The 144,179-nt window shown below is 40.3% G+C and overlaps 2 protein-coding genes and 2 pseudogenes across 5 annotated transcripts in view; 3 read left to right on the top strand and 1 right to left on the bottom strand.

Annotated features, from left to right (window-relative positions):
• The window catches only part of LOC114080745 (large ribosomal subunit protein uL10 pseudogene), a 1,924-nt pseudogene extending 1,881 nt beyond the window's left edge, over positions 1-43 (top strand).
• A 24,935-nt stretch (positions 44-24,978) lies between these two features.
• On the top strand, positions 24,979-113,265 carry Homer2 (homer scaffold protein 2). Of its 4 annotated transcripts, none has more exons than XM_027921736.3 (9): positions 24,979-25,072; positions 81,076-81,232; positions 93,138-93,269; positions 100,378-100,470; positions 104,482-104,621; positions 107,922-108,078; positions 110,279-110,389; positions 111,052-111,132; positions 112,353-113,265. In XM_027921736.3, exons 1-9 carry the CDS (start codon positions 24,984-24,986, stop codon positions 112,539-112,541), a joined length of 1,149 nt encoding a protein of 382 aa, XP_027777537.1. In that variant the 5' UTR covers positions 24,979-24,983; the 3' UTR covers positions 112,542-113,265. The 4 variants fall into 4 exon arrangements, with proteins under 4 accessions (XP_027777537.1, XP_027777543.1, XP_027777551.2 ...); XM_027921742.2 differs by having other exon boundaries at positions 104,515-104,621; XM_027921750.3 differs by lacking the exon at positions 24,979-25,072 and adding an exon at positions 25,447-25,523.
• Positions 72,015-73,051, top strand: LOC114080178 (hydroxysteroid dehydrogenase-like protein 2; annotated as a pseudogene).
• A 13,933-nt stretch (positions 113,266-127,198) lies between the features above and the next one.
• Whamm (WASP homolog associated with actin, golgi membranes and microtubules) overlaps positions 127,199-144,179 on the bottom strand; it is a 20,810-nt gene continuing 3,829 nt past the window's right edge. Inside the window, exons 2-10 of the mRNA XM_027921813.2 lie at positions 143,748-143,921; positions 140,700-140,850; positions 139,322-139,491; positions 137,696-137,861; positions 134,984-135,171; positions 133,388-133,474; positions 133,045-133,140; positions 130,197-130,692; positions 127,199-128,163 (exon numbers count right to left, since the gene is read on the bottom strand). Coding sequence (XP_027777614.2) covers positions 127,871-128,163; positions 130,197-130,692; positions 133,045-133,140; positions 133,388-133,474; positions 134,984-135,171; positions 137,696-137,861; positions 139,322-139,491; positions 140,700-140,850; positions 143,748-143,921 — 1,821 coding nt within the window. The 3' untranslated portion in view covers positions 127,199-127,870. The remainder of the gene's footprint in view (positions 128,164-130,196; positions 130,693-133,044; positions 133,141-133,387; positions 133,475-134,983; positions 135,172-137,695; positions 137,862-139,321; positions 139,492-140,699; positions 140,851-143,747; positions 143,922-144,179) is intronic.

A 144,179-nucleotide genomic window follows, 5' to 3' on the forward strand; every position in this document is an offset into this window, starting at 1 on the left:
CAACAGCAGCACCTACAACCCTGAAGTGCTTGACATCACATAGGAAACTGCATTCTCGCTTCCCCTACCCTTGTACAAATGTACTGACCATCCTCCACAGGTCCAGGCATTTAGATGAAACTCAGATGAATAGATTACTAAACAAAAAAATTAAAATTACAGACTTCCAGCTGGGAATGATGGCACATGCCTGTAATCCCAACAATTCGGGAGGCTAAGACAGTGTGATTGCTAGTTTAAGGCCAGCCTCAGCAATTTAGTGAGAGCCTCATTAATTTAGTGAGACATTGCCTAAAAATAAAAATGGAGGAGGGGCCTAGGGATTGTAGCTCAGTGGTAAAGCTCCCCTGAGTTCAATCCCCAGGCCTCCTCTCCTCACAAAATTATAGTCTCACTTTTTCTGATCTGGAAAAATATTGTCTTTCCCTGCCTGGTTTATATCTTCAACAAAATGGGAATAATTATCTTTGCTACCTCTCCCTCATAAAGTTATTGTGAGAATTACTGCAATATATTCAAAGTGCTTTAGGCTAAAGTAAAGAAAGATTATGTGTGAATGCTAATAATAATTAGAATTATTGGGCTAGGGATCAATAGGCTCAATGGCGGAGCACTTGCCTAGCATGTACAAGGCCTGGGGTTCAATCCTTACTTTTTAAGAAAACATTTCAAATTTTGAGGCATTGGTTTAGAATCACACTCATGCCCCTGCGCCTTTAATTACATGAGTTGTTTTGATCAGAAGTTCCAAAATTCTACTTCAGTTCACCTCAGTGTCATCCTCCCACATAAAGAGTTCTTTGTGTAGGGGACTTTTACAGGAGAGGGCAAGAAGGGAACATGCAAGTTTTGTTTGTTACCTGAGGATTATTTTTACTACAGAAGTCGATGATAATCATTGAAAAAAATCACAAAGAAAGCAAAGATTAAAAAATGTCAGAGGAGAGGGGCTGGGATTATGGTTCAGCCATGGAGTGCTTACCTAGCATGTGCAGGGCCCTGGATTCAGTCCTCAGCACCACATAAAAAAAATAAATAAATAAAATAAAGGTATTGTGTCCAACTACAACTAAAAAATAAATATTAAAAATAAATAATAAAAAAAATTAGAAATGTCAGAGGAGAAAAAGCTGTGAAGTGGGCTTAATGGGGTGGACCAGGGAATTTTCCAATTCTTAAATCTGTGATTATAATATGAAGATATTGCCTTTTATTTTTCCTGATTTTTTTTTATTTAGTGGTACAAACTGTTTTCTAAATGGAAGTGAACTCATCTCATGATGCATAATATCTGTCTGTGCAAATAGCCCAAGAATCTTGTCTAGAGCTTACTGAACCATCTTTCCCCCATACCACCATATTCTGTCCTATTGGTAATTTTCCAGAATCTTTTTCAGTGAAGTGATAAAACCATAGTTTGGTAGAAGCATTTTCTAAGCATTCAAAAGTACACAAGTAAACCAGAATCCTCATCAGAGAGTGAACTTTTGCCATCTCCCCATTTTAAAAGGCAAGTCTCTGGGTCTCCATCCAAAGGTCTTGGTAAGCTTACTGGTAACAGGTAGCTTGTTCCTCCTTTGTGTGAAGCCAGCACTGACTATCAATCTTTTAGAAAGAAGATATAGGAAGCCCCATCTTAAAACAGATGTAAAAACATACAAGCATCTTCAGTATAAGTGTGTACAGGGAATAGAAGGAGCACCTACAAATTGAGTCAAAATCTTAACTCCCTGTGGATTATCAGGCAAGTCACTACTTCCCTGGGCCTTAGTTTTCTCATAGTTCAAGTTTCTTTAGTTTCAAACAAAACTGATACCTTGCCTTCAATCCTGTGCACTCCTTTATCTCCTTTCCCCAATGGAGGGAGTCTTTTTACAAAGAATACACCATGCCTTTAGTTTACACTTCTCTACCTTTTCTGCTCACTGCCGTCAGGTTTCTGTCCACTGAAACCAGTCTGGCAAAGTTCATTAGGGAAAAATTTACCTAGGGCCAAGTTCAAGACTCAGTTTATTTCATATCTGTGCAGCATTTGACACTGTATTTCCCTTCCTCCTTTAAACCCTCTTCTCATGATTTTAGTTTCTCATGATTCTCATCTGTCTGGGGTCACTGTTTATTATTTTTGTGTTATGATGTAATCTTACTCTTTCATGTGGTGGTCAGCCAGGTATAGCCAAGAGATGAGGTATAGAAATGGCTGAGAAAATCAAAGTTTATGATACAGATGCTAGTGACAAGAGGCACAGAACCCACATAGGACCACAGGGAAAGATGCCAGGGTGGTCAGAAGGCAGAAGACAGCAGCAAGAGCAAGGGGAAAGCATTAAGCCAGAGTGTTTCTTAGAGTTTCTTAGGGAAAGGCAAGGCAGGAACTGATAATTAGTTTAAGATTGGACTGGCTAGATTGGATCCTTTCAGAGTGCTCTAAACTGCAGGCATGGTCCCTGGTTGCCTAGTACCTGGGATGATTGAGTCAGAAGAATATTGTTCCCAGGGGCAGAGGGGCCAGATGGAGGAGATATGGCTTTAGATACTCCTGACTTATCCTTTTTTCAAATCTCTAAGAATTGGCTAGCCCAAATCAGAAAAGTTTTTTAATGTGTCAAAACATAATATACAGGGCTGCGTTGTGGCTCAGTGGTGGAATGCTTGCCTAGCATGCATGAGGCACTGGGTTCGATCCTCAGCACCACATAAAAATAAAATAATGTGTTCACCTAAAACTAAAATATAAACATTTAAAAATAAACAAAATATAAAGAAAATTAACTACAAACACATATATACAGAATATACTTCTCTATTGCTATGTCATTGGCTGACACCTCACTTCTCGCTTGCCCTGTAAATGTTGGTATTTCCATAACCCTGGTTGTATTTTCCTCATATTGCCTGTGCAGTTTGTCTCTTTATGGCTTCAGCTTCTGTCTCTGTGCTGATGACTCAACAATGGATATCTCCACCCTTCTATCACATTTAAGTTCTAGACTCATAAGTACTCCTGTTTGCTAGGAATTTCTGTCTGGATGTTCAACAGCCATCTTCAGTATATATCTAAATGTGCGTTCTTCTTTCTTCTTGAATCTGTTTATCTGCCTCTCAAAGAATACTTCCTCTTAGTTACCCATGCCAGAATCCTGGCAGACATTCTGGAATTCTTTCTGTCTTACCAAACATATCCAGTCCCTCTTCAAGGCCTGTGTGCTCAGCTCCTTATCATCTCTTCTGTCTACTTTTTTTTCCTTTGTGTCACTCTCTTAGTTCTGATCCTCATCACTTCTCACAAAGAAGATAGTTATAGCCTATAACTGGTCCCTGTATTCAGCCTTGTACCCCTCCAGACCCTTCTTCATCCCACTAGTAGAGTATTCTCACTTTATTATGATGAAACATACAAAGAATTAATGATAATATAACCATTTAATGTGTAAAACTACCAGTCAGTTCAGAGGATTCTTTCTAAAAAACAAACTATATTGAGATTCATCTTTTCAGTAATTTTTAATTTCTTCCAGGATACAGTTTAATCTCCTTAGTGTAGACTATGCAGCCCATCAGGATTTGTTGTAGGCCTGGGGTGTTAGTTCAGTGGTATAATGCTTGCCTAGCTTGCTCAAGGCCCTCGGTTTGGTCCCTACCACTACCAAAATGAAATAAGCAAACAAAACGATTTAGCACTGATCTGGCTGTTCAGTATTACTTCCTGCCTCTCTCCTTATATGAACTTAATGTACATCCATATCAAACTATGTGGAGGTCTTAGAAGGCTTAGGGGTGTGTTGTGTACATGCTGTTCCTTTACTGTGCAGTGCCCTTTCCACACCAGTCTACCTGGTAGACCTTAGCCTATTATGTCATCTTCAAGTGGTCTTCCATAATATACTCCTACTCCCCCCCACCTCCAGGTAGAAAATGATTGTTCTGTTGTTCACATATATAATCATGCTTTATCACAATGAATTGTCATTTGCTTATATCCACCTTAACTATAAACTCCTTGAGGGAAAACTTATATCTTTCACATCTTTAGCAATTAGCATAGAATTTGGCAACCTAATATATAGTTGGTACTCAGTTAATGTTCATTGATCTAGCCCTTCCTTTCCAGTTTCATATTGACAAGATATTATGTGTAAAGATTATATATATCTATATCTATCTATCTATCTATAAAATCTTTTCCAACTTTATTCCTCTCCCCTCATTAATAACCCAATTATATATAAAGACTCATTTTACCTCCTGTGCATAATACATTTATTCCCTGGAAACCTATTTATCAGCTAGGTACCTACATTACTTCATTGAATGTTTTGATATCCATCTTCCCTTCTAGAATATAAGTGCCAGAAGTCCAGGAACCATGTATGATGGATGTCTCTACATCTCAAGCCCCTAGCACTGGTGTCAACACACGTGAAACCATGAAGAAATGTTTGTGAGCAAATGAAGCAAGGGCTTAGAATTGTAGATTTCTAACCCAACCCCCAAAACTGTATTATTTGAGGTGCCAAAAAGTGTGACAAAACTGAAAAGTTCTTTCTGAGCAGATGGTCAGAACAGTTAAAGCACCAATTCAAATAGCTGGCAAATATAAAGGTAAACATTTGAGAAAGTGAGAAGGAAGGTGAATCCTCCAGAAGGATTGGCAAAACTGTGTATCCAAGATGCAGACAATCTGAGCAACTTTTCTGATTTCACTGAGGCTCAATTTTTTTGATTTCTGAAATGAGATAATAACCCTATACTATAGCTTAGATTATAATCATTAACAAATGTTAGTTCCTCATTGTTACCAAAGCAAAATAAAACACTCCCCAACTTGACTGATTTGAATGAGGAGAGGTTCTGATGCATAGTCCCGTAAAAAGAGCCATGTCACAATCTGAACACTACTCCCACTGTTGTTGAGCATTTCCTACATTCTTGGCACTGGGAACATTTTTGTATTATCTCCTTTTATCCTCCCAACAACCCACCTAAATAGGATTAGAGATGATAAGCAGCTTGCCCAAAGTCATACAAGCAAAGCAGGAGAAATGGAATTTGATTATAACTCCCTTTCCAAAGCCTGTGCACCACCCATAAGAAGGGATATTAAGGTACTTACAGAACAACATATTTGAGTTGTAGTTCAGAGAAATAGGAGCTGTATATCAAGTTAGTCCAGATTTCTCTGTGGTAAGAGATTAGAATGCAGATATTCTATGGCATTGATTGAAGTAAGATCCATTTGCTTTCACATTAGACACTACTTGACTTGGACTCAGTTCCTGATTACTTTCAAGAGACATAAATGAGACAAAGAGGCAGGAGGCTCCCTGTTGCCTGCCTTTTTTTATACCTAATGAGGTGTACCCAAAGTTTGATGTGTCTTGACAGCTCACACAGAGTGAGATGCCCTTGAGGTCCAAAGCATATACAGCTGTTAATTCACTGCTTTGGTCATGGAAATAACTTGTACTTCCATGTAAACTTATCATTCAGGAGCCCACCTTACCCAAGGCTAAAATCTAAATCTTAGGCCTTGAACTTTACGCTGTGCCAGCTCTTGAGGTAATCTCCATTTCCCTGCCCCATGAATGCTGGGCCTAAGAATTTTCCATTTATATCTACATGGGAGCTTTCCATGGTCAGGCCTGGCCATGGCCTCATACAGGCACAGAGACTTAAAATTGTAATATATTGTACAAATTGAAGAATGAAATTCATATTGTTAGCTAGAGGACTATCCCACCCTCAGGTAATGGTGCAGGAGTTCCTGGATAGTTAGTGCCATTTTTTTTTTTAATAGCTCTGTTGGGTATGCTTGTACACACCTGTAATTCCAGCGACTTGAGAGGGTGAGTCAGGTGGATTGCAAGTTCAAGGCCAGCCTCAGCAATTTAGTGAGACCCTAAGCAACTTAATGAGAGCCTGTCTCAAAATAAAAAATTGATAGAAAGCAGATCCATGATTGCCTAGGGTTATGGTAGGAAAGGGATTGACTACAAATGAGCATGAAGGATCCTCTTGGAGTAATGGAAATATTCTAAAACTGGATAGTGATGATGGTTATACAACCCCATAAGTTTACTAAAAATCATGAATTATATACTTACAGTGGGTGAGTTTTATAGTATATAAATTATGCCATAGAGAGAGGATGAGAAGATAGTGGTGGGAGACAAAAGGAGGGTAAGGATCAGAAAGGAAAGGGATTCTGGATCAAACTCTTATATCTGAGCTTGAAGGACTATTGAGTGAAACCCTAGGATAACTGGCCACAGGGCACAGAAGAGAGGATTTGGCCTAGAAAACCTCAAGGGCAGGAATTAATAATTAAAGTCTTAGTGTCCACAAATCTAACTTTGAGTAGTCTGCCTCCTGATGTATCCCTTGGAAAAATGACAATCATAATATCAATAATGACAGAAATTTCAGTTTACTCCCTTACCCCCATATCAATTTTCTGTTTCTTTCATGAGAAAGGGTTTTAAGGCACTGGTCCAAAACTGAAGGGATTTTAGCAGAGTCAGAGATTAATAGCAACAGCTATAGTTTCTTGCTTCCAGGAATACTCTAAAATCTACTTGAATTTCTAAATACCTTCTCACAGTAAAAGTTATTGCATCCAAATATCAATGTCAGAGTGAGGCTAGTTAACCAATCAGGCTGGGGACCTTCAGAGCTATAATTACTTTTTTGAAAATGGTGTCAACATTAAAAAATAATTATACCCTTAGTGGCTGTGCTTCCTCAACAGTTCTATTCTGTCTATTTATGACCCTCCCACTTCAGAATTCTTGAGAAAGGATAGGAGTCACTAGTTCAAAATGTCCCAGTGTCCTTTGGAAGGTTAAGACTGCAGGAAGGAGCACATAGGATGCTTCTATACTTCCCTCAAATGATTTTAACTACCTGAACCTGTGACATGATCCAATCCCAGACCACAGCTTAAAATGTCCAGAAAGCCAGAGTTTTACATTATCGAGAACTGATTTTCAGTAAACCAGATGCCAGCTTATTAATTTAAATGAGAGATACACCTTCCCTTTGCATGGTCGGCTTCCAATCTATGGTCCTCAGGGGGCACTGTTCCTCCTGTTTGTATATTCAGTTACCACTAGTGGTGGGAAGAAGGGAGGGCCTGGACTCTCTACCTCTATGTCCCTAGCACAAGCTCTGGAACACAGTTGGTATTTGCCAAATGAAATTGAATTTTGTGAGGGATAAAACTGGTTCACCTTGGGCCATTGAGCTAGAGATTTTTTTTTTTTTACCCACAGATTAGCTTGGTTAAAGGCAGTTTCTGAGCTGCCTGGCAAGATTGGTGAAGAGGTCATTTGTTTGAATTTCTTTTCTTATACAGCTGACTGCATTCTGTAAAAAAATTATCTCAGAGAATTTACCTAGCAAGATGTCACTACAGTCCATTTCTGTGTGTTCTCATTTCTTTTACATTTTAAATAAATGCTATAAAGTTTCCACTATGTCACAGGTAATAATAGCACACTCAACTATAGACTGTCCGCTGCCTGTCCCTGAAATAGATTCTCCAGTAGAAAGAACAACAGTGCTGTCATTTACAGAGTTGTATGAGAAACAAGAATTGGAACTGAAGATAAAAAAAGAAGTATGAGTCAGTAGAGTCCAATTTAGCTTTGAAGGTAGCAGGAGGCACAGTATTAGGTCCATTTTCAGTGAAAATTATATCGTTTGAGAAGGAAGTGTCCTGTCCATTTGTCAAAGCCCTGGTGATAAGGGATCTCTTCTTTGGCCACCAAACATAGACCTTCCCTTTTCTCCAGCCTCTCATATTATCTGCAGATTAGGTACTACAGTATTCCTCCAGGCCCTCCTGCCAGCTCTGTCCTCCCCTTGCTTCAGGCAGGAAGAATTTCAAGTCTGAGATTGGGAAGCCTTGTGATTGCCATGACACTACTCTTTCTGAGGTCAGGATGCCCAGGACTCTACTGTTGTCCTCTTTTCCTTCTACATGTTCTCCATGTCAAATTGTGTCTATCCCTAGAACTTCAATGACCTTGCCCTTCAGACATAGTGGTTAAGCATCCATATATTTCATATGACAATCCTGTCCTACCCCCATCAGGCATCTTAGTCCCTTTTTATTCTGCTCCCATGTTCAGTTCTACACATATTTATTGCTTGTGTTTGTCAGGCATCTTTGGTAAGTGTTGAGGATACGACTCTATTCTATTTAGTGAATATCCCTCTATTTAATTTGCAGGGCTTTTTCTTTTCATTATTCAGTAACTGTTGGAATCCCTGAAGTCTTAACTGTCAACTTCTCTTTCTATCCCTGCATCCCCTCTAAACTTACTCATTACTGTGGTTTCAATTTAATATAGATAATTTTCAAATAAACATATCTGGCTGTGTCTTACCTGTCTCATTCACTGCATGCTCTTTAAAGTTTCTTTATCTCCTTTAAGCAAACATCTATCATGGCTTTAGTTCCCAGATCTCTAAAATGGGAAGTGAATGGGGAGAACATTTGGTAAGTTACTTTGTATCCATGCAATAGTTTTAAGCAGCTACTTAAAATGCTTGCAAACAACTATAGATAATTTTTTGCTTCTCTATGCACTTTATGAATTTCCTCACTGAGAATTTCTTTCTTTTCTAATCTGGAAAAAAGTAAAAGGAGAAACAAGTGACATGATCAATTATGTCTTTGAGGAAAAGGTAGAAGAGAAGCAGCAATTTGCTGTCACCTTTGTTAATATACTCTAGCCAACCTCCTAAGATTTCGTAGACCCTTTAATTTTATTATTTTAATTTTTAGGTGCTGTGAATCTGGAGAAGTGGAGTAGGACAGAGATGTTTTATGCCATACTTTTTTGTATGCCTTTTGAATTTCAAACTCTGAGTGTTTTAGTAATAAAAATAAAAATTTGGGATGGGGTTATGGCTCAGCGGTAGAGTTTCTGGAATGAGGAAAAACAGGCTGTTTCAGAAATTGTGTTTTTATTAAAACAAAATGTTACTGGTTCCAAAGGAAGAAACTTATGAATCTCAAGCCAAATGTAATTCATCAGCCTATATTGCCATAACCCATTCTGACCCTCTGTACTCTGAGTTTGTTGTGGGGAGGAGGTGATTGTGTTTGAGTTGAGCTCCATGCAGGCATACAGCTTGCTGGAGCAATCTGAAAGTCAATGAACCTCCCAGGCTTCATTCAGCTGACTTATATCAGAAGGGCCCCAAGGTAAGATTTCAGCTCTGACAGTTTATAGTTGGGGTCTAGTGTCTCCCTCTGTAAACACTGACCTCAAGTTTGGTTGATATAAGCTCCCCAACTTATTTCCATGTAATGATCCAGCTGGATCCAAAGGTAGGATATGATGTCACCAGCTATCTGTAGCCATTCCTTAATAATACCTGGCCAATAAATACATGACTCTTTTGCTCTAAATTAGGACTATATTTCTTTGTCATTCCCCCACTATAGGGAATTGGCCGGGGGATAGGGCTGCCAGAATGTGGGATCATCCAAGGGCTTTGGCAGCAGAAGTAAGAGGCTGTAGTATAAGGGCCCTCTATGGAGGACATTGGAGAAGGAAGGGACAGGCATACAAAAGCAGAAGGTTGGGCTGGGGTTGTGGCTCAGCGGTAGAGTGCTCGCCTTGCACATGCAAGACCCTGGGTTTGATCCTCAGCACCACATAAAAATAAACAAGTGAAATAAAGGTGTTGTGTCCACTACAACTAAAAAAAAAAAAGCAGAAGGTCCATGAGTCCTGGGGCCCAATGTGTCTGCCAGAGTTTGTAAAAGCAGCACAATGATCTATGCTCCTGGTCTAAGTTTGTACTAAGCCAGGCCTGGAGACTTTATCTTGACAACCCCAGGGAGCTCATCAGCCCCTCCTAGCTAATGGAACACTTCAATTCATTCTTTCCCAAATTTACCTTTCATAAGAATCACTCCAGGCACTTATTAAACATGCAGATTCTTATATCCTATTCCAGAAGTACTGAATCAGTATGTTTAATTGATGTCTTGAGTGATTCATACAATGAGACAAGTCAGGGAAAACACTGCTTTAGTTGTTCAAGGGATCTTACTCAGTAGTAATGGACTAAGTTCATTTCTTCACCCATCAATTAATTTTGTAGATTGACTTAGGAGGCCACTTGTCACATTGCAGAAGAGAAGACAAGGAATTCATCTTTGTCTTTTGAGGAGTTTGGAAATCCTAGCCCTTCTGGCCCCAGCTAGAATAAGTTTATAAATGTTTTCTCTCTTTACTATAGCTCAGCCTTTATGCTATTTTAATAAGTAATTTTATAAGAGGTAGTTTGATGAATTGATTCCTATGCCATTTTGGTGCCTTTTATATTAAACATTTTGCTGCTCTAATTAGCCAAGACTATTTATGATGCACTGCTATTGTTTGGATATGGTTTGACTATGTCCCCAGAAAGTTCACTTGCTGGAAGCTTGGTCCCCAGTGAGGCAGTGTTGAGAGGCTGCTAAACCTTTAAGAGATGGAGCCTAGGGGAAGATAATTAGGTCATGGGGGCTTCCTCTGCAGAAGGGATTAAGGCTGGTCTTGCAGAGTGAGTTAGGTTGTTAGGAATTGAGGCCACTGCTGGGAGCCATTAGCCAAGTAGGTATGACAATTTCCTTGCCAGCGTACCCCATGTTGCTTAGTGGAAGGACTCGTGGAAATAGGACATTTTGCAGTGACATTGCAGTTAGGTGACCTTGCTCAAGGACCAGGGCGGATCCGGGATTAGGGTGTTCCCGGTTTAGGATAATCGGGTTTAGGGCGTTCCAGGTTTAAGATTATTCCTGCTGGGAATAGGGCGTATCTGGCTGCCTGAGTTCCCCTTGAGTTCTCACGGGATTCAGACAGTATTTTTTGGGAGACAGAAGCCCAGTGGATGTGGATTTGGGCAGAGAACGTGGATTTCCCCAGAACGTGATTGTAGACAGCTGGTGTGAGTTCGGGAATAAAGAGTTGCTGTTTGAATCTACAAGCTGTGTGGTGGCTCGTGATTTTGTGCCCAGCCAGACTGCGGCAGGCCACATGCCCATAACATGGTGTATGCAAAAAAAGAAAGGGAAAGAGAGCCATTCCTTAATAATACCTATATTCTTAGTCTCTTCTGCTTGTGGCTGATTCCCCTTTCACTTCTCCACTATCTTGGGGTGCAGTCATGGAGTGCTGCTCCAAGACACTAATGCCATTGTCTTGGACCTACAGTACTATTAGCTAAACAAACCTCTTTACTTTATAAAATAAGTGTATTTTGCTATAGCAACAGAAAATGGACTAAAACAAGCATACACTGTGTGCAGACCTAGAAATAAAAAGCAAAGTGTGAGGCTGGGGTAGTAGCTCAGTGATAGAGACTTGCCTCGCATGTGTGAGGCACTGGGTTCAATCCTCAGCACCACATATAAGTTAATAAATAAAATAAAAGTCTATCATTCATATATATATATATATATATATATATATATATATATATATATATATATAGTGTGTGTGTGTGTGTGTGTGTGTCCCTACTTCCTGAGCATTTTAAAAAATCTGTTTGGGTTTGGGATAATGAAGAAGTTTGGAGATGGATAGTGGTAAGGTTTGCATAATAATGTGAATATACTTAATGACACTTTGTACTTAAAAATGATTCAAATTATAAATTTCAATTTTAAAAAGCAATAACTTGCTGGGTGCAGTGGTACACTTCTGTAATTACAGTGATTCAGGAGGCTGATCAGAAAGATTGCAAGTTCAGAGCCAGGCTCAGCAACTTGTGAGGCCCTAAGCAATTCAGTGAGACCTTGTCTCAAAATAAAAAAATTTAAGGGCTGAGGGATGTGGCTCAGTGGATGAGGACCCCTGGGTTCAATCCCTGGTACCAGAGGGGGAAAAAAAAAAAAGAACTTGTTCACAATACACTATTCCCAAGAAGGACATTTTCAGAGTGATAAATCAGTAAATGTATGAAGCACATGAATTTGGTGATATATGTAATATAATAAATTCATAAAATATAACTTACAATATATAGATATATCTTTATATTATATATCTTTAAATTATATTTTACACCTTTTAAATTACTTTATATATTATATCATATATGTGTATATATGACCTTGCACATTCTAGACAAGCACTCTACCACTGAGCTATATCTTCATCCCTTTTTAAAATTTATTTTATTTTGAGATAGAGTCTCACAAAATTTTCTAGCTGACCTTCAGCCTGTGATCCTCCTGCCTCAGCCTCCCAAGTAGCTGGGATTACATGCGCCATAGCCAATTTAAGGTATATTTGAGTAAAATAGATCAAGCAGCTTTTATGATGGTTTTGAAGGAGGTAAGAAATTGGTTTATTGGAGAATTATGCAAATTGAAGAGATGACATGTGCATGAGAATGATAGATAATATGTAATAGAAAGAATATTTATAAAATAAAGGGTCTATTAAAGATGCAGCCCTCACAGTACTGACCAAGTAGGGTGGAAAAAATGTTTCCTGCATGGATGAGGGGACAAGGAGCCACAGATAAAGTGGTAAAAGGAAAAGTCTCGGTGGGTGGGTGGTGACTGTGATCAACAAGCCTTTTATTTTGTGAGAATAGAGAGGTATTGTCTTGATTCAAAGTGATTTTCTGCCAACTATTCTGGTCTTGCCACTCTGTCATTACAGAAAGGAAATTCCTGAAGCCCCTGAGCTGTAGCTGTTGGAGAGATGATTAAAAATGGCCAACTCCTTGGTGTACTAATTTCTGGGCTACCTGCCAGATCATACTTCTCTGCCCTGCATAGGAGCTAGGGAAGAGCTGGGCCTTGGAGGAGAAGTCAAGGCTTCCTGGGGAGGCTGGCACAGGCAAGGGCTTTGGGTGGCAGCTAGAGCCAAAAGCCCACTGGGTAGCTGTTGTGAAATAGGTAGGTTCCAGGAAAGATGTTACCCACCACAAGGACTCCAGATGAGCTAGGGGACTTCACTTAGATGGATCAGTTGAACATTATTAGAGGCAAAGATTCTAGGAACTAGAACCACTAAGGTCTCCCAGATGGGGCTGGGAAGAGAGTAGGAGTGGAGCTGTGTGCATGATAAGCTAACCATGCCAGACAAGCCATCTGTGGCTGATATGGCACGTAGTAGGCGTTCAGTAAATATTTGCTACATTGAAATGAATGGAAAGCCCACTTGTTTCTGTTTTATAATATTTGTTTTTTGTTTGTTTCTGTATGCTCTTAATTTACTGGTGAAAAATCACTTCATTAAAAAGTTGATATTTGATATAGCTAAAGCAAGCTGAAAAATCCATATCTAGATCCACATCTAGAATAAGATGACTACCAGGATACTAATGGCCACTCTTTTGTCCTCATGGGTTTTCTTTCCTCCCCTGGTGATCCCATCTGTGTCTTTCTCACCCCTACCTGTGTTCACTCAACATGCTCTTTTGGGGTTCAGATACTATCTCACAGAAGGTTTCCTACTCTCCCCTCTAAGCAGGATGTTTACAATATTTAACTGCCTACTGGAAATCTCATCTTGTTTGTTCCTCAGATTCCTGCAACTCAGCATATCCAAATGTTCACCTCTCTGATTGCTACTGCTTCTTTCTCTCCTAGATTGCATATCCGTATCCTTGAGAGATGTTGCCCTCTGCCTAGAATCTCTAATTGGAAACCTCAGTGCTACGTATGACTCCATTATTTTCTTACTTCATCCTTGGTCTTGTAGCATCTACCTTACGTGTGACTTTGGAGTCTAGCCTCACCTGTCTAAACTTGATCCATCCCAGCTATTCCAGATATACAAACAATGTCTTTTCTTCTGTCAGTAAGAGGAAAAATGTCCATAGGTCTCCATTCTCTCTCAGAGAGCGTTAACAGGCTTTAAATTAATTCTTTCTTCCCTGTGTTCGCAAGAGGTTCTTCACTTTCTTGGCTTCACAAATTCCTTCAATTTCCTAGTTCTTCTCCAAAACCCTAACTCTTAGCCAATGAGCTAGGTTGTGTTCTTTTTTGTTCCCACCAGTTCCCAAACTCCTAGGGTTTGCACCTATAGACACTAGGAGGCTTACTTAGAGCAGTCCTTCCTTTGCTGCACTTTGGAATCACCTGGGGAGTTTAAAGGATTGCTGTTGATGGAGTACCACCAACACCAGTTATTCTCTCTGGAGATAGAGCCCTAGCATTGGTATTTAGCTATTGTGAATGGGGTTGCTATAAACATTGATGTGGATGCATCACTGTAGTATGCTGATTTTAAGTCCTTTGGGTATAAACTTAGGAGTGGATGACTGGGTCAAATGGTGGTTCCATTCCCAGTTTTCTGAGGAATCTCCATACTGCTTTCCATGGTGGTTGCACCAATTTGCAGTCCCACCAGCAATGTATGAGTGTACCTTTTCCCCCACATCCTTGCCAGCATTTATTGTTGCTTGTACTTTTTTTAGATGTTGATGGATCTCTATTTTTATTCATTTATTTATATGCAGTGCCTCACACATGCTAGGCAAGCACTCTACCAGTGAGCCAAAATCACAGCCCCTGTAGCTTGTATTCTTTTTTTTATTTATTTTTATTTTTTAGTTGTACACAATACCTTTATTTTGTTTATTTGTTTTTATGTGGTGCTGAGGATCGAACTCAGGGCCTCGCACGTGCTAGGCGAGCGCTCTACCGCTGAGCCACTACCCCAGCCCATAGCTTGTATTCTTGATGATTGCACTCTGACTGGAGTGAGATGGAATCTCAGTGTAGAGGTTTTTTTTTGTTGTTGTTGTCGTTGTTTTTGCATGGGGAGGTACCAGGAATTGAATTCGACCACTGAACCACATCCCCAGCCCTATTTTGTATTTTATTTAGTCCATTTATTGACTCTTGATTTTATTTCTTGTGCTTTAAGAGCAATCAGTGACTTCTAACCTCTCTTCAATGTTGTCAGATTGTCTGATGACTAATGCCTCCCCCAGTATTTGTAGCTTCCCAGGCTCTCCCACTGGAAATGGTTCTTTTAATGAGACCCAAGTCATTTGTCCCCTTTCTGTAGCATCCCCCAGGCAAAATTAGTATCTGATGTGTTACCTTATATTTTGCTTATTAAGTTGCCAGAAGACTGACTGGGAATAGGTGCTCAGTTAAAATTGAATAAATAGATGAATGCTAGCAAAATCCTTGGGAGAGATAGAGAAAATCTCTGGATGGGAAAGGTAGAGGCCTGTAGGAACCAATGAAAACCATTTATAGCTTGTCTTTCTAAGGGCAGATTCTAGCAAGATTGAAAACTAGGGTTTGAGGCTGGTGGCCCCATGTTGATCTGGTGTCATCTTAAGGAGACAGCACATATTCTTCTCTGACCCTAATGTGTCCTTCAGAGAGATCCTCAAGACATGGAAGCCTCTGGATACAGGTTAGCAAAATTTTATGTGCCACAAAGTGCATGAGTTGTTTACATAGTGGGGAAGATTTAAAAATCCTCAAACTTGGGGCTATGGTTGTGTCTCAGTGGTAGAACACTTGCCTAGCATGTGTGAGGCACTGGGTTTGATTCTCACCACCACATTTAAACAAACAAATAAAATGAAGGTACTTTGTTCACCTATAACTGAAAATATATTTTAAAAAATCTTCAAACCAGTCCTGCTCAATTATTTATTTATTTACTGTGCCAGGGTTTGAACCCAGGGCCATGCACATGCTAGAAAAGTGCTCTAACATTGAGCTACACCCCAGCCCTCTACTTAATTAAAAATTTTGATTATATAAATACCATTATGATCATATTAATCCAGTCACAATAAAATAATGAAAATTTCACCCTAGTTCCATATATCCAATAATAATAATAACAACTGCAGAGTATTGAGAATGTACTGTATCAGGTACCGAGCTAAACACTTTACAGGTATTAGTTTATCACTCTACCTAAAGGTCCAACAAAGTTTCCCTACTTTGTAGATGAGAGAATTGTAGCTCAGAGAGATTAAAAATTTGTCCAAGGAACATAGATAGTCAATGACAGAACCAGGATTTAGTTTAGGTCTGTTAGATTCCAAAGCTCATCTTTTACCCTATATTCCTCCTGTCATCCTGATAAATAAAACTTCATTTTCTATACTTTCAGGCCTTGTACATATGCATTAAGTTTTTATATAATTATACTCATAGAACAGTTATAAATAAGATTATTTTATGAAATTTATATTCTAATATGCATCCAATCAGTCACCAAGTTCTGTTGATTCTACCCCCCAAATATATCCCTATTCTGTAATCCATCTCTATCTTTATTTTTTTATTTTTTGGCTTTTTGACCCTATTGTTTTTTTTAATTTATTCTGATTTGTTAGATATGACAGCAGAATGTATTTCAATTCATATTACACATATAGAGCATAATTTTTCATGTCTCTGGTTTTACACAAAGTAGAGTCACACCATTCATGTATTCATACATGTACATATGGTAATGATATCCATATCATTCCACCGTCTTTCCTAACCCCATGTCCCCAACCTTCCCCTCCATCCCCTTTGCCCTATCTAAAGTTCCTCCATTCCTCCCATGCTCCCCCACTCCATCCCTATTATGGATCAACATCCTCATATCAGAGAAAACATTCAGTGTTTGGTTTTTTTGGATTGGCTTACTTCACTTCGCCTAATATTCTCCAACTCCATCCATTTACCTGCAAATGCCATGATTTTATTCTCTTTTAAAGCTGAGTAATATTCCATTGTGTATGTATACCACAGTGTCTTTATCCATTCATCTACTGAAGGGCATCTAGGTTGTTTCCACAATTTTTCTATTGTGAATTGTGCTGCTATAAACATGGATGTGGCTGTGTCACTATAGTTTGCTGTTTTTAAGTCCTTTGGGTATAAATTAGTGGGATAGCTGGATCAAATGGTAGTTTTATTCCTAGTTTTCCAAGGAATCTTCATACTGCTTTCCAGATTGCCTGCACCAATTTGCAGTCCCAACAGCAATGTATGAGTGTGTCTTTTTCCCCACATCCTCGACAACACTTATTGTTGTTTATATTCTTAATTGCTGCCATTCTGACTGGAGATGAAATCTTAGAGTAGTTTTGATTTGCATTTCTCTGATTGCTAGAGATTTTGAACATTTTTTCATATATTTGTTGCCTGATTGTATATCACCTTCTGAGAAGTGTCTATTTGGTTCCCTGGCCCATTTATTGATTGGGTATTTGTTATTTTGGTGTTAAGATTTTTGAGTTCTTTATATTTCCTGGAGATTAGTGCTTTTTCGGATGTGCATGTGGTAAAAATTTGCTCCCATTCTTTAGGCTCTCTAGTCACTTCATTGATTGTTTCTTTTTCTGAGAAGAAGCTTTTTAGTTTGAGTCCATTCCATTTATTGATTCTTGATTTTATTTCCTAAGGAAGTCGGGGCCTAATCAGACATGATGGAGATTTGAGTCTACTTTTTCTTCTGTTAGACGCAGGGTTTCTGGTTTAATTCCTAGGTCCTTGATCCACTTTGAGTTGATTTTTGTGCATGGTGAGAGATAGGAGTTTAATTTCATTTTGCTGCATATGGATTCCAGTTTTCCCAGCAGCATTTGTTGAAGAGACTATCTATTTTCCAGTATATGTTTTTGGCAGAGAGAAAATGAAAGCATTCCCTTTAAGAACTGGAACAAGGCAGGGATGCGCTCTTTCACCACTTTTATTTAACATAGTTCTTGAAACTCTAGCAATTCGAGAGATGAAAGAAATTAAAGAGCAATTAGACAGATGAAAGAAATTAAAAGGACACGGGTAGGAAAAGAAGAACTCAAACTATGTTGGCGACATGATTCTGTAACTAGAGGATTCAAAAAACTTCACCAGAAAACTTCTAGAACTAATAAATGAATTCAGGATATAAAATCAACACACATAGATCAAAGGCATTTCTATACATCAGTGACGAATCCTCTGAAAGAGAAACTAGGAAAACCACCCTGTTTCTAATAGCCTCAAAAACCAAACCAAAACAAACAAACAAATAAAAAAAAAACAAAAACTTGGGAATCAACTTAATGAAAGAGGTGAAAGACCTCTACAATGAAAACTACAGAACACTAAAGAAAGAAATTAAAGAAGACCTTAGAAGATGGAAAGATCTCCCTTGTTCTTGGATAGGCAGAATTAATATTGTCAAAATGACCATACTCCCAAAAGCACTGTACAGAGTTAATGCAATCCCAATGAAAATCCCAGTGACATTCCTCATAGAAATAGAAAAAGCAATCATGAAATTCATCTGGAAAAATAAGAGACCCAGAATAGCCAAAGCAGTCCTTAGCAAGAAGTGTGAAACAGGTGGCATCACTACACTAGACCTTAAACTATGCTACAGAGCAATAGTAACAAAAATGGCATGGTACTGACACCAAAATACACTTGTAGACCACTGGTATAGAATAGAGGACACAGAGACAAACCCACATAAATATAGTTTTCTCACGTTAGAAAAGGTGCCAAAAGCATATATTGGAGAACAGATAGCCTTTACTCTTATTTTTTTTTTTTTTTTCTGACTTACTGCAGGGCCTCTTAACTGGTCTCCATGTGATTACTCGTTTCCTCTTCTTATCCCTTCTCCTCCCAAGAACCAGAGTGATCTTTAAAAATGTAAACCAGATCATGGCATTCCCCAACCCATCAGTGGGTTGTCATTTTATTTTGATAAATTCCAGATCTTTAATCCAGCTTAAGGGCCCTGCATATCTTCTTGCCTCATCTCATGCTTTGCTCAGCTCTCTCCATACTAACCACACTGGCCTTCTTCCAGTACTTCAAAACTACCCAGAGCCTTTGTAGTTTTCTCTGCCTGGGACCTCTTCCCCATGCCATGTTTGCCTAATGCCTTTGTTTTCAGACCTCTTAAACATTTCCTCCAAGGGGCCATTCTTGACCATGCTTCTCAGTCTAAATTAAGTCCCTTTATTCACACAGATCATAATTTATAATTGTGTAATTTTGTGGTTATTTGAGTAATATATTTCATGCAACCTTATAATTCCATGAAAATAGGACTGTAGTTCTTTCCATTTATTTATCTATTTATTTATTTGTTTATTTTGCTGAGCACTTTATTCCTTGTATTCAGTATGATGTCAAGTACTGGTTACATAGTAAATGTCAGTATTTGTTGAAATAATAAGCATTTTCTATCTTCACAAATATAACCTAATAATTATATAATACTAAAAATTATCCATTGGCTAGGGCTGGGGATGTGGCTTAAGCGGTAGCATGCTCACCTGGCATGTGCGGGGCGCTGGGTTCGATCCTCAGCACCACATAAAAATAAAATAAAGATGTGTCCACTGAAAACTAAAAAATAAATATTAAAAAAATTATTCATTGGCTATAATAAGACATTTCTTTCATATGCAATTGAGAGAATTGAAATTTTATTGTTAGAAGAAAAAAATCAAATCCTTGCATCAATAATACCAAAAACCTAAGCTCACTACTAATAGATAATACTACTACACATGTCTGTTGTAAGCCTAACTTTTTTGTTGAAAGAAAAAATATATAGATTATAGGTTTTAAAATCAATTTATTAGGTTGTGAGCAGCACTGCTTTTAAAAATGGAAAATGTCTGAATGCACTGTAGGTGAGAGGATAAGAATTATTTGGTATAACTTCTGTTTCCCTTTCATGTAGATAAAACTATAGATAGTTAAGTATGTACTGAGTTGTAGTATAAAATATATTTCTTTTTTTTTAAATCCTGTTCACATTCTTTTTTTTTAATCTTTAATTTGTTTATTTATTTTTATGTGGTGCTAAGGATCAAACCCAGGGCCTCGCACATGCTAGGTGATCTCTACTGCTAAGCCCCAGCCCCAGCCCATAAAATATATTTCTTACTGGGTTGCATTTTTAAAAAATTGAAAATATTGATTTCAATGCTCCCTTTGGACCTGTGCAAACACTTATAGTCTCAGGTTTCACCTAATAAATTACGTGTTCCATGTTTTACATGCTCTCCTTTCTGACATTGCTGATGACTACATATATGAAAGATTCAGAATACAGGATGTTCCTAAGGCTATTTTATTTTTCTTTTTATTTATTTATTTTTTTTGAGACAGGATCTCACTAAGTTGCTTAGGGCCTCAATAAATTGCTGAGGCTGGCTTTGAACTTGTGATCTTCCTGCCTGAGCCTTCTGAGTTGCTGGGATTTCAGGCGCGTGTCACTGTGCCTGGCTTCTTTATTTATTTTTATTTAAAACATTTTTTATAACTTTATTTGTTTATTATTATTTTTTATGTGGTGCTAAGAATTGAACCCAGTGCCTCACTCACATGGGCTAAGCAAGTGCTTTACCACTGAGCCACAACCCCAACCCATTATCTTTCTTAATAAATATTTTGTTTTGGACTAATTTTAGATTTAGCGAAAAGTTGCAAAGATAGTACCATATTCCCCTCACCCAGCTTCCCCTATAACCTTTCACATTACCATTAAACTTTCTCGTCCTAGGGACTCAACACCATTACATTACTATTAACTAAGCTTCAGACTTTATCTGGATTCATCAGTTTTTCTTTCTGTTCCAGGACCTAATCCAAGATGCTACATTGCATTTAGTTGTCATGTTCCTTGGTCTCCTCTGTTCCTTGGTCCCCTCTGGCAGTTCCTCAGTCTTTTCTTGTTTTGATGACCTTGACAGTTTTGAGGAGTATTGGTCAGGTATTTCATAGAATGTCTCTCAATTTGGGTGTGCCTGTGTATTTCTCATGATTATACTGAGGTTGTGGGTTTGGAGAAAAAAAATACTACACATCCTGTTGGGGGAGATATATGGTGTAAAATGACATGACTAGGGATGCTGACTTTGATCACTTGGTCAGGGTAGTGTCTGCCAGGTTTTTCTACTGTAATGATGTATTTCCCCTTTTTCATAATCTATTCTTTGGAGTCAATTCATTAAGAGCAGCTTATTCTCAAATGAAGACAGGATGAGTGATGGTGGTGGTGGTAGTTTAAACTCTGTTCTTCAAATATTACTTGGAATTCTTCAGTAAGAAAGATTGATCCCTTCTCCACTTATTTACTTATTTGATAATTTGTAGCATTAAGAATTCATGTATACTTTTTTTTAAATATATTTTTTAGTTGTAGATGAACACAATACCTTTATTTAATTTATTTATTTTTATATGGTTTTGAGTATTGAACCCAGTGCCTCACACATGCGAGGCAATCATTCTACCACTGAGCTATAATCTCAGCCCTCATGTATACTTATTTTATATTTGGGGTTATAATCTTATATAGTATTATTATTTATTTATTTGTGCTCAAATTGTTCCAGATTTGACCACTGGGAGCTCTTTCAGTTGGTTCAGTTGGTTCCCATGTCCCTTTGACATGTCCCTTTCTGTAGTTTTTTTTTTTCCTTACTTTTGGAATTACAAGGTGCTCCATGCCTCAGATCTAGGATCTGAGCCATTTCTCTAGGAGCTAACTTTTGAGAGGCAAGAAACTGGAGATGTAGAATGTTACCCTGTAGACATAGAGGGTGCATAGTGCTTTCCTACCTGGGATGCTTTGGAGAATTAGCGGGCAACAAAAAAGAAGAAGGAGGGCTGGGGATATAGCTCAGTTGGTAGAGTGCTTGTCTTGCATACACAAGGCCCTGGATTTGACCCCCAGCACCAGGGGAAAAAAATGGAAGAAGAAGGGCACATGTGGGTTGCTCTATTTTCTGATTTTCCTGGCTTGGACATAGGCTCTGGTGAGCAATCTGAGGTTATCTGATCTGTCCCTGTTCGAATGCAGAATTCAGACCTCTGCTGTCCTCAGAGAATGGCAAGCATTGTGAGATCCTGAGCTTGTGCTGGACAAGGTCTGGTCTCCCAGACTTCTAGGGCATTGCTGTCCTACTCATTCCCAAGTATGTCTCTAGTCAAACATCAGTTTGTATTTTTCTAACACTGTTGTTTCAGATTTGGCTTCTGCCCTATCTTCTCTCTCTCATGCATGTTCACGTAGATGACTTTGCTTCTTTTAGAAAAAGTAGCCCACCCAGGCAGGCATTTCCAGTCACTCTTCCCCTTTGACAGCACCTCTTTCCTTCTGCAAAGCTAACTTTTCTATCCAGGCCTGGACCTAATTCTCTCCTGCTTTTTTTCAGGACCATCCCCTCTTTATCACACCTTCAGCCTTGTCCCCTATCACTTGCTTCTCTTGCTTAGCCTAAAAGAACACTGGAGTCCCTTGGCCTACAAAGAATCTCCTTGGCCTTCCCTTAGCTTCTGTCAATCCATCAGTCTTCTTCAAAGAATATATCTCATGGATCATCTCCTGTTGACAACTGGGATGAGGGAGACTATGGAGATTGTAGATTTTTCCACACAAAAAAAGGGGCAGCTGTATTGGTTTTCATGAAGGGATCTGAATAGGGAAATTAAGTAGTCCTCTCTTGGGAAGGTTCCAAGATGATGAAATAATAATAGTAAGGACTACTCTAGAGGATGAAACTGAGTGCTGAAGCCACCTGGGAAAGCTCTGGAGTGGCACTACTTGACCTGACCTGAAGTTGCCAGGAGAGGAATGGAGGCCACTCCCCACAGAGGCAGCTGCCAGAAGCTGGAGGAAAGGAGAAGCATCCATTTCCAAATGTTGTCTGATCTACCCTGTTTCCCCACTCCAAGGTGAGAGGCTTTATCCCAGAGTGACAGCCACTTTAATCACAGAGCATTTAACCTCACATGGGCTCACACCTTTATGATCATTCTGTTTCCCACTGACTGTGTGAAGCAGCCGGAGTGATTCACCACCCCACCTGTTTAGCCTTATTGCCTCTTGCCAAGGCAATGCAACTGGGCCCTCTTCACCAGTAGAGCAAAAGGAAACTCCCATTCTTGAAGGGAAACTCCCATTCTTGAAGGGAAACTCCCAGGGCTTGAAGCACTGCTTGGCCCCTCCACATCAAGATTCATCTTCTGGTACTCTTATCCCACCTGAGCTGGGCTCCTGCTCTTTATTCCCCTTCTGCTGACTTCTCTCTCCTTGACTATGCCAGGGACACTTTCTCCTCAGTCCTAGTTTGTGGAATTCAGCTCATGACAGATAAGCTTCCTCTAGGACCAAGTGCTTATTAATTAACCTCAGCTCTTAACAGATTCACCTGTGCTTATAAACCCTGGCCAAATTCGTGTATTTATAGCCTGTATATATCGCTTATTCATTTAACAAATATTTATGGAGGATTATCAGGGACAGTCCTAGGTATGGGGATACATTGACAAGAAAAAAAGACATGGAGCTACAGTTGTAGCTCAGTGGTAGAGTGCTTGCCTAGCATGTGTAAGGTGCTTCATTTGATCCTCATCACCACATAAAAATAAATAAATGAAATAAAGGTATTGTATCCATTTGCAACTAAAAAAGAAAAGAAAAAGAAAAAAGACATGGCTTCATAAGAGTTTGCAAATATGTCTGGAAGATATTAAATCAATAATTCCACAAATAGATAATGCTCCAATAAAGGGGATGAAGAAAAAAAAAAGTAAAGAAGCTCACAGTCTCATCCAGGACATTAAGTAAAACTTCTAGAGGAAGGAAGAGTTTAACTGAGATCTGAAGGATGAGTAGGAATTAACTAGGCAAAGGAGTTGGGATGACAGAGATAAGAGAGGAGAAAAATCTTCCCAGACTGAGAGAATAGCATGTGCAAAGGCTGAAAGAATGGCCAGTTGGCTGGAGTGCAAAAAGCAAAGGGAGAACGGGAGGAGAAAAGTCTGGGGAGGCCAGTGGAAGCCCACTGGGCAGACCTTCGTAGGCATGTTCAGTATCTTGGTCTTTATCCCAAGGACAATGGGTGGAAAGCCACTAAAGGATATTAAATAGAAGAGTGACATGATCACATTTGTATCTGAGAAATTACTGGCACAGATTAGGAGAGGATTGGTGCTGTTGTGAGAAGACAGGGGAGGTTAGGAGGTGACAGTTGAGGTCCCAATAGAGATGAGGGCAGGGATGGGCTGCTGGTCCTGTTCCATTTGCTTGTCCTCTGACATTTTTACCGTCCTCAGATGCCAGGTTCATGTGAGCAGTGTGTTCTCAGCAGAAGATGATCCTGTGGAGGGCCCAGAAGGGGTATGAAGGTTGGGCTAGTCCCAGTGCCAGCCTTTGGTAGGGAATTAGGACCTGAAATATGGAGAGGGGATTAAGAGACTCTTGCTCCTTACCTTATTCTTTTGCCATTCCAAGTTGCTTTGCTCTAAGAGTAAAACCAAGCTTGATGAAGCCTCTTTAAAATCAGTGACCCTCCATGTGGAAGACCCCATCTCATCTTTACCTAGGGAAGAGCCTAAACCACCTGCTTCAGGGTGTAGTATCCTCCCTGCTGTGTTGCCTTCCAGAATTCAATGTGACAGGCACCCTAAAACCACCTAGCTTGGCAGATTAAGTGGACTTTAAGGAGAGGCATGGATGTGCCCTTTTCAGATTCTGGAGCCTGAACACTAATCTTAATTTGTGACCTTGGGCAAATTCCTTCCTCTCCTTGGGCCTTGGTTCTGGTTCTCCCATCTACAAACTAAAGGTAACCTCAAAGTCCCCACCAGCTGCGGGAGGGACTTCAGGCAGGATGCACTCGGCGCTGCGCCAAGCCCCGAGGTGGGTACGGGGTGGGGACACACCAACGTGGGGTCGGCTACGAAAAGGGAGCTGGCGGAGAGGAAAGCAGAGACTGCGCGGCGGTGCAGGGGACATTGCACGCGCTACCGCGACCCCGCCTCTTGGTGGCCCTCGGCCTCGGGGCCACGAGGTTACGTAAGGAGTCGGGCGGGGCGGGCGCCGCCCGATCGCGGCCGCCCAGCTCCCGGCGGCCCAGCCCCCGCCCCCCGCGCCTGGCGGCGGCGGCGGCAGCGAGGACAGCGGCAGCAGTGGCCGCGCAGCCCGCGGCATGGAGCGGCGCCTGGGCTAAGCCGGGCGCGCACGGGCCGCCGCATGTGCCGCGCGGGGGGCGGCTGCAAGCGGGCGGAAAGCGAACGCAAGGGCCCCGTCGGAGCGGCCGCCGGAGCAGTGCCGGAGATGGGGTGAGTGAGCCCGCGCCGCGCTCCCCGAGGGCTGCGGGGCTGCAGCTCCGTGCGCTGGCGAGCAGCCCTTGACGGTCCAACCTCGTCCCTGCCTCCTCCAGCCGACTTCTGAGCCTGGGGGGCGCGGACTTTCCGCCCGGAGCTGGGGCCCTTACCCTCCTAGCCAGCCAGCCGTGGGTACACCTGGCAGGGACCAGCGCCCTGGCCGGCCTCGGTGCCTCGGCCATTCCGCGGTCCCTTCGCCCCCGGTGCGATCAACTCCAGGGCCTGTGTTTGTGAGTGTGAAAAACAGTTTGTCGTTCTCCATGTTTGGGTTATTCCAAGCAAAATGGAAATCGAAGTTTTCTTGGAAAAGGAACACATCAAATAGTAAAAACCTCCAGCGCAGGAGCAGTGGACTTTGAGACATCTTGGAGATGGCTGAAGATGTGGAAGTCTGTAAAGAACCTAGGTGAGGCTTCAGTCTTTTGAAACAACTGAGTAGATGTTCAGGAGGGAAGTTGAAATACTCATTGGAGTGACTAATGCTTCTAAGTATATAAAGTAATTTAAAAAGCAGGATTGATTTCTCCTTAGTGTCTCTTTGAGCAGTAGGTGCTGTGAGTCAGGGAGCCACTGTGCTAATAACACAGTAATTCCTCACATCTGTTCACTGATGTGAGTACGTGGTGGTGTTGTGCTGTCCATATTCAGAGAATGGTTATTGTGCCCATTTTTCAGAAAAGGAAACTGAAGCCCGAATATTTTGATGCTGTCTTCCAGGTTGTATAGCTGATGAGCTTTTGGAGAAGGTGGGCACTTAGTATATGGTCATGGGCAGAACCAAGGCCTTTGCCTGATAGTGGGAATGGGGATAAGGAAGTGAACCAGAGTTCCTGAATCTCTTTGTTTTCTTCTGCTGAGCCCAGCGTTCTTCAAACAGACTTTATAAAAATTAATTAATTAATTAATTTTAATTAGGTATATATGACAGCAGAATGCATTTTGATTCATTATACACTTCAAACAGACTTTTACAGAAACCAAAGACTTCTGCTGGGTCTGGAGATCTTGCTTTCTTGTTTGGGATGGGTGGGACATGGGAAGGCAAGGGTGTGTGGAAAGGGGCAAGGTTGTCCTGGTGGCCTGAACCAGCTTCCTTGGGTCAGGGGCTTTATTGTGCCTTACTCCACATAAGTATCTGGAGTCATTTTACCCAGTGAGCCTTATTTATGAAGACTGCAGAGTGTTTGGAGGGAGCACAGGCAGGTCAAGAGGAATTTTGAGAAAGGGAGGCATGAGGGCTGTTAGCCAATATGACCTGGGGTGGGGGGAAGAGAGGAGAGAGGAAGTTTGTTTAAGATGTTGGTTCCCATCCAAGAGACTTCACACTTATGGCAGCTGTGGGTGATTTTACCAGAGGCACCCTAGCTGTGAGGCAGTGTTTCTGTAACATTTCCGTGATTCCTCAGAGGAACTATGAAAGAGCTGATCTTTGAGCAGTGGGAACCTTTGAGGCTCTCAGATTTCATACTTAAAAAAAAAAAAAATGGGAAGAAGGAGTTGGCAAATGTATGTCTCAAGATGGAAGATAAGAGGAATCTGGTAATTTTAACTCTCTCTGCCTCCCTCCCTTGCCAACACAAAACCAACCCAGAACACTTGTGTGATCAAAAACAAATATTGAAACTGTGGTTGAGATCAAATAGATCTGTGGAAATGAAAATGTTTACTTTTAAAACCTTATAAAGAAAATGTCAGAAAATAATTTTTTGATTGTGGAAAAGCAGGGAGAATAGCTTGGGGATTTAGTTAAATTCAGAACGTGTCTTCATGTAATTTTAATATCATTTTATAAATGTATATTATTCATTTCTTGTAGGTAAAGGCTAGTTTGTAACTCCTACCTACATCTGCCATTTTTAATATATATGCTGCTTCTATAATTTATGTGAATGTACAAACCATGGTTGTAAATTGAGATTGAGCTAAGAGCAGGGTAAGCAGTTTAGACTGAGGAGGTGGAGGGAGCCATTTTAACCAAAAATAGAACCAATGTCATCCTTTCTGAGTGTTGTGTAGGATGGAGGGGGAAGAACCAAGAAAGGGCAGCCAGTAGGAAACCTTGCCATGGTCCTACGTTTTGTCATGGTTCTACTGTGTAGACATGTCCAGGATTAAAGGAAAAAACAAAACAACAACAAAAAACCCAACCCATCTTAGTTTATCTCTCCCCACCTGACATGCCCTTCCTCCTTCAGACATTCACTGCCATTTCTCACTTCTCTTTTGTGAAGTGTTTTGCATTAAGTGTGTGGTCTCCCTGGTGAGTTTGTGCTGTTACTCCCCAAGGCAAGTATTTCATATCTGCTCCCCTTTTCAGATCTCTCTTCCCTCTTTCTTACACATACTTCACCTCCCTTTTCATGGACAAAATAGCAGCCACAGACCAAGGGAAAGTCTTCGTTTTCCTGCCAGGCCTATAGTCTAATGTGTAGCTGTCATTATCTTCTTCCTGCCTGTTTGCTGGATACCAATCTCTCCTGCTCCCCTAGCAGAGGCCCACTTTTCCTGGTGTAGCCTCTATCCATCCCCTTTCATCTTTTCAGAGGATATCCTTCCTTTCTAACTTCCTTTCTCTCCAGAGTCTTTTCCATCAGTATAGGAACATGCTTTAGTTTAGCACTGCCCAATAATTTTCTATGGTGCTTGAAATATTCTATACCTACATGGTCTAGTATAGTGGCTACCAGTCATGGGAAGCCACTGGGCTTTTGAAATGTGTCTAGTGTGATTGAGAACCTGAATTTTAAACTTAATTTAAATTTAAATCACCATGTATAAGCTAGTGGCTGCCATATTGGATAGCACAGCTTTAGCCTTTTCCATTTTAAAAAGGACTTCTCGATCGAACCTGCATCCCTTTCCTGCTTCTGTCCACTTATTTGTTCCCCTTCTCCTGAAGACATTTCAAAATATATGTTCAAACCCACCATCTCCACTTTCTTTTCCTACCATTTGTTTGTCCTCCTCCATCTACAGTATAGCTTCTGCTTCCTCCTCTGCATTGAAACTGCCAGATCTCTGCCCTTATCTTGTTATACCTCACAGTGGCATTCTTCACAAATGGCCACTCCCTCCTCCTTGAAACAGCTCCCCTCTCAGCTCCTGTAGCACCACATTTTGCTGACTTTCCTTTTGCCTTCCTGATGGCTCTTTTTCAGTATCCCTACTGGCCGCTCCTTTATCTCAAATGGTAGGGTTGCTTTGGGACTGGTCTTGGTTTTGTTTCTGTGTCAACACTTCCTTCCTAGGTAATAGTATCTTCTCCCAACTTATTCTCCCATTTCCCCATGATGTTATCTGTCAGTGACCCTCATTTATTTATTTATTTTTTAATTTCCAATACAGACCTTTCTCAGGGCTTCTGACTCTTGATACACGGAGCCCTTGATATTCCTTGCAGTTCTCACCTTCCCTCTTGTCTTCTCCATCCTATTCAGTAGCCCCACTATCCCCTTATTTGCGAAGAATCATCTTTGTTTCTTACCTCCTACATTCAGTTGGTCCCATCGGTTCTACTTCCAGTATATATCAGGAGAGTGCTCACCTCAACCCATAATCACAGATCCCATTCTAGTCCTGGCCACCATCACCTCCTTCCTGGACAAACTTCCTAACATACCCGCTTCTGCTTTAGATTACCTCCAGTCCATTCTGCACCCAGGAGCGGGAATGACCAGCTTTTAAAATTGCAAATTTTAAAATTGCAAATCAGATGATGTTATTCTCCTTAAACACCCTTTACCTGACAAGATGCTGTCCCCTGCCCTATTTCCAGCTTCCCCTTTCCCCCTTCCACTTTGTCTCTCATTGCATTCTACTAACTCTTCTCCTCCCTAGGGCCCTTGAACTTGGTGTTTCCTCTGCTTGGATCTACACTTTCTCTTTCTTCAGATTTTGGTCAGGGTCACCCGCTCAGCCTTTCCAACCACCCCATCAAGAATACACTTTCCCAGAACTCTAACACAACTCCACCTTTGTATCCTACAATTGCTTGTCATGACACATGTGTAATCATTTGGACTTTGTTTACTTATTTATAATCAGTCTTCTTCCAATATCAGTCTTCCAATTTAGGGCCTTTCCTTTTTCACCATTGTATCCAGCACCCAGCGCAGTACCTGGCACCTAATAGACCTTCAATAAATATTTTCTGATGGAGTTAGTACTTGAATGCAGTGGCAGTTTTGCTTGGATGCTTGCCTAGAAGTTGTGATAATTTTTGGATTACCTTTTATATAGCTTGACTAATTGGGAATTGTAAGGGCCAAGATAGAGAGAGAGAGAGAGAGAGAGAGAGAGAGAGAGAGAGAAATACAGTTTTCTTTTAATATTAAAGCAAGCCAATTCGCTTTCATTGTGATGTGGGTCAATTTTTGGTCTGTCTGCTGTCACCTGCATATAGGGGTTGTAAATTATATTTTTTATTCTTCTGTAAAAGGCTGGCAGAAGAGCCATCTTGTCTGCTGTTGTGACTTTTAGCTGATTTTGTCAGCTTTTACAAACCAGATCTATTGTATTACTGTTTGGCTTCACTTTACACTTATTTATTTTGTTTAGTCAAGATTGCCTTGCAGGGTATGAATGTCACAATCTTGGTAATCTAACACCTCTGGCTGCCTTTCAGTAATCTATACTGATTAACTTTCTTTTGATGTTCATTTCTTCTTTAATTTTCCATTCTTCCTGAATCACACTGAATTACATAGTTCCTACAAATTATAGGATTTTTCTTTGGGGTGTGAGTTAACTAAAATGGATATAATTTCTCAGATATATTGAAGTAAACTTGTATTGCCTTGGTCCTGTTGTGGGGTTTTTATTTATTTAATTTGTTCTAATTAGTTATACATCACAGCAGAATGCATTTTGACTCATTGTACACAAATGAAGCACAACTTTTCAACTTTTTATTTCTCTGGTTGTACGAGATGTAAAGTCATACCATATGTGCAGTCATACATGTACCTAGGGTAATGATGCTCATCTCATTTCACCATCTTTCTTGCCCCCATGTCCCTTCCCCTTCTTCTCTCCCCTTTGCCCAATCAAAGTTCCTCCATTCTCCCCCCACCCTCCATTATGGATCAGCATCCGCTTATCAGAGAGAACATTTGGCCTTTGGTTTTTTTGGGGATTGGCTTACTTTACTCCACATGGCTTACTTTGCTCCACTTCAGCTCCATCCATTTACCTTCATATGCTGTGCTTTTATTCTCTTTTAATGCTGAGTAGAATTCCATTGTGTATATATATATCACAGTTTCTTTATCCATTCATCTATTGAAGGGCATCTAGGTTGGTTCCACAGTTTAACTATTGTGAATTGAGCTGTTATAAACATTGATGTGGCTGCATCACTATAGTATGCTGATTTTAAGTCCTTTGGGTATAGACTGAGGAGTAGAATGATTGGGTCAAATGGTGGTTCCATTCCAAGTTTTCTATGGAATTTCCATACTGCATTCCATAGTGGTTGCACCAATTTGCAGTGCTATCAACAATGTGTTGTGGATTTTTTAAACTTAGGTTCTCACAATCCCTTCATCTGTAAGGTGATTGGCAAGTGCTGTTGGGGATCCAGAGATGAACAGATCTAGTTAATTCTTGCCTTTGTGGAGTTTATATATTGAAAAGAAAGTTAAGCTACATACACAGCTTCGTGTTTAAATGCCATGAGTTTAAATAAGATTTTACAATCCACAGGTATAAGAGGTGGTGGTGGGTGCCCATCTCTTTGGGGAATTTAGGAAAGATGCTTGTGTACACTATGGGGAGGTGCTGGAATTCTCTTAGCATTTAGAATCACCCTCATTCATTGAGATGACCATCTCCATTTTTATCTGAGTTGGAAAAATGTGCAGAATTTGGAAGGGAGTAGATGCTAAATGAGTATGTAATGAATGAATACTCTCTTTAGCTTTTTTGTTTTTGCTTTGTTTTATTTGTAAAATACAGTTTATTAGATATCATGAGGAAAGAAGATGTTGAGGTAGAATAAGTTGTAGATAGGGGATCCAGCTGGAAATCCTCACTGAGAAGGAGGCATAAACGACCTGAAGGATGAAGAGTGACCCATGTAGTTATTTTGAGAAGAGTATTCCTGCAGTATGAACAGCAAGTGCAGAGTCCCTGAAGCAGGCACATGCCTGGTATGTTAAAGAACAATAAAGAGGCTGGAGCTAATTAAGTGAGAGGAGGATTAAAGTTGAAGTCAGGGAGGTAGCCATGGCCAGAACATGACTTTGGATTGACTTTTACTTTGGGAAATGTCATCATTCTTTTTGGAAATAGCTCTGAAATTCCTGGCCTTGAGAATTGTTAGGATAGAGTCATAGAGACTATGCTGCTCACATAGTCCGCTGAAGGGGCGCTCAGAGCAGAGCAGTTTTTTTGTTTTTTTTTTCTAATGGACTCAATGATTTGTGTAAATTATCAGGTTTGACTTGGAGTCAAATGTATGGTCATCCTTAGCAAATTTATCAGAGCTCATTCATTTCTAGCTCAGTTTTATGGCCCTGCCCTTGTGTTGCCTTTACTTTTCTCCTCTACCACCAAAGATAGCTTTGCTTTTTTCCCCTAATTATAAAAACATTACACATTCCTACTAAAAAATAACAGCATAAAGGATGAAGTGAAAATTACTTGTCTTCCCACATCTTAGGGATAACCCCAGTCAGCATTTGGGCGTCTATCTTTGCAGGCTTTTTCCCATGTAGATGTGACTGTGTGTCTAAGTGTATGTCTACACAGAGCAAATGTATTTTTAACACAATGGAATCATCTCATACATCTGTTTTGTAACATAAGTTTTTCAGCTTAAAATATCTCAAGTGGACATCTTTTCCTGCCAATAACTATAAAATGCAACATTATTTGAATACACACCTACTTCTAGTTTGTCATTTTGCCAAATTATAGACATCTTTGTAAACCTATATGAATCCTTTCTAGAACAAGGCAGGGTATTTTTTAAAAAAGATATTTTGACAGTCCTTTAAAGTAGTTGTTTGTTTTAAATGAATTACTGAAGGAAAGAAATGATGGAAGAGACCAAGATCACAATTAACATTGGGTAATTTGCAGTGTCTGTGTAATTTTGGGTGAGTCACTGTTCCTTAGTGAATCTTGGTAAGAACATCAAGTATTCATCGTTGTTGCTAAGGGTGGTAGGTGGACTGAGACCCAACTACTCAGATTGTTTCTTTGTTTGGAAATAACGGGGCAGAGTAATTCTGCTTTAAGAATTGGATGAGAAAGAGACTTCTTTGCAAGCTGAGTACCCATGCCCCCACCTGGAGGGCCCCCTTGTACTTCAAGGGCTCTTTGTTGGGCATATATTACACCCCTTCCTTAAAGGAGAATTCTCTTAGTGACAGAGACATATATACAGAAAGGACATTATGTTTCAATTGTAAGGCAAATTAAAAATCTTTTTTTTTTTTTTTTTTTAAACAATAAACCCTAGCTAAATTCAGTAAAGTGTCACCTCAGCCAGCACGGACATCCAAAACCTTTGGAAAAGCATTTACCTTGGGTTCACAGGTTGGGGCAAGGGCTTTTTTTCCATTTGACAAGAATAACTCCCTTTACCTTTGTCAAACATGAAGCAAACAGCAGACAAATTGCACATTTACAATAGAGAAAAGGGATTTTTCAGAATGCCAGAAGTCTCTGGCGTACGAAGTCCTGACCTTATAGATCCTGAGAGTTACAATTTGCTTTTCACCAGTGTGAAAATAAATTGAGCAAAAAGATGCATCATGAGGAGTTGGGGCAAAAATATCCCAGTTTGCCTTAGTTTTGATACTAGGGTCTTTTAAGCACTGCTTGTTAAGTGTCTGCATTATCTAGGTATTGCGCATGTAGGCTGCCCCCGGGTTGTATTTATAGGTTTGGAGGTGAGAGCTGGCATCATGAACCAGTTTCCTAGCAGGGTGCATTCTGTGTGGGAAGAGCGGCAGGATGGAAGCGTCTCTAAATGCATGATGAAGTCTCCAGTAGTTCTGCCACCGAGGTGCTGTTAGTCATATGGTATCATTCTGGTAGAAATTATTTAAATTATATTTCAAATTAGCTTGTTAGAATAAAAATATGCTTGTGGGGAACACATTTAGACATTTGTCAAAGACTAGAGAGATTAAAAAAAAAAAAAAAACATTTTTCACAAGCCTGGTTCCTCTGAGAACACTGTGACCATGACTTCTACCTCTGTGTAGACAGGTTTAGGTTAAGGCATTATCCATAGCCCAAGAAGTTAGCCTGTTAAAAAGACCTTTGGTACACAGGTGACTCTACCCAGAGGAGGCCCAAAGTGGGCTCCCAGCTATGCATGGGGCTGTAGCAGCCCCTTTCTTTTCCCTTCCTGAGGGAATCATAACCTGTGATGTGACCAAGCCCAGACAGCTCTTGATAACCTGCATCTCTGGGGATATCCTGTCTGTGGGTTATAGGGTTGGGACTATCCACAGGGGCCTAATTAGTGAGGAATATTGCAGACCCCACTGCCTGTGCATTATATCCCTTTTGGGATCTTTAATTGGGAAACCTTTTAATTGGAGTTGTTCAGATAAATGGAGAAAAGAAAGTTGCTTTAGCTTCTGTTGTCCTGGGGGAGGAGGGGTGATAGAGAAGGTCCTTATGGGGAAAAGAAATGGAACCTGTTCCAAGATGCTCAAAAGGGCAGGAAAAGAAGCTCCCAGTGGAGGTGCATCCAAGTATATTTCAGTTCAGCTGGTGTGAAGCAGAGCTTTCTAATCCTCTGAGTGGAGTGAGGATATTTGGCTGTTTGATCCTAAGGTAAATTCATTGTCTCAGCAGGTCACCTGCCAGGGGACCAAGGAGGGGTGGTTAAATACACTCAGGTCCAACCCCAGCCCCTTGGCTGTCAATGTAAGCTTGGATAAGTCATTTTATTTCTGTTAAGAAGCTTTATTGTCTGCCCCACACACACCTGTACTGGGCACAGACCTCAGGGTTTCACTTATGCTAAGCAAATTCTCTACTTCTAAGCTGTATCCCCAGCCCAAGCTTCACTGAAATTATCTGTTACATGATTGAGATGATTAAATAGAAAATGTGTGTAAAATGATGCCTGACACGTAAGTATTTACTAAATGGTGGCCAGGTAAATAGTACCATCATCATTATCATCATCATTTTTACTTTGAGTGGCTAGTGGCTCTTGGGGTGCTTCTGGAGTAGTTGGAATTGAACACTTCTTAATCCCCTCAGTACTCTCTGGGTCCTCACCTACTCTGCACTCTCCTTTGAGATCACCTACTCATTTCTTTCCTGGTCTTCAGCAGTGAGGGCTAGAGTTGGTTTCCTGTCATCAGGTGACCAGACAGCATGAGGTTTGCCCTCTGAAGTGTCACCTCATATCACTAAGCCTCAGGTGGTGCATGTAGAAGAATGTCACTGGGAATGTCAAGAGAGGTGACCTGTATATACCAGTAGGAAAACTAGTCTGCCAACTGGTTGCTTTCATTGGGAGGTGCACATAGGGACAAAAGAGGAGGAATTTCTCCCTGTTGTGGGCATTGGCCTAGTGATTTGTGTTGTTGTTTGGGGAATCCTTAATTTGATCATTTATATATTTATTCACTTATTCATTCAAGACATAGTGAACATCCACCAATAGTGGCCTTGTGTTAGGTACTGGTGTAAGTGCTAGGAACACAGTGATGAACATCTTTGGCTCTATGATGCATATAATCTAGTGGAGGAGGTAGACATCAAACAGACATTACCTAATATTTAAGCATGGGAGAATATGATGCCAGGAGCCATGTGGAGTGTTCAGTAGATTTCAAGGTCTCATCTCTTCAATCCCTATTTATTCATATGAATATGAACTCTTTTCTGAGAACCCTTCACTAACTCATATTTCTTTTCTTTTCTTTTTTTTTTTTGTGGTGATGGGATTGAATCCAGGGTCTTGTGCTTGCTACCTACCAACTGAGCTGTATACCCAACCCTTAATTAGATTTGGGGAGGTAATGTTTGCTCATGCCTGGTTCTTAGCCCCTGTGCAATTTGGCCTCCAATTCTTTTTTTTCCTCGTGCTGTTGGGGATTGAACCCAAGGCCTCATATTCCTTTCTTGACTGTTTTACCTATGAACATCACTTGGATATTTGCACCTTCTCTGGGCTTGGCACTAGGAAAGCCAAGCTTGACAGAACAAGGTTCTTACCCTTGTGAGGGAGATGGGTGGCGAGCAGATATTTAGGGCAGCAATATAAGCCCTGTTATTGGACTATGAACAAGGAGGAAGTGCTGAACCCAGAAGTGAGTTAGAGAAGGCTTCCTGAAGGAGGTGACCTTCATGATGATTCTTGAAGGATGAGTAGGAGTTTCCCAGGCAGACAAAATGAGGAGGTGAGTGTTTAAGTGGAGAATGGTCCCCCAGGAAGCATTGAGGAATGGAGGTCAAGAACAGTGACCTTGGTCTCCGTCTTGGTTTGAGCATTCACTGGCTATGCCTGGAACAAGATGCTGAGCTTCCATTTCATCATCTGTGAAATGGGAATAACAAAAGAACCAATATCATAGGGTTGTGTAAAGATTAAATAAAATATATTTTGATGTTTTAGTATTAATTATAGGCATGGAGGCAGGCAAAAAAGAATGAGGAGTACAAGATGAGTATGGAGAAGGTCCCAGGAAGGTAAAACTATGAAGGATAGACCTTTGTGTTAAGGCTTTGGGATTTAATCTTGTGGACAGCAGGGAGCTAACAATGGGTGAGGCCGGACCCAGGCAGTGGCATGCAGTGGCTTGGAGAGGAAGAGGTGATGTCAGGTGGGGAACAGAAACATGTTGTAGCATGGACTTTAGTCTGTAGGCAGTGAAGAAAGAGTTTTCATTTTGAAGGGAAGAATAATACTTATTTTAGAAAAATTATTCTAGAGACAATAATGAGGGGTAGTATAGACTGAAGATATTGAAAATTAAGAGACCTCATAGTTAATAACCACAATTTAGGCAAGAAATGTTCAGAGTAGAAAGAATGGAGAGGACAAAGAAGATATGGCACAGATTTATATAATATAAGCCTTCCCCTGTTCTGTAATGAGTTGAGGCAGCCTTTAGGAATGTACATAAACGAGAAACAGATATGTAAAGGTCCTCACAAGAATGAAGAGGTAGAAACCTTGAAGGTCTTTCCTATATAGTTGCTAAATTTGTACACAAATTTGAGCTATCATTTAATGAGAACATACTAGGTTGGCATCACCATGCAGAGGGCTGTCTATACTCTCATTATATCTCATGTAATTCTCTTAGCATCTCTGCCTTCATAATTGGAGAAACCATATGAGAGATTTAGTAACCTGGCCAAGCTCTCAGCCTTTCTGAGAGTCATGAGGGAGGTGGATTCACAGCCCTTGCTTGTTGGGGTGAGAGAGAGAGGTTGAGTTGTCAGAGGTGTGGATGTTTTTAGGGTCTGTGACTGATAGTGGTTAACATTGACTAAGACTGGGAACATGAGGGGAGTTGTAGTTCTTTTGGAGCAAATGATGAGAATTTAGTTTGGGGTGGATGTGGTTGGTGAATTTCCACTTGTGGTGGGCCATCCATGGGGTTCCCTCTGTAAGTAGAAACTCACTTCTCACACTCAGCCATTAGGTTAGAGTCACATATACAGATTTGGGAGCCATCATCTCTGAGATGGATTTGACCATTCAAGGAGAAAGTAAGTTAAGAAGGAGAAAGATAGAACTACAACTGAAGGGAAGAAAAACAAACCAGTGAATGAGATTGAGAGATGATGAGACCCAGATGGAGGCTGTTGTAGAAGAGGTATTGTAGAAGCCATGGGAAAGAGGCTGCAAAAGGGGTATGCTCAACAAGGTCAAAGGCCTCAGAAAGCTTAGAGGAGGGTGGGGACTGAGAACACTGTAAACTACTGAGAGTGGGATGGTAGGGCCCTGATGAATTTTGAGAACAAGTTCAGCCACATGTGGAAAACAAATCCCTTTGTTGTCAAAATTCATTTAAGGAGTGAGTATGTGGGGAGCAGGTAGAGAAATCTAGCTGGAGAGGAGGGTGGACTTGAGGGTGAGTTAGAACTGAGGAAAGACTGATTTTTTTTTTTTTTTTGTGTGTGTGTGTGAATTGAACATGTTGGGAGGCTGAGGACAAAGAAAACGAGAGATTGAAAATGGTAGAGAAAGGGGAGACTGTGAGGCTGGAGGCTGGAAGGAACTAGTGCAGAGCTTAAGAGAAGGGATTAGCCTCTAGAAGGGACCCTGGAGGATCATCCTCAGATAACCAGGTGCAGGCACAGAGGCATTTTGAGGCTGTGGTAGGAAAGGAAATAAGGGAGCTGGGTTGGCTAACTTTCTTCTCTGTGTGACCCAAGGAATTGATCTGAGAACCAGGGTGAAGATCAAGAAAAAAAGAAATGGGTTTATATAGCTGCTTATAGGATCTGGGCACAGAGTTAGTAGAAGCAAATACAGATTTATGAATACTTCAAAGGCCACTTGAAGCAAGAAGGTGAGATTCTATAGGTGGCCACAGTTAGATGGCTTGCCAACATGCCAAATGACTTGGGAGGGGGAGCAGAGGCCATCAGTCCCAGACCAGAGAGTGGGTGCACAGGGATGGCCACAGACTCTGAGTGCTTCACTCTCTGAAGCTATGGGACGACTTGTAAGAAGAGAGAGCATGCTCCATCCCTATCAGTCACCTCTCTGCCCTTGTATCTCCCTGTAGCCAGTCATTGTTCTCTTGTTAATAATTCTTCCAGACTTTTTCTAAAAAATGCATTAAAATTCTTGCCAGCGTCATGACCTCTTTGAGTAATGAGATCTGTGAGTTTATTAACCTCTGTGAGAAGAGAATTTCTTTGCTCCATGGGAGCGGATAATCTCTTGGAGGGAGTAGGCATTAATGTGCTGACCTGGAAGGTTAGCTTGACACCTGAGGGCAGAGACAGTGTAGGGGCAGTTTATCTGTGTCTGCTCTCCTCCCCCACACCATGTGACTTGGCCTGTATCCCACGAAAGATGGACTGATTGCTTCTGCATGTCACTGTCCCTCAGCCCACTCACTGAGTCTGGCAGCAGCCCAAAGTTGAGTTGGTCACAGAAACCAAATGATACAAGTCTTTGTTTTTCTCAGTCTAATTCTCTAAGAAAGAGAAAGTTGGAGATGAAAATGTTGAGTCTTATGAAAATGAGAATAACTACACTTGTGTCATTCACAGTGGCCTGGGAATCCACTGGAGCTGGGAGGGGTGGCAGGATATTTACTACATGACCATGTTGAGACACATCCTGTGTCATCCAGTGTTGGCCTTCAAATGTGCACATGTAATGGATATTTTACATAAGCAACTTTCAAGGCATCTAGCTAAGTAGCAATGATTCATGACTCCATCTTCATTAGCTTGATAGATGGAACATGCCATAACCTAGCCTGATCTGCCTGCCCCCTGTGTACCCCTGATGGGTCCATGCCGTCTATATTGTTTATTACATAAAAAACTTAATCATAATATCCAGTTATCACAACAAATTGTCATTATCTGTGACTCCCCCACTCTTGCAAACCAGACCTGTTCTTTCCAATAAAAATATGATGGCCACATATGCAATTTCACATTTTCTAGTATCCACATTAAAGTGTGACAGGAAGCCAGGCATGGTAGTGCTCTGCTATAATCTCAGTTATTCAGGAGGTTGTGGAAGGAGGATAACAAGTTCAAGGCCAGCCTCAGCAACTTAATGAGGCCCTCTCTCAAAATAAAAAGGGCTGGGGATGTATGTAGCTCAATGGTAGAGGGACTTTGGGTTCAATTTCTAGAACTGAAAACAAACAAACAAAAACCCATATGATGGGCTGAGGATATAGCTCAGTTGGTAGAGTGCATGCCTTGTATGCACAAGGCTCTGGATTCGATCCCCAGCACCAAAAAAAAAAAAAAAAAAAATATTAATATTTTAATGCCTTTTAAACCAACATCAAAAAATGTTATCATTTCAACATGTGATCAGTAGTGAAGTGAGGAAAAGATATGATCCCTCTGTTCATGGAATTTATATTCTAGTGAGTTAGACACACTCCAACTGTCCTTGTGCCCTCCATGTCCTCATGAAAGAAGACCAATCTATACATGGATCCACCAATAAAACCACTGCAGGTTGTTCTCAGTTCCAGAGGGAAAGAAGCAAGGGCTGAGAAACTTTACAGTGTGTGGTTAGGAAATTCCTCTCTGAAGAGGTGACATTTAAGCTGCTCCCTCATGTGAAGAAAGAGAGCAAGGTGTTCTAGGTTAAGGGAGAAGCAAATGCAGGGTACCTAAAGTGGGGAAGGGCTGTCCCAAATATTTGAAAAATTGAAATCAGATCACCATGTCAGGATCAGGATCAAAGCACATGAAGGAAAGAGCCCAGGCTGGGACTGGAGAGAGAGGCAGGTAAGGACGAAATTGGGTAGGACCTTGGAAACTGTGGCAGGGACTGTGGATTTTACTTGAGGTGTAGTGGGATTGAATTCAATTGAATAAGACTAAAGGACTGCCTGCCACTTGGTCCTCGTTAAGTTCTAAGTAGACCACACTAGTGCTCTGTGTTGAAGAGGTTGGGAGGGGGCGAGAATTGAAGCAAAGAGACTGGTGCAAAGCTGAGGTTAGAAAGGTGTCAGAGGAGAGGGAGGGAAGGGGACAAGTTCCACACATGGCTTTTTTAGAAGTTCCTGATGGATGATGACACATGGCATATGGGATGAGGAAGAGAAAGGAAATAAAGAGGATCCCATTGGTGTTTGGCTTATGCTGCTAGTAGATGTGGGGAAGCTTGTAGGAAGAGCAAGTTAGAAGGAAGGTGAGGGAGCCAAGTTCAGTATCATCAGTTTGAGAGTGTGAGTAGAGCTGGGGAGGAACCAGTTAATTTTATGAACTTAGGCTCAGCAGAGAGGTCAGATGGGAGAAGACTGGGCAAGGTCACTGAGGGAGAAGGCAGGCAGAGAAGGAAGGCTCAGGATCCAGCCTGGGGCACCCATCTTTTAAGTGGCCATAGAGGAGGAGGAGTGGTCAGTGAGAGAGGAGGAAACTAGAGTGGTGGCCAGTTGATCTCAAGAAAGAGGACTTAGACATTGGCATCAAATGCTTCTGGAAGGAGAACTGGGGCCAGGAGTCCTGGCAGCAGCTGGTACCCCCTACCTGAGCCAAGTCAGTGTTGAGGTGGGGCCAGGAGCACAGCAGGTTGGAAGGTAAATGGGAGTCTGGGAAGGGGAGTTGTGTGGAAATGTGTGGACCACTTTTTGGAAGTTGACTATTCAGGGGGCAGAGAAATAGGACAGCAACAGGAGACTGTAGGGAGAGGGAGAAGGTATCAAGGAAGGACACTGATGGGAATGCTGCCAGAGAGGAGGATGAGAGAGGAGCCAAGCCCTTGAGAAGATGAGAAAGTTGGAGTTCAGAGCACCAGGAAAGGATTGTCCTTTGGAGGTGGGAGGGGAAGCACCCTCCCGTGGAAAGGAGGTCACTGTGGGGATGATGCAGGCAGGCTTGGGTGTGGTGGGAAGATATGGGAGTCCCATTTGTGCCTCCTATCTTTTCTCTGAAGTGGAGGCTGGGTCATCAACTGAGAGAGCAGGGGTGGAGGATAAGGTGTGGGAAGTTGGAGAAGAAGGTGATGGAAAATTGGGAGTGGGTGGCAAACCTACCAGAAAAATACAGGCCTGTGGCCATTGTAGAGTGACAGTTTGAGGTCAGAGAATGTGAATTTAAAGTGAAACTCATCCACCCAGTTTTGTAATGTTGCCCAGTGGCTTGGGTGTGGGCATGGAGAAGACAGATGATAGGCATCCGGTTGGGGTTTGCTAGGCTGGGGAGGCACGGTATTGGCCTGGGATTGACAACAGTGGTAGGCCATGGAATGGTTAGGAAGAATGTGAAGCCAGTAGGTGGCCAGTGGGGAGGGGTAAGTCAGTGGATGGAGGGCTCTCTGAGGTGGGATACATCAGAATGAGCTGGAAGTATCAGCCATGTGGGCTAGATGGGAAATATGCAGTTCACATTTTTAGGTGATGAGGGGCCCAGCATATAGCTGTGGGCGAGAGTCACTGAAAGAGAATGGGGAAGAAGGCATTGGCATGAAGGAGGCCAAGGAACTGAGTGCAGGGTATTGAGGGTCATGTGTATAGGTGGAGACAATAGCAGGAGGCAGGTAGAAGAAGAAACTGGGCTGGTTGCTAAAGCTCTTGATTGATGGCAGGAACTTGGAGGCAGGTGATGGTGGGTAGGAGGCAGGTACCTGGAATGGCCCTGCCTCCAGGGGTGTGGAGTGAGCCTCAAGGACCCCAGTCCCCTCCCTTTGTGTCCTGCATGCATAGGAGCACTAGGGACAAAACGGCTTTGTGTGTTTGTTGGAGCATTGTCCTCAGGGACCAGCTGGTTTTAGTTAAAGCATGAAGGTGAAAGGGTATTCTGACAAGAGGTGCTGGTGCCTGCTGTCATGAGCCCATGAGTATTTGGAAGAATAGAGAAGAGTGGAGGACCAGCTCATATTTGTGATGTGCAGAGCAGGAGGTACCCTGACTGATATTAGGTGACTTAGGAAGGTGTATCCTCCTGGCTGTCCCTGAGGTACAGTGATGGCTTGTGTTTACATCTCGGCTGTGAGAGTAGGGCAGATCTTTTGTGCGTGTGAGAAAGACATGCAGATTTTGAGAGGTGGTGAGCTCTCTGGACCCAGCTCATTGATGCCCTGAATGCTTTGAAGATGTTAGTCAACGTGTATATTTGCCCAAGTCAACTTGGGCATATTTGGCTTTAAGAAAGGAGAACCTGGACCAAGAGGTAAGAGTAGGGGGAGGAAAAAGCTGTCTCCATGTAGATGACCAGCTGCCATTGGTGTCGGACTTGTTCTGTGCCAACCCAATTGGGACTCAAATCAATAGGGAGGAGCCTAGGTCTGACTCTGTGTGGGTGACTGGGGGGGCTGGTCATCCCTATCACAAATGAGGTATGCACAGAGCAGGTAATAGGAGTTGGCCTTCGATGCCAGCAGCTCCTTTGTCCAAACCTTCTTGTTCTGAGTTGTTGCCAGGTTTCTGTCCTCTTTAGGGAGACAGTCTTGGGTGCTGGGCTTTACTGGGAGTGATGTGACCCCTATAAGTGCACAGCTCAAGTTGTGGCAGCCCCTGGAAGCTTGCCTGCCTGTCTCTTTCTGGAGACAGCATGTCCAGTATCATCTTGGATTAAATGAGCTTGTCTTGGGGACTCAATTTACTTCTCTATGGTATGAGAACAATGTTTCATCTGGCATTGCTTCTGGGTGTGGGTAGCTCCTCTCCATATCTCTATCAGGATGGTGAGCCCACCTTCACAGGCCCTGAGTTGCCCACTTAAATGGTCTCTGGCATTGGGTTGTCTTCCATGACATAGGGCTGTGTCAGTTGAGCGCTGAATTCACCAAGCTGGGATGAGCACAGATTTATCTCTTAGAGAGGGCCTTGTACATGCCATACACAATGTTTCTGAGTGGTGATTATGACTTCTCGCTTATTTTGGCACCAATAGAATCTGACACTAAATTCAAGGGTGACTCCCATGGGATCAAACTGCTAATCAGTCCAGTTTGCCTCTGTTTATCTTTCTTTCCACTCTAAAGACTTGTTTGTTTAAAGCACTCATGCCTTACCAAGGGTGGAATATGCTGAAAAACTGGAATTAGAAGCCTAATTGAAAACCATATCACTTGCTTCAAGCCACTACTTGGCTTCTCCCATGAATTTTGAATGCTCTGAAAGCTCTGCCCCATGAAGGAAACAATGCCTCGTGCCTTAAATAATTAAGTGGAGTACACTGATCATGATGGTATGGACCCAGGCTGGTTGCACTATAGCCCCTGAGGGCCTCTCTTTTAGGAGCAGACCAGGTGGAGACCCAAGGAGGTTGTCCTCATAGCAAAAATTGATGCAGGTTCAAATGGAGGCCTTTTAAGCATTTAGCAAAATTTGCACAACTGTGGAAATGTCACAAAAGAGGATGAAGATGACATGATATGATGTGAGTTTTTCTGAGTGGGTGCATCCATCTCTTTCTGTATCAGACCCATGGATTCTTAGCTTGTCTTATTTTGTTCCTCCATCGCTCTAGAACTGTCCATGTGAGATGACTGTGGCCTCAGGCTAAGTCTGTACTTCCTTACCACTATGGGATTGGAACTGGCTTCTCTCTGTCCTTGGTGGAAATTTCTGGGAAAGCTGTACAGGGAAGAGAAGGTTGCTTTATTTTCTGACAGAAGACCCTTCCTTCAGGAGCAATAATGACATTTCAGAATTGGCTCATTTCCTGACTGTTTGCCTGTTCTGTGATTGCACAAGATCCTTATCTCCAAGGTCCCAGAACAATATGCTGTGCAGTCAAGGTCATGCCAGATGGTCATTGTGGGATCTTATTTGGTTTCTGTGGAAGAGTGAGTTCTGCCAGGGTAAGGGAACTAATATTTATTGATCATTTATATGTATTGTTTCATTTAAGCTTCACATTTTATGGATGAGGAAGAACCCAAAGTTCAGAGAAGTTAAGTTACTTGGTTAGGATCACACAGTCAGGACACAGAATGGAGCTGGTGAGTATATATGTTGTCCAGCTCTAAGGCAGGTAACTCTAAGGTTTGTATTTTATGACTTTTACAGCTGCATGAGAAAAACAATTTTTATTTCAAAAGTATAATTTGAGGTATAAGAGAAAAGGCACAGATATGCTTCAAGAAAGCTTAATTCATGCAGAAGTTTAAAGTAGGGGCTATTCTAATGTTGTGACTAAATCATCTGTAGATTTCTTTTACCCAGGACCTACTGAGCCATTCTGTTATCTTCTGTTTCTCACTCATCTGTGTCCCAGATTTTCCCTGTTGTTTTTCTCAGATTTCAGTAAAGATTCTAAGAATGATAGGTTTTCAGTCTTATTGGACTGTATTTTGCAATCATATTTATTACGTGATATTATTCATACTGTGCACTAGGAATCTAAATGTCAAATAAGTAAACCTGTTGGGCTAGATCTACATTCATTCAATTGTATTGATGTGTGTGGGCGGGGGTAGGGATACAGCTAAGGGTCTTGTGCATGCTAGGCAAGCAGTCTGCCTCTGAGCTATAGCTCCAACCCAATTATATTGATTTATCTTGATTCAAAGCAAGCTTGCTAGAGCCCACGTTGCTCACTTTCTTTTTGGCTATTAATCAGAGTCTTTTCCACCCTCCTCAGTGTTCACACTTTAGATGGTTACCTGCATTCCTGCATTATTTGTCTCAGAGGTGCATGAGAGGTTTTTGTTTTTGTTTTAGCCAATTGTTGCATTTGCTTGAGTGGAAACATTAAACAGGAAGATGCCTTTGGTGATGTGGATTTTAGGAGTGGTTTCCCAAACAGCACTTTATCTCCATAGAGATTGAGGATTTCAAGGCAGCCAGGTGAGAGGGCAGACTGACTCTGAAATTTGATTCTTTTTGTGCGTCTTACAAAAACTGATAGTTTGGTTTATTTTATATGCCATTTTCTCCTGGAGCAAGTCTTTGACCCACTGAAGGCTAAAGTAACCTAGCAAATCATGAATATATCTTTTTTTTTAAATATTTATTTTTTAGTTTTTGGTGAACATCTTTATTTTTATGTGGTGCTGAGAATCGAACCCAGCGCCCCTGCATGCCAGGTGGGCACGCTACCACTTGAGCCACATCTCCAGCCTCATGAATACATCTTAATAAGAAAGTCATAGCTTGAAATTATGATCTGACAACTAGATAGGATTTCGTTAAATGTTTATTGCTGGAAGAAGTTCATGGTTGAGGTCTTCTAGGCAATCTGTGTTTAGAATGAAAAATTTTAGTAGCTTCTGGAACTTTTCCTCATAATAGGTAAAATTAATTCCCCCACATCCTTGGGATCAAATGTTTGTGTGGCTGAGGCAGAAACCACTGTCTGTGCTCAAACCTCTGATGTTCCAAGGGCCTCTGATGCTTTATGCTTGGGCTTATCAGAATCAATAGCTTTATTTAGGTCACTTGTGTTCAAGTGGTATCCAGTGAGAACAGAACTGCATACAGGCAGTCCAGGTGGGGGTTAGCTTACAAACAGTAGATTTAACCCAGTAAAGCATTTCTTACATCCTGACTTGTTCCTCCTCCTTTTGCTGAATTAATTAATATTTGCTGTGTACCTCCAGGGGTGTTTAAGACAAACTTGGCTCTTGTCCTCATAGACCTCAGTATGGCAGAGAAAATGTGTAATGAATAATTACAGAAATATTTACCCAATTATAACTCATTCATTCACTGAGTTTTGCTTAATATTTAGTGTGTTTTAGGCACTGTTCATGGTATTGGGCACATCAGTAAACCAGAAAACTAAAAATTCCTGCCTTCATGAAGCTTACATTCTAACGAGACCCATAGTACATGAAAATGTAAAAAATAAGTAAATTTTTTGGCATGAATGTTAGAAGGCGGTAAATGTCTTGAGAAACAGCAGAGGCAGGTAAAGGGGATTGGGAGTATAGAGCTGGGCTGGGGAGGGTGTTGAATTTTCTATAGTCTGAATGGTTCTATCCCTACAAAGTTCATATGTTCAAACCTAATCACCAATGAATTGGTATTAGGAGGTAGAACATTTGGGAAGTGAGTAGGTCATGAGCTCTCAGAAATAGGATTAGTGCCCTTAAGAAGAAGTCTCAGCAAGGCTGGGGTTGTTGCTCCATGGTAGAGCACTTGCGTAGCATGTGTGAGGCACTATCCTCATAGATCTCAGCTTTATCAGCATCATATTAAATATAAATAAATAAATGATTTTTGTCCATCTACAACTAAAAAAAAAAAATCTGGAAAAAAATAAGTCTCAGCTCCCTTGCCCCTTCCACCATTTGAGAACACAGCTAAAAGGTGCTTTTCATGAACCAGAAAGTGGGCCCTCACCAGACTTGCTGCACCTTGGTATTGGACTTCCCAGCTTCCAGAACTGTGAGAAATAAACTTCTTTTGTTTATAAGCTACCCAACCTTAGTATGAACAGATTAGGAGAATGTGTATTATTTTCAGAGAATTAACTCTATAAAGTAACAATTATAGATGGGTTGGAGTTACTGGTAATGACAGGTTATGACAGAATTGGAGAGGCTGAGGGAAAGGAAAGAGAAGTTCAAGAACTGAGAGGCCAGTTGGAAGATCATATAATGTATGTATTGAAATAATTGAGAATCACAACAGGTGTAGTGTAGGAGAAATAGACTGTGATCCAGAAGCTAAAATCATCAAGAGAATGAGGGGGAGTAACATGGAGGTTGGTGGTTAATGCTGCCGTGAGGCGTTGACAGAATCTGATGACAAGATAGAATTTTTGGATTGTTCCTTAAAGCCTGGGATGACAGCCTTGGAAGGAAGCATAAGACTGAGCCTATTTACCCAGAGACCAAATAGGCATCTCCAGAGGGCTTCAACCTGAACATGTGGTGGGGTCAGGGGAAGGAAAAGAGCAGAGGGGGCTTAGGAGGAGGGAGGATAGAACAAGGATATGGAACACCACTGGTGAAATGCACAATGGAACAAATGTAAAGAGAACCTGAAGCATCACGTTGGGCTCAGAGACTTAGGTGACTGTCATTTAATAGCCCTGTGTGGACTTGGGCAAGTTACCTAATCTTTTTTTCTTTTCTGTTTTCCTTTGTAAAATGAAGACACAGCTGCTGACTTCTCAAGGTTTTAGGAAAGATTAGGTGAGGTCATCTATATGTTGGTGCCCAGCACATAACAGATAATCCATAAACATTACCATTTCCAGGAACTGCCTTTTCCAGGTACTGCTGAGACCTTTGTGGAGTCCATCTCAGCACTGCTATATGACCATGGAAAGGCATTTCCTATTTAGAAAACAGATCTCAGGAAAGAAACATGAATTTCCCCATGATGTTAGTGTGCGTGGAAACATGCAAGTCTGAGGATGGAAACTTGAAGAAGCATGCTTTGAGATTAAAATGAAGTAGGGAGAGGTTGACACACAGACCATCTGGCCCTTTGGAGGAGATGGGTGACATGTCCTTGGCGCAAGGGAACAAGCACGGGCTGTTCTGGGGCCAGCACACATGAGCCCCAGCTGCCTGGACACCTGCTGCTGGCCTCGTTCCGCTAGAAGATGATCATTGAACCTTTTCCAAAAAAGAGAAGAAATTCTTGAAGATCCAGTACTATAGCCCCACATCTGATCAGTCATAACCTGTTACCCGTACAGCAGCCTGAGCATTCCACAGAGTGCACATTCTTCTGTTAGTCATTTATTTCTCCCTATCAGAGACATACCAATGCTCTGAACATTTTCTTTCTAAATCCAAGAAGTGTATAAGGAACTTTACTGGGTGTTAAGTGGCTTCCCCTCTTGTTCTCCTGCTCTCTGTGCACCACGCTCTTTTACCTCTGTTGACACATTTTCTGGATGCCTTTCTCTCTCAGTTCTGGTGGGAACATATCATGTAAGACATAGTTGTGGCCATTGAGTTAACCTAGTAGAACTGTGTTTTCCAACTTCTTCTTTTAGGCCAGACAGGTCATTTTGGGAAAGGACACTTGTGCAGCACACTGGGAGGAGGTTGCTGGTGGGGAAGCCATAAATCAGGCCTCTAGCTACCTGGAGCTTAAAGGGTCAATATGCCTCAGCATGCCTGTGTGTGTATGTGTGTGTGCCTGGGAGGAAAGCAATACCTACTAGTTCTGCTGTAGAGAGGGGTTCTCAGTTCCTTTGGCATTACACAGGGTCCCCCTAGTTGGGAACTGATCCCCTAAGCCCTTTGAGACTTGGGTTCTTCCTAACCTCTGACCACATCTTCAAGCATTTCCTCTATTAAGGCACTGCAAGCACCCCAGAAATGAAGACTTGATACCTGCCCAAAGTGACTTACAGCTTATTTTGGGGGGGGGGGGTGGACAACACACCTATAGCTACTCAAAGATAAGGCACAATGACATAAGGGCCACAAAGGAAGTACAGAGAGAGTTAGGCTCCGGGGAGCATCCAGTATGGTTTTGTCCGATGCCTCTCACTTGGAGAATAAGTGGCCAATTTTCATTTTCCCAAGGGTGGTAAGTTTCTGATCAAGATGGGCTGTGGATGCTGACATGAGCAAGAGGCATTTCTGTTGGAAGGCACAGGTATGGTGTGAGCAGGAGCTTCTGCAAAGGCAGGTGGAGATGAAGGCTGGGTGTGACCTTGGATTTCATGTCAGCAGTGTCTTCACAACCCATTTTTAATATCTGTACAGGGTGGGCACCTGTGGTTGGTCTGAATGGATCTTAGTTGGCATAACATAATACAAAAGAATCAAGTGCACAAAAAGGCTCTCTTCACTTCTGTACCACTTGTTTGAGGTCCACAAGGGCTTTCTATTAAATGTGGCCTCTCTGCTTCCTCCAAACCAGCATACACCCAGTGCTGTGGGGCTCCATAGAGCTGTGGGCACAAACTATTTTTGTACTCTTTCAAATGCCTATGTTTATTTTTAAACTCAAGCCTTTGTAAAGCAGGGTTGTATCAGGCAGTTTTTGCTTTTGAGTAAAAAGGTTCTCTTAGGCTGATAGAACCTGCAAAAGGTGTTCTTGATTTAAAGTTGTGCAGTGTCACAATGCATGTATCTGGCTTTATAGGGAAGAACTAATATGCTTTTTAAAAAATTCTGAAAAGAGGAAACCCACATACAGTTTACCAATTTCTTAATATATACTGGTAGATCTGTGTAGGGCAGTGATGCTAACACAAGGAAGGGCTCTCTATGTTGGGGTTAGGGGCCTGGGTGTCAAGCTGGGATGAGTCTGAACTTGCCACTTTCTCCAACCACCCAACAACAGGAGCCTAAGGACCAGGGACTTTGAATAGAATGTCTCTTATCTTTTAAGCATATACAAGTTATAACTGAAAAATTAATGAGATTAACTTAGAGTTCAAGATGGAAGATTCAGTGCTTGGGTGTATTTATACCTTCTGTCCCAGAACCCATTAAAATGATAATAAAGAGATTATGAAAGGTGTAATCCCAAGACAGCAAAACAAACAGGAGGGAATTATCAGTGGTTGAGAGATTGCAACAAATTTCTGAATGGCAAAAACTGAAGAAATGTCAGTGTCAGAAATATAACACAGAGACTGGGAGGGTGGCACATGCCTATAATCTCAGTGACTTGAGGCTAAGCCAGGAGAACTGCAAGTTTGAGGCCAGCCTCAACAACTTAGCGAGACCCTGTCTCAAAAAAAATCAAGGGGGCTGGGGATGTAGCTCAGTGGTAAAGCACCCCTGTGTTCAACCCTTGGTTAAAAAAGAAAAAAAGAGAGAGGGTGGGGAGGAGAGGGAAGGGGAGGGAAGTAGGCAGGCCAGATCCCGAGTCTCCATTGAGCCATAGGAATGAGAAGTGGTACTGAAGCTGAGCCTTCAGTTGGAGGTCTTGGTAACACTTTGCTTAGCAGAGGCAGTGAGGACAAGTCAACAATACTGGCAGAGCCAAGGCCAGGAGTGTGGGTGTTGGCATTCTAGAATAGTCTTCCTTGGTCTGGCATGGTATGTAGAGAGTATTAGGGAAGATCACTTAGGAAAAAGCATGGGGTACTCTAACATTGAGGAGGCAGGAAGAGAAGATGCATAGTGAACTTGGCATCAGATAAGACTGGTGTGAGAAGATAATAAAGCAAGGCCTTCCAAGTAGCTCATTAAGGAAAGTAATTTATTAACCATTTAGAGCCTAAGGACCAGGGACTTTGAATAGAATGTCAAAATTGTTTTATACCCATTGTGATAGACATAAAAATGTCCCCCAAAGATACCAGGTTCTCCTCTTTGAAGCCTATAAATGTTACCTTATACTGTAAAGCTAAGGATTTTACGCTAGGGAGATTATCTTGAATTATCTGGGGCCCAATGCAATTTACTAGTGTCTTGAAGAGAGATGGAGATTTTACTGTACAGACAGACAGAAGTCACAAGGGATGTTAGGACCTCAACAGAGAGAAATTTGAAGGTGCTCTGCTGCAGGCATTGAATTTGGAGCTAGTTTCTATCGCAGCTCTAGAAGCTAGAAAAGGCAGGGAATCTTTAGAGCTTCTGGAGGGAGCACAACCCTGCTGACACCTTGGTTTCAGTGTAGTGAAACTGATTCTGGACTTCTAGCCCCAATAACTGAGAGAATAAATTTCTGTTGTTTGAAGCCACCAAGTTTGTGGTAATTTGGTATAGCAGCTCTAGAAATCTAAGATCTAGCCAGACCAATTACATGTAATGGGGAGAGTAAAGGCCATTACAAACCCAAAGACTTAAATGAACTCATCTTAAGGATCTGCACTTGCAAAACAAATGTGAAAACTATGAAGGAGATGATCAGGAGACAAAAAGAATTAGAGGCATCTGTGAGTCTTTGAACTCCCAGCCAGCCAGCCATGAATTGGCCTTAGAAGCGCTTAGTCTGAATTAGAACTGGAAGCCAGTGACTCCAAAAATAATATCTTCCAGGACAGAGACTGGACAAGATTCTAGGCAATGGGTAGAGTGAACACCCTTTGAAGACACAAGGATCATGAGAAAATGGGCTGTGTTTCTTTTCTCCTTAGAAAAAGAAGGCAGTAGAAATATATCACAAAAATAAAAATGATTATAAGCACGTTATGTTCCAAACATGAAGCACAGAGATGCCGTCTGCTTTTGAATAGTTGGGATAGTGCTAGAAAGGAGAAGCTCCCCTTGACCTTGATGCTAGGATCTTCTTCCTTTGATTAGCACTTAGCTCTTGACTTTGGAACTGTACATTTCTTGCTGCTGCCGAGAACAATATTTGTCAGAATGATGTTCTCTCTTTTTAAAATTGCTACATAGTACTTCATTGTGTTAATTTGTTGACTTGACTCTTCCAGGTGCTGGACATTCCAGCTAATTGACCTTTTTGTAAAGTGTTGAAATCTGAGGTTAATTTGGTCCATGAAGCCTCTTTCATTGATAGAAAAGGAGTAATATTGTACTAGTTACATATAATGGGGAGAGCCCCAAGTTTAGTTCTGAATTGCACAACTAAATTCTGAATGGAGGAGGTTGGTTGGCTGAGCTGTAGTGCTGGGCATATAACCCAGCAGGCCAGCCTGTCCTTGGTTTTGTATTGACAAATAGCCTAGTATGACTTTGAGTAGGGCCTCTGGGCAGAAAGGAATACTGGGTGGAGCGTACATGCTGACTTACAGGTTTGGTACAAATGGGATAAACCCATACTTGTTTCTCTGCCAACAGAAAAGATCCTGAAACAGAAGCCATTGTTGTAATCTAGGTCAGTGTTTCCCAATCCTTTTAGCGTCATGGACACATGGAAAATATTTGTACAGCACACAGGCAGATGGACAAGACTGTTCATAATGTTCAGTCCTGGGATTCCAGTTGCCTAGGCCCTGCCATGGTTCCTGAGGGTTGAAGAGATTCCCTTCTGAAAAGACCACTTCCTCCCAGCCCAAATGACGTCTTGATATAAATTAGAAAAAAAAATCACTTCTTTCTCAAGATACCTTCCACATAACTGCCATCTGCCATTCAATTGACATACAAACTATGCAAATCTTTTATAAGAGTTTACTGTGATTGACACCCCTGGAGTTGTGTACTGTGCATCCATTTGCAGGACCAATCTTAGTATACCTGTGGCCCATGGGAGGCCATTGACAGGAAGGAGGCTGAGGAAGAGCTTAGAGATGGGAGATGTTTCTGACATGCTGAGCATTAGACTCTAGAATTCTGCCATCATGACAGATTGATGGTTTGAGTTCCTGAAATAGGAAATGTACCCAGAAGGGAGGTAAGGTGTGAACTTGGGGTTCAGGGGAAGAGACACCTGAGCTGGAGGTATCTACTAAGGCATCAAAATATGGAGCTGATCTTTGAAACTGTGGAGGTGAGTGAGATGGGAAACTCCATGAAGAAGAACTCAGGGAACAAGCCCCCAGTAGATCACTGTTTTAGACAGCTTAGCATTGCTATTCCCAAAATATTCCACAAGAACAACAGAGGAGGCTGGGCGCAATGGCTCATGCTTGTGATCCCACTGGCTCCGGAGGCTGAGGCAGGATGATCACAAGTTCAAAGCCAGCCCTAGCAAAAGCAAGGCACTAAGCAACTTAGTGAGATCCTGTCTCTAAATAAAATACAAAATAGGGCTGGGGATGTGGCTCAGTGGCCGAGTGTCTCTGAGTTCAATCCCTGGTACCCCCACCCCCACCAAAAAAAAAAAAAAAAAGAAAGAAAAGAAAAGAAACAGAGGAGAAATTTATTTATTTTGGCTTATATTGTGACTTATAGTTTTGGAGGTTTGGTCAGCCAAGTCCCCATTGCTCTGGGCCCAAGGTGAGGTGGAAATTCACTGTGGAAGGGCATGGCAGATGAGCACTGCTTATCTCATGGCAGATGTGAAAGAGAAGGGGAAGTGGCCACAGGGAAGATGCACTCTTCCAATACATTCCCCCAGTGACCCACCTCTTCCAGCCACACCCCCATCTGTTTACAGTTACCACCCAGTAAGTTCATTCAAACTAGAATGAACTGATTAGGTTCTAGCTCTCACAATCCATTCATTTCACTTCTGAATATTTCTGCATTAACACAGGAGCTTTTGGGGGACACCTCATATCCAAACCATTACAACTACCAATCCTTACCTGCTAAGATGGGGCCCTAATATTCAAGTAGAATGGAGAAATGAGACCTTAGTGGGAGGGGAATCTTAGCATTTTGGTGTCCTGTCCCATGACTAATGGGCACTGTCCCAGCAAGATCACACTGCCCTTAGAGCAACATCTGTCTGCTCTAGAGGACCTGGGCCAAGATATCTGGCTATAATACCCAAGCCAGACAGCACCTTAACCGAGTATCTGCACCCTCAAGTACTGGGTTTCTATACCCAGTGTTTACTCCATGTTATTGTCTATGAGGGCTATCAGGAAGGGATGGCATCTATTCATCTTTGGGTCCTTAGGGTCAAATGTTAGGTTTGTGAAGGGCTCTTATGAAGGTGATGTGGGGCTCCATCAGCCTGCCTGCTATCAGTTCCTGATTTCCTTTGGAACATTGCTACCTGTGTGTTCATAATCTCCAATCTGAGCTGTCCCACAGAGCATATGGTCCATCTAGGACCAAGCTGGCTCAGCCTTTGCAGGACTCTAGTCCTCAGCAGCTGTCCCAACCTGAGGGATTGATGGACATCTGCTTTGGTGCCCCCTACATCTTTCCTTGTGGACCAGATGGGACTGGTTATACTTTTGTCCTTGATATTGTGGAAAATAATAGAAAGGAGTTTTGCCTTGCTGGATACATGTGATATAATTTCCATATTATGTCAATGCCAAATAAGCAAGTATTTTTTACCTACTGTATACATAGGGCTGCAGCAAATAAAGGGTTGGTAGGAGGCATATTTCCATGTCTGAGTAAGCTCATCATGGCTCTAGAATAGTGGGTTTACTCTTATGAACTAGGCTTCTTTCCCTGAAAACTTCCCTTAAATATTTTAATCCTGTAATAGGAAATTCTAAAATCATCACTTCTGCCTTAGGTGTATTCTGGAAATAGTTGCTGTCCCCACATACAGATCTTCCCTGCTTGCACCTTCATGCATGTGTCTTTGGTGTCATGTGCTATGTCTTTGAGTGTGAAAGAAATAGCTATTCCGGCATTTCCCACCCAGCAGCCTGGGAAAGCGGAACAAATGCCCACACTTGCATTATTTCACCAAGACAAAGGGCAGCTGTTCTGCTTTGAGGCTACTTGAGCTGGTAACTAACATATCTTCATTTTTTACCAGAATCCTATCAAATGTTGAGGCCAATGTGATGAATTCCTGCAGATTAGAAAGCAATCTGACAGTCATATGTGACTTAGGCCAGTAAAGAAATGAGAAAATAATGGGGCCCATTTGGAAAATACAAAAAATAAATGAGTGCTTCTTGAATACTGGGTTGGAAACTAGTGAGTTACAAACAAAACAAAACTAAAAATAAGACCCTTGGCTCTTTCCAGAGTAGTCCATGATTTGGAGGTATTGAGCCAAGTAACTGGGCACTAAGGGACAAATTGGGGAGCTCAGTTCCTTTGGTGCCAAGTCCCTGTCCAGTTTCTGCCATCCAAAGTTCTTTCACATATTTACCATTCTCCTTCTGCCAACTCTAGTGTTTGAGGCTCTCCCACTCCTGTTCTCTTTGGTCCAGGTGATTTTTGCACTTGATCTTTAGCTTGGGAAGCAGTCTCTATTGTTTGAATACAATTTCACATTATAGCAAGCCTCATTGTCTATACCTTTTATGCATTCAACAAACCTATTTTCAGGCCTTCCAGAGAAAATACAGTTATGGTCACCATTCCATTCACCTACCCATACAGATAGGTGCTCAAACATGGGCAGTACCAAGCTGCCTGGACTCTGAGGCAGAGACCATTGCTATCTGTTTTTCCTGGGATGTTCTTAGCACTTGCATGGTTCTCCTTGTAGTTGTTTACTACATATTTGTTAAGTTAATATGTACCAGTATGCATATTTACAAGAATAGGAGCAGAATAGGATGCTATTTTGTAACCTACTGTTTTCACTTTACAGTTCTAGTGTTGGGTAGTTATTACTGGAATTCTGGAACCTCTGAGTTCTTTTGTCCCCACATTGTTTTGTTTTCTCTGAGGCAAGGGATGTCAAGTGATGTCAAGTTCTTCAAGGTCTGTTTGATAAAGATGGGCGCAGAGAGGATTGCTACTAGACTGGGACTCTGCAACACTTGGCCTCTTTATTTTGTATAATGTTATAGAGAATAAATCATAACAGGTAAATTTAAAAAGGAACATCTCTCTATGTGAGTAAGTATTCATTTTAATTTATTATAATTTTGAAAGACTGGAATTTCTTGTGAATATATGCTTTGACCATCCCTCTACTTTGGGGCATTTAGGTTCTTTACAGCTTTGCTTTGCTTTTATTTTTTATGTATTTATTTTAAACAAGCAGCTCTTCAGTGATATTCTTTTAGCCTAAGGTCTCTCAGTCTCCTTATTGTTTTTGAACAAATTTCTAGAAATAGAGGTGTTGGGTCCAGGAGGATGCACTTTTAGGGCTTTTGATATGCAATAATAAGCTGACTCCCAGAGAATTCTATCAAATATCACTCCATCCATAATGTAGAAGAGACAGATGCACTCCACTATAGCAGTGAGGTTACAGCACTCTTTTTTTTTTTTTTTAATTGTGGTAAATTGTTCCTACCATTAAAATTACCATTTTAGCCTTTTTTAAGTGTTCACATTAGGATGTTAAGTGCATTTAGATCATTTGTGCCCCCTACCCATCTCCAGAACTTTTTCAGCAAAAACAAAAGAACTTTTTTTTTAAAAAAAACAAAAAACAATCTCTGTAGTTTGGTGCCTAAAAGGATCTTATTGTCTTAATTCATGTTTTTTTGTTGTTGTTGTTGTTGTTTGTTTGTTTTTACTGAGCAGGTATAAGGTTTTTGGTGCTGGGGATTGAATCTAGGGCCTTGTGCATGCCAGTCAAGTGCTGTACCACTGAACTACATCCCCAGACCTTGAGAAGCTGTAACATTTTATCAAGCTCTGTGGCCAGTTTTCTTTGGGCCCTCTCTAGTCCTCATCCTACTTGGCTCCCTAGCCATCATCCCTGTGGACCGTCCCTTCCAGAAACTCTGTTCTTTCCAGGCTTTGCATAATGTGTTTGCATTCTTCTGTCTTCCTTCTTGCCCAGTGTTCTACCTGTTTTTTTTTTTTTTTTTCCCCAGTGTTCTACCTGTTTTTTGCAGTTTTTACTCTGGTGCCTTTGAGCTGTTCTTCAAGGTTGCCCGCCTGAGGACTTGGCTGCATCATCAACTCTGTGAAGTGATCCCCAGTCTCACCAGGAGTGGCTGCCAGCATACTTTGTTGGTTGTTGTAAATATACATAATATAAAACTTACTATTTTGATCATTTTAAGTGTATGTTTCAGTGGTATTAAGTATATTGACAGTGTTATATAGCCATCACCACTCGCCATTCTCAGAATATTTTGTCATCCCGAAGTGAAACTGTTACTAATCAACATGGACTTTTTTTGCTCAATTTGTGATAGCAATCACCAAGAGACAAGCAGTACTATCCAAATGAGGCTTTGCTGGGACTTGTGCCCAAGCACCAGTGAGAAGTACATGGGGTAGGATCCTGGTCTGGCCATCTCAGGATGTGAGTAGCAAAGTTTATACTGCCAGAAAGGGTGGGCTCCTGCAGCACAGTCAGCTGTTGCACACAATCTCAGAATTTTTGCACAGTCTTGTTTGTTCTTTGCTCTTGACACCAGGGTTTGCACTTGACACAGTGACCTGCTTCTGTGTGTTGGTTTTGTCTATGCTTGGCTACCAAAGGATGACAAAAGGTCATCCACCTCAGTAAGGTCATATATGGGTCAAGTTCAGGCCTATTGAACTTGCAGGGGTTGTGGGAAAGCTTAGGGGAGGAGTCAGCAGCTCTGGAACCTGGTCATTGGTGGAAACAATTCTTCAAAAGCAGCTTGCTAAGCAGAAGACCTTGGTGAGGGAGTGAGGGTCTTACCTGTTTTCTCCCAATATTCTGTACCTGTTAAGCAATAACTCCCCATCCCCTTTACCTCAGCTCCTGGGAATTACTGTTCTTTCTGTCTGTATGAATTTGATGCATACAAGTGGACTTATACAGTATTTGTCCTTTTGTGATTTATTTTACTTAGCATAGCTTTTCAAGGTTCATTTGTGTTATAGCACATATCAGACTTTCATTTCTTTTTAAGACTGAAGAATACTCCATTGTATGTGTATACCATATTTCATTTATCTGTTGATGGATATTAAAGTTATTTCTACCTTTTAGCTTTTGTGAGTAGTGCTGTTTTGAACTTGGGCATACAAATATCTGTTTGAGTCTACTTTCAATTCTTATGGGTATGTACCTAGAAGTGCAATTGCAGAATTATGTGTTAATTTTGTGTGTAACTTTTTGAGGAACCACCACATTATTTGCCACAGTCCAAGCACATTTTTTTGAACTGACCAGAAAACAGATAGCATTTGAGTCTTCTTAGGGAGCCAGGCAGAGGGACTTTGTCTTATGGGTAGTATGGAGAAAGGATTACAGCAGAGGGACTACAGCAGGAGTATTTCCTAAGGGTGCAAAGCTTGACTAAGTGAACATGTGTCTACCTGTCAGTCGTTTACTCTGCTCAGCAGTGGTTTCTGTTGCTTTAAGGACATTAGGAGTACTGAGAGAGTGCTGCTGTAGGGATGAAATAACAGAAGCAAGGGCAGCCTGGAGATAAGGGTAAGGCAGGCTGAGTGCTCTGGGCTGGAGATGCTGGGTCAGACTTGCAGACTTTGCTGACAGGCATCACTTGGCAGGAGCAGCATGGGGTTTTCTAGCTGCATTAGAGAAGTTCTAGAAGGATCTGGAGCTCTCTTCTCAAGGAGGCTCAGGCCTCCTTGGGACAATCAGAATACTTAGAGGCAAAGAAATGTAGATGATCTCTTTGGGTACTGGGTACTTCTATAAGTACCCATCCCCAGGGCATAGAAGTGGCTAGCTTTAACTCTGTCCAGGCCACTCCAGGCAGCAAGGAATGACAGAGCCCATATTTTTCTGTTCTTTGAAATATGCTTGTATTCCCAAGGTTGCATTGCATAAAAATCATTTGCTTATTAATTGCCTAACTCCTTTTTCCCTCTCTAAACTCCAGTTTTCTGTATTTTCAGTATCTTTTTAAAATTATTATTAGTTGTTCAAAACATTACATAGCTCTTGACATATCATATTTCATACATTTGATTCAAGTGGATTATGAACTCCCATTTTTACCCCGTATACAGATTGCAGAATCACATCGGTTACACATCCATGTTTTTACATACTGCCATACTAGTGTCTGTTGTATTCTGTTGCCTTTCCTATCCTCTACTGTCCCCCCTCCCCACCCCTCCCATCTTCTCTCTCTACCCCATCTACTGTAATTCATTTCTCTCCCTTGTTTTTTTTCCCCTTTCCCCTCACTTCTTCTTATATGTAATTTTGTATAACAATGAGGGTCTCCTTCCATTTCCATGCAATTTCCCTTCTCTCTCCCTTTCCCTCCCACCTCTCGTCCCTGTTTAATGTTAATCTTCTTCTCATGCTCTTCCTCAGTATCTTAAAAGACATTTTAAAAATTCTTCTGTTATTAAGAGACCTTGCAATAGAGAGCCTAGTGTGAGGCAGCAACCCAAGAAAGGCAATAGAGGCTCAGAGCAGGTACACACTCTGTCTGCCTATTTGGAGTATAAGTTGCCTTCAGTTAGGTACATGATTATGTCTTTAGAAGTATGTTAAGTATCCCTTACCCTCACTTCATACCCACTAGGATAGCTCTATCAAAAAGACAGACAATAACAAGTATCAGTGAGAATATGGACAAACTAGAACCCTCATACATTGCTGGTGGGAATGCAGAGTAATGAAGAGGCTTTGGAATTTGGCCAGGCAGTTCTTCAAAAAGTTAAACAGAGTAATTATATGACCCAGCAATTTCACTAGTAGGTATATACCCAAGAGCCAAGAAAACATAGTCCACATAAATCCAGTACATGAATATTAATAGAAACATTATTTACAATAGCCTACAGGAGGAAACAAACCAAATATTCATCAACTGGAGAATGGATATAGTATATCCATACTATGGAATATTATTTAGACATAAAAAGAATGAAGTATGATACATGCTGCATCATGGATGAACCTTGAAAACATTATGGCTAGCAAAAAAATCCAGACACAAATAGTCCATATATTGTATTGTTCCATTTATATTAAATGTTCAGAATAGGCAAATCCATAGAGATAGAAAATAGATTAGAGGTTGTCCACAATATATGGGAAGAGAAGAAGAGTGACTGCCAATAAGAATGGGTTTGGGAATGCTCTGAAATTAAGTAGTGGGATGGTTGCATGATTCTGTGATTAAAAGCCACTGAATTGTGTACTTTTAAAAAGGTGAATTTTGGATGTCCATATTACCAAAAGCACTATACAGATTTAATGTAATGCAAATCAAAATCCCAATGACATCCCTCACAGAAACAGAAAAAGCAGTCATGGAAATTCATCTGGAAAAATAAGAGACCCAGAATAGCCAAAGCAACCCTGATCAAAAAAAGTGAAGCAGGAGGCATCACTACACCAGGCGTTAAACTATACTACAGAGCAATAGTAACAAAAACAGCATGATATTGGCACCAAAAATAGACTTGTAGACCAATGGTACAGAATAGAGGACACAGATACAAACCCACATAAATACGATCATCTCATATTAGACAAAGGCGCCAAAAACATATATTGGAGAAAAGATAGCCTCGTCAACAAATGGTGCTTGGAAAACTGGAAATCCATATGCAGCAAAGTGAAATTAAGCTCCTGTCTGTCACCATTCACAAAACTCAACTCAAAGTGGATCAAGGATCTAGGAATTAACCAGAGACCCTATGCTTAATAGAAGAAAAAGTAGGCCCAAATCTTCATCATGTTGGATTAGGCCCCAGCTTCCTTCAATAAGACTCCTATAGCACAAGAATTAAAATCAAGAATCAATAAATGGGATGGATTCAAACTAAAAAGCTTCTTCTGAGCAAAAGAAATAATCAGTGAGGTGATTAGAGAGCCTACAGAAGAGGAACAAATTTTTACTACATGCATATCAGATAGAGCACTAATCTCTGGGATATATAAGGAACTCAAAAATCTTAACACCAAAATAACAAATAACCCAATCAATAAATGGGAACCGAATAGACACTTTTCACAAGATGATATACAATCGTTCAACAAGTATATGTAAAAATGTTCAACATTTCTAGCAATCAGAGAAATGCAAATCAAAACTACTCTAAGATTTCATCTCACTCCAGTCAGAATGGCAGCTATTAAGAATACAAACAACAATAAATGTTGGCGAGGATGTGGGGAAAAAGACACACTCATACATTGCTGTTGGGACTGCAAATTGGTGCAGCCAATCTGGAAAGCAATACGGAAATTCATTGGAAAACTTGAAATGGAACTATCACTTGATCCAGCTATCCCACTCTTTGGTTTATACACAAAGGACTTAAAAACTATAGTGACACAGCTACATCAATGTTTATAGCAGCTCAGTTCACAATAGCTAAATTGTGGAACCAACCTAGATGCCCTTCAGTAGATAAATTGATAAAGAAACTGAGGTATATATACACAATGGAATATTACTTAGCATTAAAAGGGGACAAAATCATGGGATTTGCAGGTAAATGGATGGAGTTGGAGAATATAATGTGAAGTGAAGTAGCCAATCCCCAAAAAACAAACGCTGAATGTTTTCTCTGATATGAGGATGCTGATCCATAATGGGAATGGGGTGGGGAGAGCATGGAAGGAAACTTTAGATAGGGCAAAGGGAGGGAGGTGAAAGGAGGGGGCAGGGCGGGTAGGAAAGATGGTGGAATGAGATGGATATCATTACCTTAAGTACATGTATGAAGACACGAATGGTTTGACTCTACTTTGTGTACAACCAGACATGAAAAATTGTGCTCTATATGATTACTATGAATTGAAATCCATCCTGCTGATCAGAATTAGATAAATTCTAATTAACAAATTAGAATAAATAAATAAATAAATACAGTGAATTTGAGGGCTGAGGTTGTAGCTCAGTGGTAGAGTGCTTGCCTAGCATGTGTGAGGCATTGGGTTCAATTCTCAGCACTGCATACAAATAAATAAAAATAAAGGTCTATTCACAACTAATATATATATATATATATATGAATTTTGCTCGAAGCAGGGGTACATGCTTATAAACCCAGTGACTCAGGAGGTTGAGACAGGAGAATTGCAAGTCAGGGCTACTTAGTAAGACCCTAAGCAACTTAGTGAGATCCTGTCTCACACACACACACACACACATACACACACACACACACACAAAGTGTTGCTCAGTGGTTAAGTACCCCTGGTTTCAATTCCCAGAATAAAAAAAAAGGGGGAGGGGGAAGAAAAAGTGAATTTTATGGTATCTGAATTATAGCTCGAATAGAGTTTAAAAAAATTATTCACTGTTTATATGAAATTTAAATGTACTTGGAAATCCTGTATTTTCATTTGCCAAATATGGCAGCTCTATACTTGCCACTGGTTTTTGTAAATAAAGTTTTATGGAATATATATACACACATAAAATATTCATTAGCCAGAGAGACCAACTGATAGCATAAATGAAAACATAAACACTCTTTTGAGGCAAGTCTGCACCTTTGGTTTTGTGTTAACACCTTTTGTAATTGACTTGGCAAGTTACCAGCCTTTTCACACCATGAAATTCTAAACAAGTATGATTCCTAGGAAAATGAAAAGAGCTTTTCTCCCCCTCAAACCCAGATTCAGAGTGGTAGCCATACACTTAAAGGGTTGTCTTCTAGAGCTGGAACTAGAATCCCCTTGTTGCTGCACAGGAGCCTGCAAGCTGCACTGTTGAAAAACCTGAAAAATGAACTGTTAGACCAGTTTGCTAACACTAGTATTACTAATTTGCCAGTAAAGGAAAAAACAAGGCCCAGATGTCTAAATTCTTAAACTTTTAAGAAAACCAAATTTTTAGATTATAAAAGCAGTTATTTGGGGGAGAATTTCTTTGTTTAGTTTGCTGATGCTAATAGGGAGAGAACCAGACTGTCTTTGGGCAGATTCAGCTGTCTAAAGTAAAAAAGGGATTCTCTTCCTTGTAGTAGCATTTTGTGCCTATAATTAACATATTCTAATATTCCTTTAGCAGGATGCTATTAATACAAAAGGGCATTTTGCACCCAACATCACATTTAATCCTAAACCTTTGAGGTGGTTATATTCAGCTTCCACCTCATGGAGAGTGAAGTGGCTTTGTCCCAGATCACAGATGGTCACAGCATCTTAGAAGGCATTGTCTCTTTGAGGTCTCTGAACCAGTTCTTCCTTTACTCTTTATAAGAAGGGAAAGAGCAAAAATTTGTGGAGCAGCCCTCTGCTTGTTTACTTTTGTTCCTAACAGGTAGAAATAGCCCTTATAGAAACTAGTATTTAAAACAAAGCCTGTTAAACAAAGCCTGTTAATGTCCTGAGACAAAGTGAGGACTGTTAAAGTCTTTCAATGTGTACTTCAGACACCCACCACTTTCTTTTCCTTTCCTAATAAAGGAAGGGCAACATGGTGGCTTTTTTTAATATTTATTTTTTAGTTGTAGTTGGACATAATACCTTTATTTTATTTATTTATTTTTATGTGGTGCTGAGGAACAAACCCAGGGCCTCGCACTTGGTAGGTAAGTGCTGTACTGCTGAGCCACAATCCCAGCCCAACATGGTGGTTTTTAATGTGATATGTAGCCAAGTGGTTTTGGAGAGATCAATCAGCCTCTTACTTAATATACATTTAAGATTCCTCCATGTCTTTTCATGGATTGATAGCTCACTTATTTTTTAGTGCTGAATAATAATCCATTGTCTGGTTGTACCTACAATTTATTTCTCTACTCACCTATGAAGTATATCTTGTGCTTCCAAGGTTTGGTAACTATGAATAGAGTTGCTTTAAACATCCTTGTTCAGGTTTTTGTGTGAACCCGTTTGTTTGGGTCAATACCAAGGAGCAAAATTACTGAGTCATATGGTAAGAGTATGTTTAGATTTATAAGAAACTGTCTTTCAGAGTGGTTGTATATTTTTCACTTTGACCAGTAATGATCCATATCCCCAGCAGCATTTGATGTTATCAGTGTTTTAGATTTTGGCTGTTTTGAAAGGTGTGTAGTGCTATCTCATTGTTGTTTTAATTTATAATTCCCTAATGACAGATGATGTTGAATATCTCTCTCTCTGTATTTTCTTGCCATCTTCTGTGGTCTAAATGTTCTTGTCCCCTTCAAAAATTCATATTGAAACAATCCCTAGTGCAGCAGTATTGGGAGATATGGTCTTTGGGGGATAATTGAATTGTGAGGTCTCTGCCTTCTTGAATGAGACTAGGCAAAGGGAATTTGCTCTTTCAGTCTTTTCATGAATTGTAGCTTTGGTGTTATATCTAAAAAGGCATCACCATATTCATAGAAATCTATATTTTCTCTTCTAATATTACCTTCCAGGGGTTTTATATAAAGTTAAGCAGTTACTTATATAAAGTTAAGCATTTACATTTAGGTATGCAATCCGAATTGTGTTAATTTTATAAAGGGTATAAGGTCTTTGTGTAGATTCTTTTTCTTTTTGGCACGTGCATGTATAGTTGTTCTAGCACCATTTTTTTGGAAAAGACTATTTGTTCCATTGCAATGCTTTTGCTTCTTTGTTAAAGATCTTTTTTTTTTTTTAATTTTTTTTTATTGGTTGTTAAAAACATTATAAAGCTCTTGACATATCATATTTCATACATTAGATTCAAGTTGGTTATGAACTCCCAATTTTACCCCAAATACAGATTGCAGAATCACATCAGTTACACACCCACGTTTTTACATATTGCCATACTAGTGACTGTTGCATTCTGCTACCTTTCCTATCCTCTACCATCCCCCCTCCCTCCCCTCCCATCTTCTCTCTCTACCCCATCCACTGTAATTCGCATCTCTCCTTGTTTATTTTCCCATTCCCCTCACAACCTCTTATATGTAATTTTGTATAACAATGAGGGTCTCCCTCCATTACCATGCAATTTCCCTTTTCTCTCCCTTTCCATCCCACCTCATCTATCTGTTTAATGTTAATCTTTTCTTCCTGCTCTTCCTCCCTGCTCTGTTCTTAGTTGCTCTCATTATATCAAAGAAGACATTTGGTATTTGTTTTTTAGGGATTGGCTAGCTTCACTAAGCATAATCTGCTCTAGTGCCATCCATTTCCCTGCAAATTCTATGATTTTGTCATTTTTTAGTGCTGCGTAATACTCCATGGTGTATAAATGCCACATTTTTTTTATCCATTCATCTATTGAAGGGCATCTGGGTTGGTTCCACAGTCTAGCAATTGTGAATTGTGCTGCTATGAACATCGATGTAGCAGTATCCCTGTAGTACGCTCTTTTAAGGTCTTCGGGGAAAAGTCCAAGAAGGGCAATAGCTGGGTCAAATGGTGGTTCCATTCCCAGCTTTCCCAGGAATCTCCATACTGATTTCCAGATTGGCCGCACCAGTTTGCAGTCCCACCAGCAATGTACAAGAGTACCCTTTTCCCCACATCCTCTCCAGCACTTGTTGTTGTTTGACTTCATAGTGGCTGCCAATCTTACTGGAGTGAGATGGTATCTTAGGGTGGTTTTGATTTGCATTTCTCTGACTGCTAGAGATGGTGAGCATTTTTTCATGTACTTGTTGATTGATTGTATGTCCTCCTCTGAGAAGTGTCTGTTCAGGTCTTTGGCCCATTTGTTGATTGGGTTATTTGTTTTCTTATTGTTTAATTTTTTGAGTTCTTTGTATACTCTGGATATTAGGGCTCTATCTGAAGTGTGAGGAGTAAAAATTTGTTCCCATGATGTAGGCTCCCTATTTACCTCTGTTAAAGATCTTTTGATTGTATTCATGTGGGACTGTTTCTGCTCTGTATTCTGTTTCCTTGATCTATTTTTTTTTATTCTATTGCCTATTCTACACTATCCTGATTATTCTTGCCTTATTTATAATCAGTCTTAAAGTTTGGTAGTATTATCTTCTTTGTTCCTCCCTTTCAGTAGTGAGTTGGTTATTCTGAGTCTTTTGTCCCTCTATCTAAACTTTAGTATGAGTTTGTCAATATCTACAAAATAACTTGCTAGAATTTTGATTGGGATTGAATGGAATCTATAGATTAATTTGGGAAGAAGTGACTTCTGGACAAAAATTGAGTCTTCCTGCCTGTGAACATGGTATATATCTCTGCCATGATTTGGATATGCTTTGAGTGTGTTCCCCAAGGGTTCATGTGTTGGAAGCTTGGTCCCCAGTGTTATACTATGAGGGGCAGTGAAACCTTTTAAGAGGTAGGGTCTGGTGAAAGATAATTAGGTCACTGGGAACACTGCCATTGGAAGGGATTAATACTGGTCTCATGGAGGGAGTTAGTTCTGGGAAGAGTGTGTTGCTGTGAAAGAGCAAGTCTGGCTCCTGAATCTCCCTCTAGCTTCCTGTCTCATCATGTGTTCTTTCCTTCTCTCATCTGCTTCCACCATAATGCCATCTGTCATGCTGTAACCTAACCACTGAAACTCTTACTAGAACTGAGCAGATGCTGTTTCCATGTTCTTGAATCTCCAATTGTAGCATTTTAAATAACCCCTTTTCCTTCATAAAATACCCAGTATCAGGTATTTGGTTTTAGCAACAGAATCAACAAAATCTCTATTTATCTGGTTCTTTGATATTTCTTTCAGAGTTCTATACTATTCCTCATGTAGAGGAGGTATACTGAGTATTGACCTCAGGGGCACTCAACCACTGAGCCACATTCCCCAGCCCTATTTTGTATTTTATTTAGAGACAGAGTCTCATTGAGTTGTTAGGGATTCACTAAGTTGCTGAGGCTGGCTTTGAACTCAAAATCCTCCTGCCTCAGCCTCCCAAGCTGCTGAGATTACAGGCATGCACCTCTGAGCCTGGCCCTCATGTAGATCTTTTACTTATTTGTTCAATTTATACCTACATATTTAATTTTTCTGACTGCCTCAAAAAATAAAATACTTGGGAGAATCAACTTAATGAAAGAGTAAAAGATCTATATAATGAAAATTACAGAACCCTAAGAAAAGAAATAAAAGAAGACCTTAGAAAGTGGAAAGATTACCTTGCTCTTGGATAGGCAGAATTAATATTATCAAAATGACCATACTTCCAAAAGCACTATACAGATTTAATGCAATTCTGATCAGAATTCCAATGACATTTCTCATAGAAATAGAAAAAGCAATCATGAAACTCATCTGGAATAATAAGAGACCTAGAATAGCTAAATCCATCCTTAGCAGGAAGAGTGAAGCAGGTAGCATCACTATACCAGACCACAAACTATACTACAGAGCATTAGTAACAAACACAGCATGGTATTGGCACAAAAACAGACTGGTAGACCAATGGTACAGAATAGAGGACATAGAGACTAACCCACAAAACTATAATTATCTTATATTAGACAAAGGTGCCAAAAACATGTACTGGAGAAAAGATAGCATCTTCAACAAACAGTGCTGGGAAAACTGGAAATCCATATGCAACAAAATGAAATTTATCCCCTATCTCTCACCATGCAGAAAACTCAGCTCAAAATGGATCAAGGACTTAGGAATACAACAAGAAACCCTGCGTCTAATAGAAGAAAAAGTAGGCCCAAATCTCCATCATGTGGGATTAGGCCCCAACTTCCTTAATAAGACTCCTGTGGCACAAGAATTAAAATAAAGAATCAATAAATGGGATGGACTCAAACTAAAAAATTTCTTCTCAGCAGAAGAAACAATCTGTGAGGTGAATAGAGAGCCTACATCTTGGGAGCAAATCTTTACCCCTCACACATCAGGTAGAGCACTAATCTCTAAGGTATATAAAGAACTCAAAAAGCTAAACATCAAAAAAATAAATAAATAAATAAACCAATCAACAAGTGGGCCAAGGACCTGAAGAGACACTTCTCAGAAGATGATGTACAATCAATCAACAAATACATGAAAAAATGTTCATCATCACTAGCAATTAGAGAAATGCAAATCGAAACCACTCTTAAGATTTCATCTCACTACCCAAAGGACTTAAAAACAGCATACTACAGGGACACAGCCACATAGATGTTTATAGCAGCACAATTCACAATAGCTAAACTGTGGAACCAACCTAGGTGCCCTTCAATAGATGAATGGATAAAAAAAAGTGGCATATATACACAATGGAATATTACTCAGCAATAAAAGAGAATAAAATCAAGGCATTTGCAGGTAAATGAATGGAGTTAGAGAAGATAATGCTAAGTGAAGTTAGCCAATCCCAAAAAACCAAATGCCGAATGTTTTCTTTGATATAAGGAGGCTGATTCATAGTGGGATAGGGAGAGGGATTATGGGAGGAATAGACGAACTCTAGACAGGGGAGAGGAGTTGTAGGGGAAGGGAGGGGGCATGGGGTTATTAATGATGGTGGAATATGATGATCCTTATCCAAAGTTACAAGTATGAAGACACAAATTGGTGTGAATATACTGTGTATACAACCAGAGATATGAAAAATTGTGCTCTGTAAGTGTAATAAGAATTATAATGCATTCTGTTGTCATATAAATAAAAAATTAAATTCTTCTTTTTCATTTTAAGTATGCCTTGTAATTTTTAAATTTTTATTTATTTATTTATTTTTGTAGTTGTAGATGGATAGCATGCCTTTATTTTTTTTTTGTTTATTTTTATGTGATGCTAAGGATGGAACCCAGTGCCTCACCCATGCAGACAAGCACTTTGCCACTGAGCTACAGCCCCAGCTTTGTAATTTTTTTGTTGAAAGGTAACATGATGTATTGGGTAAAAGGAACTGCTCCAAGTGGGCCTTTAGTAATGTGGTACTGTGTGGGAAGAGGAAGGTTCTATAGTCCTGTGGTTAGGCCTCAGTCAGGGTGGGCCTGTGCCCCTGCACTGTGAACTTCACCAGTGCTTCTCAGGTTTTTTCCTCCCCCTTTTAGGTGGGTCCAGATGGCTGAGGGTGCTGGAGGAGAGTGTTTCCCTTTGTCCATTCAGAAGACTAGAGGGTACTGGAGGTGGGTATTTCCAGTCTCAAAGGTCAGTGAGGCTCTTCTCATACCTCTAGCAGATTGTGCTCTGGTGAATTAGTTTCTCCTGAGCACACACCTTTTAAGAACAGAGAGCTCCGGTGAATTTTATTTGTTTTTATTTTATGTGGGTCAGGAATCGATCCCAGTACCTCACACATGCTATACAAGCGCTATACTACTGAGCCACAACTCCTTAGAACGGCTACTTTCCTTTCTACCAGCTAGAAGCATGGGGGAATTTTTCTTTGAATTTTTTCATAAGAACTTTGTAGACTTCTGGAAGTAAAAGCAACAAAAGTGTGGCAAAGTGTGGCAGCACCCCTATGATGGTGTCCTCATGGAGTTTTAATTCAAATTGGCATACAACAAGCTGAAGACTGTTTGCCATTTACAGTGCAGGTTTTTCAGCCATGGTACTGATTCTCACGAAAGTTTCCATTTATGGGTTTTTGCTCTGGTAAGTTGTGATTCTCTGTCTCTCCAAATTGAGGGGGGTGCTGTGGTTTGCCCTGTGACCTCACTTCTGTGATAGAGTCAAGATACATTGTTGATTGTTGAGTTTGTTCATCTTTTACTAGTAAAGATAGAGAGGTGACTTTCAAGCTCTTTACATGTTAGACCAGAAACCAGAAATTCTGATGCCACATTTTGAAATCTCACTAGCCCACTGCTCCCAGCCAGGCCCCTATCTCTGCATGCCTGGAGAGTTGTGTAGTGCCTCATTAGTATTTTCCAGCCTCTTCTTTCTTCTACACATTCTTAGTACACGTGCTATAATTATTCAACTGGATCAAACAGTGCTACTCCTTTGCTCAAAAATCAGCATTTTCTGCAAATCAAAACTGCTTTAAGATTTCATCTCACTCCAGTCAGAATGGCAGCTATCAAGAATACAAACAACAAGTGTTGGCAAGGATGAGGGGAAAAAGACACACTCATACATTGCTGTTGGGACTGCAAATTGGTGCAGCCAATCTGGAAAGCAGTATGGAGTTTCCTTGGAAAACTGGGAATGGAACCACCATTTGACCCAGCTATCCCACTCCTTGGTCTATACCCAAAGGACTTAAAAACAGCATACTACAGGGACACAGCCACATCAATGTTTATAGCAGCTCAGTTCACAATAGCTAAATTGTGGAACCAACCTAGATGCACTTAAGTAGATGAATGGATAAAAAAATGTGGTATATATATATATATATATATATATATATATATATATATATATACACACACACACACACAATGGAATATTATTCAGCATTAAAAGAGAATAAAATCATGGCATTTGCAGGTAAATGAATGCAGTTGGAGAATATTATGCAAAGTGAAAGTTAGCCCATCTACAAAAAGCAAATACCAAATGTTTTCTCTGATTTAAGGATGCTGATTCATAATGGGGTTGGGGGAGACATGGGAGGATTAGATGAACTCTAGATAGGGCAAAGGGGATGGTAGGAAAGACAGTGGAATGAGATGCACATCATTATCCTAATTACATGTATGAAGACATGAATGATGTAACTCTACTTTGTGTACAACCAGATGTGAAAAATTGTGCTCTATATGGGTACTATGAATTGAAATGCATTCTACTGCCCTATATAACAAATTAAAGTTAAAAAAAGGAAAATAAATCAGCATTTCCTAAATTTGTTTTACCATGAGACAATTTACACATTTTGATATATTAGTGGAAGATCAACAGATCAAAGATTTAGCATACTCTAAGGTAAAGTGGGCAGCAAGATATGATCTCACAGATGATTAGTTGCTGCAAGATTATTCACATTTATATGGGAATAGTTTATTAACTGTAATAGAATAAATCATCAAAGAATGTTATTTTTAATTTATTAAGATCAAAGTACATTAGTACAAATATCTCATTTCCTTTTTATTGTAGACGAATACAAAAGCCCTTAACATTTAAAATTGAGAACATTATTTTCTTAGTCTTAAAAGACTAAAAATCATATTTGGTTAATATTAGGAATGATGTTGCCAAGTCATAGCCTCACATCGGGTATGGCATAAAGTCTTTTCTTTGCAGATTAATGTGAAAATCTTTGTGCACAGATGTGTTATAGCAAAAGAACACAAACTGTTCTGCAGCAAGATTTTGCACTCTCTTGAATTAGGCTGTCCCAGAAATCATTAATTGTTGTGACTCTGGCAGCTCACCACCTGGTTTTTTAGAAATCATTACTTGGATGTTTTCCAATTCTGGCTTGTGGAATGCACAGTGTGTGAATCATAAAACTGCTTTAAACAATTAAAATTTACTCTGTTCACCATGGATTCCAGTGGAATGAGTTTTTATAGTGTAAATGTTTAATGTGACATCCATGAATAAAATCATGAATATGTTTTGAAATCCTAAGAAAGATACCTTCCATAGATAGTAAATCATAAATAGAAGGTGTCCATTCTTGCATCGTTTGTATATAATAAGTAGTTTGTAGTTTGTAAGTATAGGTTACATGCCTGTGTGCAGCTCATATGACAGATATGTGCATATCATCTGGCACCTGTGTTATTTCCTGGAAGAATACCACATCCTAAAGGTGATATTGCATGATTAAAAAAAAACCAAAAAACTATCCAAATGCATTTAACATCTTTCCTACATAATGTGTTTTTTTTTTTTTTTAATATATTCTTTTGTTTTGTTTGGGGTACCAGGCATTGAACCCAGGGCACTGTACTACTGAGCCACATCCCCAGCTCTTTTTATTTTTTGTTTTGAGACAGGGTCTTGCTGAGTTCCTGAGGCTAGCCTCAAACTTGCCATCCTTCTCCCTCAGCCTCCTGAGTGGTTAAGATTACAATCATGTGCCACCAATCCTGGCCTTGAAATGTACTTGGAAGAGAAAATAGCTTTGATGTAAATTTTCCACAGAGCATAGTCAGTAGATGCTAGTCCCAAGATAGATTTCCCTAGCTTGGCACTCAAAGTCCATGGCTCTCTGGCTTGGCCCACATTGAGCCTCATCTCCTACTACCTCTTCCTATAGCTGCAGTGGCCCTTCCTGATTTCTGAGAACACCATTTGTGCCTGTTTTCCCCCTTATCTGCTAAACCTAACAGATTTGCTGAGCTCTGGAGTGGGTTAGAGGGAGAATGCATTGAAGTGGGAGAAGGGTTTCTGTGCAGGAAATGAGGGGTGCCATTTGAATATGAAATGGCATTGCAGTCTTGCTAGTAAGCTTTGTTTATTCTCTCTCCTGTCCCTGGTCAAGACTCACCTTTCCCTCATTCTCTCACAAACTTTTTTCTAAAAAACCTTTATTTTATTTATTTATTTTTATGTGGTGCTGAGGATCGAACCCAGTGCCTCACATGTACTAGGCAAGTGCTCTACCACTGAGCTACAGCCCCAGCCCCTCACAAACTTTTTAACCTATCCTACATCCTCAGAAAAGCCCCGTATCCACCCATGAAGATATTTGCCTTCCCTCCTGGCTTTGCTTCTTTGCAACTTTGCCTCTCTCTGACTCCCTATCCAGATCTTCACCCACTGCTGAGGACTCACCCATCACTTTCAGAGTTGGGGCAGTTTTCCAGAGCACATTAAAATGAATGTGATGGCCCCTGGGATAACCCTCAGACTATGAACCAGCCCTAGAACTTAGTCAAACTCGTATCACACAAGCAGGCCACAAATATATCAGAAGTATGTTTGGAGCTCCTTAAAAACTGTCAGGTACTCTAGGGAATAAGAGTGTCATTTATTTTCTTTCTTTTCTTTTTCTTTTTTGTGTTGCTGAGGATTGAACCCATATATGCTAGGCAAGTGATCTACCACTGAGCTACACACCCACCCCGTAGGGATTTAAAAAAATTCATTATGGCTATTTCCGCCATCTCCTCTGAACTATAGAAGTCATTTTACCCAACACTGATCAAAGCAGCTGGAGTAAGGGCCTTGCCATGTATTGTTAATAGGAGAAGTAAACAGCACTAATCAGTGACAGAAGATAGAAGGCAGTAGAGAAATTGAAAGGAATTGACATTTTGGTGAATAATGGCAGCACCATTAGCTTGACTAACACAGTGGAAACACCTATAAGGAAAGTGGTCTTATGTCAAATGTGAACTTCAGAGGTACCTGCTTTACTTCCCCATCATGTATTCCTCTTAGGAAAAAGAAAATTGCTCATATCCTCAATCTCAGCACGCTAAATCCTATGTGGTTCAAATGGCACTGTGTTTATATGATTGCTGAGCATGGTATATCTATGTGTGTGCTTGGAATGGTAGAAGAATTTAAAGAATTTAAAGGTGAAGTATCAGTCAATGCCTAATGTCCTAGAATATTACTTATGCTATGGAATGCTGGAAGGATCTGGGATTGAAAGCCAATGTAGAAAAGTTGAGATAATTGCAGTTGCTGCATATTCCCTTCTCAAAAAGCTAAAATGTTTTAAGGGCAATTTTGTTATTGATGAAAATATCTTAGAAGGGGAAGGAATAAATATTTTTAAAAATATATATATTTTTGGTTGTAGATAGACACGATACCTATATTTTATTTATTTATTTTATGAGGTGCTGAAGATTGAACCCAGTGCCTCACAATTTAGGCAAATGCTTTACCATTGAGCCACAACCCCAGCCCAGGAATAAAAAATTTTGACATCTATGCAATTAAACTGGGCCATCTTTTGTTACCAGATTTCTTAGGTGAACACCCAGATGCAGTTATCAAGCATGTGGAATCATCTGGTGCTATTCTAGAATCTAAAGAAGAGAAGTCAGAGCCACAGTCAAAACTGTGTTCTGGAGCTATGGAGAAACATTTAGAATGAAGGTCTCTCCAATGATGATGATGTGGGAAAGCCATCTATCAGTTTAAACTCATGGGGTGACACGGTGGCATGTGGTTTCTCGATCTGAAAAACAAGGGCAGGAATGTCATACATGGAGAGCCCTCTGCTAGGGCAGATGTGGTGATGAGTATGTCTACCGATGATCCTGTCAAAATGTTTTCAGGGAAACCAAAACCAACAAAGGCATTCATGTCAGGGAAAAAGAAGATTAAAGGAAACATGGCCCTAGCAATCAAACACAGAAGCTAATGAATCAAATGCATTCCAGACTGTGAAGAAAAAGAAACAAAAATGTTGACTATGTTTAAAAAGTAAAAAGGCTCAACAGTTAACATCTAATGTTTGTTGTCTTCTCTATTGTATTATAAGGATATGCATGTTTGGAGAAAAATAGAACTTATATAAGATTTAAAATTGTAATTCACACAACTAGCCAGTCAAACAGAGGCTTCATTAAGTGGCATTCTGAGACACTGAGTTTTTTGTATTTTACAGATTTTATCCTCTTTGAACCTCATATCTCGGTTACAGCCTTCTTTTAGGAAAAGTATGTGTTTCAAGCAACCTGTCAGGATTAAGCAGTAGAATTAGCCCTTTACAAAGCTTCTTCTCATGTAAATGAAGCGTTCATGTTAAAATTGTATACTAATGAAAATCTTAATGATGTTTTGGATTTTAATATACTTATTTTAAAGAAAATGTGATTTTCAAAGAAATCACACAATAAACTACTTAATAAATAATACTTGTGCAAACTAAATAAAATAAAAATAGTTTTTACCTGTTGATTATCCATCTAGATACATTTATCAATAGGAAAATATTAAAGTAATTCAACTAATTGTAGTATGAGGCCTATTTAAGAAATAAAAAATATATTTTATCTTGCTGTTGTTTTGTCTATTCTGGATATTCCATATAAATTGAGCCATATATGACAAAAATTCATTATAATTTCTATCTGGCTGTCAATCCCAAAAAACCAAAGGCTGAATGTTCTCTATGACATGTGGATGCTAATTTACAATAAGCTGGGGGAGGGAATAGAAGTTCACTAGATTAACAAAGGATAAAGGAAATGGAGGGGGATGGGAATAGGAAAGATAGTAGAATGAATCGAACATAATATTACTGTGTTCAAATATGAATATACAAACAGTATAACTCCACATCATGTACAACCACAAAAATGGCAAGTTATATTCCGTGTATGTTTGTTTGATATATCAAAATACATCCCACTGTCATGTATAACTAAATAGAGCAAATAAAAAATTTGAAAAAAATAATAATTTCTATCTGGCTATTTGTATATATAGGAAGGCTATTGATGTATTTTATAGTTAGTCATCTTATACTTAGCGACCTTACTGAATTTTTCACTTTTTCAGTTGATTTTCTTGAGTTTTCTAGATGTGCAGTCATATCTGCAAATTATAGTAATCTTATGTGTTTTTCATATGGGAGTAGAATGCCAGTATGCTTGTAAATTTGATTCCTTGCATGGGAGTGTCTGTGAGAAAACGCTCTGTCTGCCTGTCCTTTTCCCTAGTTCTCTGTCTAGGCTCTGGGGACTTGGCCCTGCTGGCTGGGGGCCTGATAACCATCTGGAGTGCTGACCAGGAGTCAGGTGAGCCTACCAGGTGGTCCTTTATAATGCATGCTCAGCCAAAAAGCTTGTGCCCTGAAAGGGCTGGGGGTGTGGCTCAGTGGTAGAGTGCTTGCATAGCATGTATAAGTCCCTGGGTTCCATCCTAAGAACCATAGAAACAAACAACAATAACAGAAAGCTGAGAGCATGTGTCAGACCTCAAGAGATACTATGGCAAGACTTAAGATTCTTCAGGCCAAACAGAGGAAGGACATTTGGAGCCCAGTGACAGGCAAGTGCAATGGCATGGACACATGGAAGTACAGATGATGCAGAAGTGCTAGAAGAAATTAACAGAAGCCAGTCTAGTGAGGGGCGAGTGCTAGGTGCTTGTTCCAAAGCTCCTTGAGCTGGTCCTGTCAGGGACAGAGCCTGGGAAGCCTTTGAAGCTGGGTGAGCTATGCCTAACCCATCTGGGGTGGGGGAAAACTTTTCTTGCTGTTGTATGGGTCTTGTTTGAAGGAATTCAAGACTCCAGACTAATAAGGCACCTTATGAGACTTTGAAATACTGTTAAACAGCTGTAAAATAATGTCTGAATAGTTTGTTATAAGTCAAATCAAATAGAAGTAGGAAAAATAAGAATCATGAGGTTTTACAGAGTTATGTCAGAAAAAAAGGCTAGTGCTAAGCATTGCAAGTGAAGGATTATGACAAGTTAGAACATCATTTTTTTTCTGTAAAAAGTAGTTATTGCCAGTTATTTGCAGAATCATTTCACATGAAGCCAAAAAAAGGAAGAGTGGTCTCTCTGCCGAGTGGTTTTCATATTCCAAACATACATATGCTGCACAGACTGTCTAATTATTCTTGGGGACAATTACTGTCAGGTTCCAAAATGTGTTCAATGAACAGCAATTGGTGTTTATTCAGCTCTAAAAAGACTATACAAGAGAACAGTAGGTTATATTGTCTGCCTAAAGAAGCATTTTGCCATCCGGAAACATCTGCTTTCTATTTAAAGTAGTGAAGAAGGAATGGGAGTATATTTGAAATATACTCCCTGAGCACTGAACACCAAAGAAAGGAGAATAAAATTGGATATGAAGGCATTTTCTGCTCTCTGGCACACACATTCTTCCACTTTTCCCTGCTGGGAAGGAAATGTGGCCTCTTGGTTGGAAAGTTATGACTCTCTTAAATCTTTCTATTTTTACTGATTTGTACGCTTATAGGAACTGCCTTCTTTGTCCTAGTTCCGTATCTTTTACTTTCTCAGGTGAGGCAAAATACTCTTTCAAAGTTGGGGTCTGCTTCTCTGAATTTTGTGGTTGAATTTTTAAAGTTCTCTGATTTTGCCCTTAAAAATGTCGAGATTTGTTGCTCAGGTTGCAGAAGTTGTCTTGAGATGCTCACTTATCTATGTGGATAATGCTGTCCACTAGCAGCCCTTTTGGGAGAAATTTAAATGAGAATATGTATCATTTACTTGGTGTGTAGTAAATTTTCTATGAAAGACAATGTATTAGTTATCTATTGCTTTGTAATAAACACCACAAACTAAGCAACTTAAAACATATTTCTGGAGGCCAGGGGGTATAGAGTGTTTGCCTAGCATGCACAGGTCCTAAGTTTGATCCCCAGAACTGGAAAGAAAAAATATACACACATGCACATAAAAATGTATTTCTGCGGGCTGGGGTTGTGGCTCAGTGGTAGAGTGCTTGCCTAGCAACCATGAGGCACTGAGTTCGATCCTCAGCACCACATAAAATTAAAATAAAGGTATTGTGTTCACCTACAATTAAAAAATGTATTAAAAATGTATTTCTGCAATCTCATTCACAATAGGTACAAAAAATATTTAGGAATAAACTTAACCAAGGAAGTGAAAGAAAGATCTCTACAACAAAAATTAGAAAGCACTGGTGAAAAAATTATAGACAACACACAAAAAAATGGAGATATTCTGTGTTCATGAATTGGAAGAAATTACCTTACCACTGAAAATGATCTGTAAATTCAGTGTAATTCCCATCAAAATTCTAATGACTTTATTCATAGAACAGAAAATTTTTTTCTAAAATTCATATGGAACTACAGCCCAGAATAGCTAAAGCAATCCTGGCGGGGAGGGTAAATTTGGTGGTGTTGGCAAAATTGGATATACATAAGTAGAAGAATGAAACTAGATCCCTTTCTCTCATAATACATAAAATCAACTCAAAATAGATCAGAGACCTAAATCTTAAACCTGAAACAATGAAATTACTACAAGAAAACATAGGGCAAGCACTTCAAGACATTGGTATAAGCAAAGTGTTTTTTTTTTTTTTGTTTTTTTTAAAGATAGGACAAAAGCATAGACAACAAAAGTAAAAACAGACTAGTGGGGTTATATCAAGTTAGGAAGCTTCTGCACGGCAAAGGAAACAGTCAACAGGATTAAGGGATAACCTGCAGAATGGGAGAAAATATTGGCAAATGGTACATCCAACAAGGAGTTGACATCCAGAAAGATAAGGGCACTCTCTTGTTTATTGAGCACTATTCATAGTAGCCAAGATATAGAATCAATCTAGGTGCTCTTTAGTGAGGAAATGGATAAAGAAAATGTGGTATGTTTACACAATGGAATTCTACTCAGCTATTAAAAAGAATGGAAAACTGTCATTTGCAGCAACATGGATGGAACTAGAGAGGATTATATTGAGTGAAACAAGACAAATACCACAATGTTCTTACTTGTTTAGGGAAAACAATAAGTCAGTCTTATGGAACTATGAAGCAGAATAGTGGTCACTAAAAATGGTGAAGTGTAGCAAGCAGAGGAAAGAGAAAGAAATTAAGAAGGAACTTTAAGGGAGTGGGAAGGGTGCTGGCAAGAATGGAAAGGGAAGGGGGTTGAGGGTAGAAGGGTGGATGGGCATTATCCATGCATCATGTGTGCATGTATGGAAATAACATAATAAATCCCATTAATTCATACAATTAATATGTGTTAATATAAGAACCATATTTTTGTGGTCAGGAATCTGAATAAGGCTTAGCTAGATCATCTGCTTCAGGGTCTCGTACAAGGCTGTAACCAAAGTGTTAGCCAAGGTATGAGTCTCATCTGATGGCTGTACTGCAGAAAGGTCTGTTCTTGAACTCATGTGTTTGTTGGCAGAATTTCAGTTCCTCCAGGGATATTGGATTAAGGCCTCAGTTCTCTGGTTGTTGGCTGGAGTCCTTTCTCAATTCCTTGAAACTTGGGTTTCCCCATCATCTTAGCTTGTTTCATCAAAGTCAGCAAGAGAAAATCAATGGAGAGAGTCTGCTAGAAAGACAGAAATCACAATCTATGTAAACTCATCACACAAGTGACAACCTATATCCTTTCCCATATTGGTTAAAAGCAAGTCACAGGTCCTGCCCATACTCAAGGGGAGGGGATTACATTGGGAGGCACCTCAGAAGCTGCATACTACAAACAACTCTCATTTTAGGGAAAGAGTATTAACAGGAAGGCTTTCTTTGACACTTAGAACTGACTTCAAAGCTCAAATCTGCCATTTCCTAACGATGTGACACAAGGCAGTTTACCTGGCCTCTTGTTTTTCCATCTGTGTGGCACCTTCCCCATAGGATTGTTGTGAACCTAAGTGAGAAGTCACGTGTAAAGCCTTGTAGAACAGTAAACACTCAGTAAATGTCAGCCACTGGCTGTTCTTTTCATCCTTGCTTCTTGAAATAACAGTAGACTTTTTGAATTTCAGAAGAACAGCCTGAAACTCCCCAGTGCTCTCAGATTTGGTTATTCATGTGGAAATCACAGTCCTATGGGTGGGTACCTGTATACAGTGCTGCTGCCAGTCTGGCTGTGCAGGTTCTCCCATCTGTCCAGGGCCTTGGGACTGAGGAACAAAAGTTTTTGGCCTCAGGAGGGCTATAGCTACCTGCCATGGTGACCACCCTCAGAATGGGGCTGGTGTGACCCCCTGTAGTGTCCCCTCCTGGATCTCTGTGTGAGAGAAGCCACTTCTCTGTGGAGGACTTGGCTATGGTGACCAAGGGTGTGTCCAGCTGAGTTCACCATGCCTCCCTACATCTTTGCATTTCTGGATGGGGTCCCAAGGATAACCCAAGTAACTTCAGTCCATCTGTAGAGCCAAGAATGCAGATTTGGAGATGGAGCCCTTTTGGTCTACATGCTCACCTTGGCCTCAATCATGCCAAGCAAATGGCAGGCTGCTTTTGCTTATGACTGATCAGAAAGCCCTGCTGTCTTTTCTTGTCTCCATGCCCTCCTCCTCTACTCTCTCCACATTGTTGTCCTCAGTTTTTCATTCCTATAGGCCCCCAGGGCAGAGAGCGCTTGCAGGAGGGCCCTGCTTGGCCACTGCAAACTGCCCTCCATCATTCCCTTTCTTTCGCCCCTTGCCTCCATTGTTTCCATCTGGAGAACCTGTTTTGGGTCCCATTGCTGGCCCCCTGGAGCTTGGGAGAACTTTGTGGGGATCATGATGTATAATTTTTTTTTTTCCATTCTGGAGGAGAAATCCTGGTTTTAGGGCTTACTTCTTCCATTTTTCCTTAGATAACCTGATAATATCCAATATGTGACCATATTCCCAGCTTCCTTGAAGATAAAAAATCACCCAGAATTCTTATTAGAAATGGAGTCCTCAGCCCTCTTCCTCAGACAGCCAGATTCCAGGGGGCATAGGATGGGGCCTGAGAACTCATATTTTTAGTAAATGCCGAGCTAATTTCTATCATGATGGCAGAAGAAATACTAAGCTTGCCAACACCTAGATCTAGTCACTCTACCTCAGTGTAAGGAACAAGATGAAAGATCTGAAAGCCTGGGCTCCTTCCCTAATGAAGAATTCTTTCTGACCCATGGGCCTCCATTCAGTGCTGTGGAAGAGAGAGGCAGAGATTTGAGTACAGTTTTATTCTCTGAAAATTTTCTGTAGTGACTGCCCTTTAAATCACTCTTTCTTCTTACATATGCAAGAGAATGTTGTATGTGAAGAAGTGTTTTTTTCTTTATGGTGTTGTATTTAGATGATTAGAAAAATACAGTGCTGTGTTGACAGTGGCACAGCTGGGCCATCCAGACATCAGACTTCCCCATGTGGACTTGATTGCAAGAGCTTGTATTCATTGTGCACATTTTCCTCACAGCCTGGCCTCTTGACAACAGATGTGAGAAATTACAGTGAGAATATTCCTTTTGTTTCCACAGCTGACACCCAGGCACTGGAAAGGGTGTTGGTTTAGGATTGAGTGGGTGGGTGAACTTGGTTTTTATTGAGGGAAGTGAAATATCCTAGTAATCCACATTCCCAGAGTCACTTGTCCTGCTCAGGGGAACCTAGAAAAGAAGTTTCGGGGAGCAAAGAGTGATAGTCTCTGGCTGTTCTTCTGGCTTCTAGAAACAACTGCACTCAAGTAGCATTACTAGCATGCCTTGGAAAAATAGTCATAAAGAAGGTTTCTTCATTTCCCTGAAACTATGCTGACATCATCATGTTATTCCATGTTCCTTGCATGAGGCTCAAATGGCAAATTGCTTTTCTAGGAAAATATTTCTCCTCAAGAGCTTTCTTTTCCAGTAATGATTCTTCCACAGTCAGGATGAGTTCAAAGACTGCTTTGCCTAAAAGTACTCCATTTAGAGACCAGTGTACTTAAATTCACTTTCTTTTTTGGCTTTTGTATACACTTGGGTGTCCATTTTTTTTTTTTTTATGTCATCTCTTTTGACATTTTAAGAATTTTAAAAATTAATTTGGCTAAACTAAAATTAAACCTTTTGATTTAATTTTGTATTTCTAATAAGTCCTTATTAAATATGTAGAATTTTATGCAAAGCTGGTTGCTTTTATTTTTCAATTTTCATCTTATTTTGAACACTTAAAGGATTTTTGAGACAGTTTGCCCAAAGACCCTGTCTTCAGAAATTAATATATTTTGTGATGAGTCTGTGTTATTTTGTGAAGTAGGTACCTTAAAATGTGATTATGTAGTGCAATCCATTGCAGTTTTTATTCATCTGCCTTATTTATTAATGTCTATTGTTAGGATCTAATTAATTCTCCACTAAACAGAAAGAAACACAGATAATGTGCAACTACATGAAGAAAAAGGCAGAAAACTGTAGCTCAAGAATAGCAAAAGAGGTGAATTTGATGATTTCTACATAAAACTTTAAGACTTGGTCAAGTTGTAAAGTCCTTAAATTATTCCAAAAGTAAATTAAAGAGATAACCAGAAGGATATAAAATCATGATGGAAATTTGAGAAGTACTTAGTAGAAATATAACATTAAGCAATAAATGGCTTGCACAATCTTAAATTTGTTACAGAATCCCCCATAATAAATTTGAAATGGTTCCAAAATCCTAAGAATGTCAACAGGATGTCAGAGAAGGAACTGGACACTTGACAGGGATGCAGAAATTCTCAACAGGGAGTTGCATTTTAAGCAAATTGCTCAATGAGGCCAGTTGCCTTGCAAACAGAGTGTGGGTTGCAGAAACTACTCATTGGTGTGTCTTTTTCTCTTCCATTTTTTTATTTTAATTGTCCTCATGCATATGTATCTTTCTGAATAAGCTATTTAAAGTCTTTTGGGGCACTAGGTAGCCTAGAAATCATAAATTATACATAAAAGTCATGTTGCATCAACTTACATGCCCATCTCTCCTCTTACAGAGAACAGCCCATCTTCACCACCCGAGCGCATGTCTTCCAGATTGACCCCAGCACCAAGAAGAACTGGGTGCCTGCAAGTAAGCAAGCTGTCACTGTTTCCTACTTCTACGATGTCACGAGGAATAGCTATCGGATCATCAGTGTGGATGGAGCCAAGGTACTGCCCCACCTGCTGATTTTAACATTCTCACTTATTTTCTGTCCAAAGCAGTACCATCCCTTTGAAAAGTAGGAGGAAAAAGGTGTATCCAGAACCAGCTATCTGAACATGAAAGTTATCATCATAATGTCTGTGTAGTCACGTATCCTGCTCTTCTGTCCTTTTAAAAATATAGCAATCCAGTGAAAAGCAGATTTCCTTGTTACCACACTGTCTTTGTAACTAACATTTTAATTCCTATATAATGATTCCATCAGGGGCCTATAGTGCTCTTAATTTCTCCCTTATGGTTGCATATTTGAGTGGCTTCCAATTTTTCTCTACTATAGATAATGAACATTTTTGTGTGCTAGATATCCTCAGTTGTTATCACAGTTCTATTGCTTTCTTTTGAATATTTCCTTAGGCTAGATTCCTAGAAGTAATATTAGGCCATAATATTAACACTTTATGGCTCGTGATACATATTGCCAAATTGCTTTCCAAAAGGATTCTTTCTTCCAGCATTATGAAAATGCCAGTTTAGTGTACCCTTACCAGCATTAGGTATTATATCTAGTCTGGTTCTGATATCATTAGACATGGAAGTCAATTTTTATTAAATGTTTGGTGTATTTCGTGAAATACCTTTTTCCTGGTACTTTCGTTATACTGCTATCTTTCTCCACATTTTTGCCATATTATTATGGGAGTAAAATGAAGGGATGCCAGCAGAAATACCACAAAGTCTTTTTATAAATAAATAAATAAACCCACCACTTTATAGTCTTCAGTCTGCATCTACCCTGCCAGACATTTTTACACGTTGTCATCTGAAATTCAGTGATCCTTTTTATCCTCTAAACCATGTCTCTGTTTTGATTTCCCAACTATTTGGCCTCTAAAAAAAGAACAAAAAACAGCAAGTCATTCCTTTTTCTAAGTTTATCAAATAAATTTGCCTTTGGAATACCTCACATGTAATACTTTCTGTTTTAAGACCTGAACTCTTGCTTAGGCACAGTGTTGCCAGGACCCGTGCAGTAGCCTCTGGCCTTCTCATTCCTATCTGCATTTTCTCCTGACTTCTGCCTCTAGGTTTGCCTTCCTAGGCAACAGGAAGTAGAGAGTTGGAAGCTGTGCTCTAGGTTGGGGCCTGGGTGTAGACTTCTCCCTGCACTTCACAGAGTAGAAGGCATGAGGAAGCCTCCATTGGAAATCCACCCCCCACCCCGCCCCCACAGTAAGACCTGCTGGAGCCTTCCGATCTAATGAGGATCCCAGTTTTAAGGCAAATTCTCCCTTCAGTCTGTGTTCTCCAAGTGCCTCCTTTGTGTTTCCAGCACCATGGCAACTGCAGATGAAGGTGACTTCTTCCAGTTGCCACAACCCTTTCTCCTATCCAGGGAAAGAGTTCAGAACTCCTCATTTTTTAACCAAGGTCTAAGGGGAGGCAGTGACCTGGCTAAGCTCACACTTCTGAGGAGGCTAGGCAGGCTGGTGCTGGCAAGCATCTTTAGATACACAAGAACTGGCTTTTTCATCTATTAAAGCAGGATGATAGTGCATGGGGTGAGGGTGAGGCTGGTGAATAGTAAGGAAACGTGAAAGTGCCTGGGACATAGTAGTAGTTGCCTTATTTTTATTTTTATTTCATTTTAATTTTTTTCTTTAAGCTTCTGGGAGACATGGGATGGTGCAGTTGTAATTACCACTTCTCTTCCCTAGGTTGGAATCGCCTGGATTCTTTCCAGGATGTTCTGATAGGGATGGGGAATTGAGCTGACCTGCTTTCTTTTATCTGTGTATTCTGTCAGTTCATCTGCCATCCTTGGATGGTTTGTACTTTTGTCAGTTGAACTATCCAAGGATATATTGGGCTTAACTATAGATAAAACAACTTCTTAGAATAAGTGCTTTAGCCCTGTTAGCTAGGCTTTTAGTAATTTGTCAGTGTCAGCCACTGTATCGTTATGGCTCTGCAGTTCCTGAAGGCTATGACAGCTTGGTGAAGTCTGAGCCAACTGAGATGGCTGTGAGAAATCAGATGGGTATAGGAGGGTGGACTAAGGCCATAACTGTGGAGCAGAGCTAATTCAAGCCCAAGGTGGGGGATCCGACAAGTTAGGCACTTAAAAAGTGGAAATTGAAAACCTAGGCCTTGGGGAATTGCTGCAATATAGAGATGGAGACAGAGGATCTCAGGATACCCCCCCCCCCAATACACACACATTTCACACCATGATGCCCAGCCACCTGGTGTTCCCATAGCCCACTCAGAGTTCTAACTTTACCACTATAGCATCGAGAACTTGACAAAGCCCTGTTCTGCAGAAGGCCCTGGAACATGGAGAGGTAGGGACAGGATTTAGGCACTTAATTATCATTAGCACTCAGGGATTAGAGATAGGGGAAAATTTCTTGCATGGAGAACTGGAACACAGAGCACTGGATGTGATCCCAGCACCATGTCAGCCCTGCTGGACCCACTCTTGACCCAATGAACAACAACAAGTGAAACCAACAGCCAGGTCTTGACCAGATCCTGGGCCTTCAGCTATTCCTCAGTCAAGTGGGGCGTAGAGAAAAGATTAAAGAGCAGTAGCAGCTATGGCCACTGCCTGGTGTTCTGCAGCTTGCACCTCCCTCACTCATGGTTGGGGTACTAATTTCTCTAACCTAGCTTCTACCCTATCTAAATACTCTAGATGGATGGCCTTCCTTCCTGTGGACTGGAATAGGGTCAAGTATGCTGAGATGACTGTTGTTTGTTTGTACTGACACCAATGCCTTCCCCTCAGATTCTTATCCATTGTCTCTGTACAATCAGCTTGGTTGTCCTCTTTGTATTCCTGGCTCCATGTTCACTGGCCTTCCAAGCCTAGAACCCTACTACCTGCTCAGCTGCACATCCTAGGTCTCAGGTGACTAGAGAATGATGTCATGGGCTAGCCACTCAGAGTGGATGCTCCTGGGCTAGAGAAGTATGAATGCTTCCTGGCTTCCCCATCATTGTGTTCTGCCACATTAAGACAACCCATTTCATTTTAGGCCTTTGATCCCAAATGTTGATCCCAACTTAGATGACAGATTAGCCTTTGGGACCATGTGGACTGTATCTCTGTGACCTTGGGCAGATCTGGGACCTATTGCTAGGCTTCTCTTTGTTGTCCTGGCCACATCATATCCTTACCTTGAGCTTCTGCTTGGTACTTCCAAGTCAATGGTCCTTCACAAGGCAGAGGACTGTTGCTGATGGAAGAGCAAGTCTGCTCTGCCTCTCCAAATAGAGTAGGTGTGCTTCTGTAACAAGGTGCTGGTATGGAAGGGACTTGGAGATCATTTTGAGCAAAGGCCACACCAGACCCAGCCACTGTGAGCAGTCTGAAGAGCACAGACTCCCCAGGAGTGGTGGAGTTGTAGCCAGCAGCTTTAGCAGCTGTCATTCCACGCCAGGCTCAGCAAGCTCCTCTTCCCTGTCCAAGCATTTGTCATGCTCTACTTGGTGAAGGATGCATGAAGAGCCAGTCCTACTCCTGAGAGCAATTGGTTCTGCTAATCACAGGAAGACTCTGTATTCAGATTCATTCTTCATTCTTGTTGAAACACTAAGCCATTTCCTTTTTTCAGGGATAGTATTGCATGTGTGAGTTCCAGCTGCTACCTAAAGAAATGAGTGTGTTGCCTCAGTGTTGCCCCAAACTCTAGGAATTATGTGGATTTGTGTCTGTGTATGGAGCTACAGGAGACTGTGAGCTCTCTGGAGGAAGACCATGCCTGGCCCATATTTGGAATTTCAGCACCAATCAGAGTGGGCCACACCAGAGAAGTGGGTGGGGGAGTGAGAAGATGATGAAGTCAGGCCTGGCCACCTCCCCTCCAGGCTGCAGCAGGTATACAGTGTACACAGAAGGATAGTGGGAAGGGGCAAGGTCTCTGCCAAGAAAGAACCAAGGACCAGACCTAGGGTTGCCCTGTTCATGGACAGTGGACAGAGGGCATCTCCCAACTCAGAGCATTACTGTGAGCCATGCAGCACACACCAACAGCCATGATTTATGGTGAGTTTTGGGGCAGAACAGCCAACTGCATTGTAAAGACACTCCGTTTCCAGAGCATTGGTTAATTGAGCCATCATAGCACTTGATTTCATTGTGCTGTTGGCACTCATTACAAACCCAGTTAATCACTGCCATCCTTATGAGGAATTGGCTGTGCCTGTGGGCAAGGCTTGCCTGAAGCAGGTGCTTATCCCAGGTGCTCTGGATAACACTGTTGCCCTTGATTCTCAGTTATTTATAGGATCACAAAAAAGCTCGACTGGAAGAGACCTTAGAGGTCATCTGTTCTACAGATAGCTAGCAGGGTTGTGTCACAAGCCCTGTCTCATTATGATTGTTTAGCTGTTATAAACATCTGAAATCCTGGCTTGTTTCGTATTTTCTTCTAGGAATATAAAATTGCTTTCAAGAACACCCACCATTGTAGTTTCCTCTTTTGAATAAATGTAGAGCACCTTCTGATAAGGGAGTGTGGTGGGAAGGTTCCTACTTCAATGAATGTTGGTTTTCTTTCTTCCTCATCTGTGTGTATGTGTTTTTTTAAAGCACCTATTAACAACTTCCTTGAAAGCAGGCAGCATGTTTTTTAATTGCTGTAACCCAGTCCCAGCCTCTTGAGGAAAACTTTTATGTTTTCTGAACTTGCAACTCCCTGGATTTTAGAGTCTTTCATGAAAGTCTTTCATGTGTTGTGCCTCCCCATTTCATGAGCAGCTTCTGGTGATGTCCAGAGCAGGAAAGACTAAAGACTTTTTTGCTTGTCACAAGTAGCTCTTGGTTACAGGTATTTTGTGCATTTTATAAAAACTTGTTTCCAGTGATATGCAGGAACTTGGTCTTTTACACCTAGTAAAGTATCAGAGAAAATTTGCGAGAAAGGTAGGTATATGCAGAACTTGGGACTCCACATTTAAAGTTTGTGCCCAGGGTGCTTTACAAAGCAGCCCCTCTCCCTTCTGGGCTTCAGTTTCTCCCCCCAGACTTCTCTTCCCCACTCCCAAGGAGACACACAGTTCTCATCCAATTCATCATCCTGTTGAGTTAACACCTGTGTTTTCATTCTTTGCTTTCTGGACTTCTAGGAATCTGTTCTTCTGGGATTCCTTCCTAACTTTGTCATAACGTCTGCACTCTTTGACCTGCTCTTTCTCAGTTGCTGCCTAAAGTCACCCTCCTGCCCCAGGCCTCTTCTTTCTTTGTTTCCTCCTGCTGTATGACATCCTTCCCTTCCATAACCATTTTCCTGCTCATCCCACAGTCATCTTTAGCCCTGTATCTCCTCTGAGACTGGAACCTGCAGGTCCAGCCACTTCTTCTGTCCCCAGCATGATTCTCCAGTGTCTCTATGCAGAAAGGACACTGCCATCTCTCTTCACAATACTCTGCTCACCCTGAAGATTAGCCTCCTTAACAACCAGGTTATTGTTTCGTAGACTTTGTTTTCAACTGTTACATGGTCATTGAACATCTAATAATGTGAACCCTCATGTATTTCCCTTTAGTTGAAGAAGTGCATGCTTTACCACCTTGACTCAGAATGGGTGGATACACTTTGACTTAGAATATTGTCAAATTACAACCTGATCAACCCATGGTTAGTTGAAAATGTCACAAGTTCAAAGTGTATTGAATACACCTCGCCTACTGAATACCCTCACTTAGCCACATGGTACACTGTAGAGCATCAGTTGTTAACCTTCTGATCACGTCATAGCCTGTGAGCTGGGGCTCATTGCTGCTCCCTAGCATCGTGAAACAGAACTGTAGTGCATATCACTAGCCCAGGGACAGATCAAAATTCAAAATTTTAAGTATATTTGTTGAATGAGAATCACTTTCACATCAAGATCAAAGGATCTTAAGTTGAATCATTGTAAGTTGGGGACCATCTGTACTTCAGAAATCCCTATGTGGGCCGTTCCCTTATCATATGCTCCTCCATTCACCCTCAAGAAATTACCACTGTCTTGAAGTTTGTATTAAGTATTTCCTTGATTTTCTTTGGAGTTTTGCCACATGCATATGTATTTCTAAGCCACGGGTTGGCAAACTTTTTCTTTTTGAGGACCAGAGAGTAATTTTATTTACTTATTTATTTTTTTATAGCCTGTACAGTCTTTGTTGCAGCTATTCCACTTTTCTTTTGTAGCAAGAAAAGAGCCATGGACCAATATGTAAATGAATACATTTTGCTGTGTTCCAATAAAACTTTATTTACAAAAATAGGCTATAGGCTGGATTTGGCCTGAGGGCTATAGTTTGCTGACCCCTGTCCTAAACAGTAAGTTAGTTTTGCCTACTTTTGACTTTTATACAAATAGAATCATACTGGGGACCTTCTTGTATGTTCTTTACAAATCCTTTCCCCCCCTTTTTAAAATTGTATCTTTGCTGGGCATGGTGGTGCACACCTGTAATCCCAGCAACTCAGGAGGCTGAGGCAGTAGGATTGCAAGTTTGATTCCAGCCTCAGGAATTTAGCAAGGCCCTAAACAACTTAGTGAGACCCTGTCTCAAAATAAACATAAATAAATAAAATTGATAAAGGACTGGGAATGGCACTCAAGTGATAAAGTGTCCCTGGGTTCAATCCCCAGTATCAAGAAAAAGAGGGGCTGGGGTTGTGTCTCAGCAGTAGAGGGTGTACCTAGTACATGCGAGGCCCTGGGTTCGATCCTCAGCACCACATAAAAATAAATAAAATAAAGATATTATTTCCAACTACAATTAAAACATAAATATTTATAAAAAAAAGAAAAAGAAATTTTCCTGGTAGATATTATTTCATTGTATGAATATATCACAGTTTATCCATTCTGCTGGTGGTAGACATTGTTTTTATAAGCGCTGCTACTGTGAACATTCTTGTACATTTCTTCCTATACCTATATAAAAGTTTCTCTGTGGCATATACTCAGGAGTCAAATTGTTGTGTGTTAAAAATGTACATTTTGAACTTTAGTAGAGTAAGCCACCTTGTTTTTCAAATGGTTTTAGTAATCTCTGACAGCTTCTATTACTCCACATCTTTACCCAAACACTTGGTATCATCTAACATGTTTTGACTTTGGTGAGTTCATAATAATAACAACGGTAAAGCCATTTCCACCTGGTTAGCAAAATTGAGCTTATAACTCAGGTTCATCAAATTCAACTTATTCTTTCCAGTCTCCCAAGAGAAGGATCACTTGCCCAGAACTAAGCCTCCTTCAGTCCCTTTGGCCCCAGCTCTTTGTCCCCAACCTCAGAATGTCCCTGCTGCCCGCATGACTGCACATTGCATTCATCACTACAGACCTCAAGCAGAGAAAGATCTTTTCATGTGTGTATTCTTTTCATTCACATCTTAGGTGGGTGAAAGTGAGAAATGAGTCAGAACCTCAAAGAGAAATCGGCCTTCCAAGTGCACAGTTAGCCAGCAATGGAGGGACCCAAGAGGAGCACACACAGAAGGAGCAGAACTTAGAAGCTTCTGTCTGCCCAGCTTGTCAGGAGGGCTTAGTCTTGGCCAAGCCAGGTTTAGCACAGAATGGAGTGACTGTGTTGGTGTGAAGCGAAGGAGGAAGATCCTGGGGTTAACCATTTTTGACAGAGTAATTGCCCAGGATGTCACTCTTGCTGCTTTTGTGAAGGTCAATGCATTGAATTTTCTGGGAGGGACGCCAACCAGCTGTCTCCCTTATTGTGGAGTCGGGCTTACTGTTGTGGCCCTAAGATTGTTCAGATCAACCACATGGTCATGGCCATCTAGGATGGTGTTGAAGGGGTAGATGATGGCTTGTCTTGCCTTTTCTCCTCTTTCCTCCCCTCTGGAGCTAGGAAATCCTAAAGCCCTGGGTAAGCTATTGGGAGCCAGCCAGGGCTTTATAAAGCCCCCAGGGAGCCAGCCTGAGGAATAGTAAGAGCAGCATGGTAAAGAGGGTGGGCTTTCATTTTCTCATCCTGGTCGATCTCCATGTTGTGGAATCCTCTAGATTGTGTTTGATGATTGCCTGGACATCTTGATGCTGGAGATAGGAAGCAGTAGCTGTGCTGAGCCAGGATTAAAGCAGTCCCTCAGCAGAGTTGGCCTGTTGTAGGGAATGAGGAGGACAATGCAACTCCCACTGTAGAATTCTAATGAGTTTCTGCAAAACCATCATTTTGTGTCCAAAGAGTGAACAGACCTTTTGTCTACTCTGGCCTATGGTGGTGAGTACACAGTGCAGTTGTGTGGGTAGGAGGAGCATCCTGGGTTTAGAGATGAAGACATGAGACCCAGGGGTCTGAGGGAGGCTTAGTTATGGGTGAGTGAATGGACCCTTCTCTTGGAAGACTGGAGAGAATGAGTTAAGGTGAGTTTGATAGGCAAAAGATGTGGGCTGTGGTCTGAGATCTCAGAATTTGCTCTCCCTGCCCCCTCCCAACATGCTACAGAAGGGAGGAAAGAGATGGGCAGGTGGGATATTAGAGGACTTAGAGAATGGTTGCAGTGTGAAGTCATACTGGTAAGCTGGGATAGCACATCTGGACACAGTTTTGCTTAATTGATATGAGCAGCTCTCTTATAAAAAGGCACATGCTTTCCATTAACGTTATAGAAAAAGTCCCTAGAGACATGTAGTAAATTGCATCTCTGAACTTTTACAGACTCAGCATTTTGCTTGTAAGTAAGGTATATAGATTCCAGCAGGCCAGTGTTCCATTCCCTCTGATAATAAGCAGGAAAAAAATGGATAAATATGATTTAAAGGCATCAGAGTGCTACAGAAATGATGAAGACTAGAGAGATTGAAATTCCAGGGAGATAAAAGAGGACTACTCAAAGATGAAATTGGCAGCTCTCTTTCTTGAGAGCATTTGCCAGTTCTGGGTGTAGGCTAAAGATGGACTTGGCTCAGATAGAGAGATGCTGCTGGTGGAAAGAGAAATAGGCAAAGCATTTAGCAGTGATGTGCCTTTCAAATTCATGGCTGATTTTCACCACAAGATATTTGCTGAATTTCAAGTCTGTGCCAGAGTGCAAAGAGTTAGGCTGCACTTCCTGAGAGGCAGAGTAAAATTCTCAGATTGACTGTGTGAGTGGAGAGCAAAGTTCTACAAAGGAGCTGAAAAAAAAATAATAGAGACTTAAAAGGCCCAGAGAGAGTGGGGAATTGACTCTGGACATTTACATATCCATTCACCTGGGCACTTACTGATTCTAGGACCAGTGAGAGGCTTGGGCATCCGGTGTTGGTCCCTGCTGCTACTTGGTTTGCTGCAGGCAGAGAAACTTGCACAAATCTTGATGTTTACATGTAGCTTGAATGACAAAATGAGAGACTTGAGTGGCTCTAAACACGTGGCTGGGCCCCTTCAAGATTTGCTAAATTATGAAGATATGTGGATTTGAAGGCTACAGAACTAAGTCAAAAACTTCTTAAGGACAGTATTGAATCTCTAGCAGCCTTTCACGGCAGAGGAGATGAATATCTACCCAGTCGTCAGTTGAAATCACTTAAAGGCCTGCCCTAAACACAGAGGTGAACCAGAGGTAGACTGAGTTTTACCAGCACTGAACCTCAACCCTGAGAAGTAGGAGTATCCTATCTACCTACTTGTCTAGCAGAAAAAAGGGGAACATTTCCCTGGTAGAAGATAACAGCATGTGGAACCTTAACAATTCTTTCATACCCATTTTCCAACATACAGTAAAAAATTACTAGACATGGAAAAACATGAAACCATATATACTTAGGTCAAAATGAAACCCCAGATAATAGAAACAGGTTAAGATATAATCCAGATGTTAAAGAGTTTTCATCAAGGACTTTAAAATAACCGATTAGTATATTCAAGGAAAAGGAGAAGGAAAATGGATGAAATAGGTGATGGGAAGAAGACTAAGAATTAACTAAGTCTCCCCAGAGACTTAAAATTTATTCAAATGGATATTCTAGAACTAAAAAAAATTGCAATATTTGAAATTAAGAGGTCAGTGGGTAGATTTAACAGCACATTGGTTCAATATCAATAGCCAAGGATGGTGAGCTAGAAAGCAGATCAATAAAAAGTACTGAAATTGAAGCAGGGAAAACCAAGAAAGGAGGGAAAAATAATTGGTGAGTATAAAAAATGCTGGACACACTCAGCAGGTCAGACACATGTGTAACTGGAGTCCTAGAAGAGGCAGAGAGATAGTGGAGCAGAAGCAGTGTCTTGGAGGGAGAGTTAAGAAGGTGAGTGAACCTCCAAGCAGGATAGATGGATTCTGCTCTTGAAGTAAAGTAATACATACTTTCTACCCTTTTAGTCATTTTCTAGTTTTATCACATTGAACAAGTCACTTGACCTTGATGAGCCTCAGTTTACCCTTCTGTAAAAATAAGGTTTAGATAAAAGATTCTCTGAAAAGATTCCTTAGAAACAGTTACATTCTAAAGAAATACCAGAGTGTCACTGTCATAATTCCAGCTTGACTGACTCTGGGACAGCCTGGGGCAAACTTGAGAGCTGTGTCCCATACTCTCTTCAGTCTCTGTCTACTACCATTCAAGGGGACTTGTAAGAGGTTGTGTGACTCACCTCAGGTCATAGGTCTGCAGTGAAGGCAGGCAGAAGAAAATGATTTAAACCCATCAAGTTTCTGGATGTGTCTAGGCATTGTTTTGTCCTTCCCAGATCCTAGAAGTTGGGAAATGACCAGGGTCAGTGTTCTGGAATCGTGAATCCATTCTGATCCACTCTCAGCCACATACCTTCCCTGGGTCTGCCTTGGTCCTTCCATGTCAGTCCTGCCTGGGGCTGAGTCAGAATTCCACCAGTTCCCAAGGTCTCAGGGCCATTCCCCTATACCAGCCCATGGTTTAGATCTGCATTTTTCCACAGCCCTCTTCTCTGCCCCATTTCTTGATTATGTCCAGTGATAGCAGGCAGGTCACTTTACTGTGTTTACTAGCTTTATATCTTTAGTTAAGCTGAAGGCCTGACATATAGTAAATGCTGAATAAGTGTTTATTGATTGAATGATTGCATGGTGTGCTGAATATCATCCCTTTACCCCTCTAGATCCATTCTCTACCCTTCTTCACTCTGTTCTGGTTCCTGAGAGGCTAACCTGCAGATGACATCAATGGGCTTCCAGGTCCTTTTACTTCTGGATGGGTTTGGCAAATAGCAAATGGAGGTCAGAGGGAGATAGGGGACGATATTTGTTCCCCTGGCTCTTGTTCCTGTGCTGGCTGTGTCCCTCAACAGAAAGTCACCTCCCTTTTCAAGGCAGCCTGCTCCATATGATCCTCCCTTTTCAAGGTGTGTCTTCTTTCCATTCAGTCTTCCTTTTAGGTCAAGAGTAGTGAGAGCTAGCACCAGGGTCCTATTCCATCCTTTACAGTTTCTGCCTTGTTCACACCTATATAATTACTGTCCTTATAAATTAACTCTCCACAAATTATCCTAATTGGAGTGTACCTTTCCTTCCTGCTGGAAAGCAGCAGGCTCTAGTTGATTATGGAGATTTAAAATGGTTGAACTGGACACTGGAGCTGCAGGTGATTAAAACAGGTATGTAGATCAGTTCTTCTAAGAATGTGTGCTATGGCTACCACTAAGGGTGCTCTGATGTGTGGCAATTTGGGGGCAATAAATAGCAGTTTTGGGTACTATTCTTGACTTACGAGAGGCATTCTCCCACTGATAACATGTAAGATCTTATTTTAGACTGCCTATTTAGTGTCTTAAATTGCCTCTTATCATTGTTGTGAATCTGACTCAACATGGGATGTGCCAGAAGAACGTAGGACCAAATATAAAAGGGCAAGAGAAGTACACTGTAATTTTAAGACGTAACTGTGGTGTCCAATTCAGTGTTTACATTTCTCCTCTCGAATGTTTTCCTGCAGGTGATCATAAACAGCACAATCACGCCGAATATGACCTTCACCAAAACGTCACAGAAGTTTGGGCAGTGGGCAGACAGCAGAGCCAACACGGTGTTTGGTTTGGGGTTTTCTTCTGAGCAGCAGCTGACAAAGGTACATGGTCCTTTATACAGCATAATAAGCACCACCGCTCTCATTCAGAAATTGCCTACTGAGGAATGGAGTGGTGCTTTCGGTGAGCAAGAATCCTTTATGGTCTTGCACTTCACCCTTCTGGTATCATAGCACTGCCAATGCAGGTGCCCTTCCCCAAATACCAGGTTCCTTGAAAACAGGAAATCCATCTCTTAACAAGTGCCACTTCAGGGACTGAAGCAGTGAGTACAGTCCTTCCTTCCTCCAGTGTCTGCTTCTGCCTTTTGTGTCTGGCAGGGTTAGTGGGCTTGTCTGCCCAATTCTTGTCTACTAGATTTTCAGGATCCATGTGAGGAAAGAGTTGTCAGCAGGTCCTTACCCCTGGACTCCTGAGGAAGAGACTATGATCCTGCTCCCAGCAGCAGTGCATCTTGATGGAACAAACTTGTTACATCTTTTAAAGGATAGCACAGTTTGTCTTTGACATTCATTGCTGTCAGTGATTCTCTGTTTGGAGCCCTCAGAAAAGGGGAGTAAGATAATGCTTAGTAGGAGTTTCTAGCCTGGAGTCCCCACACCCCTTAAAATGCCATACAGTGCTGTGTATGTGTGTGGGAGGTGCTCCCCCCTCCAAAGAGAGGATTCATAGCTGATTCATTCTCCAAGGATCTAGACACACCTGAGAATGACTAGAAAGGTCTTGCAGAGCAGATCATAGCTGACTGCAGAATAAGGGTAGCTGAGGGAACAAACTGATGGTCTCTGAGCAGCCTTACTCAGCCATTTTAAGGGGGCTGAAAGCTGTTTTAGGAGAATAAATTTCCTTTTGGGATTGTAGAAGAGCCCTGTGTAAGTATTAAGAATGTTTGAGTTGAAAGTAATATTGACTAATTTATATGACATAGGAATTTATTAGAAGAATGTCAGAGTATCTCAAGGAATCCAAGGGAAAGTTGAAAAGCTAGGCCAGCTAGAATTAGGCTGGTTTCCAGAAGCATGGCTGAAGAAGTTTTTTTCATCTAGACTGTTGCCATTAACATCTGGCTGACTATCTGGGCAGGTATTTATTGGGCTCCTGCTCTGCTGACACTGTGCTAGGCACTGAGGGTGCAGAGACATTTTAGGAGGAGCTCCATAAAATTCCAGATTCTTGGGGAATTGCATACTACAACCTCAGCTATTTGAGTTCCTGTGTGTACCATGTTGTGAGATGGAAAAGAGGAGCAAGAGCCCTGAGGGCAGAGAGAATTTATGTAAAGTGGAAGCAAGTGTGATTGATGGTGACTGGCAGGGTGAGCAGCCAGAGCCTCTGTCTGGGTTTTGCATGGTTTTCCCTTCAGTAGAGGTGCCCAGTGGGGAAGGGAATGGTGGGAGCACCCCACTCCCCAGGGCTCTCCCAGCTCCCTCATAGCCAGAGGAAGGGGTTTGGGAACCTCAGACTGCTGGGGAGGTTCCTGGGTCCTGACTGGGCTCATCTTCACACAGGCTCCTGATCTTGTCCAGGACCAGGGGTTCCTTCCTGAAGCTCGGGATGGTTTGAGAGAATCAGTGATAGCTTTCCTGGAATAATTTCTTTAGTATTCAGAGGAGTTGAAGTAGCTAGAAGGATAAAGGGAGAAAGTTTCTATGAAAAGAATCAAAAGCAAAACTCCAGACAAAAACCTAGAACAAGTTGTTGAAGTTCAATTCTTTGTGCCTCAGAGAGCTGAAGAGACCTTGAGCTGTGCCTGCCTCCAAGGGCGGCCACTTCTAAATTTTCTCAGACAGAAGAAAATGTCCTATCATTAAGGAGGAGTATCCTGTCTTCCTGAGTCATTCAGTCTCTGGCAGCACTAGAGTCTCTGCTCTTTGACTGTGACCTGTCATTATTATAAAGACTTCTCAAATAAACTCTTGGATGAATGTTTCCTTTGTCCAAAATATTTCAAATCAACTTTCCCCATTCTCTTTGAAGGGAGCCATTAACCACACACTGATAAATTATCATGAATTGAAGCCGGCAGTCTTGACAAGTAGCAATTAGCTACACTGAAGGAACTTGGGCCTAAAGGGTTCCCAAGGCGTGTGCTGAGGGACATCTGTGGCTGAGTATTCCTGACTTCCCAGAGCTACCACCCACAGACCCTAGGGGAATTGGTGATCAAACACTCCAGGCTAGAGAAAGGAACCAGCGTGTGCATTTTCATTTATGCCTACTTCTCTCTCTGACCTCCAAAATGAAAATAGATACCTTGGTCTTAACAGCTGTCATTATAAGGACCACTTCACAGCCACAGTCCAGAAAATATTTCAGGGAAACTTTCTACTCTTGAGACAGCCTTTACAAAAATAATAGATGCTGTTTATTCCCAGAAATAAACTGGGACTCCTCTGTCCACCCACTGGAAAGACACAATACCTCAGCCCACTAAAGAACATTGAAAAGGAGCTTGCATGTTCAGATAAAAGGAAGAGCTTATGAAAAAAAGACAAAAGGAGAGAGAGAACCAAATATAAGAATGAACCAGTTATTGAAGTTTAGATTCTTTCTGGCATCTGACCTCAAGTTGTCACTGTTCTAAGTTTGGCTTTATCTCATTCATAGAAGGAAACACATTCTTCCATTAAGGAGAGCAGTCCAAGGATGAAGTCATGAGTGCCGCATGGCTTGATTTTTTTTTTGGGGGAGTGGTGCTGGGGATCGAACCCAGGGCTTCGTGCATGTGAGGCAAGCACTCTACCAACTGAGTACTCCCCAACCCAATGAGTGCTTCATGGTTGATCCATCTCAACCCTAATACACATGTGACATTTGCTTTCAACAAATTTCAGTAATTTTATCCATTATTCAAAAATGTCCCCTCTCTTTACTTCCTTAACTCAGTGTAGTTGTAAGAACATTATCCAGTCTCCTTTTTGTCACCTGATTTAGGGTGAATTTTTTGGGGGGAGGGGGTACCAGGGATTTAATCCAGGACGACTTTACCACTGAGCCACATCCCCACACCTTTTTATTTTTTATTTTTGAGACCAAGTCTCACTAAATTGCTTAGGGCCTTACTAAATTGCTGAGGCTTTCCTTGAACTTGGGATCCTCCTGCCTCAGCCTCCCAAGTTGCTGGGATTATAGAAGTGCACAATGATGCCCCACAAAGGTAACTTTTTAAAAATGTGGGATATTAATCATTCTTTTGATATGTTTCAGATAGAATGCTTTTGACTACAAGTAACAGAAAGCAAATTGTAGTGCTTAAATAAAGAGGGTATTCTTCTCATGCAAAAGAGAAGTCCTGAGATAGGTAGTTGCTGACATGACTTCATAGTGTTAGATCTGAGAGTTCTGCATCATATTTTTGTATGTTTGTTCTTCTATTGACCTTTCCTTCTTGGTGATAAGATGGCTACTTAAGCTCTGTACATAACATCTGCTCTCACAGCAAGATTGGGAGAAAGCAGAACCACAATACTTCCCTTGAAAACTTCATGGCTGACTTCTTAGATTCCATTGTCAGCCCTGGATCCCTAACCCCTTCTCCCTCAAATAATAAATACAAGGAAGTAGGTTGCTATGATCATTCTCCAGCACCTATGAAATTTTTACTCCAGACAAATTTGAGATTCTGTTAAGCTAAGAAAAACGAAAAAAAAAAAAGATTATGAATGGCAAATGTATTGTCTGCCATAGGTCTTCAGTGGCCAAGACTAAGAAAAACCATAGACAAAATCGAGCACTATTAGTCTGTCATTTTCCATGATAATGGTGGTGATTATTTTGATCATCTTCTATCTGTGATGAATGAGATAAAGCCAAACTTAGAACTGTAATGTTCTTACAACTACAATTTAAAATTATTACCACAACTTTAAAAACTATATAAAATGATCTTAATAATAAAGACATGAGAATTTGGCAATGTATTTCAGAAACCTTTCTGGTTTGACTTGCCATTGACTTATGGGTTTCATTTACAGGAATGCTTTTGAAAGAAATAATGGCAATGGAGTACAAAGATTTAGCTACAAGGATTTTCCTTGCATCATCATTTTGAAGAACAACCAAAGAATGGAAAAAAGGGGAGAAAGAATCTAAATAACCAGCAGTAGGAAATTAGTTAAATAACCCGTGCATCCCTCAGCATAATATTGTGCAGCAATTAAGATAATATGGTAGAGGGGCTGGGGATGTGGCTCAAGCGGTAGCGCGCTGGCCTGGCATGCGTGCGGCCTGGGTTCTATCCTCAGCACCATATACAAACAAAGATGTTGTGTCTGCCAATAACTAAAAAATAAATATTAAAAAATTCTCTCTCTCTCTCTCAAAAAAAAGAGTGGAAATGCACATCATTTAAAAAAAAAGATAATGTGGTAGAAAATCATAATTGCATGGAAGTATTACTGTCATATTGTTAATTTCAGAAGAGGCTATAAAATGAGATGTACAACATCATTTCAGTTTTTAAAAGAAATATTTGTATGTATGTGATGGATGCATATATACATATAGAAAATATCAGAAGTTTGTATGGTTAGTGCTTATTTCCAGGTGATAGGACGATAGTTTTTAAAAATATTTAATTCTAAATATACTTTCCAAATTTTCAAGCATATATGCTTTTATTCAATAATGGGAAAATATTAGAAAACTGTAGACTTCATGAAAATTTTTCACCAAAGGATAATCATTTGGCACCTCTCTTAAGTGGTAAAGTCTCTGAAGGGGACTATTCTTCCATCAACACCCAGAGCTCTCTGGATTGCTTCCAATTTTTCATTATTGTAGGCAAAGCTAGAATTATGATCATTGTGTTGAAGGCTTCCCCCCCCCCAATTTTCTCAAGTATTTTTGCAGAATAGTTTCCCAGAAGCTTTATCACTGAGTCAGTAGGTATGAACTTTTTTTTTCACTCATGATACATATTTTCAAATTGCTTCTCAATGGGGCTGTACCAAAACACAATGCTACCAGAAAGATCTTGCCAGCACTGAGGTTGATAATTATATTTAGTGTTTGCTCATTTAGCAGGCAAAGAATTGTTCCTTATTATTTTGATTTGCATTTCCAGCAAGGCTGAACAGTCTTCTCTCTATGTTGTTTAGTTATTCTACTTTTTGTTCATGAATTTTGCCATTTATCTATCGGAATTTTCATATTTTCCTTTTCATCTTGTACAAATTCTTTCTGCACTAAAAATAATAACCCTTTTTTCTGTTGTCCTAGCTTAGCTATAGACCATTTCCCCGACTGCTGTTTTCCTTCTTCTTTGGTTTTTTTCCCTTTTATGTTTAAATTGTTATACAGTCAAGCCTGTCACTTTTGTGATTTTCTTTGATTTCTTCCAAGTTTGGAAAATTACCTTCCCACCCTTCAAGTAGAAGTTCAATAAGCATTCAATGTTGTTTGTATCTAGATTTTTTAGTGTTTAACTTTTTTTTCACACTTACCCATTATAACTGATTAGTGATTTAACATGCTGCTGGTTTGTGGTAAGGATTTAAATTCTTTGCCCTACAGTTTTCTAAAGTTATCTTAATTATAATTATAATTATAATTATCTTAATTATAATTATTAATTATAATTGGGATGCACAGACCTGAACCCAGGGCTCATTCATTCACTGAGCAATCTCATTTGTGCCTGCTTTCTGCCAGGTGTGGAGGAGGGTGCAAAAATGAAGAGGTAGGGACTCCGCCATCATGGAGTGCATGACATGAAGTTTTTCCTGAAGGAAGTTCCTTCCTGAAGAGGAAGGAGGCTTTGTCCATCCCTGCTGAGCTTTACATGTTTCAAGCAAATGATAATGTGATTTTCCTCTGACAGCTTTGGAAAGGTTAAATATGAAGCCCCATGGCTGTGGCTTTATTAACGGGGCCTGCAGCAGCAACTCTGGGCCAAAACCAAAAGGCTGACCTTTTCTGCTTAGACCAGGGTGCTGAGTTCACCAGCATCTGTTATCTGTCAAGATCTCCTTGAAGCATACTACTGTTGTGGGCATTGTGAAGATACTCAGAGGACAGCCTATGCTCACAAATAGATGAGTCCTAAGCAAGACCCTCAGAATTGTCTTTAGCCTTACAACCTGCAACTTTCTGTTTCTCTTAGGAACTACATTTAGTTCTCCTTGCTTTGTAATATCAGGATTATCTATTAGAAACTGTTCTCTGTTCAAACATCACATTTGCTAATGAAAATCAGTCACCTTGTCAGTGATTGTGAGCCAGTGATTACTTTGATAGCTCTAGGATTTTAAGATTTTTTTTATATGGAAATGTTAAAACATTTTAAAAAGTAGAGAGCACAGATTAATGAACACTACACATATCACCTAGATTTAACACTTATTAGCATCTTGCCACACTTCCTTATCTCTTTTATTAGTGTACTTTATTTTTTTATTTATTGGTTCTTTTTAGTTCTACATGACAGTAAAATCCATTTTGACATAATTAAAAAGCATGGAATATATCTTGTTAATTCAATCCCCAGTCCATCTCCTTCCCCTCCCTCACCGACCTCCCTTCCTTCTTCTCTATTGATCTTTCTGCCATTTACCGGTAGTTATTTTATTTTAATTTATTTCTTGTTGATGTACACATGATGAGATTCACTGTGGTATATTCACATATGTATATAGGAAAGTTATTAGTGTACTTTAAACAAATTACATGATGATTAAGGTTATAATCATAGGCTGTATTTGACTGTTTTGTGTCTTTTTCTAAAAAATCTAAGAATAGTTTCCCCAAGGTTTTGGGCATTTTTCTTTTCTGTGGCATTAACTTCTGAGAGTTCTTGGATCTTTTCAATAGGGTTCATTAAGTTTGTCATGGATCCCATCTGTAATGTAGTTATGTTTCTCTTGATGCTTTTGTATTAGTTACTATAAACCTACGGGCTTTGTTTGTTTGTTTGTTTATCATCATCAAACTAGCTTCAGTAGCTTTGAAACTGGTTCAGATCTGACGTGGGCCAATAGTATTTACTAGAAAAATTTCTTATATTCATATATTTTAAACCTCAAATAAAATTATCTTGAGTTTATATAGAATTTATTGGCTTAAAAAGGATACAGAATAATAAAAATGGGTTTTGAATAACAGCCAAGAATAACATTAATAAAAACCTTAATAACTATTTTTGGTATTCAGTTTGCAGATAAGTTCCAGGAGGTAAAAGAAGCTGCCAAATTAGCCAAAGACAAATCCCAGGAGAAAATCGAGACTTCGAGTAATCATTCCCAAGTAAGTCATTTATCCATGAAACAAATCTGAATGTGATTGGTGATCAAGATTCCTCGTTCCTTGGTGCTCTTGGCAAGAAATGAATTTTAGCAGCAGGGTTTTGAAGGCTGTTCACAATAAGGGGTATGTGACATGTTTTTATGAGACTTAAATTTCAACCATAATACTATAGTTTTGACAGAAAATGGTTGATGAGATTGGAATTAACGCATGTCCCTAGACCTTGAGAAACAGGTGGTGGTCATTCTGTGTTTAAATGTTGGCAGCAAAGCAGCATGTTTTCTTGCTGTGTTGGGAGGTGAGGTCTGTATATAGGATTCTCATTGGTGGATGCAGGCACCTAGTTACCCATCAGAGAGAAAACTTGATACCAGAGAGCCCTCTGTCTTAGTCCTGTAGATAGGAGTCAGGTAGGAGATGGTATTCCCACAGCTCTGTCTTAGCCAGAGAAGAACTGGCTTTTTCAGGAATTGAGGGTGTCTGTCTGCTATAAAGTATGATGAGTGGCTAAGGATCTACTTTAACCTAAAGTAAAAATACCAGCATTGCTGGTGTCTACACTGATACATGTGGTGGTGATGGAAGGCTTGACAGAGAGATTTCAGGATCAAGGGGTTGGAGTCAGGAATCAGCATGCTGTATTAGCAGCAGTCAGGAGTCTGCCTAGCTGGGCTGAGGTGTGCTGTAGGATGTGTGGGGACGTTCTTGGAGATACTGTGAAAAGACCCAGACTTCTTCATTAGTGGGTAGTTTATTATTTTTTAGCTCCTTGTTTATTACTGGGTAGTTGGTGGACATTGGAGGTTCTATGACTGTTGATCTGGAATTGACCTGAGGGTTGTATGCAGGTGGAAAGGCAGTTGGGAGTGGCTCAGGGCAGAAAGATTTTTGAGGAAGCTATAGAGGGGAAGGTGGCTGGACCCTGGTAGCCTCTGGCAAATGACGAAGAAATGGATGTCAGGGACAGCTCCCAGGAAGAGAGCCAAGAGACCCATGCATGTGAAGTGGTCATGCTCAACACTGCAGACTTTACCATCAGTCTCACAGAAGCAATAGCTGAAGCCTGGGTGCACCAGGAAGCAGGGAGGAGAGGAGTGCAAAAGCCCAGCCCTGGAAAGTGAGCCCAGTTACAGAAAAAGAGCCAGTGAAAAGGCAAGGGAGGAAGGAACTCTAGCATCATGGAACCTAAGGCAGTGCTTTCACAGCATTCAGAGCTAACAGAGGAGGGGAGAGGAGGCTGAGAGGGACCCTGGTCTTGTCAGGAGACTTGGTGACTTGGAGTGTTTCACGGATAGGACCTAGTTCTGTCTGGAGTTACATTCCCAACACCTTGTCCTGGGCTCACCATATTAAAGATGCCCCATATGGATTTATGGAAATGAAGTGTATTAGGCTTCAGATAGATGGGAACTTTCTAAATAATCTATAATCTCTATGCTGTTTATTTAGTATTAACACTGTTAATTTAGTTTTATTAATTATTAAGTAATCTCTGAGGATCTATAAAATTGTGTGTAAATTTTATAGAAATTGTCCATGGTATAGAGATTCTAATAAAATGTCTTTTTTCTGAATACAGACTTTATAGTGATATCTTTAAACTTAAAATCTGAATTTCTCTATATGTCTTTGTTTTAAAATTTGTCCCCCCAAAAGTATTTTAAAAGTTGGAAAAACCAAGTATACCCAATGTTTGTCTATATATATATATATACACACACACAACACATACATTAATTATATTGGAATGAAATTTTGTCTCTAAGATTTGGTTTTTATTTATTGTTCCTGATATTTCCCCAGAAATCGAGATCATTGTGCATTTTTCTTATTTTTATTCAAAATCAGTTACTTGTTTTCCTGAATCTCTTTGACCAAGATTTCCAAGTAGTTGAAGATTTAAACGACCTAATTTCAAAAACACTAAAAATGAGTTTTGTGACTATAAAAATGATACATATGTATTGTAGAATTAAAACATATACTACAAAAAAAGGAATAAAAATCATCTGCTTTCTTACCACTTAAAGATGCCTTTTTGTAGTATGTTGGTTTGTATCTTTTTTTTAAATATAGCTTTTGAGTAAATTTTTCTATTACGCTTTATAACCTTTATTTATTTATTTTTTTTTTTGAGAGAGAGAGAGAGAATTTTTTAATGTTTATTTAGTTTTCGGCGGACACAACATCTTTGTTTGTATGTGGTGCTGAGGATCGAACCCGGGCCACACGCACGCCAGGCGAACGCGCTACTGCTTGAGCCACATCCCCAGCCCACGCTTTATAACCTTTATTAAATTTTTTTATGTCATAATAATTTCTTTGTATTTTCAAGTATTCCCTTTCAAATCTGTTTGTCAGGATTTGTACCATTAGCCTCTTGTGATTTGGGACATCCATGTTGTTTCTCATTTTTCATTATTATAAATAATACTATGATGAGTGTTCTTGCCTCATCTTTGTGCATTTGACAGTTTCTGCAGAATAAATCCTTGAGATGGAGCATGAGTTGAGGTCCTAGGCATTCTTAAAGCTTTTGATGCACACAGTTACACTTGGCCTTCAAAAGTGTGCAGTTCTAGCTCCTACTTCCCCCAAATGAGGCTTTTTCTTCTCATATCCTTGCCAAGAAAGCTTTGTTGATTTGATTTTAAAAAATGTACTTCATTGCCTTTTTCTTCTCTTGTATTTCTTTTCTACTGACATTAGATATTGTTTATGTTTATTAAATGTATACATTTCTTCTTTTGTAAATATCAATAGTCTTTTTCCTTCTTAAAATAAATTGAGGAGACATTTCTCTTATATTGTATTGATTCCTAAGGGGTTTACATATTTTTTTAACATGGAAACTTTTCACATGTAGAAATCTAGGCAGAATTATATAATGAACCTCCACATACATGTAGGTCAACTTTAATGATTGGTAATCTGTGACCGATATTTTTATCTATGCCCCACACTTTACCCCGACCCCGATATTTTAAAGCAAATCCCTGATATTTCATCTATAAATATTTCAGTATGTAGCTCTAAAAGATGAGAACTCTTTTTTAATATAGAAAAGATATTAACATTTTGTTTTTAATATCTGCTGCAAATATTTCCCCTGGCTTTTCTTTGCATTTTAATTTTGTTTATGACATTTTTTTTGTAATGCAGAAATTTAGTTAAGTGTATACATCATTTCCTACATGGTTCCTTCCTTTGCCTTTATGCTTATTTAAGGCCAAATAAGATTTTTCTAAGATCTTATCCAAGACCAGATAGATTTCACCTCCTTGTGGTTTGACTTATCACAGAAAACACTTCGGGATATTCATAACAATGCTAAGTAGTAATAGAGAAGCAGACATCCATATCTTGTTCCTGTTTTCTTGATGAGTATGTTGATCTAACTCTCCATATCCCCAGGATTTTTAAACTGTCTCAACTCATAATACTTTTTCTCTATCTTCATTAACTATTTCTTATTCTTTGGTGTTTGGAATAATTCCTTCTCCTTTTTTTTTTTTAAAGAGAGAGAGAAATTTTCTAATATTTTTTTAGTTTTGGATGGACACAACATCTTTATTTTATTTTTATGTGGTGCTGAGGATTGAACCCAGCGCCCTGCGCATGCCAGGCGAGCACACTACCGCTTGAGCCACATCCCCAGCCCCCCTTTTCCCCTTTTAACCTGTAACTTCCATCAGTGGTATTTAAGAAAACCAGATACTCAAGGTTGGTAGATTTTTCTGAAAAGTTTGAATAAAAAGTCTCTGAGCAATGGCCCAGGTGTTCTCTTTTCAATAAAGTACATGGACTTTATAAATGCCATCTGGGTTTTCCAAGGCCTTTTCCTGCCATTATTGACACTCTTTGTTAGCTTGTTTACTTCTTTGTCTTCAGTACTTTCTGGTTAGATGAGTTGGTTTGTCCACAGTCACAACACACAGTTTCTCATTATGACTGATTTGCTGGCAGTGTGAGGATGAGCAATAACGTGTGAAGATAATTCACTTTGGCCAGGAATCTGGGTGTGAAACCCCATCTTCTACTCAGGCATCCAGCGTCAATGGAACGGATGATGAAAAGGCTTCTCATGTGGGTCCAGCTGACACACACCTCAAGTCTGAGAACGACAAACTGAAGATCGCTTTGACACAGAGGTAAGGCTTGTTTAGAATTCACATCCGAGCTGGGCACAGGCCTGTAAACCAGCAACTTGGGAGTCTGAGGTAGGAGGATTTCAAGTTGGAGACCAGTCTCTGTAACTTAGTAAGACCCTTTATCAAAATTAAAAGTAAGAAAACAGGACCAGGACTGCAGCTCAATGGTAGAGGGTCCTTGGGTTCAACAATCCCTAGTAGTGGCAGAGATGGGGTGGGGGTCAAGATCCTGTTTTCTTCACGTTCAGAACTTCTGGGAAGCTTATTAGGCTGAGCAGGATTTCAGGAAATTGAGAGAGATGACAGGCTGTCCTGCTTTGAGCATCCATCTCATCTCCCTGGCAAAGGGAGACTAGTTGGCTTCATGGCCCTTCTCTATCTGCCAACCCATCAGCATCAGTTTGTGTGTGTGTGTGTGTGTGTGTGTGTGTATTGACAAAGTGTGTATGGTGATGTAATTGAGTGTGTATGAGGTATATGATAGGGTAAGTGTGTGAGTACATGTGTGAGAAGGGATGTGTGTGTCAGTGTGAATGTATAGTGTGTGAGAGAGTATGTGGTACAGCTTCGAAATTGTACTTTTTTTTTAGAAGATAGATTTATGATAAAATTGAGTCTTGACCAAGAAAAGCATATAAAAACCTAAGAAACTGTGATAAATAATATGAAATCACACACAAGTCAGTAACTTTTTTGTTTAAAAAACCCATCACATTGGTCATATATTTGAAGAAGGTATTTGCTTTACAATATGAACTGGAACCACAAAATACATAAGAATAAACTTGGAAAGAAATGTTCAAGATCATGTAAAGCAAACTTTAAAATGATTTTGAGGATAAAAATTAATCATTTAACAGATAGATAAATTCTTCAAGGTTTTTATTTTGTTTTGTTGTTTTGTTTGAAGTGCTGGGGATTAAACCCAGGGCTCTGCAAGTGGTAGGCAAGTGTTCAGACCACTGAGCCACGCTCCCAGTCCTGAGATAGATTTTTAAAAAAATGTTTTTAAATGTGTGTCTTTTATTTTTAGTTGGGACATAATTATACATATTTGTGAAGTTTAGTGTGACATTTAATACATATATATTATATGTAATGATCAGATCAGAATAGGTGGCATATCCATCACTTTATATTCAAACATATTATATTGGGCCAGACATGGTAGTGCACACCTGTAATCCCAGAAACTTGGGAGTCTGAGGCAGGAGGATCATGCCAGCCTCAGCAACTTAGCAAGACTTTGTCTCAAAATAATAAAAAGAGCTGGGGATGTGGCTCAGTGGTTAAGCACCCTGGGTTCAATCCTGGTACCCACCCCCAAGGAATATATTTTTTAAAATTATATTAATATAATTATATAAACTTATTTTATATACATATAATTATATTTTAATATAAATATATTTTTTAATTGGGAAATGGTAAGAAGACTTGATATTTTCTAAGGTATCAGTTTTCCTTTAGTAGATCTATACATGTAAATTGATCCCTATACTGATATAAAGGTTTCTTAAATTTTTGATGACATGAGTGGTACTTGCTTTCCTGTGTCTTCAGGGCTGGCCTGTGAGTGCCTTCAGAATCATCCTGCTCACCTGGCCGAGGGCTTCGGCCAACTTCCCTCAGACGTGGAAGAGAAACTATCTTCCTCAGCCCATTTAAGCTGTGTCATATTGAGAGCCATCTGGCAAAATTCTTCCATTGTACAGATGAGGAAACTGAGCCAGTGATTCCCTATGCAAGGTCACATGTCTAAAAGTAAACCTTTCCATCACCTCATACTGCCTGCCCTTCAAAGCTGCAGTTGCAATCTCCTCAGGGATATCCCACAGTCACCAGTCACATTCTATAGCTAGAGTCACTAAAGGGTTGGCACCCATCTCCCCACCTCAAGTGAACTGTCTGGTGCTTGGAGCTTAATTCCTGTGATCTGACCTAGGAATTCCAAAAAACATGTGAGACTCTTAGATCCCACCACCTGCCTTTAGATTTTGGGTCTTTGTCAGGTACTTCAAAGAACAAAACTGTGACCAGTGTCTTTTCTTACTCGTCAGGTGATTGTGAGGACTATTTTTGACTGTTTAAGTCACAGTGAACTGCCTGGATGAAAGTGTTTCACCCCTAAAAATAAATGTTTTCAAATCCTGGTTTAATAAATGGTGTGAAGCCATTTCCCTAAATCAGCTTAAATTCTCAGTCATCAATTCCAAAATTCATCAGATTTTGGAACATTTTACTATTTTTTCAGTCTGTGGTATTTCAAACTGTGAATATGTATTTTCTAATCACATTCCTAAGTTCTTGAGGCTGTGGGCTGAAAGATAATGCAAATTATTCAGTCACAGTTGCATTTACTTAAAATTTTTGTTTTAAAGTCTTCAGAAAGAACTCTCTTCAGCCAGGGAGAAACCTGATGGGCTTGTCATGTGCAGCTCTGCCCCATCACCTCAGGTCACATTCAGTGCCACAGATATGGGAGCTCCAAGGCACAGAAATTAAAGGAAAGTCGAAAGGGAGAAGTTAGTGAGAGGAACCTGATTCAAATTTGTTTTAAACTTCTTCCTCACTATGCACATAAAACCAAAGGTAAAACAGAAAGCCTTTGTGATGAGGGTAGGGGTTTCATACCTGAGGTGATGCCCCCTGAGGTGACGGCCAGCCAAGGCTCCCTCACATACACTGAGGTTAGGAATACAGTTTTGCTTACAGGGGCCTGATTCCCCATTTGTTTCCTTTGTCCTCAAGCCCTTGATTCACAAATCTGGCTTCCTTTAAGGGCTCGGAGGAGGCACAGGTTAAAATGAGGCCACTTTCACCCAGGCTCTTTCTGTGTTTGTGTTTGTGTGACATCCTTGGACTCTGGAGAGGTTCATGGCTTTCACGATATTCTCAAAGAGTCCCATGGCCTGCCTCAGCAATTTAGAACCTCTCAGAGTGTGCAGTAGGAGGTTAGCCAGGAAGGAGGGGGAGGTGGGTATTTATCATGCTCAGCAGTCTTTCTTTTTAGAAGTCCATTCTTCTTTCTTTAAGAAGTCCATTCTCTTCTAAGGCAATTCTTTAAGAAATTAGCCTGGCAAGGTGACATGTTCACACTAGAAAGTGGTGCCATTGACCCTCTTGGCAGTTGGTAGGTGCAGCCAGACCCAACCCAGCTCACTAGTGGGTGAAGGAGTGGGCTCCCCTCAGGGTGGGCTAAGTGGCAGAGTCCCCATTCCCCAGGTGAAAGGAGGTGCACTGTGATGGCTGGCATCCCCCTGCCCGCATCTCCACCACCACCTATTTCCTGCCCCACAGTGCTGCCAATGTGAAGAAATGGGAGATCGAGCTGCAGACCCTGCGGGAAAGCAATGCTCGGCTGACCACAGCACTGCAGGAGTCAGCAGCCAGCGTGGAACAGTGGAAGAAGCAGTTCTCCATCTGCCGAGATGAGAACGATAGGCTCCGCAACAAGGTGGGCTCCTGGAACAGCAGCCAGCAGGAGGGAGGGCCCGCTGGCTGGGGTGGGCAGCAGGAGGCAGGGGCCACTGTGGTCCTTTCTCCTCTCCTCCCTTCTCCTCCCAGGGGCAGGAGAAAAACCTGCTGCCTGATGCCATTGAACATTCTCCATCCCACTGCTTTTCTTAGTAGAAATTTAGGCCATGTAAACTACATTTACCAAACCAAGTTTTATAATTCCTGTCATTAAGGAGAAGATAAACAAACTGGCAATTGCAGCTTTGTCCTACGCCAAGAGCTCCCTCTGATATGATTTTTGGGCTGGCTGATTGTCACAGTGGTCTTTCCTTAGCACTTCTGTGACTAAGTGATCTTCAGTGGAGGAAAGGAAGTCAGAGGATAAGTGAAAAATAGGCCCAGAACATCCTGAGGATCATTGCTCAGTTTCCATTCAAATCATTATTTCTAAAAATGTAAACCTAGGAGGGAGAAAAGGAATATACTGCTTAAAACATGTAAGGTGGTTGCTGACCACTGCCAGATGCTCTCTATTTTCTAACTTCAATGTCCTGCAATTAGATTTTTTCCAGACTCACCTATAAACTTACCTATAATTAATCACTCTCTTTGTGGTATTGCTGAGTTGGTAAAGTGGGTTTGAGGTGACTCCCCAGACTTTCCTGTTCAGGTCTTAAGGTTTCTGTGCTGACCACATTATGATGGTGAGACCATTACCCACCCCTCTAAACCCCACCCCCGTCATGAAGTTTGGAGCTTTGGAGCATGAGCTTTGGAGGCTCCAGGTTTCAGGAGACATGTCACATTTAGATTGGTGTCCACTGTCCCTTGAGCCATTTCTATGACCTGAATGGAGCCGCTATAGACCAGCCCATTGTTTCACTCTTTTCCTTTGGTGCTGATGGCACATAAAGCTGCCTCGTGTCATTTTTTATCTCAGAACTGAAAGTGCTGACAGTCGGTTATCCCAGGCCAGCTGCTGACTTTGCATGTTTCTGAACAAAGCTGCCTGGCAGACCTGCCTGCCGGAGTTGCCCTTTCATTTTTTCAAGCAAAGAGTGAATTTGAATTCCTTGCTTTGATTGGAGTATGAAAACCAAAGACAGTGTGGAGGAGTGGAGGAAGAGCATCATTCTCAGAGGAGTGTGGACTTCCCTAGGTGGGACACATTGGGACCTTGATTTCTAGGCTGGAGGGGGAAGTTGGTAGGATTTCCAGCCACAGTTCAGAGGTTCCGACTCTGAGGGGTGATGCAGGCCACCTTCCAAGAATGTCCTCATGGCAACCGCCCCAATGCCCTTCATATAAAGACCACTGCTGTCTGTGTGTACACTGAGCTGCTTTTGGGTGGTCTCCAAGAAATACTCAGCATCAAACAGTAATATCAGGGTGTCAGGCCTGCATGAGTAACCTTTTTGAGGAGTTAGGCCTTGAAGTAAGGAACGAATGCAGTCCTAGAACTTGCCATTCAGTCTCAAGGAAGAGGCCCACTGGCCAGGCCCCTTCTGCATTCATACACGAAGGAAGGTCATCTTGATATATACTGTTTAAAATGTCATCACATCCCATTTGGTGGCCACTGTTCTACAGAGTTGTTAGAGTCTCTACTCTGCTGGCTTAAATCCTTGAGATGAAATAGAATAATTCAGGACATGATTCAAATGATGTAAAAATCATTCTGGGGAGAAGCAGATCAATTTGGAACATCTTGCCTGTGATAGACCCTTAAAACAAACCTAAACTTACTCCCATGTGACCAAGATAGAAAAACAGAAGTCCAGAGCATTCTGCAGTCAGGTTTCATTACTTATTAGCCCTGCAAGTATTAAGTGAGGCATCCCTTACAAGCAGGGGTAGCAGCTCCATGGGGAGCCGCTTGGAGCGTGTTCATAACCACAAAGAAAAAATATTTTAAGTGGGTTAGTTTATGGTTTATTCTAAAAGAAAGTATAAAAATAGCTGGGCATTATGGTGCATACCTATAATCCCAGCTACTCAGGAGGGAAGAGGACCATAAGTTCAAGATCAGCCTTAGTAATTTAGAGAGACCCTGTCCCAAATTTTTAAAAAGGAATAGGGATGTGGCTCAGTGGAGAGCACCTCTGGGTTCAATCCTCAATACAAGAAAGAAAGCATAAAAATAGCTTTGGCAGTCTCTTATTTAATGACTAAACTAGCATTTAATGTGTTTGTTGAAGATTGACGAGTTAGAAGAACAGTGCAGTGAGATAAACAGGGAGAAGGAGAAGAATACTCAGCTGAAGAGAAGAATTGAGGAGCTGGAGTCAGAACTCCGAGAAAAGGAGACGGTGAGTAGTGGATACTCTCTAAACATGGTCCTTGGCATTCTCTGGGCCTTGTGGAGTGACCTCTGTGATCTCAACCCAAGGACATAGCAGGTGGCTTGGGGCAAGTGACTAACCCTGGCAGCTTTCTGAACACCAGGACAGAGAGCCAGGAGTCACACCTAGGTACAGATACTCCAGAGCAGAGAACAGCCTCATCATTACCCTCTGCAGCCTCCTCATGTAAGAGTGACCTGAACATTTCTCAGAACACTTGGGCACTTCTATAGATCAAAAGTTGCCATCAAAAGTTGTTCTGCATGTAGTCATTTACATTCTGGGAGGCAAAACAGTTAAGTACACACACATTTAAGACCATGGGCAAGTTACCAAGCCTCTTTGGGTCTCAGTTTCACCATGTACAAAACAGTAAAACATAACAGTACAAAACATAAAAATACATGCCTTTTTATGATGGTATTATGGACTTCATATGATCATGCAGAAACACACTTGGCCCTTTGAATCACCTGATAGTTAAGAATAGCATCATCACCACTATTGCTTATGCAGACAGGATGGGCTGCAAAAACAGTATCTATTAGTAAATGCACAGGTTGGTTATTTTCAAGTATACATTTATTTGATTGCTTTCATGTTCTTTTTTGAATTCCTGTATCCTCAAGGAGTTGAAGGATCTCCGAAAACAAAGTGAAATCATACCTCAGCTCATGTCAGAGTGTGAATACGTCTCTGAGAAGTTAGAGGTAAGAGAGGGGCATACCTGTCCTGGCTAGATGAGAAGGCAATTGTCATGTTGCTGGTGTGTCTACTCCCTCTAGCTGTCACTTCTAGGATGATAAAGAGGAGTGAGTTTCTATTTGTAAAAAGCTGGTGTAATCACATGCCCCCTGGCCTTAAAAGCAGACTCAATAGCATTGGTCTTGTGGTTTTTTCGCTTATACAGAGGCATTCTATGTATAACCACAGCATAGGTGGCTAGTTATCTCCCAAAGAAGTTCCTACAAAGCCACAGAGAGAATAAAGAGAGGGACAGAAGGGTGGCCTGAGAGTATAGAGTCAGGGTGCAAGTCCACATCAGCCACTTCCTAGCCCATGACTTTGGGCACTGACCTTGGTCAGCCCTTCCTCCCTATCCTCAGCTTTCTGATCCATAAAAATGAGGGGTTTTAGGTCCTCCTTCGCCTCCAGGGGTCTCCTCACTTAACATACACAAAGAGCGCTTTATTGAATTACACAGTTCCTGTTCTGTATTGGTAAGTAGTTCCTGGGTACATGTTCAAGAAAGTCCCAGTTTACTCCCATGAAATAAAGCTGTTATTTGACATGAAGTGTACAAGGCTTAAGGCTCATTTAACAACTCATAGCCCTCCTGTCTTTGGGAACTGTATCTGATTTACCTAGATTGGATTGTAGGCCCAGCTCTGCAGAAATCTCCATGGTGATGGTATCAGGATGCACAGACTGCCTGTCCCCGAGCCACTGGTATGGCCAGTCCTCCTTAGCCAAGGGCCTGGGACTTGAGGAGGCCTCTCAGGGGAAACAAGCCACTTTTCCATTTATTCTGTTTCTTTCTCAGAGTGGAACTGAAAAGTGGCCTCTGCTGGCCACTCTAGGAGGGGGGCTGAAAATGCCACACCAGGATTTCAAGCCATCCCTGCTGGGCCCTTTGTGAAGGCCCCCCCCAGGCAGCTCTCTGCATTCTGCAATCTGGGTTAGAACTTGGGTTTTGAGGCCAAATGTTGGTCCAGGGAACAGGCAGGAAGGAGGGGCTGAAACACCCACTGCCACCTTTCTGACATCATGATTACAGGCTTGTGTATTGAAGGGCATAACTTGTCTCTAGTGTCTTTGACCCTGACCCACGCCTGTGGATCTGATGGAGAATGATTGGTTCAGCTGTAGCAGGCTTCGTGGATGGTTCCCATCACTCTTTTCCAGACTCTTCTCCCTTCTGTTTTGTCAGGCGGCAGAGAGAGACAATCAAAACCTGGAAGACAAAGTGCGATCTCTAAAGACCGACATTGAGGAAAGTAAATACCGACAGCGTCATCTGAAGGTAGAGTTGAAGAGCTTCCTGGAGGTGCTGGATGGGAAGATTGATGACCTCCATGACTTCCGCCGAGGCCTCTCCAAGTTGGGTACAGACAACTAGGGCTGGGCACAGACCTGGGCCCTGGATCATGAGTCCCACGTGTGTGTGTGTGATGAAATAGGACTAGGATGTTCTCCTGTTAGCATTGCTTCTGTAAGTGCAGGCGCAATTTGTCTTGTTTCCAAACCAGTTGTGCTGTCCACTCACTCCTCTCCAGAATAGAAATCTCTTGCTCCTCTGGCCTCACGAGGTTGTGGACAACTGGAAGATTCTGACTCAGGAATCCAGAACTAGGTCTACCTAAAATGTTTACGCAGTCAGGGCAGGGATGTTTATATCTTTCTTAAGGGCTGTTGCAACCATATGAACCGAAAAACAAGGTAATTTTCTAATTCAAGTATCAGTGTCCCCTTTACAACAGGCCTTTTTGCTCCTTTTACTGAATAGCATTTGGAGTACATGATTATCCACCAGGCTCCAGTCCATGGGGCAAGGAGGGAGTAACGTCTCTCACAGTAAACATTGAGTCATTTTAAAGCAACCGTTTAGTGTGGTGACTTATCTGGAGAAAGAAAGCAAGTTTCTGGGTGAATTTTCTGGTATGGGAATCACTTGTATCCACTATATCCCATCCTCCCTCAGTTTGTATGGTTGCGACAATATTCCTTTTGTTGGTTTTAATTTCTGAGCAGATGCTTGTGCTGTGGGAACAGCACATGGTGAGGGCGCCAAGCACACAGTGCCTGGCACAACGTAGGTGCTTAATAAATATTGTTCAATTAAACATTTAAACAGAATTTAGTGTTTTAATCAAACCCCACAAGTAGAGTCGAGACCCCTATTGAATGATACACCATCTTTTTTTTTTTTTGTGCTGGGTAGTTATCAGGAATGAATACTACTGTGATCAAACCTGAGGCTCAGGTGGCCCTGGGGCAGGGAGGGTGGCAGCAGAAGCATCAGGGGCTGATCTGAGGCCCCCTGAGAGCCCAGCCATGGTGCTCTGTCCCTGGCACCATCACCTTCTTCAGGCATGGCATCTTGGAGGCTGAGGATTCCAGAACACTGGCTGTCCATGGTAGGGGCTACCCAGGGTTTCAGAACTAGGGTGCGATCCTATGGTAGGTTTGGATAATTGAGAAAGAAATCATCCAGCCCCATGATGGTGACAGAGTCCTGCTCAGAGGGTGGCCTTGGCCTTAGCACCAAAAAACTCTGCCCAGATTCACCTCTTGCCTCAGTTCCTGCTAAGGAAGGGCCTGGAGCCATAAACCTTTCCTCTGATACAGAGCTTCTCAGTGGGGCCAGTGACCACTTCAATGCCATTAGCATCCTTCATTGTGAAAGATCGCCTGTGTATGGCAAGATAAGTCCCCAGTCCTACATGTTTCTAAATGCCTTGGGCAGAAGAGACTCTGGTGTCACCTTACCTCTCTAGAACTACCTAAGAGAATTTGTTCCTCTAGAAATGTTTTCTCATAGGGAAATTCTTCCTGTCAAATTTGAATTAATGAGAAAACAGCCTGAGGAGGGGGTAGGGTCCACATAGACATGACCCAAGCCCCAAGGTGAGTTAGAGTCTGCTACTCCCCTTCCCCTAGCTGAGGCATCTCTCTGAGCAGGGAATTTTTGCCTGGGTTATGAAAAGAAAGAAGTCTGTTGATTTGGAGCACCAAAGTACATTAGGGGAGACCCCCACAGGCTAAGTGGGGGTCTTAAATACACAAGGCTCTTAGGTCACCCCTGCTGTGATTCAGGCAAGGGAGCTGCTGGCCCTCTCCTCTCCTCAGAGCTCTAGATGGCTCTCAGGACAGTCAGTAGCAGATCCCGACTGGCTGTGCCAGGAGACCAGAAAGCTGGGCTGGCCATGACATGGTCCTGGGATCCAGCAGTAGGTAAAACAGATTCTTCCCAGGCCAACCTGGTCCTCCTACCAGCAACCTGGGCAAATGGCTTCCCAGGAGCAGTAGACACTGGAATCTCAAACACCCTTCACTGGAATCTTCAGATGACCACCACCTGTGCCCACAGGCAACTTATTAATCCAAAGCAGTGACTTTAAAAAATGTTGGAAGCCATCACACAGTGGGGTTGAGGTACTTGATGCCCATTTATCAAACTACTAAAGAGTTTGGCCAGCATCTTGTAGCTAATAGGTGAGGAGCCTAGTTTCCCTGTACTATTGGGGCTTATCCAGCCTTAGAACTGCTGCAGCCCAGGAGCTAACAGTGTTAGGGGGTCCTTTAAAGTGACAGTTGGTTCTGCAGTGAAAGCACAAAACTTGACATAAGCACTTTTCATCCCTTCAACTTTCCTCTAAAGCCCATAGAATTTCTTTACTTTCTTTTTATTTTCTCTTTTGGTGTGGGTGTGTGTGTGTGCGGGGGGGGGGAGGGTGGTACTGGGTATTTAACCCAGGGGTTCTGTACCACTGAGCTTCATCCCCAGCCCTTGTTGTTTATTTTGAGATTGGGCTGGCTAAGTTGCCAAGTCTGGCCTCAGATTTGTGATCCTCCTGCCTTAGCCTCCCAAGAGATTACAGCCATGCACCACCACACAAGACTTCATTTACTTTCTTTAAAAAAGAATGGTTCAGGAACAGCCTGGATAGTGAGTCAAGGGATTGGTCTTGTTGGACAGCCTTTGACACTATGAACAGGGGACTCAGTACAATGAAAATGACCCACTGAATTTGTCCCCACTTTCAGTTGAGTTGATATAATGTTCCCTCATTATGATGTCCAGCCCAGTCACTAGACTGTTGTCATGGCTGTAAGTCATGTAAGCTTTTCTCTCATAGCCTTTGGAGCCACATTGTGCTGTTCTCCTGGCTTTGACATCTCCAAGACTGGCTTTCTTCACCTTGATTAGCTTTCTTTCTGCATTCATGAAACCTGGGCCTAAAAAGATGCCAAGTAAAACTTTAACCATGGTTGATCCTTAAAATAAACTTTGCTTTCTAGTCAAAATCCAGCTGGATGCATTTCCTAGATGGGATGGGAAAGAGAGAGGATGTCTTCTGGGTGCCCAGGGATTGTAAGCCCACTAGAGTGGCAGGTTGGGAAAGCACAGCCAGGCCTCTAGGGGAAGAGAGCCTGAATTCACTCAGGACATCTGTGTGCTCCATCAATTCCATCTTCCCTGCATGCCATCGCTTTAGATCTCAGATAAGAGAATTGGGCAGGGATTGTTGCCTGCGTTTTGCAGACGTCAAGTAGGGACAGTGACATGCCCAGGGTTACCCAGCTGTGATCAGCAACATGGGCTCTGCATCCAGGTCTCCTGGATTTTGGTCCACTATTTTTCCATGAGTCATGTCAATATTGTCCCTTTGGTGACCCATGGGTGCTAAGAGGGAAAAACTCTCTTGTATCCTCATAAGAGCACATGCAGTTATATTATCTTAATTCATGTCCACAGCAAAGGACAGTTTACAAGGAGTGTGTCAAAATTACATTTATGTTCATTACAGATAATAAGTTCCATTTTTGAATGATTCTGTCTTTTTAAGGATCCTTTTAAGAAAGTATCAGTTATAAACATGTCTCTGCCCTAAGAGGCCAGTTAACCCAGACTTGTCTTGAGTTCTTTATGGATGGCTTTCATTGAAGCAGGGTAGTCTGTTTAAAACAGGTGGAAGGCCCTGAGATTACAGAGACATAAATAGCATTCTAGTATGGGGTCACCTGTCCAGGAGATTAGCCAGTGCTGGGAAGGGAGCAGACTTGTTCAGTGCTTGGAGCCAGTCACATGGAGCCTGAGCAATACCCAGAAAGACTATTCTCAGGGGGCAGCTGGTCTCCACCCTGCAGGCTCCATGAGCACAGCTTCATGAAGGTGGTTGGTAGGAGTCTGACTTGTATATACCGTGTTTGATATGAAACACCAAATAAATGCAGTCAATGTGCTGCCCAGAAGAATCATGGTCTGCCACTTTAAAAGAGTTCTTTTTCTGTAGACAAGCCTCCTTTTCTATAGATCCAGGAACAGTTTTGGACAAGAGCCAAACACCAGGCATGCCAGGGACCATATTGTGGGACCTTCCGTGTGGCCAGGTGTACTCTTGGGAAAAAAGCAGCTACAATATGACTTGGTGTAGTATTTGAAAGATGCTGCCCTTTAAGAAGGAGCAGTTCTACTCTGTTAATAACAGAAAGTGAGTTGTTCGTGCCATTCATCCTTGTAGAAATTAAAATTCTTCTATTCACTGGAAACATGACAGGATTTTGAAGCATTTGGAATATAAACTGGAAGCATAAAAATTGGTGTCCATCTATTTTTAAAGTATATGCATGGTTTAAGCAGACCCAAATTTCTGAGTAAATAACTTTGCCAAAGAAAAATAGCATAACTTTGGGAATAGTGGGGGTGATGGCATGGAGAGGAATCCTGTAGAGAAATATGTTATTTACATGCCTTTACCATACACCTATCCCAAGAATACGGTTCCTGTTTAAAAGGGCCTAGCAAGAAAATGTTAAGAAATTTGAGCTGGATGGAATGTTGTAGTGAGCTTATGACTGTGTGTGTGTTGGGGAAGAAGCAGCAAGGGGAAGTAGGAAAAACAATAAGGAAGAGTTTTCAATAAAAAATATGTATACTTAAGAGGAGTCTTTATTTGAATATTTCTAGTGGTGGTGTTGTATGTTCTAGAATCCATTTACCAGGAGTCTGTGGGTCTTTTGTTTTGAGTACAATTGTATGGTGCCCTACTCTACACATACAATTGTATGGTGCAGAGCTTGCTGCAGGGTGGTCTCCTGGGCCACAGGGATCCCTGACACACCTGGCAGGAGCCCAGAGCAACCATGATGGAGTCCAAACTCTTGTACATTTTGGAAGATGATTGGTAGGATTCATGATATGCAGCTGTGGGAGATGTGTTTCTGTGTTTACCCTCTTGTACCACTCCCAATAGGAAGCCCTGACTTTAGACCAGTTGTTATAATAGTGTCCCATGATGTGAAAGGCAAGAAGATATATCTTATATCAAATATAAGAGTTTAGTAATAAGAAATAGGGTAGATAAGTGGACCCTCCCAAGAATACCTTTCTTTTTTCCTTTTTGAACAATTTTTAGGTACATAGGTAAAATATACTTTTAAAAAAAAAAAGAAATTTAAGTGAAAAAAAAAAAAAACACCTTTATTGCACTGATTATAACCACTGTTAACATTTGATATATATCTGTTCAGACTTTTTTCTATGTGTCTGTATTTGATTAATTACTTTTTCCACGAAATATAATCATGTTATACATAATTTCTGTTATTTGCTTTTTCTCTACATTGTAAATATATTTCTATCTCAGTACATATGTAATCAATTGCTTTTTAACATCTACACAAGTTATACCTTGCTTGGATACTTAAGGCTATTTCCAAATTTTTACAGTTTAGTCAAGGACATGATGAAATTCTTCTGACATCTTTGTTAAACTTCTCAATATTTAGTTAGGATAATTTTCCAAAATTGGACTTGTTGGCTCAAAAATGTGCTTCCTCAAATCTGTGGCTTCTTTCCTTCCTGGGCATACAGGAGACTAATTCTCCAGCCCCCTCCTAGTTGTCCAGGGTTCTGTGACTAACTCCAGCCGATGAAATGTAAGCAGAAGATACATATGAAAATCTAGGCTCAGACCATGACATGCTCATGTGCAGTGCTCCAGTGTCTGTGTTGTCTTGCCTCAGCAAATGATGATGTCCCCGGGTAGAGCCTCTGTTATCCTAGGTCCCTGAGTGACTAAGCAGGTCACTTCCTCCTTTTCCCTCACCCCCACCCACCAACCTGCATGGACATGTAACATGAATAAAGAATAAACCTTAAATCTTACACTGGGATTTCAGGGTTAATTTGTTACTACAGCATAACATATCCTGTTCTGGATGATGATTTAAAAGACATGTACATTTTAAAAACTTTTAATAAATATTACCTCAAATTGCCTCTCAAAGGTGGCCCCAAATTATACTTCCACCAGCAGTATGAGAATGTCTTAATCCCTTTTCAACACTGTTAGCATGGGGGCTGGGAGATAAAGTTTTTGATTAAAATATGACCCTCATTAGCAAAATATATACATATGTATATATGTGTATTTGTATATATACCTATATTCATATCCTCTTGCCAGTCTTGTCATAGGCATCTAGTAGTTTCATTGATTACTGAGAGATTTTTTAAATAAGAATTGTAAAACAATTTAAGTGATATATATGGCTTTTAAAAAATGTTCAGGCACTTACAAAAAGCTTTTTAGTCAAATATTTTCCTTTTCAGTTGCTGTCTTTGCTTCATGCTTATGAACATCTTTCCTAGTCTAATTTCAAGATTATATTGTCATCAATATTTTGTTCTTGTACATTTATTATTTCTTTTTAATCAGTTAAACCTCTGATCTATTTGAAATTTATTTTATAAATTGTCTCAGCACTGTTTATTGGGAAATCTATCATTTCTCTATTGCTATCAAATCCCATTTTTACCATATACCCAGACCTTTTGTTGGGTGCCTAAGATATGCATTCTACCCTAAAATGTGCTTCTGAGCTTGCCCCTGTGGTTCCTTATCCACCTGTACACTCTAACACTGGTACCACACTGTTTTGATCATTAGTTAAGCTTTGAAAAAAAATTCCGAGTCCATTTTGCATAGTAATATTTCCCAAAGAAATTTAGGATCATTTTGTAACTTAGAAGAGTGAGAAATTGGATTATGTAAAATTTATATATCCTTAGAACTAATATCTTTTATATTTTCTTTTTCACTGAATTTATATTGTTTAATTTTACATCCTTCAGTCTATTTTTTTCTAGTAAAGGTAATTTTTGTAATGGTGGATACTGTTGTCAGTTTGTCCATTGTATTTTCCAACTGCTTATTATTAGTATGTAATTACGCCATTAGTCTTTGATGAAAGTTAAATCCATTGATTTTCTAATTTAAAACATTAAATAAAAGTTTTGTAGATTTAAAGATGAGAAACATAATGTAGCAAAGGGAAGTTCCCATAATTAAAATTCCCCAAGGTAAATAATAACAACTAATGCACAGTCCTCAAATTTCCCCCCTAAAATATATTCTGTCATTTTGATGACATAGTACAACCCTTCTACTACTTGGATTTTTCACTTTGCAATAGTCATGGACATCTTCCTATGTCAGTGAGCATCAGTCTACCTCATTCTGACCTCTGCATAGAGTAATGTGTGGTTGTATGCAAATTTATTTAACTTGGGAACTGGTTATTTTGTATCGGGTCAGTTGCTAAATTCTTTTCATTTTGTTTTATTTGCCTTTTTCAGGTAGGTAGTAGTTCTGGTTAGTGATGATAGTTTTATTTCCATGTATTCAATAATCTTATTTCCCTTTTTTCTCTTATCACATTGACCAGCACTTTTAGAGCAGAGTTATGCATATATAATTGTGCTGGTATTGTACACTCTTCTTCATACGTTTTTCCCTTAGTGAGAATATTTCTAGTGTTTCTTCAAAAGTATAAATTTGACTCTTAGTATAAGACATTCTTAATATTTGAATTTATATGTTAAAGTTATGTAAACTTCTGTTTGTGGTTTGCTAAAAATTTTTATCAGTAATGGATGTTGGGATTTTAGTGACTTTTTCATATCTGTCAAGATGATCAAATGATTTTTCTCTATTATGACTTGAGATGAATAATTTTAATAGATTTCCTAATGTCAAGCCCTCTCTGCATTTCTACAAAAACCTGATATAGTCATAAAACATTATTCTTTTAATATACATCTCCTTTCAATGTTAACAGTGGTTATTTATGATAGGTTGGTCCAAGGTGGATTTTTATTTTGTGTTTCTTTTCTGCATTTTCTGATTTTTCTACAAATATTGTGTATTATTTGTATAATAAAGATAAGAGCTTTACAATGAGAAAATATTCTGGATTTGGTTTGCTCGTTTTATTTTAGAAATTTTTGTATCTTAATAAGATGAACAGTTGGGATTTTTTTCTGCTGTCTTTGTCAGTTATATTTATGTTCTTTAAAAAAAAAAGAACTTGAGAAGCTCTCTTTTTCTATGCCCTAGAACAGTTTAAATAATATTTAGAATTTTTTGCTCTTTGAAGTTTTTATAACATATATAAAACTGTCCAAGTCTAGTGCCTTTTTAGAAAATAGTTCTTTGATAACGTTTTCCATTTTTTTTTTTTTTTCACATTCAATGTTCTCTTCAAACTGCAATGATTCTGTTGATTTTCAAATATGTTGGATTGGAATTGCTTTATTCTTCTTTCTCATTCATAATGTTGTGTGTGTGCTTTCCCTTGTTATTCTTCTTTTGTTTTTCCAGAGCTGGTCTATTTTATTAGTCTTTTAAAAGAATCCGTTCTGGGATTTATACCTGAATTTACCATCTTATGATTTTTATTTGTTTTTGCGCCTATTAAGTCCTTTATTAATTTTTTTTTAATTTTTCCACCTCCTCAAACTGATTGCCATTATAACTTTTTCTTGCATAGTTACTAGCATTTTAAGCCTATGACTTTTCCTCTGAATATGTCTTTAATTATAGCTCTTAAATTTTTATGTATGGTGTTCTATGTTATAAATAATTTCTGATTTCAGATTTAACGTTATTTTATACTGAAGAGTTATTTGAAATTATAGAATTCCAGATAGTCTGATATTTGTTGTTGATGCTTTTAACATTTGTTACAAACTTCTAGTTTTATTGCCTTGTCAAAGACAGTATGACCTATACAGTTTGTGCATTTGGGAATTTATTGATGTTTTCCTAGGACTTAATAAAATTCTTAGTTTTAATAAATATCCCCAGGAAACTGGAAAAGATATATTCTCTGAAGGGAACAAAATTCAACCTGTATATAATAATTTGGCCTTATTAAGTATATTATAGACCTTTAATTTTTGCCTACTTGATTATTTAAAGACTAAGAAAGATAACATTGGTTCTTGCTACTATTGTATTTGTCTATTTCTCTTGTGTATCTAACCATTTTTGCTTTATGTATTCCTCTTTGATGTTATTTGGCAAATTATGTTTTTATATTTAAGGGAAAAGTTATTTTCCTTTGAAGATTTGTGTATCTTTGTAAGCTTTACCTGATTTTGTTGTAATAGAGTTGTTTATGTAGAAATACATAGTTCGATAAAACATTTGTATCTGTTTTTTTTTTTTATTTTAGTTGTTGATGGACCTTTATTTTATTCTTATATTTATTTATGGTGCTGAGAATCGAACGCAGTGCTTTTGCACATGCTAGGCAAGCACTCTACCACTGAGCCCCAGCCCCAGCCCCTTGTGTCTGTTTTTAAGCTAACAAAAATCTTTAAGAAGCCCTTTGTGCCTGAACAAGATATTTTGGAAGTTCTTGATGTCCCCAAGTAGGCTTGTGTCCTCTGAGGTCACTTCCTGAGCCAAAGCCAGAGTGGCCATGTGGAGTGAAGCATAGTACTTGGGAACACAAGGAGGGATTTTTTGTTTTTGTTTTTTGCTTTTTTAGCATGCCAGCATTTCTGGTTCCTCTTTTGGACAGACTCCTGCACGGGGGTGCTTCCGGGATGCCTGCCTCTGGGCTGATCACATTCTGCCTCACTGGGGCCACACTACAGCTTTTCTCAGACCAGGAGGTGCTTTCCTTGTTCAGAGGCCAGCGTTCTGAGTAGAAGGCAGTGAGAGTGTGTGTTTTTGTGCCTGGCTGCAGGAGAAAAAGCTAATCTCAGAGCCTCATCTTATCAGAAGAGATTTTTCCAAATCTGTTTCCAAAGATTATTCACATGGCAGAGTCTGTGCCAGGCACAGATCCACCTTTTCCCAGATATGTGTAGAAATTGTGAATGCATCTTTTACTCCTATTCAGCTCAAGAATAAAGGAATATGGTCTGCATTTTTCCTCCATTGAAGTTAATTACTGTTTTGATCCCCTGTCCCATCAGACTCATGTAATTTGATTTAAATCAGTTCTGGGACTCAATTTTCTCCAGAAGTGTCTTTGAAGGTTGGGTGGGGGAGACTCACACAGTCCCAATGTGGTCAATGTATAGAACCCACATCTTCTGAGATGTCCTCTGTTCCTGTCCCCACCCTGCTCTACCTTTCCACCACCTCTTCACATGGGAATTATTCAGATGTTCCTTTGCTGCAGAAATCTCCATGAAGTTACCTTTGGCTCTGACTATCTGCTCCCTCTCTGCAGCCTGAGGGCACCAAAGACTTCAGGTCAGGGGTCATTTAACAGAAAGAGATGAGGTAAGCCAGGTGCGAGTTTAGCTGGGAGACCAGAACACTGAGTAGAAATTATTCTGTGGCCATCACCAGGGCAGGCTGGCTTTGCTGATGGCCACAGACCCTCACTGCTCACTTGTGGAATCTCTGACTTTCTTTCCTTGTTCTTAACTTGCCCCTATTCCTTCTTCTTCCCTTCCTCTTCCTATTCGGTTTACACTGGGGTCTCCAAGGCTCTGTCCTGGGCTGTTTTCCTTGGTTCGTTTTCCCTTTGAGTGTCAAGGATTCTGCAGTCCACTGTCAACAGCCACTTGCACCTAGGACATCCCATGCACAGGCACCTGCTCTTGGAGAGCATCTCTGCCCCACCTCACCCACAGGTATACACACCACCTCCCCTTCCCCCGATGTCCCTGCCCACCTTGCCCGCCCTAATGGTGGCCCCCACCACTGTGTTGGTGCCATTTCTGCCCTTTTTCTTGCCTCTTGCACAATGAGATGCACAGCCTTGTATTTTCCCTTTGCCATCTCTGTCTCCTTATTCCACCATTGCTACCCTCTTGGCATCATCCCTTTCCTATTTCTGGTCCCTTCACTCCAATATCTTCAACATTTTCTGGTTGCTCTCACATGGAGCTGCCAGAGGTGGCTTCTTCCTGTACCACGGGGCAGATCTGCTTGTGCCTAGGCCTGGCTGTTACATTATCTCTGTGTTCTTGCTCATGCTGTTATCAGTGCCCAGAACCCTTTCTCTGTTGCAGATCCACGCCTCTTCTTAGGCCCAGGTCAAGATCCTCCAGATGAAACTCAACCACTACCAGGGGGCTTCTCATTGCCTTTGTACAGTTCTCTCATACTTAATAGCTTTTAAATTATTAACTCCCACGTTCATTTCACAAATATTTATTGATCAGTTTTATGCCTCAGGTCCTGGAAACACAACGATGAAAAGACTTGGTTACTTTCCACATATTTGTTGTTTCCCACTGGAGAGGGGAGATGACCTACTGCAGGTGTTAATGGGACTTGGGAAGCTCCCCTCAAGACAGTTAATGGGGGGCTTGGAGGCTCCCCTCAAGATAGCTCTCATAAGTGGCCAAGAAGCAGGCCCAGAGCATACCTAGCTCTTCCAGGGCTGGAACTACCCCAGGCCACTAGACACTTCACAACACATCAGGCCTCAAGGCTGCTGACCTTGGGAAGAACCTGCAGCGACTAAGTGTGCCTGCTTCACTCTTTCCTCAGCACCAGCCTCTCCACTCCTCTCTGACTTGGGTGGATGGTATCAGTGTTTTACTGAGGATGGTCTGTACACCAGCTGTTATTTGGGGTTCCAGCCCATCTCAGAAAAACCTAGATTAGGACCTTTGTTGCCTGGACCTGAAAAATCTACCTTCTAGCAAATTGCCTTCTACTATACAGAACTCTGACCTTCCTTCAAAGAGGTCCACATCCTAATCCCTGGAACCTTTGACTGTCAGCTTAAAAGGCAAAGGGGGTGCTGGGGTTGTGGCTCAGTGGTAGAGCTCTTGCCTGGCATGTGTGAGGCACTTAATTCAATCCTCAGCACCACATATAAATAAATAAATGTATTATGTCCACCTAAAGCTAAATATATATATAATTTTTTTAAGGCAAAGGGGATATTACCCTAGACTCTGTGAGTAGATCTGGTCTAATCAAGTTATTTTTCTTTTTTGGGGTACCAGGGGTTGAATTCAGGGATACTCAACCATTGATCCACATCCCCAGACCTATTTTGTATTTTATTTAAAGACAGGGTCTCACTGAGTTGCTTAACACCTCACCATTGCTGAGGCTGGCTTTGAACTCATGATCCTCCTGTCTCAGCCTCCAGAGCCGCTAGGATGACAGGCATGTGCCACCTCACTGGGCATTATTGGAGTTCTTCAAGGCAGAGGTCCTTCCTGGCAGGGGTCAGAAAGAAATGTAATGGTGGAAGAAGAGACAGAGGACCACAGCTGTGCTGGCTTTGAAGACAGGGGTAGAGGAACATAGGGAACCTCTAGATACAAAAGAGGCAAAGAAACAGCTTCTCCCTGGACCCCTGAAGACTGGAGTTTTGTTGAAACCTCAATTTTAGTCCCCTGAAACCCATGTTGCACTTCTGACCTGCAGAACTCTAAAATTTGTGTTGTTTTAAGCAACTGTGTTTCATTATGGCAGCAGTATGCTCCTCATGTGAGTTTACATATTTAACATTTTAAGAACCTCTGCTGTATAAATCCACTCTTCTACATGATCATTACTGATCATGTTCCCCCCTGATCAAAAACCTGATTTAGCTGGGCCCAGTGGTGAATGCCTGTAATCCCAGCAACTAGGGGGTCTGAGACAGGAGGATCACAAGTTCAAGGCCATCTTCAGCAACTTAGCAAGACCCTGTCTCAAAAATAAATAAAAAAGGATTGGGGGTATAGCTCAGTGGTAAAGTTCTCCTGGGCCCAATCCCCAGTACAAAATAAAATCTTCTGATTCAGCTCCTAGAATAACCTGTTGATTCCTGATTTAAATTCTGGAGAGGGAAGGAATAAATGAATAAAGAAGTCTGGTTGACATGATTCCAGGACAATTCATAGGATGCTCTCTGTTATGGATTGGCAGTATCCTATGACCAGATGCCAGTCCCTAATCTAGTCAGCTTGGGAAATAAACCACAGCCCCTCTGACCTGCCTTTGTAGCCAGGGCTATGGATGTAGGAAGCAGAATGGCTGATGTCTAGGACAAGGTGCAGTGGTCTTGTAGGGCAGGAGATACCTCAAAGAGATGACAGCTATGGGGCTGAGACTGAAGAATGGGTCTGGGTTTGCCAGAGCATGGAGCAGACATGGGTGCAATTCCAGGCATTTAAATGCTTCAGAGAGCCGGGCCATTTGGGGGCAGTCAGCAAGCAGCCTGGTGTTGCTGGGGTAAAACCTGCAGGGGGTAAAGGGGACAACAACCCTTTCCTGGGACTTTTATACGCCTCACTGCAGGCCAGTCCTTATTTATTTATTTTTTTTTTTTGATTGGTAAGCCAGGGGGAAACTTTGAGAGGTAAAGATGGATTGATTGGCAGTACTTTGGAGGGCGGACTGGAAATGTTTGAAACTAGACAACAGAAGACATTCTTGTTCCCTCCATCTTGAGTCTGAATTTCCCAAAGCCAGCAGCTGGATTTATTTCAGGGCTTGACTGCAAGAAGCAGGAAAAGGGAAAAATGAAGAGGAGGAGGGGGAGAAGTTTTTGAGGCACTGAAGACACACAAGTGTGCCAGGAACTTTGAAACTTCAAGAGAACTATTTTAAGAATAATATTTTTCTTTTTCCTTTTTTTTTTTTTTTGACGGCTTCTCATCTTTGGCAGCCCCTGAAAAGCAAATTCTGAGAATTATCCAAATTGGATTGAACTCCTTGGTGTCTCATAATACTGAAATTATTCTAAGTATTAAAAACGATAACAAACATAATAAGAAAGTCCTACATAGTTCTGATTTTGCCATTTTTGAATATCAGATTCTTTTCAGAGGACTATTTTTATTTGATGCTGAGGTGGGCTTGCCAGTGGTGGGGAAGGAGGCCTGGGGCAAAGGCACCGGACCTGCCTTGGGGATTTGGAAATGAAGCCTGCAAGTAGCCAGCATGGAGCAATTCCCAGTAGAACACGTGGGAATCTGTGAAGGAGCTACAGTCCCCAGGGCCCGTGCACAGCCAGGGCTTGCTTCATCAGACACCAAAGCCATGTCAGGCCCAGTGTGGCAGAGACACATTCATGGATTTGAGTTCTAGGAACGTAGGACACATGACAGTCCCAAGGATAATCAGGAAGCAGCCACGCTGGAGGCTCTCTAATCAGGGTAGGGAGGCAGGTCCAGGTTGCAACTACTGAATAAGGACTCAGATGCCTCCCAACTGTATTGAGGCCCTTCAGGTTGGTATGGGCCAGAGTTAAGAAACCAGAAGCAGAAAAACCTTTGGTGTGTAATGGGACTTTTCTCTAGCTTCATCCTATTCTGTGGAAACCCAGGGTCATAGTCACAAACACAAGTAGAATGAGATTAGCAGTTACATTTGGGCAGTTTGAGATCATATATATATAGACTGCTTTGTGTGAGTCCCTTCCTCTCTCCTAATTTTTTGTTTTCCAGGGCTGGAGATTGAATCCAGGGATGCTCCATTACGGAGCCACATCCCCTGCCCTTTTTATTTTTTGAGACAAGGTCTTACTAAGTTGTCCAGGCTAGCCTTGAACTTGCAATCTTCCAGCCTCAGCCTCCTGTGTCTCTGGGATTACAGGCTTCCGCCACTGTACCTAGCTAATTTTAATACAAAGCAAGAAGGAGAAAAAGATTGTAGCCTAAGAGTTCAGTTCCTAAGAGGACCAACACTATTCTCCCACCATTATCTGAAACCCCCCAGGCAAGGAAGCAAGGAAGGCTTGGTTTTTACAGCAGTGAAGAGACTGTTTCCATTTCCTCATGACTGACACCAATGAATTATAAATAATTCTTTATTATGAGTTTACATAGTGTTTGACATATAAAATAAATTTTATTTAAGTATTTAAAATAGTTTCTGAATATAGAAGCAATTTACTCTTATTATTGCTAAAATAATATTCACATTCAAACCTTTTAAATGTGAGGAACCACTATGCTGTATGCACAGGAGAACAGTCAGTAGTCTAATAGTGCTGTTTACCAGAGTAGTGTATACTTCTTTCAGAATCAAGGAATGATTCTAGATTACCCATGGAGAAAAATATGTACTATTCTTTTAGGCCAGTGACGCTCACAATGGGTTTCTTATCTACTTATGGGTTGGTATGTAATGGTCACATGTGTGTTTCCCTTCTCAGTTTTAAAAGCCACAACACCAAATCCAAGTTGCAATGTCTCACCCAAAACCCCACTAATGTATATATATTTGGATCCTGGGGATTGACCCAGGGGTGCTCCACTACTGAGATACATTCCCAGCCCTTTATTTTTTACTTTGAAACAGGGTCTCTCTAAATTGCTGAGGCTGGCCTCAAACTTGCCATCCTCCTGCCTCAGCCTCCCGAGTTGCTGGGATTCCAGGTATGCGTCACTGCATCAGGCGCCTTGCTGATCTTTTCGGGTGTTGTGTGGCCCATCTACCTTTGTCAGACTTAGAGACATGCTTAATGGTCCCACTCGCTGGGGCTCTGCTCATCACTGTCTTCCTCTGAGTCAGCAGACACTCTCTTGATTCTTTGGAGTGCAGCTTTAATGCTCCTCTCTAGGTCACTGGTTGGCTTGTCACTGAGGCCTGAGCCCAAGTCTGTGTGGACTTTCCTCAGTTTCACCCCTTGTCTTATGGCAGCCAGAATGTGCTCATTGACTGACGTGCGGGGAGCAGGCGAAAAGGGCACTTCCGCTTTCTGGAGAGGGCTTCTGCTGTGCCTTAAGGAGGCCAACACTTCATCCATAGATCCTGAAATTGAGCAAACAGAGCAAGTGCTACATCAGTATCATGCTGCCAGAGCATTACTGTGCAAAAGCTAGGAAAAGCAGTTAATGCCATGATTCACACAAATAATCATCAGTCCATTTGACAAAGCCTTGGTTACCTGTTAGACCAATGATAAGCTCTCTGAATCCAGGATAGTTGTTCTGTTTGGTTGCTGTGGTGCTGGGATAGAACCCAGGGCCTTGCACATACTTGGTGAGTCTCTACCAACTGAGCTACTTCCCCAGCCCCAGGATATTTAATAGCTCATATTCTATCTTGACTACTTACTTTCCACTAACATCTTCAAAGCCCTAGCAATTTTCAGGAACAGTCATGTATACCTTTTGTTAGAATGACTGCTTTCAAGACACCCTAAAGAGAATTATGGATGCCTGGGGTGGAAATAATAAGACCCACTGTACCTGAGTTAGATCCCTCTAAATTTATCTCCTCCATTTCTCTTTCCACTTAGAAAATAGCCTTTTTTTTTTTTTTTTTTAATGTACCCTGCTGTATTTCTCTAACTCCAGTCTTGGATATTAGTCATTGATGACTCATTCTGTGACAATGAAATGAGCAGGTTTCCACACACAGAAAGGCTTGAAATAAAATTCTAATCAGTGGCTCAATGAACAGAGAGGGGGTGGCCCTGGCACTGTTTTCTGTGTAGTGTTTAATTCCACCCACGTCACCCTGGAGTGGTTACATGCTCTATTTTTAAGGGTGTGAATACTGTCAAAACATACATTAGCTCAAAGTTTCCAGATACTGGATAGAAGCGATTTTACACTCTGACACCCTGAGACCCTGAAAGGATAAAATATTTATCTCCTACTGGATGCAAGAGTAAGATGTGGCCATTAAATTAGACATCTTCCAGGTAGGCCTTCAAGATTAAGAGTCATTTCTAGTTGGCTGACAAGGGCTACTTCACTTTGGATTTAAACCTATAACTGATGACAGTTCCCCTCTGGGAGTAATAAGTTTCATAACCACTGTCATTTTCTGGCACTAATTCACACTTTCTTCTTATTCTCAATGTTTGAGTTGAATAGAGCCCCCACAACGTGAGAATTAAGCCTGAGCTAGAACAGGCACCCCCATCGACCTGCCTATACCCAAACTCTGACATAGGCACAGGCACACAAGTGCTCACTTTTCTTTCATGTGATGTTATCACAAACCTTGTGGAAAAGGGCCATTGGGTCTCCACCTGAGAGAGTGACATTTTCAATTGTGCCTGGTGCCAGTAAGTGTACATAGTATTTTGCTAAGATTTATTGAACATACAAACCCTCCTAAAGCAGTAGGCTCCAAATCTGGGCACGTTTAAGCTGGTATCCTCAATAGTCTATGTATGAAGTCATGATTAGAATCATGGAGAACTACAGCCTTGTTACAAATTTTCAAATGTATTCAGTTTACTGTACTTGCTGACAAAAAGTGACCCACTTTTTCCCCACCAGTCATTCTACATTCTGGCTAATACACAATGCAATAGAATATAACAGAATAATGTGCAAGCAATATCCTTCTTAAAATGCAACAATTTAATCCTGTAAAGGCCTCAAATGCAACAGAAAATCTACAGTAAAGCAGTACTGAAAATTCAATGGCAGAAATCGGATACATACTGAAGTGTTAAGAAAACTAAAATATACTGTGTGTGTGTGTGTGTGTGTTGTGCTAGGGGTGAAACCCAGGGCCTTACACATGCTAACTGATCTACCACTGAACTTCATCCCCAACCCCTGAATAGACTGATTCTTTAACAGCCTCAGAAATCCCAAGCCATATGATCAAAAGAGATGTTTTTTTCAGGCTAAGTTAGCATTTATCAAACTCGGGTTGTACAAACTACAGTGAAAGACTAATATTCAAGTCAACAGATACTAGAATATTTTAAGACTAGAGAATTCTGAAATATATTTATTTGCAGATGGTAGCTTCTAAAGCTAGAATGCTTTGGCAGCTTAACAACCCCTGGGAGTAGGGACAGAATTCCAGCAGGTTACCTGGGCATTGAAAACTTTCCAAGGAATTGGGTGGTCTCTCAGCAGGTGACCCACACACTAGAGAACGTGGCTGATCATCTTTTACCCAAGTTCCAAGACCTAAGTTCTGATGATTGGCAGCTTGAGAAGAGGCCAGAGCAGAAAGAGGTGGAGGGAGAGGTGGTGGGGGTGGGGGAGGAGGAGGAGGAGGAGGAGGAGAAGGTTGTTGTTGTGGTGGGGACAATGACAGCTCTTCACTGGATTTTAAGTGTGTTCGGTCACCAACTGGAACAAAAATCTGGACAGGGATATTTCTGTGATAGTCTTGATCCTTGGGGGTTTTCTCAGTATAAACATCAGGTACGAGAGGAGCGCTTCGGGCCTTCCCAGAGCACGGGGGAGCGACTGACACAAGCTGAGAAACTGGTGAGGACCTCTGCCGGGGAAGGTCAGCTGATAGGTTTGGAGCCCCAGGTTCCGAGCAGGATGTCTGCTGTAAGGATTGAACTGAATATTTCTGAAAATAAAACATGGTTGCAAAAAATTTGACACAAATGCAGACTATCAACATGCTGAAACCATCTAAGAACAAATCTGTAAATAAACACTGATATATGCTTAGAGGACTCTAATTCACAATGGCTCCCCATCTTTTGTCTAGCCATCCTCACTACTCAATCTATTCTTATGTGCTAAAAAAGAAGCATTTATATCCTTTGACCAAGTATTACCTTCTCTGTAATAAAATGAAGATATGAATGAATACATAGAGATTAAAAAATATTCATAATATTCTTAGCATGAAAAGTTAGGAGCTCTACATGCCAACAACAAGAAGTTAGTTGAAAATTATGTCAAATTTATTTAAAATAGTAAGCAGCCATGAAAAAGCAGAAATAGTACAAAGCCTGTGCAACACCTAAAAAAAAAATTATGACATTGCATTAAATAAAAATAGCAGGATATAAAAATAATAGGTATTATGATTATAAACATTGGGGTAAAAGGTTTATGAAAAACACAGACATAAAAGAGAATATGGATATTTCTTAACTTTCAGGCTTAGACTAAATTTCATAATTAAAAAAAATTAACTTTGAAAAGTTCTGGTGTCTTAGGTATTCTTTTGATAAAGAAACATCTAATACTACAAAGAACTGTGGTGGGAAGGTTCCCTAAAGAAGGCACAGATTTGCCAATAAAACAAAATATGTAATACCAAGAAGCCATTAAAGTAAACTAGAACAACATGAATAAATCTCAAAAACAGAATTGGAGTTAAAGAAACTGGCAAAAAATGCATACAATATGACACTTTTATTTATTTGTTTCAGTACTGGGATTGAACCCAAGGGGCTCTACCATTGAGTCACATCCCCAGTCCTTTATACTTTTTTACATTGAGACAGGGTCTCACTGAGTGGCTGAGGCTGGCCTCCAACTTGGAATCTTCCTGCCTCAGCCTCCCGAGTTGATGAGATTACAGTCGTGTGCCACTGTGCCCAACAATACTATTAATGTAAACTGAAAACACACACATTGGGCAATTTATGATAAACTCAAAATACTTCTCTCTTTCCCCACATTCTTCTTTCTCCAGGATAAACAGCAAAGTAATGGCAACAAGCCCCAGACCTCAATGAGCTTTCATCATACAGTGACTCACATTAAGTTGAAGGAAACTAAATCTTCAAGATTCTTTCCCTCTGCATTTAAGCCACTCATTCTCTCCCACTCCATTAAAGCCTTCCTATCCACCCTATGCCAATGTACATCTCTGGTACAGGCTATCAAGAACCTCCCAATGAGGTCAGCCTGTTAGATTTTAACTCACTGTTCCAGTCTGTTGGGAGCTTAGGAGGCCTGAGTCTGCCATTGTAATCTCTCTACCCCTCGCATCTTTATATCATCCACATTTGAGAGGCTGATTTTCCATACTGCCATCCAACTTCCTGACCTGATGGAGTCAGGACCAAGCGGACAGAGTCACTGCCCTTGGATCCCTCCCAGCGGGTTCCATTCCCTGCATCGGTACCCTGGTGGTGGCAGGGACAGCCAGCTTCTCTCTACCTGGCTTCACAACCATCTGGGATTCCTGTAGCCCCGCTTCTGTTCATCCTTCCTACTGCGACTCAGGCCCTGATCTGGTACAATGTGAAATCAGGGTCTTTCTGAAGAGCAATGGGAGGAGGAGATCAGGTCTATTTTTTAGAGTCAATAAATTCAATTATATTCTTAAATAAGTTCTTATTTACTTTTTTAATTAAAAAAAAAAAAAGTCGTTCACTTTTAATAGAGCACTTTCACTACACTTAGGTCACAATGCTTCCTTGGTGACATTTTAAAGAATTCATCACAGCCAGGTGTGCTGGCACATGCCTGTAATCCCAGCAACCTGGGAAGCTGAGGCAAGAAGATCACAAGTTCAAGGCCAGCCTTGGCAACCTAGTGAGGTGCTAAGCAACTTAACAAGACTCTGTCTCAAAATAAAAAATCAAAAGGGCTGGAATGTAATTCAGTGGCAAAGTGCCCCTGAGTCGAATTTATTACAAATGAGGGGGGAAAGGCCAGTTAAAATTGAGGGCAGTTAAATTACTTTCAATTTTCCCTGCTGGTCTGAATGAGTCCCAGTGGGCACGGCTAGCACCACTAGGAGGACCAGGGAGTAGGAACCCAACCATGTTGTGCTGTCAATGCACCAGTTGTTTTAGCAGGGCTTTGGAAACACTGATATGCCACAAATAATAGTATTTCTGGAGCATTTCATATTCTAAGTCATCTGTTCATAATACCTAAGACTTTTCTCCTAGGATAAGTGATCTGCATTTATTTTCCCCGAAAAAGTGAGATGATCATTTCTAGAACTTACCTCTTTATAGGCTCTTAATCGCTGGAGTGTTTTTTGGCGTTCTTGGTTTATCCACTCTTTTTTCTTTTGCTCCTCTTCTTTTATTTTGTCTCTTTTCTATATTTAAACAAATGTATGTATAAGGTGCTCAGAATTCTGATTATATGTCTTGAAACACAAGCAAGATGGGTCTTGACAAAGAAAGGGGCTGTGACTCAACGTTACCCACCCACCATGTCTGTACCCAGCTGCAAGATGGGAGGAGCGAGGGCTGCGCATCTAGGCAACAAAGCCCGGGTTCCCACACGTACAGGCCATAGCATAACATCATGCAAATACAAAACATTTTCTTTCAGCTACTCACCATTTGAATACTATGATGCTGATGAAAATATCTTGTACTTTCTTCAGCCTGTTGCAATCTGAGCCGATGGTTTTCTTTGCACTGATCCTAATGGAATAATATACATCACCTACATGGTTTTTAATATTACCATGGCTGTGGCATAAAAGGTTAAAAGACAAAAGCATTGCATCTGGACTATAGTATAAGGCATTCATTAATATTAGCTTCTGGTGTGTCTCAACGGTATTGCCATCCCTACTCGTGTGAGAAGGGCTAATTGGCCGCTTACATGAGTAATTTGTTCCCAGGAGAGAGCCTTGAAAGATGAACAAGTGATCCTCCAACAATGAGGGGGCATACAAACAGGCAATTTCCATTTCTTTTTCTTTTCTTTTTTTTTTTTTGGTGCATTATAATTGTACATAACAGTGAATTTTGTTGTTCCATATTAAAAAATACACATAATTTGGTCAGCTTTGTTCTCTAGTACCTTCCTTTTCTCTCCCCTGGTCAATTTCATCTAATCTACTGTTATCCCTTTTATTTTCACAAGATCCTCCATTACCACCCTTCCCCCCCACCCTTTTCTTCTCTAGCTTCTACATAAGGGAGAACATATTCAACACTTTCTGAGTCTGGCTGTTTCACTTCATGATAGTCTCCATTTCCATCCATTTACCACAGATGCCATAATTTCACTCTTCTTTATGGCTGAGTAAAACTCCATTATGTAGATACCACATTTTCTTTATCCATTCCTCTGTTGACTGGCACCTAGACTAGTTTCAACTTGGTTATTATGAATTATACTGCTATAAACAGTGGTATGCAAGTATCCCTGCAGATGCTGACTTTAATTCTTTTGGATAAATACTGAGGCGTTAGCTGGGTCATGTGCTAGTTACATTCTTAGTCTTTTGAGGAACCTCCAAACTGATTTCCATAATCACTACACCTAAAAAATTATTTTTAAAACTATATCTCACCTATGTCTAACCAGTAATGTATTAATGCACATGTGGAAAATAATATAATGATAATACTAACATTTATTGACTATGTCTTAGGTCCCAGCCTCAGTGCCAAGCACTTTATATGCCTTATAACATTTTATTCTCATAATAACCATGAAATAGAGGAGCTTTCTTTTCTGAATCTCTTTATGTTATTATTTTAGTAATCATGCAGTTTTTAAAAATTAAGAAATAACCACTCAGCAAATATAAGGTCGATGAGCTGAATACTGCATATGTGATTGATTTTTTTGTAATACATAATTTATAATAAAATATATTTTAGAATTTGCTACAACTGATTATTAGAAATCCTAGCATGATTTTAAAAACAGCTGTATATACAGTGGGCATTCAACAAATGATTGTTGAATGAGTGAATTACAATCTGGAGATTATGATAAATGCTTAAATCCCCAAAGAAACAATTTAAAAAAAAATAATATTTAAAATATATTTGATGGGAGCCACTGTTATCTACAAACACAAAAATTAATCACTGTTTGGTTAAAAAAAAAGTCTTATTTTTCAATATCTCTCTCTCTTTTATAAAATAAGAAATCCCTGGAAGAGAAGAGAAAAATCCAGCTAGGGTACCTACCTTTCTGTTCCTGAGTGAGGCTCTCCTGGCACAGATCCTGCCCCGTTTGACCTCCAGCTTCTGGCACTGCAAGCTGAGTTCTTTCACCTCCAAGTTCCCACCATGCTGCAGGTCGGCTACATGATCCATACCTTTAAGTTCCTCTGGACTTTCACACGGGTCGTAATAGACAACTTCATCCTGTTTCTCTAAAATGTATTAATGATTTTCTTGAAACATATTTTGCCATAAAAAAAATAATGCATAGGGGCTAGGGATATAGCTCAGTTGGTAGAGTGCCTGCCTCGCATGCACAAGGCCTTGGGTTCAATCCCCAGCATCACCCCAAAACAAAACAAAACCAGCCTCAGCAACAGCGAGGCACTAAGTTTAAAAAAATAATGCATAGTTTTTTAATGTTAGCAAAGATTACTTATAATTTTATTATGGGGGAAAATCACTATTACCATTTATGTACATATATACACATACCACATGTATTTAGACACGTCAACAGAGTTCTAAGAAAACATTTTCCATGTGTTAGAAATAAAATTTTAATGGCAACATAGTTTTCTCTAATTTAAGATATTCTCTGTTGTAAGAACATTTTATCATTCCATTATTATCTACTTCTGTGATGAACATCTCTGTGCGTGAATCTTTGTGTATATTATAGTCATAAAACATGAAGAAATAGAGTAATAAGGGGTAGAGCATTTGCCTAGCACTTCCTTAACTGACAAATATTCAAAACTCTTTGATACCTCCTGCCAAACTGCCCTCCAGAAAGGAAAGTTATACTGGCAGCACACCAGAAAGTTGCCTTATTTTTATTTAATCTTGATTACATATTGATGTTTTAAAATGTATGCTTAATATATATAACAAATCCAAATCCTACAGAATTGCATTAAATAAAAGGTGATTTTTTTTCTTTTCCCCAAACCTACTGAGTACCATTTCCAGATGAAGACATTATATATAATTTAGTTTACATCCTTCCAGATTAACTTTTTTTTAAATAGACATTTTTCCTAAATATGTAAAATGCTTATAACTTGAAAGTACTGCAAAAATTTTTGAATACCTAGGATTAAACTATATGTTCAGAATGTACATGAAGAAAATTATTAAACTTGGAGGACCTTTAGGGGAAAAAAGATTTTTAAAAATAAAGAGACATACCATGATCTTGAGTGGGAAGAATCAAAATTGGAAAGATTTACAGTTCTCCCCAAAGTAATGTCTAATTTTAAGCATCATCCCAAAAATTCCAGTGAGTTTTTGGTTGTTTTTGTTTTGTTTTATTTAACTTGCCACAGTGATTATAAAGTTTATCTGGAAGAATAAAGAAGTGAAAATAGTCAAAAAACTTGTGAAGGATTAATAAGGGGTGCTTGCCCTACCAGATGTTAAAAAGGTGGGAAGACACTCACAAGTCAGTATAGGACAGTAAAAACTCACAAACAATTCAAAGTCAATCTAATGATTCTGGATATGAGACACAGCCATTCAAATCAGTGGGGGAAAATGTTTTTAAAATTAGTGATTGGAACCAAGAATATGAGGAGCAAATTAAATTCCTAATTGTTTGACAAACAATTGAATAATATCCTTAATATGGAAAATAAATATTTGGAAGGAAAATGAGCAAAGATCATGACTGGAAAGTTCATAAAATAAATATAAATGGCCCACAAACTTTTTTAAAAATTGTATTTGGTATGACTTATAATTAAATAAATTAAAATTAGAAGATGCCATTTTTTCTACAAAGTAACCAAAAATGTCAAAGGATGGCATGAGTATGGAAAAGCAAAGACTCTCATACCTCTGCTGACAAGAGCTTCATTTTGTATAATCTCTCTAGAGGGGCACTGTGTACATGCAATTTAGAAATCAGAAAATAGTATGTTCAGGATCTACATGAAGAAAATTATTAAACCAGGAGGAACTTCCAGTTTGCAAACATTGTTATCATGTTGTTTTAACAGAAATGTTTTAAGATATAAAATACACAATGTCCTTAACCCAATAATTCTATCTTTAGAAATTTATTTCTAGGAAATAATTTATCCTACATATAGATATATGTGTAAAAAAGAATTCTCTGCTAATCTGCTAATTGAGACAGTGAAAAACTGGAAATCACAGTATATCTATACAATGGAATACTATGCAGCCATTAAAATTCTGATGTTTTTATTACTTACTGAAATGAAAAGATGGTTATTATATATTAAATGAAAAAAATGTTACCGAATAGTTTATGTAGTTTTACCTTAAAAACTGATATTCATTTATGTACATCTGACATATTAAAAAGGCTACAAAGTTTTCAAATATACCACTAAGTATCTCTAAAAAATGGGCTTGGGGTTCTTCCTTCTTTAACAATGAATATGTGTGTGTGTGTGTATGTGTGTGTGTGTGTGTGTTTGGTACCAGGTATTGAACCCAGGGGCACTTAACCACTGAGCCACATCCCCAGTCCTTTTTTATATTTTATTTAGACATAAAGTCTCACTGAGTTGCTAAGGTTGGCTTTGAACTTGGGATCCTCTCACCTCAGCCTCCCGAGCCAGTGGGATAAATATATTATTTTAATAATAAAAACATGGAAAGGAAACTAAGAAATTTCAACAGGTGTTACAGAAAATTGATATTATTTTTATATTTCTTCAAGTGTGTAATTTAAACATTTTGATCTTATATAAAATATAAATTTACCTTTTATAAGTCTTTTAATAGAGTTCAGCTGTGTAGTAAGAAGTATTTCTTCATTTTTTAATATCTCAAATTTAACCTCATATAGTTCCAATTGAATTTCATAATATTGTATTTCTAATTCATCTACAACATGTATATTTTTTTCTTGTTCTGGAAGATCTTCCACCTTGTTATTATTGAAAAAAGAAGAACAAGTTAAAATAAAATAATTAGTGTGTTAAAAGCAAACTTTAGGTCTGGGTTGTAGCTCAGCGGTAGAGCACTTGCCTAACATATGTGAGGCACTGGGTTCGATCCTCAGTACCATGTTAAATAAATAAATAAATAAATAAAGGTATTGTGTCCAACTATAACTTAAAAATACATTTTAAAAATAAATAAATAATATAAAGGTATTGTGTCCATCTACAACTAAAAAAAAATTTTTTTTAAAGTAAACTTTAGAGGCATTCCAGGTATTTTCTCACTTATTTAGTACTAAAGTGGAAAAAGAAACATTTTTCCATTTCATCTAGTCAGATAAAATTTCCTTATTCAATGTTCATTATAGACACTTTATCTTATCTTTGAAACATGAAAATGTTTAGGTTCTGAGGAAAATAAATAGCAATGAGGCACTATATGAACTCTCTTTCCACTCCTCATTTGTATGGTTTTGTTGTTGATGTTGTTGTTTTTAGTTGTAAATGGACACAATACCTTTCTTTTATTTATCTGTTTTTTTGTGGTGCTGAGGATAGAACCTAGGGCCCCACACGTGCTAGACAAGCACTCTACCACTGAGCTACAACCCCAGCCCAGGGTTTAGTGCTCTTTTAGTACTTTCTTTCTCACTCCACGGACACACATTGAGGAAAGGACATGAGACTACACAGCAAGAAGTTGGCTGTCCACAAGCCAGAAAGAGGGCCCTCATCAGACACTGAATCTGAAGATACCTAACCTTGGACTTCCAGCCTCCAGAACTGTAAAAAATAAATTTGTGTTGTGTTAACCACCTGTTTATGGTATTTCCTTATAAAAGTCTGGGATGACAAAGGTATTTACAATGTTCTGTTTTAAAGTCCTAAGATCACAGAAAAAAACTTCATCCTTGGATGAAGCATCTCTTTAATTATTCTAAAGATATATTGGGGTCAGGCATGATAGCACATACCTATAATCCCAGCGACTAGGGAAGTAAGACAGGAAGACTGCAAATTCAAGGCCAGCCTTAGCAACTCAGCAAGACCTGATCTCAAAATAAAAAATAAAAAGGGCTGGGGATGTAGCTCAATGGTAGAGTACCTGCTTAGCACGTGTGAAGAAGCCCTGGGTCCAGTCTCTAGCGCTACCAAAAAAAAAAAAAAAATACTGAAAATATTGCTGGGTTGATTGTAGAGTAGAAGACTGCCCACTTCAATATTGCAGTCAGTGTCATTATAAATCCTACAATAAAATATCTCAGAAATATCTTGATCAAAGGGAAAGTTTATGGTCAACCTTCCATAAGTCTCTAAAGTCTTATCTACTAGAAGATGATATTTGGAATAAGAAAAGAACTGCATTAACAATACCCAGATAGAAAGATGCTATCTAAAATAAAAGTATATTTTAAAAACAAAGTTATATTTATCTTTATCTTACCTTTCTCTGAATTTGCGCTCTTTTGTGATTTAAACACAGCTCTTTGGCTCTCATGAGTTGCAGGGTCTCTCGAGCTAGCATGAGCTTGAGTTTTTCTAATCTGGGAGTGGCTGTGGCCCAGGCAGCCTGGCCAAATCTCCTCCCATCCTGTTCCATTTGTTTCTGCATTCCTATTGGATTATAATTAATAAAATAAAATTACAACTCATTAAAAGGAGCAAAATTTATTCTGAGCTAATTCTTTGTTTATTGTTTTCCATTATTATATGTAAACCATCCTTTTTAAGAAATTTTGTTTTAATAATTTTTTATTATCACAAAAGTAATATGTGGTCATTGATAGAAAAGTCCAGGTATTTCATTAAAAAGAAAAAAAAATAGTAGCTCATGATCTACCTGGCTGAAGCAATTGCTTCTTACACTTTGGTACATATCTGTCCAGACTTTTTCTGTGTCTACCTAGACAGACAAACAGGCCTATATAGATAATCTGACTAAAAGAAACTACAATCACCATTGTGCTTTATATTTTTTTTTTCACTTAATATATTGGGGATTTTTGTAGTTCATTTAAAAAGATATAGAGGGCTGGGGTTGTGGCTCAGTGGCAGAGCGCTTGCCTCGCACATGTGAGGCACTGGATTCGATCCTCAGCACCATATAAAAAAATGAATAAACAAAATAAAGATATTGTGTCCATGTATAACTAAAAAATATTTTTAAAACAGATATAGAGAATTGTGCTTAATAGCTATATAGTTCTCTGTTTTACAAATGTATTATATCTTATCAAACTGATTGACAGACATGAGGTTGTTTCCTGTCTGGGGCTATGATCAACAACAGTGTAAGATTAGACAAAAGTTGTTTGCTCCACCCCCAAACATTCTGGTGTCTGACCCCTCCTGCCGAGCATTCTCCCTCCCACTGCACCCTCTGCCATCCAGCCCCTGGGCTTTCTTTAAGCCCCTCATATCTGCCAGGTGCCATCAAGCCAGAGAGCCTTTTGCAAATGCTATTCCATCCAGCACACTCTTTTGCCCTCTCAATTTCCATGAGCCCTTCAGATGTCTGGGCACACATTACTTCTCACAGGACTCTGGTGACCACCCTGATCAAACCCAGTTTCTCTCCCATAGGCTTTCAAAACCCCGTGTTTCTCTTCTCCCTGACCCTTATTGCCACTGCCATTTTCCATGTGCTGAATGAATATATAATGAAATGAACATTTCTCTCCCTTCACCAGACTGTGCGGTGTCTGTTTATGATTATCTTATATAATTCCCAATACCTAGGAAACACAGGTATTATTAGGAGGCACTCAACTTTTTTTAATAGTATGAAAATTCGCTTAGTATAGCATTTTTTTTATTATCACCTGCTAATGCTTTTACTGTTTCCTTAAAATAATTCACAGTGATCTCCTGAATAGAGACAACAGCTTCTTCAGCACGTCTGCTCCATTCTTTGGCTTCCTTCTGCAGGGCAACTACCCTTTTAGGACCCAGATTATCCTCATCCAGGGACTTCTACAGAGAGCAGAGATAACAGTAGTGTACAGCCATTAGCAATTTAAAAGGAGACTTATTGTCTTATCTACTTTCACTACTACTACTTAGTCAATTAAGTTTCCATTCATTCAGCAATCCTTTATTGAGGATGAGCATGGCTCTAAGCTGGGCACCACCTGCAAGACAAAGGGGTACTCTGAGGCATAAAGGGAAAAAAAACCCACTTTCACTTTACATTACTAGAATAACTTTTCTTGGAGAGGAATGCTGTAAAGTTATGATTCTCTCTATTAAAAATAATACACAGTTGCTTAAATGGGATCTGTACTAAGCACGCAGCAGAGTCTGATCCATAGCACTCCAGTGTTAGCTGTTTCTATGGTTTCTTTTAGGGACAAGACAATTAGCCTTTCAGGACTATTGTTCTTTTCTATGGGAAAAAATACAATCACCTAAAAAACAATAAACTCTGTATACTCCTGATTATGACATGTATTCCTGTGAACTGAATGTTCGTGTCCACCCCTAAAGTTATATACTGAGGCCTAAATCCCCAATGTTATGGTACAAGGAGGCGGGCCTATGGGAGGTAATTAGTCATGAGGGTGGAGCACTCACAATCAGGATTAATACCATTCTAAAAAGAACAGAAGACAAGAAATCCCTCTCTTTCTTCACCATGTGAAGGTACAGCAAGACAACCATCTATAAACTAGGAAGTGAGCTATCATTGCAAACCAGATTTGCCAGCATCTTGATTTTGGATTTTCCAGTCTCCAGAACTATGAGGGGAAAAAAAATTCTATTGCTTTATAAACCACCCAGTTTACAATATATTGTTACAATAGCCTGAACTAAGACGTCCAGCATTCAATTTTCTGTCTACAAAACATTATTTACTGATATCATATATATATAGGATAACCATCAGAGAAATGCAAATCAAAGCTACAGGGGGGAGCTGGGGATGTAGCTCAGTGTGGAGCACTTACCCCACATGTGTGAGGTCCTGAGTTTGATCTCCACACACACACACACACACATACACACTATAATGAAATCACTTCACACCCACTAGGATGGCTATAATCAATGAGAATATCAATAACAAGTGTTGATGATAATGTGAACACACTGGAACCCTCATTTATGCTGGGCAGAATATAAAATATACTTGCTTTAGAAAACAGACTAGCAGTCCTTCAAAAGTTTAGGCATTAAATGACCATGTGTCCCAGCAATTCCACTCCTCAGGACATACACAAAAGAAATAAAAGCATATGTCCACACAGAAACTTGTACACAAATGTTCATAGCAGCATTATTCATAATAGCCAAAAAAAGTAGAAATAACCCAAATGTCCATCAACTGCTAATGGATAAGTAAAATGTGGTGTATCCTTCTAATGAATATTATTCACAATAAAAGAAATGAAGTCCTGAGACATGCTACAGTGTAGGTGAACCAAGAGAACACTGTGCCAGGTAAAGCAAGCCAGTCATGATTCTGTTTACGTGAAATGTCTAGAAAAGAAAAATCCACAGAGACAAAAAGTAGATTAGTGATTATCTAAGGTTGGTGTGAAATGGGAATGACTGCTAGTAGAAACATGGTTTGGGGGGAGTTAAAAAATGTTCTGGAATTAGTAGTGGTGGTTGTACAACTCCGAATACACTAAAAACCATTGAACTGTACACTTTACATGTACAGTCTATGAATTTATCTCAACAATCCTGTTACTTAAAACACACACACACACACACACACACACACACACGGCAGTAAAGACTCTCCAAACAACAGCCTTTCAAAATAATGAACAGAACAACTTTATCTTCAAGTTATAGTGACATGAGCTTCATCTAAATGAAATACCATTTTTATAATACAAAAACCTGGCAGAGGTCATGAGAGTACATATGGAAAGATGGCCCAGTGCAGGGGGCAGAAATCAAGAAAACTCTCTGATGTCTTCTGATTCTAGTTGATGAGATCCAAGGCAAGCTGCTTACTTCCTCTGGATTCTAGATTCATTTGCACCTCTGGGATGCAATAGTAATAATAATATCTTTTCTAAATAGGAAAAGTGAAATCAGTGATGACAGCCTTAATAAAGTTTAAGTTACTGAATTACAATCTAGGACCCTGCTGCTTAAATTTCATACTATTTCTAATAAATCGCCAGGTGTCCTTAGAGGTGAAAAATAAGCTGAATAAGTAAATAAACATCACATCAAAAATAATAAATCAAGCAGGACATGGTAGCAAACTCTACAGTCCTAGCTACTCAGGAGGCTTATGCAAGAGGATCACTTGATCCAGAAGTTCAAAGATAACCTGGGCAACAGGCTAACTTTTTCATTTCACTTCAAAAAATGAAATAAAAAGCCTATGTATCAGCAGAACAATGTTTAACCCTTTAAAATTTATAGTTTTTAAGGTGTTGAGAAGATGACCAATGTAAATGTCTTCATTTAAAAAAATTTTAAAAATTCTTTTTAGTTATACATGAGAGTAGAATGTATTTTGACATATCATACATACATGGAATATAACTGCCCAATATTGTGGTTGTATATCATGTGGAGTTACACTGGTTGTATATTCATATATGAAAATAGGAAAGTTATGTCTGTTCATTTAGAGGTTTTTTCCCATTAAATGCCTTCATTTTTAATCAATATTTTCTCTTTTTTTTAAAATTGGTGCTAAAGAGCAAATCCAGAACCTCTGAGCTAAATCCCCAGCCCCAATTTTAAAATTAATTTTAAATATAAATTCAATAAAGCTATAATATCATTAAATACAAGATGAACCCAAAGAAAGTAAAATACAGATGGAAACTAAAGTGTGACTAAAAAATATATATACGACAGATAGATATCTGATAAAATAAAAATATAAGGAAACATACCAAAATACCAAGCTTACATAAAGTTGCAACTTCCCGCATGTCCCTGAATGGCTGCAGTAAATACTGGAAGAACATGGTTGCCATAGTAACCAATTCCTGATAAGCTTCATCTTCCTCTTGATAAATTTTCATCAATGATACCATGTTGTTGGCTTTTTCATGTCCTTGAAGAACCTAGAAGCCAAAACATAAATAAAGCTCAAATCTGCACATTATTTATAAAATCATACCAAACAAAATTAAATAAAAGAAAGCTAATGTTGTCAACTTGAATACATTTTTTTTTTATACTGGGAATTGAACCCAGGGGTGCTTCACCACTGAGTCACATCCCAGCCATTTTTATTTTTATTTTCAGACACTCAATTTCAAGTGTCTAAGTTGCAAAGGGTCTTGCTAAGTTGCCGAGGCTGGCCTCAAACTTGCAATCCT

This window comes from Marmota flaviventris, chromosome 2 (assembly GCF_047511675.1).
Source record: "Marmota flaviventris isolate mMarFla1 chromosome 2, mMarFla1.hap1, whole genome shotgun sequence".
NCBI lineage: Eukaryota > Metazoa > Chordata > Mammalia > Rodentia > Sciuridae > Marmota > Marmota flaviventris.

Bases quoted from the DNA above. Each gene is read 5' to 3' on its own strand.
- Homer2 (XM_027921736.3), top strand. From the start codon at position 24,984: ATGTGCCGCGCGGGGGGCGGCTGCAAGCGGGCGGAAAGCGAACGCAAG. The intron at 25,073-81,075 runs GTGAGTGAGCCC...CTCCTCTTACAG, and splicing joins GGAGCAGTGCCGGAGATGGG to AGAACAGCCCATCTTCACCA. The intron at 100,471-104,481 runs GTAAGTCATTTA...CACTTTGGCCAG, and splicing joins CTTCGAGTAATCATTCCCAA to GAATCTGGGTGTGAAACCCC.